This window comes from Macaca thibetana, chromosome 1 (assembly GCF_024542745.1).
Source record: "Macaca thibetana thibetana isolate TM-01 chromosome 1, ASM2454274v1, whole genome shotgun sequence".
Taxonomy (NCBI): Eukaryota; Metazoa; Chordata; class Mammalia; order Primates; family Cercopithecidae; genus Macaca; species Macaca thibetana.
Window position 1 is genome coordinate 207,844,632 of NC_065578.1, and position 128,676 is coordinate 207,973,307.

General features: G+C 45.1%; 1 protein-coding gene and 1 pseudogene across 3 annotated transcripts; both read left to right on the forward strand.

Annotated features, from left to right (window-relative positions):
* Nucleotides 1-3,128: 3,128 nt before the first annotated feature.
* Nucleotides 3,129-90,107, forward strand: EDARADD (EDAR associated via death domain). Of its 2 annotated transcripts, none has more exons than XM_050770285.1 (6): nucleotides 3,129-3,353; nucleotides 17,593-17,651; nucleotides 23,091-23,130; nucleotides 36,580-36,638; nucleotides 74,846-74,891; nucleotides 89,711-90,100. In XM_050770285.1, the coding sequence occupies exons 1-6, from the start codon at nucleotides 3,293-3,295 to the stop codon at nucleotides 90,091-90,093; spliced, it is 648 nt and encodes a 215-aa protein (XP_050626242.1). In that variant the 5' UTR covers nucleotides 3,129-3,292; the 3' UTR covers nucleotides 90,094-90,100. The 2 variants fall into 2 exon arrangements, with proteins under 2 accessions (XP_050626242.1, XP_050626253.1); XM_050770296.1 differs by lacking the exon at nucleotides 3,129-3,353 and adding an exon at nucleotides 4,035-4,482 and having other exon boundaries at nucleotides 89,711-90,107.
* Nucleotides 90,108-90,785: 678 nt separating this feature from the next.
* On the forward strand, nucleotides 90,786-92,373 carry LOC126942497 (alpha-enolase-like; annotated as a pseudogene). The gene has a single exon (XR_007721576.1). The product of XR_007721576.1 is annotated as an alpha-enolase-like (transcript).
* The last annotated feature ends 36,303 nt before the right edge of the window (nucleotides 92,374-128,676 follow it).

The window sequence follows — 128,676 nt, forward strand, 5'->3', positions numbered from 1 at the left end:
TGTCCCTGTGAAGATCGCACCCACCTCCTCCACTCAGTGGCTCACTGTAGCAATGCCCTGAAAGGCTGTAATTAAGTCATATTCCAGCCCCTGGACTCAGGAGTCAGGGGTGATGTCGCCACCACCTAATTGCTGGGACTGAGGATGGGAACGGTGATTCTCAAGAAGAAAACTTGGACACTATTACGAGAAGTTAGTACAACTGCCTTAAAGCACTCTGGGCAAAATTTAACAACCGTGTTCCAAAAATGCAGCGACACAGGAACTTAGTAACTCTTGTTAGGGCATCTTCCATCACATATGATTCAGTAAGGGTATATCAAGCAAATTCAGCTGTAGGAACTGGCCCATTCTGAGGCATAGGGTCTCTTATGTTCCTAAATTCATATTTTACCATTGTGGTTCTAGCTGCTTTTCTATAGCTCAGGCCCACTTGAGTAGCCCAATTTGCTGGGTTTTATCCGTACACAATGTACATAGCCTTTGAAATAAGAGGTATGTGGTTCAATAATTTAACTTTTTATCTTAGACTGCAGAAATTTCTGTAACACTTACCTCAAATGATATAAAATAAACAAAAACGATGTATTCTATGATGAATCAAACAAAATATATTTTGAGTTGTTGTTCCCCCATTTGAAACAGCACATTTCTGATCATTGTCATCTGTTTGTGAAACAACACGAGACCAACAGTTCTCTCCACACTTACGGCTGCAGCCTCGTACCCATGAGTTAAGGCCTTGGAATTTGCCTGAAACTTCCCCTGTCAATCCAAGATGGTCGTGACCAAGCCACGTTGCTTCCGTACATCTTCAGTGCCTCCTTCCACACACACCTTTCCTGGTTTAAACTTTCATTTCTCCAGTTCTATAGCAAAACAATATTTGCAAATCTCTTTTGACCACAAACTCCTAACAGTCAGGGACTTCTCATTTTAATTTCCCCAGGGCTTGGAATTTTGTTTCGTTCATGGGGAGGCACTCAGATTTTTAAAATTGCATTAATGAATGCAACCAATCAATCCATTGCTCCATGCTATGTACAAACACTGTAATAAATATTGGTTTATTTCTTATAACAAAGGCAATAGGAGCTTCTCTCAATAAACTAAATTACAAGGAAAGAACGAAGGTAGGAGAGTAGCTGGTTTATTTGTAACTACTGTATGACAGGCCTTAGTTTAGGTTTGTTTGTTTGCTTGGAGACAGGGTCTCATTCTGTCACCCAGTGGTGTGGTGTTATCATAGCTCCCTGAGGTCTGTAACTCCTGGGCTCAAGTGACCCTCGTGCTTCACCCTTCCAGAGTAGTAGGGACTGCAGGTACGTACCACCATGCCCAGCTAATTTTTTTTTTTTTTTTTTAAGACAGAGTCTCGCTCCATCACTCAGACTGGAGTTCAGTGGTGCAATTTCAGCTCACTGCAGCTCTGCCTCCCAGGTTTAAGTGATTGTCCTGCCTCAGCCTCCCAAGTAGTTGGGGGCCTGCCACCATGCCTGGCTAATTTTTGTTTTTGTATTTGTGTTTGTTTATTTATTTATTTTGAGATGTAGTCTCGCTCTGTTGCCCAGGCTGGAGTGCAATGGCACAATCTCAGTTCACTGCACCTCAGCTTCCTGGGTTCAAGTGATTCTCCTGCCTCAGCCTCTCTAGTAGCTGGGATTAGAGGTACCCGCCACTACGCCTAGCTAATTTTTGTATTTTAATTAGAGACGGGGTTTTGCCATGTTGGACAGTCTGGTCTCGAACTTCTGACTTCAAGTGATCCACCCACCTTGGCCTCTCAAAGTGCTGGGATCCAGCTAATTTTTAAATTATTTTGTAGAGACTGGGTCTCAAAATGTTGCATAAGCTGGTCTTGAACTCCTGTCCTCAAGCAATCCTGCTACCTTGGCCTCTGATAGTGCTGAAATTGCATGTGTGAGCCACCGTGCCCAGCCAGTATTTTCACATAAACATTATTTCAGTGAATTATCACAATCCTGCAGACACTTACAGACTCAGTTTTGGTTTCTTACTTAATGTAACACAACCTTACAGTGACAGGTCCATCAGCAAAATCCAGCATATTTGACTCCATGATTACCAAATGTACTATCTCCATTTATTGGAAAAGGAAAATTGGAGATCACTCAAAGAGCAGTGAAGTTACGGAAATATGAAATTTTTCACATGACTCTGAGATTGTTTGGGTACTATCAGGAAATGTTAAAAATGTCCATTTTCTTTTTTTTTTTTTTTTTTTGAGACAGAATCTCACTCTGTTGCCCAGGCCAGAGTGCCATGGTACAATCTTAGCTCACTGCAACCTCCACCTCCCGGGTACAAGCAAATTCTTCTGCCTCCGCCTCCTGAGTGGCTGGGACTACAGGCATGTGCCACCATGTCCAGCTAAGTTTTTTTGTATTTTTAGTAGAGGCAGGGTTTCATCACATTGGCCAGGCTGGCCTCGAACTCCTGACCTCAGATGATCTGCCTGCCTCGGCCTCCCAAAGTGCTGGGATTACAGGTGTAAGCCACTACGCCCAACCCAAAAATGTCTATTTTCAACAGTAAGGTTTAAAACACTCTTGGACAGCAAGAGAAATAAAAGTCGAAGGACATATTATGACAGCAAATTGATTGTATGGGAACTCTGGTGAATGAGAATCAGTTTTAAATTACTTTTTTTGTAAAGTGCAAAACAACAATAGCACCCATTTGTATCATACTTTATAGTTCGCAAAGCACATGGGAAAAATAAAGGTAATGATAGGGATCGTTGCAATTCATAGGAAAGGAGGCACAAGGAAAGGAAAATGAAAGGGAATAGTAACCTACATAACTAGTCAATCTTCCTTAAAAACAAACAAACAAACAAACAAACTTAAAATATACCGCCCATCTTCTATTTGATATAATGCAGAATGGGTATGATAAAAAGATGAATTACAGTTCAGAGTTTCAAAAAGCAAACCAGCTCTAGAGCAATGCTTGAAGTTGGGCTGCTAACAAGCTCACTTAGTGTTTCCTGACGGCCAACGTCAGAATAATTCCATCTTCATGAGAAGTACAGAAAGAACCACAAACAAACCTCCAAATCGATTCTAAGATAAAATACCCTTTAAAAAAATTTCCCTTCCTATCCGAAGGCAGACCAAAAGGAAGTTTATCCTCCCACCCACAAATTCCCCCAGAGAGCTTTCATCTAGAAGGTTTGACTCTGGCTAGACAACCAGCGAGCATCTTCTTGGAACCTCTTGCTTCTTCCATGGCAAACTCCAGAGAATAAGAAGCCAAGCTCAAGATTGCCATGGGCCTCAGGAAGACTAAACAGATGGGGAGAGGCACTAAAGCTCCTGGTCACCAAGACGGTATGTGGGCATTTGCTGTCTTCCTGGATTTCTCAGAGCTGAGTTTTTAGCCAGAGGTTGCTTATTTATGATAATTTTCGGATATATTATACACTAAATAATGTGTTATTATCTTTTTCGAGCCAACTTTTATCTTTCTGTTCTTATGTGCGAAGGCAGAGAAAGATTAGAGCTCTTCAAAGATTCCTATTTAATTTAAAATGCCCGTCGCCTTCCTATAATAGACTTATGATGGATGATAGTTTTAGTTAAAATATAGCAATCTTAAATATATTCTTCATAACCAATTCCAACGTGTTCCCCCTTAAGTAATGGGTATAAAACCCCACTTAAACGTAATATTTTAAATATTTGAAGCCATCCTTTCCGAGAGAACCCGAAGCTGTTTTTTCTAGGGAGGCTGTGAGTGTGTATCGGGCCACTTGTTTTCACTCCTTTTGTGCAGCACTCACCCTGGAGGTCATATAGTAACTAATGCCAAAGAAAAATCAAAATGGAAAGTACCAGCGTGTGCCATCATGCAGCGGCAGAGTCTGCTTAAAGATCAGGAAATTGTCTAAATATCAGCTCGCCGGCGGGCATCTCGGCCCAGGCCTGTGTAAGGGGAGTTCTGGTGTCTCAGCTGAGGGCGTGATTAGGGAGCCGGGAAAGCGACCCGCGACTGCAGCCGTTTCTTAAGGCCAGTCCTTCTCCCGCGGTCTGTCCGGGCGGCAGTCGTGTCAGCCCCCCGCTAGGACGCGCCCAGGGGGACGTGGGCACCGGGCAGGACGCGCGCTCCGGGCGTTGGGGACGCCCGGGACACTCGCGGCCCCGCCTTGCGTCCCAGCCCCGGGTCGCGGCACCCCGGCTCCCGCCCCGCGCCTCCGGAGGGAGGTACCGAGGGACGCACAGCGAAGGGGCTTTGCTGATTGCCAAAGCAGGAAGTGAGCTCGTGGAAGAAGCGAAGGAGGAGAAGAAGGAGGCGGGGGGGGGAAGGCGGAGGAGGGCAGGGGCGCGCAGAGCCGCGGTTTGCTGCAGGCGCGTCGGAACCGCAGGAGTTTTCACCCCCGGAGGCCGGCCAGCCCCGCTTGGACACTCGTTTGCCCCTAGCCCGCCCCCATGGCTTCACCGGACGACCCTCTCCGCGCAGGTAAAGGGACACAGCGCCGCGCCCGCACCTGGAGCGGGCACCGCGGGGCGGGAGCTCGGGAGACGCTCGCAGCAGCCGCAGGGCTATCGAGGCCGGGCCTTGGCGACCCCCGAAGGACGCCCGGGAACCACCCCCAACCCAGGCGCCAGACCCGGGGTCTCACGGGGCTCCTAGTCCAACCCCGCGAGCGGCTGCTGACCGCCCCTCCCGCGCTCGCCACGGCCCTTGCCCCGCGTCACCCACTGAGCGCCTTCCCCCTGCCCACGCCGCATCCCCCGTGGCTTTTGTTCTGGACTCGGGATGCCAGGTTGAGACACGTCCTGCAAACCTCTGGCAGAAATGAGCGCAAGGGGGTGGATTTCGTTTTCCCCTCCCGGGCTTTTTCTTTTCTCTCCGCTCACATGCCTTCTCATTACTCCTCTTCCTCACCCCCAGTGCACTTGGATGAAATGGTTTTGTCTGTCTAAACATTGGCCCTCGGAGCTATTTCATCAGATAGTTTCCGCAGAATGGAGAGGCAGATCCCACCTGTGGGATCCCATCTGTGATTAGAATGGCCTCTAGTTCTGTCTCTATTTTAAAATACTGTGTGTTGGTACCCGAGGTCAGAGTGGAGATTTTTCTCTTTTCTCTCATGTGAATCTAAAATCCGTCCCAGACCTCACTTTCCTGGAGTTCTCTCTTTGCGCTCTCCTATAACCTAGACGGTGACCTCCGTGGGTGTTTCTTGAACACACAAGTGAATGAATGATCTATCCCTCGGAGTACACTGGGGCTTTACTTGGTTTCGTCGAGGTTGGAAACACTGAAGAGAGTTACGTAGAACCTGATATAACCGTCTAGATAAATGCGTTTCTTATTTCATTTCTTGAGCTTGGGCAGGGGCCGAGTTTGAATGTTCCATCCTTAAATTGTGGCTTCAGCAGTTAGAATAAGACAGTGTGTCTGCAGGTGGTCAGAATACTACACCCAACAACTAAGTTGGCATTGTGATGGCTGGGTTTGGGGGCGTTTCTTGGAAACTTCAAAGAAAGATCTACCTTTTTTTTTTTTAAAGTGGGGTTTGGTAAACATTTTATCAATTGGATGCAGAAAATAAATACATTGTCTAGATATTATTCCCCATCCCCATACCTGTTATTTGAAAAAATAGAAGGGGAAACAAAGGGAGAAACCCTCGTACCGCCCCATCCCACTCCACTCCTACCCTAGCATCCATCTCCTCTTCTGAGAACCGAATTGACAAGGTGCCCAGGGATGTTTTCGGCTAGATTTCACTAACAGTGGCCTCAGATCTCATTAAATGATCATTGTGGGTGTATGTGGTGGGGGATTCAAAAAGATCTTGAGAGAGACACACTGAATAGAGATAAAATGTAAAATCTACTTGGGCCCCCCCCTAAATCGACACTACCAGGTAAGATAGGGGTTGGAAAACAGCTCAGCAGTGACCACAGTGTATAAAAAGCTCAGTGGTTGGGTGCAGTGGCTCCGGCCTGTAATGCCAGCACTTTGGGAGGCTGAGGCAAGAGGATTGCTTCAGGCCAGGAGTTTGAGATCAGCCTTGGCAACATAGTGAGACACTGACTCTACAAAAAATAGAAAAATTAGCCAAATGTGGCAGTGCATGCCTATTGTCCCAGCTACTCGGGAGGCTGAGGCAGGAGGATTGCTTGAGTCCAGGAGGTCGAGGCTTCAGTAAGCTGTGATTGAGCCACTGCACTCCAGCCTGGGCGACAGAGCAAAAACCTGTACCTCAAAAAAAAAAGCTACAGGTTCCAGATTTCCCAAGATGGTATTCTTAGTCTGCCTGGTCCAGCCAAAATGGATGCGCACAACCTGGAACAAATGGGCAACGTGGAACAAAGGGATTTCAAAATCCCAGAACATGTGGAGGAGTAGAGGATATGATGGACGGAGGATATGATGGTAAGAGGGAGTCATGTGGAAATAATCTGTCTCTTTGACTTTAAGAGGTAGAACCCAAACCTGTCGGTGAAAACTTTAGAGAGAGATGGATTTGGGCTTCCCACAAAGAGAAAGGAGGCCTTCTGAGGGTGAGAGCTCCCCACCAGTTGGCAGAGGATGCCGAAGAACATATTTGACCATCCGAAAGATGATCCAAATGTCCATTCCCACTCTGGGACTCTATTCTGTCTATAAAATGAGCACTCCTCCATTTAAACACAGGCATACACACACCCCAATTTCCCCTTCCTAACATATTGTTTCATTTCTGCAGCCCACAGGAGACACCCCCTTACTCCTATTTCTGTAATGAAACCATAGATGGTGCCCATATCTTGAGCTCGCTTTACCCCAGACCAAGTTACCATACTCTCTTGCCTGATTTCCCACCTTCCTCTCCCGCCTGGTGTTTTCACACCGTTCCAACTTAGGTTTTCACACCCACTCTTGCCTTCTGGTAACGTATTCTGCAAAAGGTGGCCAGGGTCATCTTTTATTTTATTTTTATTATTATTATTTTTCAAGACGGAGCCTCACTCTGTCACCCAGGCTGGAGTGCAGTGGCATGATCCCCACTCACTGCAACCTCTGCCTCCCGGGTTCAAGAGATTCTCCTGTCTCAGCCTCCCAAGTAACTGGTATTACAGGTACACACCACCACGCCTGGCTAATTTTTTGTATTTTTAGGCTGGTCTCGAACTCCTGACCTCAAGTGATCCACCCACCTTGGCCTCCCAGAGTGCTGGGATTACTGTTGTGAACCACTGTGCTCAGCCAGTCATCTTTTAAAAACAAATCAGATTCTGCCATTTTTCTGTGCTGACTTTGAATCCGGTGCTGGCTTTCCAACACTTTCCGACAGATCCTCAGTCCTTGAGGCTTCCACACTCTGTACAATCAATCCCTACCTATTCCTTCGCCTGCCTCACCTGACACCTAGCTTAACCCCTGCTCTCTGCACACGGCTGTGCTGCCTCCCTTCATTTCCTTGAAGCCTCTTGCACCCTCACACCTCCTGGCCTCTGCAAATTTTGTTCCTGCGGCCTGGAAGGCCCCCTGCATTCCAACCCTCACCCCATCCTCCATTCACCCGTCTCCTTCTACTTAACCTCCAGATTTCAGCTCATAGGTCACCCAGATCCAGCCCGATGTTATACACGCTCAGCAAACCCTGTACCTTTCATTTCTGGCACCTGTCACCATTTCTAGCTGTGATGATTTGGCCACTGTGGCTATTTCCAGTAGGCCATAAACTCGTGGCCAGAGGCCATGTCTGTGTGGTAGCTCTCCCTGACACTCAGCACAGTACTCCGCACATAGTAAGCCCTGGGCATACCGCCTGAGTGAGTGAAGGAAGATTATAAAATTTAACCACAGGCCCTTTAAAGAGTTGGGGGGAAAAAAAGCTCTTCCCACATTGGCATTTTAGGAACTTATTCATCGAGTTAGCCGTATTAACCAAGTTTTCTTTGTAAAGTTAAAGTAAGATGTTTTGTATATCCACATGCATATAACAAAAGTATGTATATGATTATACTATATTATGAGTTAGTTTTATTTATTTTTTATTATTTACTTATTTATTTATTTTTGAGACAGAGTCTCACTCTGTCGCCCAGGCTGGAGTGCAATGGTGTGATCTTGGCTCACTGCAACCTCCACCTCCTGGGTTCAAGTGATTCTCCTACCTCAGCCTCCCAAGTAGCTCGGATTACAGGGGTGTGCCACCACACCCGGCTAATTTTTGTATTTCTTTTTCAGTAGAGATAGGATTTCACCATGTTGGCCAGGCTGGTCTGGAACCCCTGACCTCAAGTGATCTGCCTGCCTCAGCTTCCCAAAGTGCTGGGATTATAGGCGTGAGCCACCATGCCCTGGCCATGAGTTAATTTTAAAAGTGACTTTTTACATTGAGAAAATTCACAAGACTCACAGTCACATGGAAGGAAAACAATGATGGTGGTTACAGTGTAGCTATCACCCTGTGTCTCTTCCACTAAGAAACAGTCTCGCACTGGATGAGCCAGATATGTCTGTCAAATGTGTGTAAAATCTGGTTATTCTTGATTGTTCATACAGATAGATTTTAAAGACAGAAACAAACAACCGGGCTTTGAAGGTCTGGGTCAAAGGTGGCACAATTCCTTGCTTCGTTACAGTAAGGCAAGTGCCAATGGCCACAGAGCACTGCAAGAGAGCACATTCTCCCTTTGTTCTGAGACTCCACAGCACAGGGCTGTTTCCTGGGGGAACCCCGGCCCTGGGCCACCAACTCAGGACAGCCCCAGTGGTGGCACTTCACCTCCCACAGCCCCTCCTGTGGGCTTCGATGGGTCCAAGGTGGCAAGCCTACCCTCCCATGGCATTGGGGGCAGTACCCAGGACTAAAGGGTAAACCACTTCCTGGAGCACTCATATATGCAAAGCTGGACCAGCCAATTCTTTCTGCAGATACACCAAAGAGAGGGATGGCAATCTGTGGTTTTCCCTTCTCTGCTCCTTCTGCCCTCTCTTTCTCCTCCGTGTGGGTTTTCCCAATTCTCACTTCATTTCTCTTCCTTTTGTTTTTTTGTATCGCTCTGCAATCAGGCTGGAATGCAGTGACGCGATCTTGGCTCATTGCAACTTCCATCTCCTGGGCTCAAGCAATCCTCCCACCTCAGCCTCCTGAGTAGCTGGGACCACAGGCTCATACCACCACACCTGACTTTTGTGTGTGTGTGTGTGTGTTGTGAGTAGAGATGGAGTCTCGCCATGTTGCCTAAGCAATTTCCTGAGCTCAAGCAATCTGCCTGCCTCTGCCTCCCAAAGTGCTGGGATTACAGGAGTGAGCCACCACGCCCCACCTCCAAGCCTTTTTTATATCCAATAATGACAATAGCAGTCAAAAGAAAAGTTATGGCTGGGAGTGGTGGCTCACGCCTATAATCTCAGCACTTTAGGGGCTGAGGCAGGTGGATCGCATGAGGTCAGGAGTTCCAGAACCAGGCTGGCCAACATGGCGAAACCCCATGTCTAACAAAAATACAAAAATTAGCCGGGCGTGGTGGTAGGCACCTGTGATCTCAGCTATAGGGGAGGCTGAGGCAGGAGAATCACTTGAACTCAGGAGGCAGAGGTTGCTGTGAGCTGGGATCGCACTACTGCACTCCAGCCTGGGTGACAGAGCAAGAATGTCTAAAAAAAAAAAAAAAAAAAAAGCTATGGTACAAAACAAATAACAAATGAGAAAGAAATTAATCCTGCAATCACACGTTCGAAGAATTGCCTGTAATTCTTCACTAGAAAGCACAGTGACTGCGTTTTTCTGGCTCAGGATGCTTGGGAACCCCAGGAAGTCCTGACATACTTCCTTCTTTGTTTTCTCTGAAAGGACATCTTTAGAGATGTTTGAACTTCCTTTGAGAAACCGTCTCTAGGAACCATTCACCACTATCTGATGTCAGAATGCGGCAGTGCAGTCCTCGGCCACCTCCCCAGTGTCTGTTTCGGGTTATGTGCTGAGGATTCTTTCTGGAGAGGCTGTTGCATACAGTACCTGTTTCCTAGCATTCCTGAAAAGGCTCTGATTTGGTAGATGATGAGATTTGAGTCTTTGAGTTGAAGATGAGTGATGAGATTTGGGATTTAGAGTGGATGCTGGAATGATTAATGCTTTTGGGGATGTCGGGAGGAGGCAAATAGATTCTGCATGTGGAAAGGATGGGCAGGGGGCGGAGTGTGAACTGTTAGGGGTTGAATTGTGTCCCTCTAAAAAGATATGTTGAAGTCAGAATTCCCAGTACCTCAGAATTTAACTTTCTTTGGAAACAGAGTTTTTCCAGCGGTAACCAAGTCAAAATGAAGTCATCAAAGTGGGCTCTAAACCAATATGATTGGTGCCCATATAAAAAGGGGAAATGGGACACACAGACACTCACCTTCTCAAGAGAGTCTGTCAGGTGGTCAGTGCATGAACCACTTCTGTTTTATTTTGAGACGAAGTTTCGCTCTTGTTGCCCAGGCTGGAGTGTGATAGTGCAGTCTCAGCTCACTGCAAGCTCTACCTCCCGGGTTCAAGCGATTCTCCTGCCTCAGCTTCCTGAGTAGCTGAGATTACAGGCATCCATCACCATGCCCAGTTAGTTTTTTTATTTTTATTTTTTTTTTGAGATGGAGTCTCGCTCTGTCACCCAAGCTGGAGTGCAGTGGCCAGATCTCAGCTCACTGCAAGCTCCACCTCCCGGGTTTATGCTATTCTCCTGCCTCAGCCTCCTGAGTAGCTGGGACTACAGGCGCCCGCCACCTCACCAGGCTAGTTTTTGTATTTTTTAGTAGAGATGGGGTTTCACTGTGTTAGCCAGAATGGTCTCGATCTCCTGACCTCGTAATCCGCCCGTCTCGGCCTCCCGAAGTGCTGGGATTACAGGCATGAGCCACCGTGCCCAGCCCACTTCTATTTTAAATTTTATTTTATTGGCCAGGCATGGTGGCTCATGCCTATAATCCTTGGGAAGCCAAGGCAGGTTCAGGAGTTTGAAACCAGTCTGGGTAACATAGTGAGACCCCCATCTCTACAAAAATAAAAATAAATTAGCCAGATGTGACAGCGCATGCCTGTAGTCCTAGCTACTCAGGAGGAGGTGGGAGGATTGCTTGAGCCCAGGAGGTGGAGGCTGCACTGAGCTGTGATTAAGCAACTGCACTCCAGCCTGGGTGAGAGAGTGAAACCCTATCTCAAAATTTTTATTTTATTTTTTATTATTTTAAATAAGTAGAGATGGGGTCTCACTATGTTGCCCAGGCTGTTCTCAAGCATCCTGAACTCAAGCAATCCTCCCACCTTGGCTTCCCAAAGTGCTGGGACTACAGATGTCAGCCACCACATCTGGCCATGAGGCACTTCTAGAACCTGATTATACTGGAAAACAGGCAGATTATGAAGCCAGAAAGTCCCAGATACAAATTCTGGCTTTTCCACTTACCACCCACCCTATGATCTTGGGTACTCAATGTGTGAAAAGGGGATGTCTAATGCCTTCCTCGGGGTTACTGTAAGGCTTAGCTGAGACTGTGAGTAAGCCGTGCCATGCAGAGCAGACACTAGGGAAGCTTTTAAGCTTTTCAGACTTTTCTTTTATTTTCTTTTTTTTTGAGACAGAGTCTCACTCTATTGCCCAGGCTGGAGTGCAGTGGTGAGATCTTGGCTCACCGAAACCTCCACCTCCCAGGTTCAAGCGATTTTCCTGCCTCAGCCTCTCTAGTAGATTACAGGCATGCGCCACTATGCCTGGCTAATTTTTGTATTTTTAGTAGAGATGGGGTTTCACCAGGTTGGCCAGGTCTCGAACTCCTGACTTCAAGTGATCCACCCGCCCTGGCCTTCCAAAGTGCTGGGATTACAGACATGAGCCACCACGCCTGGACAGCTTTTCGAACTTTTCAAAGTGAGAGCTTTGAAAGTTTAATTGTGAACTTTCAGCTTGGAGGTGCTCTTTGACCCTTATGGCTACTACTACTCACCACTCATGGACTTTTAAAGCAGGAAGGGGATGTAGAGGTGCTCTGTTTACCTCCTGAGGTTTAAGTTAGGCATTTAGGGCCCACAGAAAGAAAATGAGTGTGCAGCCTGCCCTGCCTGCTCTCACCTGCAGCCTCTGTGAGCCAGGCCAGGTGCCCTCGCCAGCCCTGATGCATCAGTTCACCAGGTTTCTCTCATGCCTTTTGAGGAACTTTCCAGAATATGCTTGAGGGAGTTAAACCTCAATCTTACTGCTGGCAGAGATATCCCCATCAGTCAGTTACCAGCTAATTTGAGGTGATCTGAGCCTTGTGCAGAGTCACCGACCCAGGGGAGCCCAGGCAGCTTTGGCAGAAAAACACAGCCCGGCATAAGATGGCAGCCACGAGCAGGGGACGGATCCTGCACCCGGCCCTGGCAAAGCCACTGGTCTTGTCTCCGCCGGGCTCTAGCCCCGCTTCTGTTTGGGGCTCCTCTGAGCCATGTCCCATCAGATATCAGAGCCTTGCCTGAAGGCTCAGCCTGCTGTTAGGCGGGAGCTGGGAAAAACAAACATTTTAAAGCTTCTAGATAAATGATTTGATTTTATACTTAATAGTATTGTAAACATGCAACTCCAAGGCCCTAAGAAAGACCTTAGGGCAACTTTCCACATCTGGATCAGTCTCAAATAACCCGGCTCTGCTCTCCTGGGAATAACTTCCCTGGTACACACACCCATCTGGACCTGTGAGAACAAAAGGAGTCTGGCGTGATCTCAAACAGGCCAGGGAGAAGGTGCAGTACCAGATAGAGTGCATGGGGCGCCACCGTGGGCCTGGGTCTGTGAGCATTTATGGCAATAACACGTATATAAGAACTTAATCCACAGCTTAATATAAGGCAAAGGTTGATAAAGTCAGAACCACAAGAAGGAAAATAATAAAAGACCTGACTAGCCTGGGCAACATAGCGAGACCCTGTCTCTACAAAAAACAAAGACAAAATCCCCCATAAATTAGCTGGGTGTGGTGATGTGTGCCTGTGGTCCCAGCTACTTGGGAAGCTGAGGTGGGAGGATTGCTTGTGCTTGGGAGGTTGGGGCTGCAGTAAGCAGTGATCACACCACAGCCCTCCAGCCTGAGTGACACTGCGAGACACCATCTCAAAAAAAAAAAAAAAAAAAAAAAAAAAAATGCTGGGCGCAGTGGCTCATACCTGTAATCCCAGCACTTTGGGAGGCTGAGGCGGGTGGATCATCTGAAGTCAGGAGTTTGAGACCAGCCTGGTCCAACATGGGGAAACCCTGTCTCTACTAAAAATGCAAACATGTATCAGTCGTGGTGGTGGGTGCCTGTAATCCCAGCTACTCAGGAGGCTGAGGCAGGAGAATCGCTTGAACTCAGGAGGCGGAGGTTGCAGTGAGCCGAGATCATGCCACTGCACTCCAGCCTGGGCGACAGAGTGAGACCCCATCTCAAAAGAAAAAAAAATTAACTAATTAATTTTTTAAAAAAGACCTGAAAATGCCTCTAATACCTGTTCTAAAAGTAGTGCCTTTCCCCGTTCCCCTCTCACTTCATTGTTGTGCTTCAGAAAACAAAAAAACCTAAATTCTCTGTGTCTTTGTCTTCTTAAGTTCCATTTATTCTGAGATGTCAGCCAAAGCAAGAGACTTTGTGCCTCCAAGCCTATGTTGTCTTCTGTCTCTATCTTGTTAGCTTCATAACCCTCCAACGCAGGCCCCAGGATCTCACAGAACTCGGTCAGAGTCTGAGGGGAGTTGAAATTCACCTACCCAGGTGGTTCCCAAATCCAGAATAATGGTAGTAAGCTGAGTGTGGGATCCAGAGACCCAGGACTCCTCATGGTGCAGAGGAAGAGCCCGAGGCTTAGAAAGCTTACGTGACTTCTCCAAGGTCACACCTCTAGGCTTGTCCAAGGCCACAGCACTAGATTTGTTCAAGGCCAGACTGCCAGCTCTTAGTGATGTGCCAGTGAGGACCGGTCCTTCCTTGCTTTTAACTGTCCTGTGTGTGTCCTCAATGATGCTTTTTTTGTGGCTCTGCCTTTCCCAGCGATCTACTGCATTTTCCTCTTTTATGTTTTTCTTTCTTTCTTTCTTTCTTTCTTTCTTTCTTTCTTTCTTTCTTTCTTTCTTTCTTTCTTTCTTTTTCTTTTTCTTTCTTTTTTCTTTTTTTTCTTTTTTTCTTTCTTTCTTTCTTTTCTTTCTTTCTTTCTCTTCTTTCTTTCTTTCTTTCTTTCTCTTTCTCTCTTTCTCTTTCTTCCTTCTTCTTCCTTCTTCTTCTCTTCTCCTTCTTCTCTTCTTTCTTTCTTTCTTTCTCTCTTTTTTCCTGCTCATTCTAATTTTCCTGTGGGAAACAAGATTAACTTGTCCTGGACACAGCGGGCATTGTTTGCAGAGGATGGTGTCAGGGGCATTTAAAAGCCCCCAGCCTCACCCCAGCCTCAGCATTCCAAACCCATTTACCTGAAATTTCACTGTGTTGATGCCTATTAACAAGCCACACTCCTAGCAGGATGGCATTTTAAAGCATGTCCTCCAGTACACTTCAGTGAAGATGAAATATGTGAGACTAGGCTGTGACAGGACGAGGGAGAAGGGACTCTGGGCTATTTTGTGGTGGCTTCTACCACCCCCTCCCCAGCTAGGAACCAGCGTGTGAGAAGGATGGGAAGGAAAAACTGGAAAACTGAATGCACGTGTGTCTGGCTATAAGGACTCATTTGAAGTATCGTCATATGTCACTTAACAACAGGGATACACTGTGAGAAATGCGTCACTAGATGGTTTCATAGTTGTGTGAGCATCACAGAGTGCACTTACACAAACCTTCATGGTGTAACCTACAACACTCCTGGGCTGTATGGTGCAGCCCACTGCTCCTGGGCTGCATACCTGCACAGCATGGGACCATCCTGAATACAGTAGGCAGTTGTAATGCAGTGCTGTTTGTGTGTCTAAACATATCTCAACATGGAAAAGGTAGGGTGAGAAGATAGTGATCTAATCTTTATGGGACCACCGTCATATACATGGTCTGCCCTGTGATTGTACATTAATGTGTCATGTTCTCTGTCTTCTCTACGCCTGTGCTATTCCCTCTTCCTGGAATGCTTTTCCCTCTCTACCACGTCAACTCATCCTTCCACACTCAGCCCTCAGGCCCTCTGCAGGCTCTTCTCCTGCCCCTCCTCCTCTCTCTGGGAGCTCCCCAGGCTTCGAGTGCTGGTTCTGGGTGTCCCCTGGTTGTCCTGCACTGCCACTGCCTTAGCACTAAGGGCTCTGTGTCATTACTTGTTGCTTGGGCGGTAAGAGTTCTGCCATCTCCGAGAGGCATTAGTAGCACAATTTGTTTTTCATTTTCTTTCTATCCATTTAAATCCAAGTCTGAGTGTGTATTGCCCTGGACTGGCAGGAAATCCCACTTCAGTCAGAATTGGGGCCCTGTCCCTCAGGGCCACCCAGTAATCTGAGGGGTTCGTGGGGTGCTGGGAAAACTAGGAAAGGACCTCAAATTTTTAGCGCATCAGGGAGGCATTGCTGTCTCATGATCCAGGCCTGAGAAGTCCCTTGAGACCCAGCAGCCCTCTGTTTCTGTGCTGGACACAGGGCACAGGTCTCTTTGCTGGGGCTAGGCCGCGGTCCCCGGGGGTTAGGCTGCTCTGTGCTGTCTCTGATGCAGTCTTGCCTCCTTCGTGCTCTGCAGATGTCTGTGCCCTGCTCATGGGAGGCACTGCCAGAGGCTCTCTCCATTCATCCCTACTTCTCTTCAGTGACCGGAGGCTGTCATAAAACAAAGAGATGTTGCCTTCTCGAAGCTTCTTTGGGCATTATCCACACCTGCAGGGTGAAGAAATTACGGAAAGTTCAGACACATTCTCAGCAGGGAAACACCTAGGAAGAACACACACGAATTATTATCTTGACAAATTGTCCTGGTGTGCTTATTTGGATACCCAAAGGCATTCCCAGGATCTAATTCCTAGTCTGCAATATGTGCTTAATGAGGATTTGGATCAAAAGTGAACGTTGACGCTTGGCGGGCCCATGACTGCCACTTAGGGTACTGCAGGTTGTGCGCTGCACAAATCTAGAGGATCCCATGCAAATAGGTTTGATTATTTATTGAGACAGCTCTCTGGCAGATGTCTTACAAAGCATTTTGGAGGTTGGAAACTTTTCTAATTTGTACTAATTAGGTTCTGACTGAGGTCTGTGCCTTTTTCTGTATTTCCCCATTAAATTCCTTAAATGCAACAAGTGGTAAAGTATCAGAAATGAAATATTGAGAAATCAAGTTTATTTTTGATTTAAAAAACTGTAAGTTTTTTGCTTGATTGGCTCACGTAAACAACATTCAGAAGATTAATAAAAATGAGTTGCAGCAGAACAGGAAATCAGGAAAGAAGTAGATTCAGAATGGAATAATTCCTGCTGAAGGTAGTGTCAAATGCAGTAGGCAAGAGGGTCATTAATATCATGCCTGTATAGTTTGTGGTTGTTTGTAACTCTGGGTATTTGAAGATATTTATAGTTAACCTGTTCCAAAATATGGTGGGGTTTTTTATATAGTTATTTTTTAATATTTTTAATTAATTAAATTTTTTTTTTTTTTGAGATGGAGTTTTACTCTGTCGCCCAGGCTGGAGTGCAGTTGTGTGATCTCAGCTCACTGCAACCTGCACCTCCCAGGTTCAAGCAATTCTCGTGCCTCAGCCTTCTAAGTAGCTGGGACTATAGGTGCACACCACTGTGCCGGGCTAATTTTTGTATTTTTAGTAGAGATGGGGTTTCCCTGTGTTGGACCAGGCTGATCTCAAACTCCTGACCCCAGGTGATCAGCCTGGCTTGGCCTCCCAAAGTGCTGGGATTACAGGCATGAGCCACTGCATCTAGCCTATAGTTTCTTTTTATTAATCTCTTTGTTGATGCAATCTGAATCTGTTCCTCCTTATTTTGTCTCAACTAATAATTGGAAGTAAGGCTTTCAGGCCGGGTGCGGTGTCTCATGCCTGTAATCCCAGTGCTTTGGGAGGCTGAGGTGGGAGGATCGCTTGAAGCCGGGAGCTCGAGGTTATAGTGAGCTATGATTGTGCCACTGACTGTACTCCAGCCTGGGCTACAGAGCAAGACCCTATTTCTTTTTTCTTTCTTTTCTTTCTTTTTTTTTTTGAGATAGAGTCTCACTCTGTCTCCTAGGCTGGAGTACAGTGGCACTGTGTCGGCTCACTGCAACCTCCGATTCCTGGGTTCAAGCAGTTCTCCTGCCTCAGCCTCCCGGGTAGCTGGGATTGCAGGTGCCCATCACCACGCCAGGCTAATTTTTATATTTTTATTTTATTTTATTTTTTAGTAGAGACGGGGTTTCACCATGTTGGCCAGGCTGGTCTTGAACTCCTGACCTCAGGTGATCCACCCACCTCGGCCTTCCAAAGTGCTGGGATTACAGGCATGAACCACCGTGCCCGGCCGACCCTATTTCTAAAAAAAAAAAAAAAAAAAAAAAAGTAAAGTTTTCTTCAGCCTAAGTAAAATTACTTGCCTCTGTAAGAGACAGTTATCAAAGGACTAATTTGTGGTTTTAAATGAAAGCAAAGGTGCTCTATTTGTTTTTGTTCTGTGTTTGTTTCTTTTACAGATCATATGGCACAGGAACCAGTGGAAGACACAGACCCTAGCACTTTGTCCTTTAACACGGTAGGTTACAAATTTTACGCTAATGGTGATAATTATTGTTTTGCTTTTCTTCTTTGTTACTTCTTTATATTTTTATTACTCTGTATTTACATGTGCATCAGAAAGCCCAAAGTAAGATTTTTCTAAGATAAACTGCTTTATCTGGTGTATGTGATAATAATAAACTCTGGGTTGGCTAAAAATGGCATTAGATTCTGTTCTTGTTTTGCACATGTTGTAGGTGATATTAAATTATGTGAAGGCTTTGTCTACTTGCCTTTTTTTTTATTTTATATTTTATTACTATTGTTTTTTAGACGGAGTGTTGCTCTGGAGTGCAGTGGCGTAATCTCAGCTCACTGCAATCTCTGTCTCCCAGGTTCAAGCGATTCTCCTGCCTCAGCCTCCTGAGTAGCTGGGACCACAGGCGTGTGCCACCATGCCTGGCTAATTTTTGTATTATTATTTTTTCTTTTTAGTAGAGTCGGGGTTTCACCAGGTTGACCAGGCTGGTCTCGAACTCCTGACCTCAGCTGATCCGCCCCCGCCTCAGCCTCCCAAAGTGCTGGGATTACAGATGTGAGCCACCGTGCCCGGCCTACTTGCCTGTTTTTTTTTTTTTTTTTTTTTTTTTTTGAGACGGAGTCTTGCCCTGCCGCCCGGACTGGAGTGCAGTGGCACGAACTCGGCTCACTGCAAGCTCTGCTTCCCGGGTTCACGCCATTCTCCTGCCTCAGCCTACTGAGTAGCTGAGACTACAGTCGGCCGCCACCACGCCTGGCCAATTTTTTGTATTTTTAGTAGAGACGAGGTTTCACTGGCCTGTTTTTAATACTACTGGTTTGGTAATGGAGCAGCCTGGATGCCAGATGGACACATGCTACTGGATTTACCTCAGTTAGGGCGTTTAATCCTAGCAGCTGGCTTCTGAGCCTCATCCTCTGCCCATCCTCCCATAACCATTCTGAGGCTATTGCTTTAAGGTTACCCAAAGATTTCACACATATTGGTTTTTTAGAATTCATTTAATGGTTTTATTATTATTATCATCATTTTAATTTCAGATTCCATGGGTACATACTCACGTTTGTTACGTGGATACATAGCATAATGGTTAGGTTTGGGCTTCTTGTAAATCCATCACCCAAATAGTGAATGCTGTACCTAATAGGTAATTTTTCAACCCTGAGCCCCCTTTCCACCCTCCCCCCTTTTGGAGTCCCCAGTGTCTGTTATTTCCATCTTTATGTCCATGTGTACCTATTCTTTAGCTCCCACTTATAAGTGAGAACATGCAGTATTTGATTTTCTGTTTCTCAGTTATTTCACTTGGGATGATGGCTTCCAGCTGCATCCATGTTGCTGCAAAGGACAGAATTTTTTTTTTTTTTTTTTTTTTTTGAGATGGAGTCTCGCTCTGTCACCCAGGCTGGAGTGCAGTGGCATGATCTCGGCTCACTGCAAGTTCTGCCTCCTGGGTTCACGCCATTCTCCTGCCTCAGCTTCCCGAGTAGCTGGGACTACAGGCGCCCACCACCACTCCTGGATAATTTTTTTGTATTTTTAGTAGACATGGGGTTTCACCGTGTTAGCCAGGATGGTCTCGATCTCCTGACCTCATGATCCACCCGCCTCAGCCTCCCAAAGTGCTGGAATAACAGGCATGAGCCACTGTGAACGGCCAAAGAAAAGAATTTTATTCTTTTTTATGGCTGCCATCATTATTTTTCAGCCTCCCAACCATCCCTTGAGATGGTGGGGCAGGTATCCCCATCCTACAGATGCAGAAAGGACAGTTAATGGAAGTGTGTAGCCACCTAGACCGGAGCCCTGTTCTCCTGCCCAGCCCTGCCTCTTGCTCAGGGCCAAAGCAGTGCCCTCTGACAGCACAGCATATGTGATGGGCATATTGTGTAGGACATATTCCTTCTGTTCCAGATCCTCGAAGGATGGGATCTACCAACTCATAAAAAGTTTTGGTTAACTAATTTAGTTACAGAGACATAAAATACACTTCATATAATTCAACCAAATGTCTTTAAATCTTAGGTGTCTTGAGGACCTGAGGTGTTTAATTTCCTGTCCTTTAATTACCCCTGGCTTGGTAAATTGTGGACAGCATAGGGGGTCAAGCTTTGATACCTGCTGGAAATTCCTATGAAAAATTCTCAGTCTCTTCACTCTCATCAAAATGAAACGAAGAACAACCCTGTGGCCATGGCTCCTATGTCTTTGGAGGAGCTTGCTACTAAAGCGTTTGGTTTCTATAACGTGTTATTCAGTTTGCCTTCTTTCCCTTGCCGCTGCCCCCACCTGTGACTATCCGGGTCTGCCTGGTATCCTGCTCACTTCCTGATAGCAGGTTTTCTTTCCCTCCCTTAGAGTCATCTCCTTGTGCTCACCTTGGGGCTTGGCTACCTCTAATTACTTCTCCATGATGGGGACAAAGTGATCTTTCCAAAGTGTCCCTGGTACTAGTTTCTTAGGGCTGTTGCAATAAAATACCACAGACTGGGCAGCTTAAACAACAGAAATGTGTTTGCTCATGGTTCTGGAGGCTGGAAGCTTGAAATCAAGGCGTCCTCAGAGCCATGCTCCCTCTGAGACCCACAGGAAAGAATCTTTCCTTGGCTCTTCTAGCTTGTAGTGGTTGCCAGCCATCGTGGAAGCTCCTCAGCTTATAGAGCATCACTGCGTTCTCTCACTTTGTTAGCACACGGCCATCTTCTCCTGGGGTGTTTGTGTCTTGTCTCTTCTTCTTCTTGGTTTTTTTTTTTTTTTTTTTTTTTGAGATTGAGTTTTGCTCTTGTCGCCTAGGCTGGAGTGCAATATGCAACAGCTCACTGCAACCTCCGCCACCCGGGTTCAAGTGATTCTCCTGCCTCAGCCTCCCAAGTAGCTGGGATTACAGGCGCCTGCCACCAGGCCTGGCTAATTTTTTGTATTTTTCATAGAGATGGGGTTTCACCATGTTGGCTGGGCTGGTCTTGTACTCCTGATCTCAGGTGATCCACCCGCCTTGGCCTCCCAAAGTGCTGGGATTACAGGCGTGAGCCACCGCGCCCTGCCCTCATCTCTTCTTTTAAAGATACTGATCATATTGGGTCAAGGGCCTGCCTTCTTCATAACTTAACTAATTACCTCTACAACTATCTTATTTGCAAATAAAGTCATATTCTGAGGAACTGGGGATGAGGACTTCAACACATCTGGTTTGGGAGACAGAATCCAACCCGCAGCATTCCCGCTGGGTACAGGATTTAGTATATACCCCTTGACGTGGGAGATGAGGTCCTCCACGGCCTTACCTCAGCATCCAGTGCTCGCCTGATGACCCAGCCCTGTGTGGCTGTGTGGTGCTTCTTCATACGCCATGCCCTTCCACCCTCCCAGGGTAGCAATAATGCTGTTCCCTCTGGCAAGGAAAATCTCCCTGCATCCTTACCTAATGAACTCCTGTGCTTCTTCCCATCTCACTTCAAGTGTCCCCCTGATCTACGAAGCCTTCTTTGCCTTGGGACCTTTAGGTGCTCCCTTTTCCGTAGCCCAATCCCTATTTGCTATCTCAGAGAATTGTCATTGCCTGCTTGTCTGACTTCTTGCAAGACTGTGTTGAACCATCTTCCCTTATGCAAAGTGCATGAGGTGCAAGGCAGGTAGCAAGTTTCATGAGAACCTAGAAGGGCATCCCACCTAAATCCCTTTGCTTATCTTTCTTGGTCTTTCTTGGAAACTGGGTTCATCATTTCTCATCTAATCCCACCTTCCTCTCTCCACCTCCAACAAACTGTTTCAGTTCTGTACCCTCAGCTCTTCCAGCCACCTGGTCCCTGCTCCTGCCATGCCTGCCACCTGCAACTACTTTGCTGCTGCGTCTCAGTTCATCCAATTCTTGGCCATTCTCTAGGCCCAGCTCCAGTGTCAGTCTCTCTAGGAGCTTTGTGCTTGCTCCAAGCAGCTTGTGCCGTCTTCCATGCAGACTTTCAGTGGATGTTTGCTTAAAACTATGTTACAATCTGGGGATGCACAGATTGTAGTTCCATCTCTGGAAAAACTCAGTCTATCTGAGGAAATAGATAAGTACTTTTTTTTTTTTTTTTTTTAGACCAGCTCTTGTTCTGTTGCACAGGCTGGAGTGCGATGGCACGATATCAGCTCACTGCAACCTCCACCTCCCGGGTTCAAGCAATTCTCGTGCCTCAGCCTCCTGAGCAGCTGGGATTATAGGCATGAGCCACCATGCCCAGCTAATCTTTGTATTTTTAGTAGAGATAGGGTTTCACCATGTTGGCCAGGCTGATCTCGAACTTCTGACCTCAGGTGATCCGCCTGCCTCTGCCTCCCAAAGTGCTAGGATTACAGGCATGAGCCACCGTGCCTAGCCTCTTTTTAAAACAGAGTGATAAATGTTCTAGTACAGATTTGTGTTCCACAGTCTTGGGAATAGAATGATGAGAACTAATTTGATCTGGGGTAGTACTGTAGGACTATTCTTTGTGATTAACTTTTATTTACTAATTTATTTTTGTTAGGAGAGGTTGAGGTTGGAGGCTTCTAGAAGTTCTGAAACTTTATTGCCCAGCTCCAAAGAAACTCCAAGGAAAGGCATTTAAAACAAAACCCTCGATTCTCCATTTCTTTCTTTCTCTCCTCTCTCAGAGGAAGACATGGGTGAGACCTACAGGAAATTGTTGAGGTGTAATTTTGTTCAGGCTGAAGGACAGGGACTGAGTGGAGTTGGGAGCCGAGCAGGGGTTAGGGGACAGGGTTGGGAAATTAGGCTCCTTTTCATTCCCCTTATGGACGGTTTCAGAAATGGCTACATTGTTTAGTCTGAAATAAGTTTCCGGAACTTTAGATACCTGCATGGAAGTATGAATAAATGAAAAGAAATATATGTGATTGTGAGAACATTTGCTATTTTGAATTCCTGTAACAGTATTACTCTCAACTGATACACTGAGGAACTGTGCTGAATTTTAGAGCTTTGTGCAATCAGTAAGAAAAGGATCTTTTGAATCATCCTGTCTCAGTCAACCCAGGCCAGAGCTCTGCGATAGATGAGTACTGCCCAGAACACGTAACCCAATGACTGTTGCAGAAACGGCGAGAGAAAGGCATCTGTCCTCAGAATTCATGACAACAAATGCCCCTCAGTTGTCAGCTGCTGGAGGCTAGCACTGCACAAAAGAGAGGAAATGTAGTTTTGTGGTCCAAGCTGTGGAAATTTGGAAAGCTTATTCTGTTTCATGTTCCAGCATTAACCTCTTGTCAACCTTGCTTTCATTCCTGTCAGCTGAGAATAAATACAATCAATGGATGAGGCTAGTTGATAAGTTTGAGGCTAAACATGTTCAAGTTTTTAATCGAAGTCATAACTTTCCCAAGACAAAGCTTTCTTTTCACTTTGATCTTACATGGCATTTAAAAATAACTCTCCTCTTTTGTTGGTTTCTGCAGTCAGACAAATACCCCGTTCAAGATACGGAACTCCCTAAAGGTATGTGCAGTTAAAATAGCTACTTGAACGTGTGATGATTTTAATATTGTGACGTAATTTTTCATTATTTAAATTGTAAAGCAGAAACATGCCCATAGATTAGCTAGTGACTTGTGACATGATTATCTCAGAAATTAATTCTTTTTTCTTTTTTAAAATCGTATCTTTTAACCTTGCAATAGAAATGAATTTTCTTATTAAAAAATGTAAATTATTCCATAACACATTATGCATTAAATTCCTGTGGTGTTTTTAACAGGAATCAAATGAAGATAGTCGGGACTCTGGGTTGCAAAGGGAGAGAAATCTAACACTAATTTGTTTAAAAAGTGGGAACTGGCCAGGTGCAGTGGCTCACACCTGTAATCCCTGCACTTTGGGAGGCCGAGGCAGGTGGATCGTCTGAGGTCAGGAGTTCGAGACCAGCCTGGTAAACATGATGAAGCCCCATCTCTATTAAAAATATAAAAATTAGCTGGGCATGGTGGCAGGCGCCTATAATCCCAGCTACTCAGGAGGCTAAGGCAGGAGAATCTCTTGAACCTGGGAGGTGGAGGTTGCAGTGAGCCAAGATTGCACCCCTGCACTCCAGCCTGGGAAGCAAGAGCGAAATTCCGTCTCAAAAAAAAAAAAAAAAAGTGGGAACTCACTGACTTTGGGGTCTTTGGACCCTGCTGAATCCAAGCAACTAAATGAGGCTGTCAGGTTGAGTCTCTCAGTCTCATGGCTCTGTCTTGTTCCATGTTGGCTCCATTCTTGGGCAGGATGCTTCCCCCACCCCCACCCCCGTGGAGGGAAAGATGATTCCTAGCGCCTCCTGCTTTAGATGGTGTTCTCAAGGTGGTGGAGGAAGAGGGAGCCTTTCCGCCAGCACGGATAGCACAATTTTAGAGATGATTGTGACTGGGGCAGTTCAGGTCATGTGGTCATCCTTAAGTCAACTATTGTCGTCGGGAGGATGGAAGACATTGGCCAGGTCTGAGCCTTGAGACGGGGTCACACAGTGGATTTTGCCCAAACCACTTTGTCTAGGAAAGAATGTTCTGTGGCTAGACAAAGGGGTGAGGGATGCTTGTTAGGCCCAAAAGCAAAGTAAAAAAGCTATCTTTGATAACCCATACACTTATGCTTTAGGCATGGTGCAGACCATAGGGGTGGCTAGACACTACACTAGCCTTCCATAACCTCTCCTACTGGTGGTCAGCAGGGCTCTGTTCCTTTTTTTTTTTTGAGACAGAGTTTCACTCTTGTTGCCCAGGCTGAAGTGCAATGGCGCCATCTTGGCTCCTGCAACCTCCGCCTCCCAGGTTCAAGCGATTCTCCTCCCTCAGCCTTCCAAGTAGCTGGGATTATAGGTGCCCACCACCACACCCGGCTAATTTTGTATTTTTAGTAGAGGCGGGGTTTCACCGTGTTGGTCAAGCTGGTCTTGAACTCCTGACTTCAGGTGATCCACCTGCCTTGGCCTCCCAAAGTGCTGGGATTACAGGTGGGAGCCACCCACCTCACCTGGGCCCTGTGTTCCTTTATGGAGGCCAGGCTGCTGGTTGTCACAGTGTTGCCTCTACCTTGTAGTCTGCTGACAACCCAGAGACGAGGGGTGGGATGGGGTGAGGTTGGGGATAATCAGATCTGACTAGTTTCAGAGATGGCAGGGGCACCTGGCATCCTGGTCACCATGGAGGGGTAGGCCTGCCCAGCATGCACTAACGTGGGTCTCCCCAGCAGTTCTCATGGTAGTGGATAATTGTAGGGAGATCCCCAGGGCCAACCTGTCCAGAGTTTGGCCAAAGCTCTCCTCCTCTTCTCCCCCTACTATCCCAGACCCTTCTCCCTGCTCCCTGAAATGACACCATTAGAGTGTCCTTTCTTTTCTGTCCAAAAAGGCTGTGAGTGGCCTCAGCAAGTGGCTTCAGGTCTCAGGGTCTCTGTTTCCTCCTCAGCGCAGCAGGAAGGACAAGGTTACTGTCCACCTCCCAGGGTGCTGGTGAGAATTCAATGAAATAAATCGAGAATGGTGCCTGGCACTTGTGAGCACCAGACAGGGGTGCAGGGAAATCCGGCTGAAGAAGTGTGAAAAATCAAGCTTTCAGTCAGAGTGGCAAAGTGAAACTGTCTTAGAAAAAGACGGAGCTGCAGTGGCCCTAGCATTGAATGTCGTGGTGCCATCGGGCTCAATATCTTTTTTTGTCACTCTTAAGTGGATTTCCTGTTTTGAAAGAAAAAGATTGTTGCCTAGCAACCTGATAATACAGTAATTGTATCATCAGATTTCTCCTAGAATTTGAGTTCTACAAAACCTTAATGAATTTATAAGTAACATGAATGTGAAAACCATACCCTCGGTCTTTCCTTTGTCCTTATTCATGCTGAATAGTATTTTTTTCTTAGATCAAGGAACAGATTGGGGTGAACATTATTATTAAGTGCATAATTTCTTATTTCCAAAGAAATACATCATTTTATAAGTAAATGAACCATGTCTGGAAGTTTAAAAACTTACTCCTGCATTTGCACTCAACAATATAACAATTTGATGTCTGCTAGTATTTTTCTTTGATGTCACTAGTGGGACCAATACTATCATTAGACATTATGGTAATTTTCCCATTCAAGTTGTTTATGGCTGGGTGCCTTGGCTCACAGTTGACCCCAGGAGTTCAAGACCAGCCTGGACAACATGGTGAAACCCCGTCTATCCAAAAACTATAAAAAATTAGCCAAGCGTGGTGACATGTGCCGTAATCCCAGCTACCAGGGAAGCTGGGGTGGATGGATCACCTGAGCCTGGTAGGTTGAGGCTACAGTGAGGCATGAACCTCCTGGGCTGCACCCCAGCCTAGGTGACAGAATGAGACCTTGTCTCATAAATAAATAAATAAATAAATAAATAAATAAATAAATAAATTGTTTTTAGGGAAAGAAAAATCCACGTGAATTAACAAAGAGACTGATTTATAGACTTAAAAGCAATTGTAATTTAATTCTATAAAGGAAAGACTAGGACGCCAACATTTAAGTGAGTTTTAAGGAGGCCAGCTTTATTTACTAGAAGCATCATTTGTAATTAGCGTTAACAGTTTCACAAAATCTCTTTCATACTGCTAGCATATTCCTACATTATTCACAGAGAGTATAAACCTTTAACAGTGGCCAGAATAGATTGGTTTTGAATAATGTGGTTTAATAATCAGCTGTGGAAATCTAGTGTAATTTCAGTGATCAGCATCTGTTTTTGAGGTGAAATGTGTTAATATAAATTATATCTGTTTTCTCATTGGGCATAAATGCAGAGCTTCCATCTCAAGCAGTCACCCCCTGATTTTACAGTTTTCGGGGGTTCATTTTGTTTGGGGCTCTTTTCTGATGGCCATTCTGTGAGTCTGCGGGTACTAAGAACTGGTGAGATTGAGGTTTACTTTCCATCACATGATTCCCAGTATCTCATAGAAGCTGCTGCTTAATTGTTCTGAAGGGAATGTGACTGTTCACATTTTTGAGAGAAAAATGTGTTTGAAAAAGGAATTTTGATTTTTGAGCCACTATTCATAATGGGAGAAAATTACACTTAAATACATGAATCTAACAAGATTTTATCATCTTCATTTCCTCTCGTGTCCTTGCTCTTTTCTTTGATCATTCAAAAATATTATAGTGTATTTAGAAGTTAAAGAGAAGTAAGGTAGACTTTTTTTTTTCTTTTCTTTTCTTTTTTTCTTTTTTTTTTAAGATGGAGTCTCGCTCTGTCACCCAGGCTGGAGCGCAGTGGTGTGATCTCAGCTCACTGCAAGCTCTGCCTCCTGGCTCAGCCTGCCGAGTAGCTGGGACTACAGGCACTGGCTACCAAGCCCAGCTAATTTTTTGTATTTTTGGTAGAGACGGGGTTTCATTGTGTTAGCCAGGATGGTTTTGATCTCCTGACTTCGTGATCCACCCACCTCGACCTCCCAAAGTGCTGGGATTACAGGTGTAAGCCACCGCACCGGCCTCTTTTTTTTTTTTTCTGAGTCTTGCTCTGTCACCCAGGCTGGAGTGCAGTGGCATGATCTCAACTCACTGCAACCTCTGCCTCCCAGGTTCAAGCAATTCTCTCACTTCAGCCTTCTAAGTAGCTGGGACTACGGACGCCCACCACCACACCTAGCTAATTTTTGTATTTTTTAGTAGAAAGGAGGTTTCACCATGTTGGCCAGGCTGGTCTCAAACTCGTGACCTCAAGCAATCCACCCATCTCAGCTTCCCAAAGTTCTGGGATTACAGGCGTGAGCCCACCGAAGTAAGGTAGACTAATGCTACCTTAAGAAGTTTGAGGAACTTGAACTTAAGCATAGATGCTGTTTGGGGATGCCTTTTAGAGCAATGTAATTAACATTGTTAATTACATTAACAATCTAATTAACTATGAAGGAGTAGTTCAGTTTGAACACGTGAAGAGAAAATAAACGAGTACCAGGAAATCGCTAAATAATTCAAAAGTAGAAATGTCTGTCCTAAAACTAGGAAGCCAATATGTTGTATTTGATATGATTTCCTACCTCACGGATTGATAGTGATGCCATGGGAAGAGTTGTCCCTGTTCTCATGGGAAACTCCGCATCCTCCCACCTGCATGGTGTGCTGTGTGTTCTCATCCTGCTTGTTCAATAAATACACTCCCTGCCCCTGTCCCCCAAGCCTTGACAGAGACCCTCTTGGGAATCTTCTGTTACAGTAAACCAAAAATCAGTGTGCCCTCCCCTCCCAGTTATGGCAAGAATACAATGGAAACAACTCTCCAAAACATTTTTTAATCTTTTATGTATAAGAGGATAGAGGGGAGGGAGAAGACTGTGACCATGGGAGCATTTGGAAAACCACCTGAGAAAAGTTGCTATTAAATTCAAATTCTTTCCCAGTGTTTCAGGAGCCTGAGGCAGGAGGACCACTTGAGACTAGGAGTTTGAGACCAGCCTGAGCAACATAGTGAGACTCCTATCTATACAAAAAAAAAAAAAAATTAATTAGCTGAGTGTAGTGGTGCACACCTATAGTCCCAGCTACATGGGAGGCTAAGGCTGGAGGATCGTTTGAGCCTGGAGTTCGAGGCTGCAGTGAGCTATAGCTATAACTGTGCCGCTGCACTATAGCTTGGGTGACAGTGAGTCCCCATCTCAACAAAAACAAAACTAAAACAAAACAAAAAACTCAACTTCTCATATTGAGAAAAAAAAAAAACACTTTAAAGAAATCTGGGTTAATAATTTTGACATTGTGGGAATGACTGTGATTGAAGTCACATGCTTATTACATTGGGCTGTGATGAATGACCCTTCAGTGTGCATCAGAATGTGGGGATGCTTATCAACAATGCAGACGTGTGCACCCCTGGAGATTCCAACTAAGGAGGTCTGGGGGAGAGCCCAGCACTCTGATTGAGAGGCAGGAGAGCTGAGAGGGACACAAACCTGGGTCAGATGGCAACCGCTGTAGCTGTAAAAAGATGACATACACAGCCTTAGGCAAAGGCCACACTTTTAGCTTCAGTTTCTCAGATCATACTATTATGAAAAGAAAGTCTTTTATTCTAGTCAGAATTGTGTGTGAGACAATGAATACACATGGTCTTTTATTTGAACCAGTCTAGCAGCTCAGTGCATAATAGGTGAATGAATACCAATGCATGTACGGTGACTCACACCTGTAATCCCAGAGCTTTGGGAGGCCAAGGTGGCTGGATTACTTGAGGCCAGGAGTTCCAGACCAGCCTGGTCAACATGGCGATACCCCGTCTCTACTAAAAATACAAAGATAAAATTAGTCAGGTGTGGTGGCATGCACCTGTAATCCCAGATACTGGAGTGGCTGAGGCAGGAGAATCGCTTGAACCTGGGAGGCAGAGATTGCAATGAGCTGAGATCATGCCACTGCACTCCAGCCTGGGCAACGAAGTGAGACTCTGTTTCAAAATAAATAAACACATAAAATAAAAAAGACTGCTAATGAATGTAAAAAACAAATGACTTAATCAATCAATCCCTTACTTCATCCTGACTTTTCAACCCTGAGTTAAATGGTTCTGTATTTAAGGCTAAATAACTTTAAAATTTTACATGATACTAAAATTTCTTTTATAATATATTTCTGCCAACTTTAAAGTTTAGAGTATGGCCTTGAATTCTGTGACTAAAGATTAGAATCTGATGGAACAAAATCAGTTTTTAAGCTGTTTTGTACCATCTTCACCATTGGTAGGGAAACTGTGAAGTTAACACAACTTTGGAATGGAAGTTGCTTCCTAGCAATTCATATGGAAAGATGTTAAATGTTTAACATGAGTTTTAAGTTCCTTTGCTTTTTGCTGGCAACCTGAACTTGAACAAGAGAACCAAAGTGGTTTAGGTCTGACCTTTAGGAGGGTGAGCTGTTGGGACAAGTATAATCCCACTCTCTACTGTCTGAAAGGCTTAATAAAATGACAGACAAATGAATACAGTGGAATTTAATATCATGTTGTTAATCAGGGGATTTTTTTTTTTTTTTTTTTTTTTTTTTGAGATAGAGTCTCCCTCTGTCTCCTAGGCTGGAGTTCATAAGATTGCAGGCATGCGCCACCACACCCAGCTAATTTTTGTATTTTCAGTAGAGACGTGGTTTCACCATGTTGGCCAGGCTGGTCTCGAACTCCTGACCTCAGGTGATCCACCTGCCTCAGCCTTCCAAAGTGCTGGGATTACAGGCATGAGCCACCGCAACCCACCAGGCGAGAATGTGTTTTGATTGTCTCCTCTTCACCCCGTTGGTGAGGGAGGGATTCCATCTTAGGGTTACAGGGATGGCCAAACACATAACACTCAACACTGAACAGATGAGATCGACAGGAATTTATGAGTCATGTATACTCAGCCTGGGAGAGGAGGACACTGTGCATCACGCAGGGCCACAGGGGGGTTGCACTTAAGAGCAGAGCAAACAACCAGGGGCTGTCAGACAGTCTTTATAGTATTAAGAGGGTGGGGTGCCTCCTGGTTGTCATGCAGAATGTGATTGACTTGTTTGAGTAAGTCCATGGAGTCGGGGGAAATGAAGCCCTTTACAAAAAGAGAACAAGGACTGTGCCTGGTCCCCTTGGTAAGGGGCATTTTTTGGCTAGGGGACTTTCTCTATGGGAGCAGAGTGGCAAGGGGAACTTGTGGTTAAGCCATTCAGGACCTTCCCAGTTCTTTTTTTTTTTTTTTTTTTTGAGATGAAGTCTCACTCTGTCACCCAGCCTGGAGTGCGGTGGCACGATCTTGGCTCACTACAACCTCCACCTCCTGGGTTCAAGCAATTCTCCTGCCTCAGCCTCCTGTGTAGCTGGGATTACAGGTGTGAGCCACCACGCCCGGTTAAGTTTTGTACTTTTAGTAAAAATGGGGTTTCACCATGTTGGCCAGGCTGGTCTCCAACTCCTGACCTCAGATGATCCACCCGCCTTGGCCTCCCAAAGTGCTGGGATTACAGGTGTGAGCCACTATTCCTGGTTAAGTTTTGTATTTTTAATAAAGATGGGGTTTCACCATGTTAACCAGGCTGGTCTCCAACTCCTAACCTCAAATGACCCACCTGCCCTGGCCTCCCAAAGTGCTGGGATTCCAGGCGTGAGCCACTATGCCTGGTTAAGTTTTGTATTTTTAGTAAAGATGGGGTTTCACCGTGTTAGCCAGGCTGATCTCGAACTCCTAACCTCAAATGATCCACCCGCCCTGGCCTCCCAAAGTGCTGGGATTCCAGGCGTGAGCCACCACGCCCAGTTAAGTTTTGTATTTTTGGTAAAGATGGGATTTCATCATGTTAGCCAGGCTGGTCTCAAACTCCTAACCTCAAATGATCCACCCGCCTTGGCCTCCCAAAGTGCTGGGCTTACAGGTGTGAGCCCTTCCAGGTTCTACCAGTGTCAGGGCATCACATAAATTGAGCCTCAATGTTAGGTCTTATACAGCAGTTCACCCCTGGATGCCATGGCATAAATTTAAACCTTGATGATGGCTGAGACTTCTAGGGAATAGAAGTGCCCCACTAAGAAGCAAGGAAGGCACTTGACCAGGAGGGAGAGGGCCACATGGTGAGACTATCACCAAAAACATGAACTTTAGAGGTGTCCCACGATGGCCAGTAAAGGCGGTTGAGTAGGGAGTACATGTCCCCAGAGGTTGTGGATTTAGATTCATTAAGGCCTGTGGCAGTAGTGACACCCAGTAACTTACATAGGAGTTCCTTGAAGATTTCATTATGCCTCTCAATTGAACCTGCTGCCTGATAAGAGAGGGGAGGTGAAAGTTTCATTGAATGGCTTAAGAACCCGGCATTGTATATTCTCAGAAGAAAAATGAGTGTCTTGTTCACTGTCAGTAATATGTGGGACTCCAAGGGGGACCAGAAATGTTCTACTGAAGCCTCGTATTATGGCCTTGCTGTACGTAGGGACATCTGTTTCTTTGATTTATAGTTTGGGTGTATTTGAAGCAAGAGATTCTGAGAGTTCCTTACCACAAAGGATGCAGCTCTTAGGCAATGGTCCAAGAGTTTATAAAAACTGTGCAGATGGGGCAATTTGTTGGCCAGGACATCCAGCAATAAGATGACTGCCTGAAGTTTGACCAGTTTTGCTAACCTTGGGTCCCTCCTTTATCAGGGATATGCTGGTTAAGGGATGGAAAGCAGCAGCTATCCACTGAGCTTCATCGTGCATGATGGGGGTGATGTCATCTGTAAAGTCTACAAATTCCCATTGCTTTTCACCCAGTTGTTTTGAAGGGGCTCCCCAGATAACCTAGAAGTCTGCAAGAGGGGTGACTTTTTCCAGCACCACGGGCTCTGGTGAGGGATGGGGGACGCCACCCCTTCCTGCAGATGGAATATGCCAGAGGGCCCGGGTTTGGCTCCATCCTGTATCAAGGAGGCCTTGGTAACCATGCGGAGCTTGCAGGATTTTGCTTCCATGACCCAAGACATAATGGACAGAGCAGTGTGGAGGGGCACAGCTAGGGTTTAATGACAGCCTCTATTTCCAAGAGAGCCCAGTATGCAGCTAGCAGATGCTGCTCTAATAATGTATAGAACAGAGCCTAGGAGGGCAGTTTCTTGCGTCAAAAGCCTGTGGACAACTTTCAGCTGTCATGGGTGGTCCAGAGACTTCAGGGGGAATGCGAGGAGGTTGCTGAAGCCCCTGCAGTGTAGAAATCTCTAGGGGTCCTAATGGGACTGCCTGCTGTAGACTTTTATTAGAGGGGCTCAAATTTACATTGAGCTAACTTGCAAGTACTGGCATCAATGGGACTAAATTTGTAAATGAGAAATATGTTGCCACCAGAACCCAAAAAAGAACTAAAAAATACTAGACTTGTATTCACATTGTGGGTGCAGAAAGGGTCAATACTCTTTATTGACAGTGTCTGCGTGGGAGCAGCCCTTAGTTTACCAAGTAATTTTTAGAAATTTCACCACAGTGGCAGGGCCTTGCCCTGTGTGTGGGGGCAGTGGCCCATCTCTTTCCGTGAGCATTGTTGTGAGTACTGTACTGCGTGGCCTGCATGAGAATGTCAAGTGAGAATGTCCTCAGAGGAGAATCTCATCCATGTAATGTCATCACACTCATGAGGCTGAGAAAGGGGGATGCAGTTAGATCTTGCCTACAAAGCCCATGTGTGATGACCAGGCTCTTGAAAGGCCCCATCGGCGCCTTGTAAATATGTATTGTGTCCCTTTGCAGATGAAGGCAAACTTTGACTGAGAGACTATTGTGATAGGCACTGAGCAGAACATTTCAGGCAAATCTGTAATAGCAAAATATTTTCTGGTCACTAATTGGATGGAGTCGGTGTTTTCCAATCATATTGGGCATGGGGTATGGAAGCCTTAAGGGATGGGACCACAGCAATAAAAGTGTAGTAATCCAGCTGGATGCGGTGGCTCATGCCTGTAATCGCAGCACTTTGGGAGGCTGAGGTGGGCAGATCACCTGAGGTCAGGAGTTCAAGACCAGCCTAGACAACATGGTGAAACCCTGTCTCTACTAAAAATACAAAAATTAGCTGGGTGTGGTGGTGAGGACCTGTAATCCTACCTTCTTGGGAGGCTGGGGCAGGAGAATCACTTGAACCTGGGAAATGGAGGTTGCAGTGAGCTGAGATAATGCCACTGCACTCCAACCTGGGTGACAGAGCAAGACTCTGTCTCAAAAAATAAATAAATAAAATAAAATTGTAGTAATCCACCGTGAAGCATCTTCTTCTTTTTTTTTTTTTTTTTCAGGAGACAGGACGTTGCTCTGTCACTCAGGGCTGGAGTGCGGGGGTGTGATCACAGATCACTGCAGCCTTGACCTCTGGGAGTCAAGTGATCCTCCCACCTCAGCCTCCCAAGTAGCTGGGGCAATAGGCATGTGACACCAGGCCCAACTAATTTTTAAATTTTTTTGTAGAGATAGGGTCTTGCGCTGTTGCCTGGGCTGATCTTGAACTCCGGACCCCTAAGCCACCCTCCCATCTTAGCCTCCCAAGTGCTGGGATTACAGGTGTGAGCCACCACACCCGGCCTGTCTTCTCCTTTGTGTCCAGGTTTCTTTTTATCTTTCTTTCATTCCCTTTTTATGGTCACTGTATATACTTTTGGCAGGGGCGGTCTTCTCTACTCTGCTCACATTGATAAATTTCTTCCCACGGAGAACCGCAAATCGTATAATCAGGGGTGGGGCCTTCCCTGTGGCAGTGGTTGCTGTCATGTAGTTTAAAAATTGTGGGCTTATGTCAGGGTGAATTAACCCTTTTACTGTGCCCCGGGGCTACCAGGAGTTTTCCCTACAACTCGGAGGATCAGGATCTTTGTTGCAATAGGGGCATAAGCTGCAGCGTGGTCCAGCCCAATGGAAGAGTGCTGGCCTGTAACCCAGAGGTGGAGGGACTCTGCTACGGCTTTGTCTTTTCTGCCATGAGGGTTTTCTTTAATTAATTAACTAATCTGTTTAGGGATTTTTTCTCTCTTGTACAAATGCCCTCAGAATATTTTGGATTTCTAGCGACAAAAAGTTGTGGCTTTCAGTTTTTGTCTTCATATGATCATCTGTGACAGGGACCTTCTGGGAGGTTATGAGCAGAGGGTTGGGAGCCAGGTGGACCCCGTCGCAGGCAGCCACCTCTTCCTCCAGGGAATGCCAGTCGGTCTCCCTGGGGATGGGGTCCTCATCCAGTCAGGTGGTTTTGTCTGTGGCCCAGGTGGGGACATTAAACCCCCTATGGCAAGATGAGCTATTTGGTGTGTTGGAAGCAGCAGCGCTGAGCACAGCTGGGTGCTCTCGCCAGGGGCTGTGTGCCAAGAGAGCAGTTGAGTACTAAATACTTTTTCCCCTTTTCTTTCTTCATTAGCACCTGGGCCACAGACCGCCGTGGCTGTGCACCTCGATGCCCCTGGGGGTCAGGAGAACACATGGGCAGCAGCAAGGGAAGCAGCAGCTGAGGGGATAGGCAGGGTCATGCCCTCGGCCTTAACAGCAACCAGGGCACAAGGGAAACTCCCCTGGGGAATTCCCTGGTTTCTCTCCTTCCTTTCTGCAAACCTCTGTCTGCAAAGGACCATCCCCATGGCTGACCTGGGGATGCACATTCACAAACAGTGTCTGTACAGCTGCCCCAAGTGGCCAGTGATGGTCACCAGGCTAGTTGTGTTGCTAAGAGAGCTTGCACCTATCCCTCGATAAGTGGGACTTAAGCAGCAACCGGTTAGGGGGTTGTGCTACCACCGTCTTTACAGATGGGAGCCTCAAGAGACCACCTGCCAAACACAGGCCCAACCTGACAGCACTGGGGTCCAGTCAGTTCACAACAGTTTTCATCTTGGGATGAGATAGCAAGCAATCAACAGAGACAACACAGCATTGCATAGGCCAGAATGCAAATCTTCTGGTAATCGTCAATTCCATCCCAGGCAGCCTGCATGGTATTAGTGAAGTTGGTTAGCCGAGAGCAGTTAATGAAATCTGACCAAATATCCTTGATTGTGGTTGGGTCATCCTGTTCATTACGCCAGTTGTTTCTTTTTTTGGAGACAGGGTCTCATTCTGTCCCCCAGGCTGGAGTGCAGTGGCATGATCAGAGCTCACTGCAGCCTTGAACTCCTGGGCTCAAGCGATCCTCCCCTCTCAGCCTCCCAAGTAGCTGGGACTACAGGCACACACCACCATGCCTGGCTAATTTTTAATTTTTTTGAGATCGGGTCTCACTGTGTTGCCCAGGCTGCCCTCAAACTCCTGTCTCAAGTGATCCTCCTGCCTCAGCCTCCTGAGTAGCTGTCGTTACAGGCACGAGCCACCACTCCTGGCTATCACTCCAGTTGTTTTGATCACCTTCTCCTCACCCCTGCTCTAGGATTATGGGGATGGACACACACACACACCCAACACTGGAGAGACAAGATCAGCAGCAGTTTATGAGTCACATATGCTGACAGCCCAGGGGAGGAGGACACTGCCCATCACACAGAGCCATGCAGGGAGACACAGATGTTGTACCTGAGAGCAGAGCAAAAAACCGTGGGCTGTGTGAGGCAAACACTGTGGCATCAAAAGGGTGGGCTGCCTTCTGGTTCCCATGGGAGGACATGATCAGCCTGTGGGAATAATTCCACAGGTTGGCAGGAAACTGAAACCCACTACCCAAAGATAAGCAGGGGGCAGTCACAGTGGCTCACGCTAGTAGTCCCAACACTTTGGGAGGCCAAGACAGGAGGATCAGTTGAGGCCAGGAGTTCGAAACCAGCACGGACAACACAGTGAGACCCTATATCTTCCTTCGCTGGGTGTGGTGGCACATGCCTATCTTCCCAGACACTTGGGAGGCTGAGGCGGGAGGATCACATGAGCCCAGGAGCTCCAAGTTACTGTGAGCTGCACTCCAGCCTGGATGACGGAGTGAGACCCTCTATCTCTTATTTTTATTTTTTTTTTGAGTTGGGAGTTTTGCTCTTGTTGTCCAGGCTGGAGTGCAATGGCACGATCTCAGCTCACTGCAACCTTCGCCTCCTGGGTTCAAGCGATTCTCCTGCCTCAGCCTCCCGAGCAGCTGGGATTACAGGCATGCGCCACCACGCCCGGCTAATTTTGTGTTTTTAGTAGGGACGAGGTTTCACCATATTGGTCAGGCTGGTCTCGAGCTCCTGACCTCAGATGATTCGCCCACCTTTGTCTCTTATTTTAAAAAAATAAATAAAAAATAAGCAGGAATTGTGCCTAATCTCTTGGTAAGGAGTATTGTTTAGCAGGGGGATCTTATCCTTAAGAGCAGAGTTTGGAGAGGAGTTTGTAGTCCAGCCCTTCTGATTTTACCAGGTGCCAAGGCAGCATGTGATACTGAGCCTTAATTTTAGGTCTTACACCATGGAGTGTGTGCTTTTTAAAATCACACTTTGTTTCTTTCTTTCTTTTTTTTTTTTTTCCCCTAGCTGAAGAATGTAATACGATTACTTTGAACTGCCCACCAAATTCAGATATGAAAAATCAGGTAAGAATAATTTCAACTATATTTTACCCTTAGGTACATGATAACCCACCTAAAATGTTTTGAGAATTATAGAACTTTACAAATAAAAAATGAAAAACAGGATTTCTAGATCATATACAGGGTTTGCAAATGGTCTCTAAGCATCCTAGTAAAGCAGCATATCTTTAGAACTTTTTTACTTCTAATAAGTATTGTAGCTTTCACTCATTTTTTGAAATACTTGTCTACATGCCAGCAACAGAAAATCAATGCTGGTGAGTTAGAAAGGAGAGCTGCTTTCTTTCTAATGCAGTTGGCACCCTGGGGATGGGCAAATTCTTTAAGACACAACAAAACTAGATACTCTAATATAATACTTTTGTAATGCTTTATAAAACTTTAATTTTTTTAGATATCAGATGTCAAACTTTAACATATTATTTCTATTATCCTTTTACAAAAAAGGAAATATTTATTGTGTTATGATTATAAAAGAATGTTATTTTTTAAAATTTTTATTTATTTATTTATTTTTTGAGACAGAATCTCACTCTGTTGTCCAGGCTGGAGTGCAGTGGTGTGATCTTGGCTCACTGTAATCTCTGCCTCCCAGGTTCAAGAGATTCTTGTGCCTCAGCCTCCTGAGTAACTGAGATTACAGGTGTGTGCCACCATGCCTGGCTAATTTTTTTTTTTTTTTTTTTTTTTTGAGACGGAGTCTCGCTCTGTCGCCCAGGCTGGAGTGCAGTGGTGTGATCTCGGCTCACTGCAGGCTCCACCTCCCAGGTTCACGTGATTCTCCTGCCTCAGCCTCCCGAGTAACTGGGACTACAGGCGCCCGCCACCACGCCCGGCTAATATTTTATTTTTATTTTTTGTATTTTTAGTAGAGATAGGGTTTTGCCATGTTGGCCAGGCTAGTCTCAAACTCTTGGCCTCAAGTGATCTGTCCACCTAGGCCCCCCAAAGTGCTGGTATTACAGGCGTGAGCCACTGCACCTGACCAGAATGTTCATCATGTTAAAGTTCAGATTGTGCAAAAAGGTACATACAAAAAATTGAGAATTGCCTGTCATTCCACTGTTCCACCTTTTGATATACATCTTTCTGGGGACTTCCTTGGTCAGTTACTTGTACTGTCCAAGCCACCTCTGTTCTCTCCCAAAGCTCATTAGCAGAGTTGCTTAACTATATTTACAGCATTCGATATCTCAAAGGCATGTCTTGCCTCAAATAGGCTGATTCAGTTCTGCTCCTTCTATATATAACATCAAGTTAATTTGTAACAAGTTTTGCCTAGTCTTGCTTTAAAAACATCAGTCTGTAATAAAGTCTTTAATAGTAACATTGTTGGGTAGTCAAATCACCTCTGTAATAAAGAGAAGTTACACAATAGTTGATAAAATAAGCAATTTAAATTAAAACACATAACTCTTGAAAATGGTCAGTGGTGCTACTTTTAACTTTGTTTCGGGGAATCTTCAGCCGTTAATTGTGAATATCAGACTTGACTTTACTCTTGATACTCAACATTTTCCTTGAAATTACAATCTAATAATGGGCTTCTGTACTTACCGAATTTAAACTAGTTTAGTAAACTGAAAGTATAAATTTGTTCTTCTCATTATCCTAATTTTTAAACAAAGTTTTGCTCCTCAAATTTTTTTGGTAGCATGTAGACTTCCTTGAAGATAAAAGAATGCTAAGTTTTTCATGTACTTTACTTTTAGGGATTTTCCAAAACCACTTAAGATGAGGTACAGAATATATGTTAGCACACTGTTCAGCATTTTCCCTAATTTCAGTGTTATAATTTTGGCTATATCAAGTAAATACTGTCCTAAAAGGTGAAAATATATTTATCAACTAAAAAAATAGGGGAATGACCTCTTTGAGATTTTTAAAGTTCTGTTTTAAAACAAATGTCTTCTTGTCCTATAAAAAGTAGTACTATAAGCAGCTGGCTGCTTCCGTTGACTATTTCCTTGTATAATCTATAGGATTTGTTTTAACTGCTAGATACTCAGAAGGATTCTTTGAAATGAACTTGGCAGTTAGAACAAAGAAACTTCACCAGGGAGAAACGTTTAAAAGAAGAAAACAACCCACACTCCACTCTATAGTTCAGACATTAAAAGCAAGCTGGAGGCCGAGCTCGGTGGCTCATGCCTATAATCCCAGCACTCGGGGGGGTCGAGGCAGGTGGATCACGAGGTCAGGAGTTCAAGACCAGCCTGGCCAAGATGGTGAAACCCTGTCTCTACTAACACTACAATAATTAGCAGGGTGCAGTGGCAGGCACCTGTAATCCCAACTACTTGGGAGGCTGAGGCAGGAGAATTGCTTGAACCAGGAGGTGGAGGTTGCAGTGAGCCGAGATTGTGCCACTGCACTCCAGCCTAGGTGACAGAGTGAGACTCTGTCTTAAAATAAATAAATAAATAAAACAAAAGCAAGCTGGAAGTATGTTCTTTAGAATAATTATTATCTGCCTTTTTAGTGATTTTTGTAATTTAAGAACTAAAATCTACTCCTACTAAGGATTAATTTTAGCTTCCTTTTTTGAATGATGCTGAGGAACAACATGGTAGTGTCCTAGCATCAAAAGTTAAAGTCTAAGCCAGGCATGGTCGCACATGCCTGGGGTCCCAGCTACTCAGGAGACTGAGGTGGGAGGATCGCTTGAGAGTTGGAGTTTGAGGCTAGTCTGGCAACATAGCAAGACCTGGCTCTTAAACGAAACAAAACAATAAGGTCTGACGTCTCAAGTAGAGTTTCAGAAAGAACCCTATATTTTTAGTTATTTAAAATCAATACCCCATCTACTAGAACTATTCAACTTCTACAACTTACTACAACTGGTATTTATTGAGGATATACTCTAAGACCAATGTGAACTGGGTATTCTTGGACATAAAAAATACAGGAGAAGGAGGTGGTGGAAGATGAGACCCCAGGCAGACCTTATAGAGTTGTTGGAGAGGCGGTACACACACAGTTTGATTCTTGGATGTGCGTAAGGCTCAGATATGTAAACAATTTCCATACTTTACGTTAAAGAAAACATTTCCTAGGACCTTTATCAATCAATAAAGTTTTAATTACTTTAACTACATGCACAAGCATATGGCAAATGAAAGTAAAGCAAAAATTTGTTCCAGCTGGGTACAGAGGTGCACGCCTGTAATCCCAGCACTTTGGGAAGCCAAGGTGGGCAGATCACTTGAGCCCAGGAGTTTGAGACCAGCCTGGGCAACATGGCAAAACCTCAAACTACAGAAGATACAAAAATTAACCACACCTGTGGTCCTAGCTACTCAGGAGGCTGAGGTGAGAGGATTGCTTAAACCTGGGAAGCAGAGGTTGCAGGGAGCGGAAATCGTGCCACTGCACTCCAGCCTGGGAGACAGAGCCAGACCCTGTTACCCCCCCAAAAAAAAAAATTAGTTCCAATTTGTAGCCAAGAATCCATGCCAAGAGGAATCTAAGGTAATAAAACAAAAATAAGAAAAATAATAAATATTAGGGTACTAAGTTGGAGTTAGAAGTTATGAAAAGAATGACATTGTCTTCTTTGTTGTTTATTTGGGTTACAAAACAAGTTTTTTTAGTTTTAGAAACTACATTAAGAAACTACAGTCCGGCTCGGTGGCTCATGCCTGTAATCCCAGCACTTTGGGAGGCCAAAGTGGGCAGATCACCTGAGATCAGGAGTTCTAGACCAGCCTGGCCAACATGGTGAAACCCCGTCCCTACTAAAAATACAAAAATTAGCCGGGCATGATGGTGGGCGCCTGTAATCCCAGTTATTCGGGAGGCTGAGGCAGGAGAATGGCATGAACTCAGGAGGGGAAGGTTGCAGTGAGCTGAGATCATGCTCAGCTTGAGCCTGGGAGGCTGAAGCTGCAGTGAGCTGTGATTTTGCTACTGCACTCCAGCATGGGTGACAGAGCAAGACTCTCTCTCAAAAAAGAGGAAGAAACTACAGTATCATTAAGTTATTGGCTCATTTACTCGCGACAAACATATTCCACTAATGTAAGATGTTCATAATAAGAGAAACCGGGGGTAGGATATATATATATAGGAATTCTTTACACTGTCTTCTCAAATTTTCTGTTAATCTAAAATGATTCTAAAAGGGTTACTTTAAAAAGCATACTATATAAAATTTAGATTCTAGATCAATGAAAGGCGCATTGCCCGTTTCACCACTTGAATACAACTATTTTTGTTACTTCGTTGTATTCCTTTGTACATTTTTGTATGTATAATTATAAAAACTGCAAATAAGCCTGGGCGCAGTGGCTCATGCCTATAATCCCAGCACTTTGGGAGGCCGAGGCAGGTGGACCACCTGAGGTTAGGAGTTTGAGACCAGCCTGGCCAACATGGGGAAACGGAAACCCTGTCTCTACTAAAAATACAAAAATTAGCCGGGCGTGGTGGTGGGTGCCTGTTATCCCAGCTACTCTGGAGGCTGAGGCAGGATCGTCGCTTGAACCCAGGAGGTAGAGGTTGTGGTGAGCCGATTGCACCACTGTACTCCAGCCTAGGCCACAGAGTGAGACTCCATCTCAAAAATCAAAAACAAACAGAAAACCCCCCAAAAAAACCCTGCAAATAATTTGATATTGTTCCATATCCTGCTTTTGTTGTTTAATAATTCAGAAACATTTTATCCAGTTTGCTCCATGGTTTTGCCATCCTGTTGCTCTATGGCCATGATGATGTCACGGTCATGATGATGTCACAGTCAATGGCAGCATGGTATGCCCATCTAACACAGAAATAGATTCTAGGATGCGAGTCTGAGGGCCGGAGCCAGAGCCCTCCTAGTAGGTGGAATGGTATAGCCCAAGCTTGTCCAACCCGTGGCCTGCAGGCCATATGTGGCCCAGGACAGCTTTGAACGCAGCCCAACACTAATCTGTAAACTTTCTTAAAACGTTATGAGTGTTTTTGCAATTTTTTTTTTTGCTTTTTTTTTTTTGAGATGGAATCTTACTCTGTCTCCCAGGCTGGAATGCAGTGGTGTGATCTCAGCTCACTGCAACCTCCGCCACCTGGGTTCAAGCGATTTTCCTGGCTCAGCCTCCCTAGTAGCTGGGATTACAGGTGCGCACCACCACACCCAGCTAAATTTTTTTGTGTTTTTAGTAGAGACAGGGTTTTGCTATGTTGGCCAGGCTGGTCTCGAACTCCTGACCTCAAGTGACCTACCCGCCTCAGCCTCACAAAGTGCTAGGATTACAGACGTGAGCCACTGTGCCGGGGTTTTGGCAATTTTTTAAAGCTCTTCAGCTATCATTAGCGTTAGTATATTTTACGTGTGGCCCAAGACAATTCTTCTTCCAGTATGGCCCAGGGAAGCCCAAATATTGGACACCCCTAGTATAGACAGAGGATCTGAGGGGAGAGTCTGTGACAGAGTGAACTTGGCTTGAGAGATCTTAGGTGATGAGGCTGGAAGATAAGTTGAGACCAGGGCACCAGAGCCTTGAATGCCGGAGAGGCGTAGGTGGTGGAAGGTATTGGGGATTTTCAGTGATTTTCTCATGACCTTATCTGGGATCCCAGGGGGACTTGAACGAAGATGAGACTGGATTTTAAGCCTCTGCCTGGGAGAAGGATGCTATTGACAAGATCAATAGAGAATTCAGGAAGAAGACCATCAGATGTGTGTGTGTGTTGTTAGGACTGAATTTTCTTGGTTGGCTGGTTAAGAAAGAGGAGATAAAGGTGTGTGGAGTTTGGGGTATGTGAGATTTGTTGTGCCAGTGAGACTGCTTGTGTGGATGACACAGCACTAGGTACTGTGCTTAGGATTCATGCATTGGGAGGTTATAGTTGAAGCCCGAGGCATGGATGAGACTGTCAAGGAAATTCGTCCTTATAGGAAAGCAGACAAGTGAACCAAGATGGAACCTTGAGGAACACTTACTTTTGGAGGCCAGAGGAAGAAAGGAGCTCAGGGGTAACTAGAGGAATAGCCAGAGAAGAAAGCCATCTGTGGTCAAGGCAACGATTCTTTCCTTCATAGTACTGATCCTAGTTCATAGCCACATGTCTGCTGACTATTTCATTGTCTTCGCCCATTGATTAGGCTATGCTCCTTGAGGGAGGGACTCCTGTGTCTTTTTGTTCATAATTGTATCTTCAATGCCTACTACATAGTAGGTCTCAATAACTATGTATTGAATAAAGAAAGGGAAAAGCCAGGGAAGGACATTGCCTCACGTGTCGGGGAAGGAATAGTCACCACCCGCAGGAGGCACCGTGTGGTCAAGAGGGAGACCTACCAAGACGTCATTGGATTTACTTGCAAGAGTTAAGAAGTGAGTACGAGAATGCTTATGCAGTTCTATCCAGAAATTCATTAAGGTAGCAAAGAAACATATTAAAATGTTATTTGAAGGTATTGAAAAATACAGAAAAGGCTTCCTTTTTACTTTTCAGGGTGAGAAACTTCAGGATTTTAGAAAGAAAAAGGATCAGCAGGAGTGGAGGATTACAAATAATGGCGAGAAGGGGGATAATACATGGGATGTTTTCCTATAGAAGGTAAAGGGGATTCATTTTCTGAGCAAATATTTATTGATACGTATGTTTGGTAGAGAACACACAACACTAAATTTTCCTCAAGGAATCTGTAACCTGGCAAGGAAGTCAAGAAATACGCACACGTAATTTTGATAAATAAGAGTCATCAAAGGCACGGAGAGATGAATATTGCATTTTGAAAGTAAGAACCTCAGCCGGGCATGGTGACTCAGGCCTGTAACCCCAGCACTTTGGGAGGCTGAGGCAGGAGAATTGCTTGAGACCAGGAGTTCAAGACAAGCCTGGGCAATAAAGTGAGACCCCATCTCTATAAAAAATTTCTTTCTTTCTTTTTTCTTTTTTTGAGATGGAGTCTCACTCTGTCGCCCAGGCTGGAGTGCAGTGGTGTGATCTCAGCTCACTGCAACTTCCACCTCCTGGGTTCAAGCGATTTACCTGCCTCAGCCTCCCAAGTAGCTTAGACTACAGGCGTGCACCACTGCTCCCGGCTAATTTTTGCATTTTTAGTAGAGACCACCATAGGTCTCACCGTGTCGGCCAGACTGGTCTCGAACTCCTGGCCTCAGGTGATCCCCCCACCTCGGCCTCCCAAAGTGCTGAGATTACAGGTGTGAGCCACTGTACCCAACCAAAACTTTCTTTTTAATTAGCCAGGTGTGGTTGTGCACACTTGTAGTCCCAGCTGCTTGGGAGGCTGAGGCGGGAGAATCACTTGAGTCTGGGAGGTTGAGGCTGCAGTAAGCTGTGATTGTGCTACTGCATGCCAGCATGGGTGACAGAGCAAGATCTTGTCAAATAAATGAATAAATAAATAAATAAATAAGAATCTTAACTCTTTTTCAGAGGCAGGACTCAAAGAAGGTTGGATGGGGAAAGTTAGAAATATTCTTTTTGGATGCAAAGGCAAGAAGTTGAGTTAGTTGATGTGAAGCTGGTGTTGTGGCTTGAATCATGGCATTTGGTTGGGACAGGAGGGAGGAAATGGAGCAGAGTTATTAGGGGGCTAAAGAGTTTACTCTGTTCATACAGCAGGGAGGCAGAGACCTGCGTGAAATAGGCAATGGTATGACAGTATTTGATAAATGTGAAATAGATTGCGAGATAGTAGATGGTGAAACATCCATTCATCCCTCCATCTTTCAAGTATTTCAGCGCCAAGAATGTATTACCTGCACTCCCTTAGGGACTGCGGATACAATAGTGAATACCTAGAACTTACAGTCAAGTTTGGCATTGAAACTCTCCAACTGGGAAGGGTGAGTGGAAGTGTTTACGGATGCTCCAATAACAGAAGCTCCATAGGCAAGTACACTAAGAAAATCCCCCTCTTAGAGAAGCTCAGCACATATCCCTAAAGGCAAAAGATAGAGAGAACACCTGATCGACAGGTAAGCTTAGTTGAACAGAGAAATACTTGTTTTCCCAACCCCCGGGGCATACCTGTTAAATGTCCCCTGCATCTCACGTTTCCTCTAAATACTACTTTGGGAAGAGTTGTTCAAATGGAAGTCTTGAATGCCAGGATGGAAGAGTGTGAACTTGATGTCCCACACCCTGGAAATTTCCTGAAAGTCTGACGGTGGAATGATGGGGTAAAGAGGCAGAGTTCTAGAAAGGGCATCCTAGCAGAGGATGGTCTAGAGATTAGATAGGAAGAAAGACTGAGGCCAGGAGAGCCTGAGGGCTATTGCACTCACCCAGGGATGTAATCCCAAGGGTTTGGGATTTGGATTGTGGCAGGGAGAAGGAAGAGGGGAGAGTGCAGTTCTAATATGTTGGTGTTAGTGTATTAGGGCTGCCATAACAAAGTGCCACAAATGAAGTGGCTTAAACTTACCATCATCTCATAGCTCTGGAGGCTACAAGTCTGAGCTCAAGGTGTTGGCAGGGTTGGTTCCTTCTTTTCTTTTTTTTGAGACTTGCTCTGTCACCCAGGCCAGAGTGCAGTGGTGTGATCTCAGCTCACTGCAACTTCTGCCTCCTTGGTTCAAGCGATTCTCCCACCTCAGCCTTCTAAGAGTAGCTGGGATCATGCGCACATGCCACCATGCCCGGCTAATTTTTGTATTTTTGTAGAGACGGGGTTTTACCATGTTGGCCAGGCTGGTCTTGAACTCCTGACCTCAGGTGATCCACCCACCTCGTCCTCCCAAAGTGCTGGGATGACAGGCGTGAGCCACCGTGCCCCACCCAGGGTTGGTTCCTTCTGAGGGCTGTGAGGGAAGGACCTGCTCCAGGCCTCTCTTCTTGGCTTGTAGCTGCCTGGCTTCTCCCTGTGTTTCTTCACATAGTTTTCCCTCTTTTTTTGTCTGTCTGTGTCCAAATTTCCCCTTTTCATAAGGAAGCCAGTCATACTGAGTTAGAGTCCACCCCAATGACCTCATTTTAACTTGATTACTTCTGTAAGGACCCCATTTCAAAATACAGTCACATTCTAAAGTACTGAGGGTTAGGATGCCAACATGGGAATTGTGTGGAGACACGGGTCAATCCACAACAATGTTTGAAAACAAAGTAAAACAAGAACCTTACAATATAACAACAGCGCATTTTCAGGGAGAGATAAAGACTTGCTTTGGTGTCTGGCAGACGCTGGGACAGAAGTGGAGGGAAGGGCTGAAGGTCTGCTTCAGAGAATCCCCGCTGGTGACCAGGGCTGTGGTGCAGACCACTGTCGAAAATAGAAAAACCACTTGTTTGGGCAGTAGGAAAAGCAAGCACAGAGTCTGATCAACAAAAACTGAAGACCCCATGTCATTTAATCCTCTGAGGGCTGATTATCTAATTGGTGAATTACCTAATGCTATCATTTTCCCACTCCCGGCACATCATCCATAGTTGATTCTTTTATTATTATTTTTAATACGCTTTATGTTTTTAGAGAATTTTTAGGTTCACAGCTAAATTGAGCAAAAGGTGCACAAATTTCCCATTCACTCCCTGCCCCCACTCATGCACAGCTCCACCATGAACTGCACCCATATAAGACAGTGAACTTAATTGATAAATGTGTGTGTTCTGACTGCTCCGATGACTGGCCATTCCTCTGTCTCCCTCTCCTTGGGCCTCTCTATTCCCTGAGACACAACAGTATTGAAACTAGGCCAATTGATAACCCTACGATGGGCTCTAAGTGAGGAAGAGTTACATATTTCTCACTTCCAATCAAAAGCTAGAAATAATTAAGCTTAGAGAGGAAGGCATATCAAAAGCCAAGATAGGCTGAAAGTCAGGTCTCTCATGCTAAACAGCCAAGTTATGAATGCAAAAGAGAAATTCTTGAAGGAAATTAAAAGGGCTACTCCAGTGAACACACAAATGATAAGAAAGCCATTATTCTTATCTTATGCTTATCTTATTGCTGATATGGAGAATGTTTTAATGGTCTAGATAAAATGGTCTAGAATGTTTTAATGGTCTAGATAAAATGGTCTAGAATGTTTTAATGGTCTAGAATGTTTTAATGGTCTAGATAAAATGGTCTAGAATGTTTTAATGGTGTAGAATGTTTTAATGGTCTAGATAAAAAATCAAACCACCCACAACATTCCCATAAGCCAAAGACTAACCCAGAGTAAGGCCCTAACTCTCTTCATTTACATATATATATATATATATATAAAGAAGAAAGTCCTAGATGGCATCTTTTTCCAGTAAAGAAGTAAAAGTAAAGGAATATTATATATTATACAATATTATAAATATATAAAATATATAAGCATATTTTATAATATATAATATATAATATATTTTATATTTTATAATATATGTTATATATTTTATAATATATATTATAGATATTTTATATAATATAAATATATAAATATATTATATATTATATAATTATATATATTATTTATGTATATTTATATATATTATATATAATTATTTATATATATAATGTATGATAAATCAATACAAAAATACATGTTATAATATTATATTATATTAGAATATATAGATATATATTTTTTTAGATGAAGTCTTGCTCTATTGCCCAAGCTGGAGTGCAATGGCGCAATCTCCACTACTGCAACCTCCATCTCCTGGGTTCAAGTGATTCTCCTGGTTCAGCCTCCTGAGGTGCTGGGATTACCGGGATTACACACCTGGCTAATTTTTGTATTGTTAGTAGAAACAAGGTTTCACCATATTGGCCAGGCTGGTCTTGAACTCCTGACCTCAAGTGATCCACACTTCTCGGCCTCCCAAATTGCTGGGAATATAGGCATGAGCCACCGTGCCCGGACTCCTAACCCTCTTTAATTATATAAAGGCTGAGAGAATTGAGGAAGCTGCAGAAGCGAAGTTTGAAGCTAGCATAGGTTGGTTCATGAGTTTAAGGAAAGAAACCATCTCCGTAATATAAAAGTGCAAGATAAAACAAGCAGCAAGTGCTGAGAAGCTGCAGCAAGTGATCCAGAAGATGGAGCTACCATCATTGATGAAGTAGCTATACTAAACAACAGATTTCCAGTGTAGACGAAACAGCCTTTTACTGGAAGAAGATGCCACCTATGACTTCCCTTTTTTTTTTTTTTTTTTTGAAACAGAGCCTCATTCTGTCGCCCAGACTGGAGTGCAGGGGCGCGATCTCAGCTCACTGCAACCTCCACCTCCAGGGTTCAAGTGATTTTCGTGCCTCAGCCTCCCAAGTAGCTGTGATTACAGGCATGCACCACCATGCCCAGCTATTTTTTGTATTTTTAGTAGAGACAAGGTCTCATCTTGTTGGCCAGACTGGTCTCAAACTCCTAACCTCAAGTGATCCTCCCGCCTCAGCCTCCCAAAGTGCTGGGATTACAGGCGTGAGCCACTGTGCCTGGCCATGAGCCACCAAGCCTGGCCATCTAGGACTTTCCTAGCTAGAGAGGAGAAGTCAATTCCTGGATTCAAACTTTATAGGAGAGGCTAACTCTCTTGTTAAGGGCTAATGCAGCTGATGACCTTAAGTTGAAGCTAATGATCATTGACCATTCTGAAAATCACAGTGCCCTTGGAATAAGCCTCAATTTACTCTGTCTGTGCTATGCTCTGTAAATAAAACACCAAGCTTGGCTAACAACACATCTGTTTATATCATGGTTTACTGAATATTTTAGGCCCACTGTTAAGACTTATCGCTCAATCAAAAAGATTCCTTTCAACACATTACTGTTCATTGACAATGTTCCTGGTCACTCAAGAGCTTTGGTGGAGATATACAAGGAGATTAATGTTGTTTTCATGCCTGCTGACACAATATCCATAGCGCAGCTGCTGTGGTTTGAATATTTGTCCTCTCCAAAACTCATGTTGAAATTTAATCCCCCATGTAGTAGTTGAGAGAAGTGGGGCCTTTAAAAGGTGATTGGATCATGAGGGCTCTGGCATCATGAATGGATTAATCCGTTCACAGATTACTGGGTTTATGGATTAATGAGTTATCATGGGAAGGGAACTGAAGGTTTCCTAAGAAGGAGAAGCTACCATGTTAGCATGATCAGTTCCTTTGCCATGAGATACCCTGCACTGCCTCAGTAGAGGCCCCACCAGCAAGAGGGCCCTCACCAGATGCAGCCCCTCAACCTGGGACTTCTTTGCCTCCAGAACTGTAAGAAATAAATTCCTTTTCTTTATAAGTTGCACATTTTCAGATATTCTGTTATGAGTAACAGAAAATGGACTAATACAGCACCCCATGGACCAAGAAATAATTCTGGCTTTCAAGACTTATTTAATAAATACATTTGGTAAGGCTAAATGTAGTGATTCTTCTGATGGTTCTGTGAAAAGTAAATTGAAAACCTTCTGGAAAGGATTCACCATTCTAGATGCTATTAAGAGTATTCATGATTCATGAGAGGAGATCAAAATATCAACATTAACAGGAGTTTGGAAGAAGTTGATTCCAGCCCTCATGGAGGACCTTGAGGGGTTCAAGATTTCAGTGGGGGAAGTAACTGCAGATATAGTAGAAATAGCAAGCGAATTAAAATTAGAAGTGGTGCTGAAGATGGGGCTGGATTTCTGCAGTCTCATGATAAAACTTGAATGGATGAATAGTTGCTTCTTGCGGATGAGCAAAGAAAGTAGTTTCTTGTGATGGAATCTACTTCTGGCGAAAATGCTGTGAACACTGTTGAAAAGACAACGAAGACTTTAGAGTAGTACATAAACTTAGAATAGTACATCAACTTAGTTCATAAATAATGCATAAAGCAGTGGCAGGGCTTGAGAGAATTGACTTCAGTTTTGAAAGAATGTCTACTGTGGGTTAGATGCTCTCAAACAGCATCATATGCTGCGGAGAAATCTTTTGTGAAATGAAAAGTCCATTGATGCAGCAAACTTTATTATTGTATTTTTAAAGAAATTGCCACTTCTACCCTAATCTTCAGCAACCACCACCCTGATCAGTCAGCAGCCATCAACATCAAGGCAAGACCCTCCATCAGCAGAAAGATTACAACTTGCTGAAGGCTCAGGTGATCATTAGCATTTTTTAGCAATAAAATATTTTTGATTAAGACATGTACTTTTTTAGACATAATGCTATTTCTAGACTACAGTATAATGTAAATATACCTTTTCCATGCACTGGGAAACCAATTTGTGTGACCTGCTTTATTGCTATATTTGTTTTATTAACTATGTTTAATTATTATTATTGTTTTATTTTATGTTTAATTAAATCATATTAACTAATATAGTTTTCAAAACGACCCTATGCAGGATGTACTATTATTATGCCCACTTTACACATCAAGATCCAGAGAGGTTAAATAATTTAAGGTCATACAGCACTGAGCACTGATTCTCCTATCTTGACTCTACCATCTTTTTTTTTTGGAATGGAGTTTCACTTGTGTTGCCCAGGCTGGAGTGCAATGGCACGATTTCAGCTCACTGCAACCTCTGTCTCTGGGAGACTGTGATGGAATCTACTCCTGACAAAAATGCTGTGAACATTGTTGAAAAGACAACAAAGAATTTAGAGTAGTATATAACTTAGAATAGTACATAAACTTAGTACATAAATAATGCATGAAGCAGGGGCAGGGCATTCTCCTGCCTCAGCCTCACTAGTAGCTGGGATTATAGGCATGTGCCACTATGCCCAGCACGTTTTTGTATTTTTAGTAGAGACGGGGTTTCTTCATGTTGGTCAGGCTGTTCTCAAACTCCTGACCTCAGGTGATCCGCCCGCCTCAGCCTCCCAAAGTGCTGGGACTACAGGTGTGAGCCACGGCACCCGATTGACTCTACCATCTTGATTCTATTACCATGGCCACTGCACAGTTATCTGATATGGGCAGTGTACTCTAAGCTGAATTTTTGCACCTAACCCCAGCAGCCAACCCCACCTCTTCAGTCTGGAACTGAACCCACAATAATTCTGAGATATGCCTGTATTTAGTTATTTGATTTCCTTCATCAGACTTTGTATAGTTTTCCTCACATAGATCATATATGTATTTTGTTAGATTTCAGCCTAAGTCTTTCATTTTGGGGGGAGTTAATATATTATAAATGGTATTGTGCTTGAGATGTCAGGATCTTCTTCATTGCTCATATATAGGAAAGCAATTGACTTATTTGTATTTATTTATTTATTTATCCTGCCACCCTGCCATAATAATTTACTTTTTTGTTGACTGTTTCAGATTTTCTATGTAAACGGTCATATCATCTAAGCAAAGACAGTTTTATTTATTTTTCCACTGTACCTTTTATTTACTTTTTTGTGTTATTGCATTAGTTGAGACATAATCAATTCTTTTTTTTTTTCTTTTTTTTTTAAGACGGAGTCTTGCTCTGTCACCCAGGTTGGAGTACAATGGTGTAATCTCGGCTCACTGCAACCTCTGACTCCCAGGTTCAAATGATTCTCCTGCCTCACCCTCCCGAGTAGGTGGGACTATAGGCATGCACCACCACGCCTGGCTAATTTTTATATTTTTGGTAGAGACAGGGTTTCACCATGTTGGCCAGGCTGGTCTTGAATATCTGACCTTGGGTGATCTGCCCGCCTTGGCCCCCCAAAGTGCTGGGATTACAGCCATGAGCCACCACACCCAGACCATAATCAATTCTTTATTGACCGTCCTCTACATCTGAGGATGAGCTAGGCAGGAGGCAGGAGCACACTACAGCAGGGATCTTTGACCTGGGAGACAGAGGTTGAGTGAGCCAAGGTTAAACTGCTAATAAACCAATATATTTGTAAGCACATTCCAGTCTTCTGTGGTGACATTTGACCTCCAGACTCCGTCTAGGAGGTGAAAAAAAAAAAAAAGAAGAGTTAAAAGTCACAGAAGAATGAAAGCTTCTTCCAGTCCCTGCTTGACCTTTGTGCCTTTCCTTTTTCTACCAATGAAATGAGTAGAATGCAATACAAAAAAGTAGAAAATACCAGAGTGTCAGTGGTTCAAAATGCATGATGCATTATTGAAATAGAATGGCACTTTTTGTAAATGCTTTTTTGGTTTCGAGTAGACATTTTTTTTTTTTTTTTTTTTTTTTTTTTTTTTTTTTTTTTTATGATTGCTTTTTTTTTTTTTTTCAAACTTGAGACAATGACATAGTCTTGCTCTGCCGCCCAGGCTAGGGTGATCAGTGGCCGGATCTCAGCCTCACATGGTGCTAAATATACTCCGCCTCCCAGGTTTACGCCAATCTCCTGCCTCAGCTAAGGCACAAGAATTGCTTGAAGCTGGGACTACAGAGTGAGCCCGCACCACTGCACTCCAGCCTGGGCGCTACTCCGTTTTTGTATTTTTTAGTAGAGACGGGGTCTCACCGTGTTAGCCAGGATGGTCTCGATGAAATGAGTAGAATGATACAAAAAAGTAGCCCGTCTCGGCCTCCCATATGCTGAAATAGGATTACAGGCTTGAGTAAATTTTTGGCCTCGAGTAGACATCTTTTAAAAACACATATATTTGTGCAAAATAGTGTTACATGTTTCATTCTGTAGGTTGAGGTCAAAAAGTTGGAAGAGGCCTGCACTAGACTGTGAGTTGTTTAAGGACAGAGAGGCTGTCCTGGTCGTCTTTGGTCTCCAGTGTCGTGCATGAAGTGTGCACACACTGTAAAGCGTGTGAATATTTCGTGAGCGCGCTGGGTCAGGTTGTCCTGGGTACTGCTCAGAGTGCTGAGATGTGGTGGTAAACAAAAGACAGAACCCTGCCATCAGGAGCTGACAGCCAATGGGTGAGGAGGGCGCACAGCGGGGCAGGGCAGGTCAGGTCACTAGTGCTGGCACCAGAGCACCTATAGCAAAATCTCTGTGCCCCTGGGCTGTGACCCTGGGCAGTGCCTTCATTTCTTTTTTTTTTTTTTTTTTTGAGATGGAGTCTTGCTCTGTCACCCAGGCTGGAGTGCAGTGGCGTGATCTTGGCTCACTGCAGCCTCTGCCTCCCAGGTTTCAGCAGTTCTCCTGTCTCAGCCCTCCGAGTAGCTAGGATTACAGGCACATGCCACCAAGCCTGGCTGATTTTTTATTACTAGTAGACACAGGGTTTTGCCATGTTGGCCAGGCTGGTCTCGAACTCCTGACCTCAGGTGATCCGCCCACCTTGAAATCCCAAAGTGCTGGAATTCCAGGCATGAGCCACCACGCCTGGCCTTCATTTCCCTGTCTGTGAAATACTAGGCAATAGAATTAGATAAGGCATACAGTAGCACCTCCCTCAGGGTGGTTTTGATGATGAAGTGAGCTAATATTTTTTAAGCTTTAAAAATATTATCAAGTGCATCATTAATGCCTTATGGGTGTGTAACAAATAAGACTAACCATGAACAGATTTGTACAAGATTATGTAATACAGATAGTTTCTAATGGGAATGGGTGCTGTGGAGAAAAATAAAGCAGGGGAGAATGAGGAGTGTCATTTTAACAGAGAAAAAGACACAAACTCTGCTGTGTTCAAGGTGCCCCAGGAGGAGGAGGCTGCAGTGGGCTCTGATTGCCCCACTGTGCTCCAGCCTGGGCGACAGAGCGAGATCCTATCTCAAAAAGAAAAACAAAACCAAAAAACAGTAGATGTGGAGAGTCCCCAGCAATCAAAGGTTGGCTTGTGCTAACTCAAGTCCAAGCGGCCTTGCCTCTTCCGCCGCACAGGCGGTGGCTTGAGCAGTGGTTTGCAGAGGATGTACAAGGCCAAGCTCCCTGCTCCAGAAACTGCGGTGGAGCTGAGCTAGCAAGACACTTGCACAGGGAACAAATGCAGCTCAGGACCCTGCAGGGCTCATCCAGGCACATGCATCCAGCCCTGTGCTCTGAAGAGGTTTCCAGGACTCTCCGGTAGTGGGTTAGTCCTGTCTCTCGGGAGGGTGGAAGGTGGGGAGGCCTTAGCTAGACCACATAGCTGTCATTGAGAACAGAGGCAGGCAGGGTGGGGGAAGGAAGTAGGGCCGCGTTGCAGGAGCCCTCAGCTTCCAGAGCTGCAAAAGCAGATCTTCTCAATCTTCTTTTCTCTGTCCCTCCCCAGCCCCCCAGCTAACATTGCCTGGGAGGAAGTAGTTTTTAAAAGTCTTATGGGGCCGGGCGCGGTGGCTCAAGCCTGTAATCCCAGCACTTTGGGAGGCCGAGACGGGCGGATCACAAGGTCAGGAGATCGAGACCATCCTGGCTAACACGGTGAAACCCCGTCTCTACTAAAAAATACAAAAAACTAGCCGGGCGAGGTGGCGGGCGCTTGTAGTCCCAGCTACTCGGGAGGCTGAGGCAGGAGAATGGCGCAAACCCGGGAGGCGGAGCTTGCAGTGAGCTGAGATCCGGCCACTGCACTCCAGCCTGGGCGACAGCGCGAGACTCTGTCTCAAAAAAAATAAATAAATAAAAATAAAAATAAAAATAAAAGTCTTATGGGAGCAGGGCATGGTGGCATGCACCTGTAATCTCAGCAGCTCAGAAGGCAGAGGTGGGAGGATTGCTTGAGCCCAGGAGGTTGAGACCAGCCTAGGCAGCTTGGTAACAAAGTGAGACCCTGCCTCAAAATAAAAAAATAAAAATAAAAGCCTTATGGGTGATTCTGATGTACCCAAACCCATACCCAATATGAAATAATTGAACAGGAGGGCTAACTGGCTATGGGTTAAATTCACCTGTTCCACAGCAGGACGGATATATGAATAATTTTAGTGTGGGCTAACACAAATCTACGGTAGTAGTGATTGTGAGATTAGTCACACATGTACCTCTTACCCTTCATTTGCATGTCCTCCTGCCATCCTACCCTTCTTAGCTGTTTTTGTATAACCCCTGAGCCTGCCGCATCACTTTACACATAGAAGGTGCTTCAAACATGAGCCCCATTAAGGGGGAGGGGTCAGCAAGCTTCAAGTGGCCACCCTGTGACTAGCACCTTAGGCAGTAATGAGAATCCCTAATGATAGATTTGAAAAAAAAAAAAAACATGGAAAGTGCCTATTAGTTAGTGGCCCAAAGAAAACAGATTTAAATTTTCTTACCAACAGTATTAGTACCCATCTATGATCTGCTTAAACCAGTGGTTCTGGTCCTTGACTGCACATTAGAATTACTTGGAGAACTTTTTTTTTTTTGAGACAGTTTCATTCTTGTTGCCCAAGCTGGAGTGCAAAGGTGCAATCTCAGCTCACTGCGTCCTCTGCCTCCCAGGTTCAAGCGATCTTCCTGCCTCAGCCTCCTGAGTAGCTGGGATTACACATGCATGCCACCACACCTGGCTAATTTTGTACTTTTAGTAGAGACAGGGTTTCTCCATGTTGGCCAGGCTGGTCTCGAACTCCTGACCTCAGGTGATCTGCCCGACTCGGCCTCCCAAAGTGCTGGGATTACAGGTGTGAGCCACCGTGCCTGGCCTACTTGGAGAGCTTTTATAAAATGCCAGTGCCTGGGCCCCATGCCCCAGAGATTCTGGCTTAAGTGATCTGGGGTAGACTCCAAGTATTGATCTTCCTTAAATGTCCCAGGGCTCTCCCAGCATAGCCAGAGCAGGGAAGGCTGGCTTAGACCACGCATCCACAGGGCAGAGAAATGCAGACACGTTCACTGCCTAACTCTTCATGTAGCCTATGTGTGGGCTGCTCCTCCTGGCTGCCATGGATGGCCTGCTGGGCTGAAGTTGAACTGGGCAGCTTGGGAGGGTCTGATCCTAGAGTCGGTCCCACCATGGTGGTCATAGCAGGCCCACAATGGCAGCCTCAGCTGCTGGGGAAGAGCATGAGAGAGCGTATTCCCTGACTCCCAAAATTCTTTCCCCATTTCTAATATATTAACTCCCCCCAAAATGAAAGACTGAGGTTGAAATCTAACAAAATACATGTATGATCTATGTGAAGAAAACTATAAAAACTCTGATGAAAGAAATCAAATAACTAACTATAGGTGCTCCAGTGCCAGCGCTGGTGACCTGCCCCGCCCTGCTATGCAAATTTTTTAGGCCAAGGAACGCACCTTGGGAAATGCCGTCTTCACCTAACCAATGTGCATTTCTGATACAGAGATTGTGTAGACTTATAGGACATTAGAGGTGGAAGGAGCTGCATCATTTAGTCCAGCTTTCTTTGCAGATACAAAAACAGAGGCCCAGAGGTTTCTTCTTGCTCCTTTTCAGAAGCAACTGACATAACCACGTGTGTCTAGTCTGCTTGGGCTGCCCTAACTAAGTACCATAAAGTCAGAGGCTCAAACGACAGGGATTTATGGTCTCCCAGTTCTGGAGGCTGGAAGTCTGAGATCAAGGTGCCAGCAGTGTTGGATTCTCCTGTCCTGAGGGCTGTGAGGGAGATTCTGTTCTATGCCCCTCTCCTAGCTTCTGGTGGTTTGCTGGCACTCTTTGGCATTCCTTGGCTTGTAGAAGCATCCTCCCAACCTCTGCCTGTTGTTCTCCCTGTGTGCAGGCCTGTCTCCAAATGTCCCCATTTTATAAGACACTGGCCATATTGGATTTCAGAGCCCACCCTAGTGATCTCATAGTAACTTGCTTACCTCTGTAGAGACCCTATGTCCAAATAAGCCTACATTCTGAGATATTGGGTATCAGGACCCCAACAAAGGGATTTTGCGGGGGACACAATTCAGCCCATAACAGCACACGATAATTTGATGATTATTGCAGCATTTATCTTGGAATCTGATACTTAGTAGACATAAATGGAATGGATGGATGAATACATAAGTCTTAGCATCCAGGGTATTGTGTGTTTATCTGTATCAGAAAACATACACCCTGATGGTTTCCATTATCCTCTGAGCAGAAGGCTGGAGTTTTCCCGACCAGCCTCCACTGTCATGGATCATTGTGCTTTATCATTCATTCTGGCTATATCTGTTATACTTACATCTTTTCCTATGTATTCTGTTTGGTTCTACTTCCCATCCGGGATGTGGCTGCATATGCTTACCTAGCCTTTGCTGTCACAAAGTCTTAGATGTGATAGGTACTCATTATATGTTTAAAACTGTTAATAGTAACAGCAAGCTAGGGCTACCAAATTCTTTCTGTTACATGATTACTTTTCCATTATAAAAGTAACAGGCAGCTGGGCGCGGTGGCTCATGCCTGTAATCCTAATACTTTGGGAGGCCAAGGCGGGTGGATGCCTGAGCTCAGGAGTTCAAGACCTGCCTGGCCAACATGGCGAAACCCTGTCTCTACTAAAAATACAAAAATTATCTGGGCGTAGTAGTGGGCACCTGTAATCCCAGCTACTGGGGGGGCTGAGGCACGAGAATCCCTTGAACCCAGGAGGCAGAGGTTGCAGTGAGCCGAGATTACGCCACTTCACTCCAGCCTGGGTGACAGAACGAGACTCTGTCTCAAAAAAAAAAAAAAAAAAAAAAAAAAAAAACAAAGTAATAGGCTTATTAAAAGATGATGAATGACGAGGGCCCGGTGTGGTGGTACACGTCTGTAGTCCCAGCTACTCGGGTGGCTGAGGATAAAGGATCACTTAAGCCTAGGCATATGATCGTGCCACTGCACTCCTGCCTGGGTCACAGAGGAAGACTCTGTCTCTAAAATAATAACAATAATAATAAAGACAATGAAGGAAGTATGATTTTCTCTTTTTTCCCTTGCATGGGTATAATTTTTTTTTGTATAGTTATGGTCACACTGTATAGACAATGGAATGTCTTGCTTTCTTTACTTACTACAGTATCATAAACGTTTTGTATAAAGAGTTAATTTGATGTGATCAAAAGAATAATCATTATAATTAAAAATGTTAAGGCCAAGTGCCGTTCTAAGGACAGCCCTATTTTTAAAAAAAATTTTTTTTATTTTTTGAGACAGAGTCTTGCTGGAGTGCAGTGGTGCAATCTCAGCTCTCTGCAACGTCTGTCTCCCAGGTTCAAGCGATTCTCCTGCCTCAGCCTCCTGAGTAGCTGGGATTACAGGCGCCCGCCACCACACCCGGCTAATTTTTGTGTTTTTAGTAGAGATGGAGTTTCACCATGTCGGCCAGGTTGGTCTCTAACTCCTGACCTCCAGTGATCCACCAGCCTCAGCCTCCCGAAGTGCTGGGATTACAGGCATGAGCCACTACACCCAGGCTAACTCACATAGTTTTCAAAATGATCCTATGCAGGATGTACCATTATTATGCTCACTTTACACATCGAGATCCAGAGAGGTTAAATATTTGTTGACGGTCATAGAGTACTGAGCGCTGATACTACTATCTTGACTCTACCATCCTGATTCTATCACCATGGCCACTGCACAGTCACCTCATATGGGCCGTGCACTCCCAGCTGAATTTTTGCACTTACCCCCAGCAGCCAACTCCAGCTCTTCCTCTCCCAGGGGTACATAATGCAAGTCTTGACTCTACTACTCAGTACTGTGTGACTGGAAACATGGTGATAAAATCTACTATCTTGATTCTATCGCCATGGCCTCTGGACCTAGATGGACCTTCTCAGTCCCTAGCTTTGCTACTTTGCTGTGTCACCTGGAGCTGGTTCCCTAACCCCTCTCAGTCAGCTTTCTCCTTGGTAAAATGGACATCATAATACTCATCTCCTAGCACACAGTAAGTGCTCAATAAATTTCTGGTTAATGTTATATTTACATGAAACGAACTCAGTGGAGTATTTGCCAACAAGTTCAAAACTTTCTTTCCTTCTTTCTTTCTTTCTTTTTCTTTCTTTCTCTTTCCTTCTTTCTTTCCTTTCTTTCTTTCCTTTCTTTCCGTCTTTCCTTCTTTTCTTTTCTTTTTTTTTTTTCTTTTTCTTTTTTTCTTTTTTTTTCTTTTCTTTTTCTTTTCTTTTCTTCTCTTTTCTTTTCTTTTCTTTTCTTTTCTTTTCTTTTCTTTTCTTTTCTTTTCTTTTCTTTTCTTTTCTTTTCTTTTCTTTTCTTTCCTTTTCTTTCTGGAAACAGAGTCTTGCTATGTCACCCAGACTGGAGTACAGTGGCACAGTCTTGGCTCACTGCAACCTCTGCCTCCCGGGTTCAAGGAGTTCTCCTGGCCCAGCCTCCCGAGTAGCTGGGACTACAGGTGCCCACCACCATGTCCGGCTAATTTTTGTATTTTTAGTAGAGATGGGGTTTCACCATGTTGCCCAGGCTGGTTTTGAACTCCTGACCTCAACGATCTGCCTGCCTTAGCCTACCAAAGTGCTGAGATTACAGGCATGAGCCACCACACCCGGCTCAAAGCTTCTTTCCTCACCTTCAGCACAGGCCTGATCTGGAATTTGGAGGCCTAAAAGTTAGGCGGTTGAACCTGGCTCTCTCCCTCCTCCCCAGAGATGAGAATTTGGCCACTGCACAATTACCTGAAATGGGCAGTGCACTCCCAGCTGAATTTTTACACCTCCCCCCAGCAGCCAACCCCAGCTCCTTCTCTCCCAGGAGTACACCTTGCACCTCTTACCTGAGCAGGTAAGAGGCCTTTGTGCTTTCCAGAAGGCCCTGGTGCATGTGACCCATAGAAAACATGCCCCACGGTGCCATCATCCAGGGCGGCTCCAGCTAGCATCTCGCTTCCTCAGGCCCACAGGTTAGGTCTTCCAGTGGTTGAAAGGTTGGGCCTGTGAGTATCTACAGTCCACAGGAATCCAGTTGGGGAGTGAGAGGCTGGTCCCCACCCCTGCTGATAAGCAGCCCCTCGTGGTGATCTTGAAGCCCCCATCACTTGGCTTGGATGGGGCAGAGAGCAGTCCCGTTTCTCCTTGTGAGCAGAGGGAGGACAGCGGCCCCAGCTTTCACTTCTTCCGTGAATTTCTTCTAAGAAATCTCTTTCTCTTATTGATACGGTTTGGCTCTGTGTCCCCACCCAAGTCTCCTCTTGAATTGTAATCCGCATGTGTCTGGGGAGGGAGCTGGTGGGAGGTGATTGGATCATGGGGGTGGTTATCCCCATGCTGTTCTCAAAATAGTGAGTGAGTTCTCACGAAATCTGATGGTTTAAAAGTGTGTGGCCGGTCCCCCCGCCTCTCTCTTTCTTGCTGCCATGTAAGACGTGCCCTGCTTCCCCTTCACCTTCTATTGTGACTGTAAGTTTCTTGAGGCCTCCCCAGCCATGTGGAACTGTGAGTCAATTAAACCTCTTTTCTTTTTTTTTTTTTTTTTTATTTTGAGACGGAGTCTCGCTCTTTCGCCCGGGCTGGAGTGCAGTGGCCGGATCTCAGCTCACTGCAAGCTCTGCCTCCCGGGTTTACTCCATTCTCCTGCCTCAGCCTCCCGAGTAGCTGGGACTACAGGTGCCCACCACCTCACCCGGCTAGTATTTTGTATTTTTTAGTGGAGACGGGGTTTCACCGTGTTAGCCAGGATGGTCTCGATCTCCTGACCTCGTGATCCATCCATCTCGGCCTCCCAAAGTGCTGGGATTACAGGCTTGAGCCACCGCACCCGGCCAATTACCCAGTCTCAGGCAGCTCTTTATAGCAGTGTGAAAATGGACTAATAGACTTCTATAAGCTGAAGGTGGGGCTTGGGGCAAGGGTCATACCACCACATTTGGCCCACCCTTAGCTGGTCTTTTGGGGTTTATCTGGCACCTCTCTGTGGAACATGTACATACCACTGTCCTCACTTGGGCCCAATCAAAACTCCTGTGACACTAAAGACATCCCATCTCACATCCTCCTATAGGATGTCCTGTTACACTCTCTGCCGTACAGCTATATAAGAGTTTCTTTATGTCTATTATGGGACTTGGAGATTGTTTCAACTATTTCACTGTTCTAAATGCTGCTTTGGTGAATGTCACAATGTGAGTACCTGCCCCCTACCCCCACGTAAAGCTGTCTCTCTCCTACAACTATCCGGATGTCTGCATTTGCAGACTAGACCTGAGGCCGATTGCCAGTTCATTCTTCCACTAAGCAAACCAGAGGCACTCCAAGTCCCTTCCTAGTGATAAATGCCACCAAATAAAAGAAATGATGCTGTTTTATCTGTTGAAAATGATGCTGTTTTATCTGTTTAGAGCCTAGCAGTAACTACAGTCTTGTGCTGCATAATAACTTGACTGTCAACAACAGACCATGTGTTCGACAGTGGTCCCTTGAGATTCTTTTTTTTTTTGAGATGGAGTCTCGCTGTCAGCCAGGCTGGAATGCAGTGACGTTGTCTCAGCTCACTTCAGCCTCCTCCTCCCGGGTTCAAGCGATTCTCCTGTCTCAGCCTCCCAAGTAGCTGGGATTACAGGCGCACACCACCATGCCAAGACTAATTATTGTATTTCTAGTAGTGATGGAGTTTCGACATGTTGGCCAGGTTGGTCTCTAACTCCTGACCTTATGATCCCACCCGCCTCAGCCTCCCAACGTGTTGGGATTACAGGTGTGAGTCACTGCGCCTAGCCAAGATTCTAATACCATTCTAGTGCCTCTTCTGTGTTTAGATATGTACTTACCATTGTGTTACAGTTGCCTACAGTATTCAAGTCAGTAACATGCTGCACAGGTTTGTAGCCTAGGAACGATAGGCTTTACCACCCAGCCTAGTTGTGTAGTGGGCTACACCATCTAGGTTTGTGTAAGTGCACTCTATGATGTTCACACAATGACATCACCTGAGGATGCATTTCTTAGAACATATCCCCATTGTTAGGTGACACATGACTGTAATTGATTTCTTTGATATCTACCAAGTCTCTCAACAATTTAAGTTCTGCATTATGTCATACAGAATAAATGGGGAACTATCTTAGTTAATGATTGATGCTAATGTAGCCACCCAATAAATAGTGACTGGTTTTGCATCTTGTTTCCTCATCGAAGAAACAGAAATCAAGCAGTTCTCCTGCCTCAGCCTCCCAGGTTCAAGCAATTCTCCTGCCTCAGCCTCCTGAGTAGCTGGAACTACAGGCATGTGCCACCACACCTGGCTAATTTTTTGTATTTTTTTAGTAGAGACAGGGTTTCACCCTGTTAGCCAAGATGGTCTTGATCTCCTGACCTTGTGATCTGCCTGCCTTGGCCTCCCAAAGTACTGGGATTACAGGCGTGAGCCACCGCTCCTGGCCCAGAGTTTGTATCTTAAGTGGGACACACCCCTTTGTCTTTGACCCCTCACATACCACCTACACCTTCCTTTTAGAGGGCTGGATTCCTCCTTCCTCCTAGCCCCCATGCACACTCTGTCATTCAGAGACCAGGGCCCCATCTATTGTGCTTTATTTCCTAGGCTTGGTGCCATCCAGAACTAGAGCAGGGGGATGACTCAGCATTGCTAATCTTGACAATTTAGAAAGTGAGCCTGGGGCCCAGCTGCCCAGTTTGACAACTTGGCATCTTAAAGCTGAAGGGAACTTAGAAGTCACGTAGTTCAGCCTCCTTGCTTTATAGATGAGGGAGCCTGGGACCGTGGATGAGCAGCAGAGTTGGCACTGGGACCTGGCCCAGCACCCCTGCCAGGTGCCCAGCGTGTCTGAGTTGGTAGCAGTTGTTACCACCTGCTGCCGGGCCTCTTGCCTTGCCTAACTCGAGGGAGATTTAGACTTTTCCACAGTTCTAAATGGTACCCATCTGGCAGAATGGTGCAGATAAAAGCTACTGGGAGATGGAAGGGTTGCTCCTTTCCTTAAATTGGATGGAGAGGCTGGGCGCGGTGGTCATGCCTGTAATCCCAGCGTTTTGGGAGGCCAAGGCGGGCGGATCACGAGGTGAGGAGTTCGAGAGCAACTTGGCCAGTATGGTGAAACCCCATCTCTACTAAAAATGCAAAGATTTGCCGGGCATGGTGGTGTGTGCCTGCAGTCCCAGCTACTTGGGAGGCCGAGGCAGAAGAATCGCTTAAACCTACGAGGCAGAGGTTGCAGTGAGCTGAGATTGTGCCACTGCACTCCAGCCTGTCTTTTTTTTTTTTTTTTTTTTTTTTTTTTGAGACAGAGTCTCACTCTGTCGCCCAGGCTGGAGTGCAGTGGCCGGATCTCAGCTCACTGCAAGCTCCGCCTCCCGGGTTTACGCCATTCTCCTGCCTCAGCCTCCCAAGTAGCTGGGACTACAGGCGCCCGCCACTAGTTTTTTTTTTGTATTTTTAGTAGAGACGGGGTTTCACCATGTTAAGGATGGTCTCGATCTCCTGACCTTGTGATCCGCCCGTCTCGGCCTCCCAAAGTGCTGGGAAAGCCAGAAAAAAAAAAAAAAAAAAAAAAAAAAAACTGGATGGAGAGGCAGTGGGCAGAATCCCATCCAACAACTTCATTGGCTTGGCAGGGCAACCAGCTCACCAGATTCTCTGCAGACCCCAAGTCATTACCTACAGTAAAATAACAGGGAATGGACCCGACCAGCACTTGCTGGAGATGATATCTGGTGTGAGTCAGCCCGGCAGGCCCCTACCTGCTTCTCATGATATGTAGGAATCCTTTCAAGCTCCGACAAGATCTGTTTAATAGACTGGAGAGTCCTTAGTTCCTTCCTCTAAGGGAAAATCTGATCGTTCTGGTTTGCTTGGTAACTCTTTACTTTATCCCTGATGGGAAGTTTATAGAACGGGGGGGGAAACCAGGGCTATTAGATGAAACTATAAAACTGCCTAGAGCACATACTTGGTGTTTTTAACACTGATGAGAGGGACTCACTTCAGCCTTGCAGCTATTGCATTCCAGTCCAAACTAACGGCAGGTTCCCAAAACAGGCGGTGAAAGGGTTCCTGTTGCAGAGCTGTCTGGACATTTAAAGAAGGGAGAGGAAATCTCAAGGGGTCAGTTGCACTGGAATAGAAATCGCCTGTTCTTTTTTTTGAGACGGAGTCTTGCTCTGACATCCAGGCTGGAGAGCAGTGGCACGATCTCGGCTCACTGCAACCTCCGCCTCCTGGGTTCAAGTGATTCTCCTGCCTCAGCCTCCCAAGTAGCTGGGACTACAGGCATGTGCCGCGACATCTGGCTATTTTTTTAAACTTTTACTAGAGACAGGGTTTCACCATTTTAGCCAGGATGGTCTCGATCTGCTAATCTTGTGATTTGCCCGCCTCGGCCTCCCAAAACGACAGGGATTACAGGTGTGAGCCACTGCTCCTGGCCGCCTGGTCTTATTTTTAGAGTCTTGCTCTGTCACCCAGGCTGGAGTGCAGTGGTGTGATCTCCGCTCACTGCAATCTCCATCTCCTGGGTTCAAGGGAGAAATCACTTGTTCTATTCTGTGAACAAAGCATCGCGGATCTCTCTTGGCCTCACACTCCTCCATCTCCCTGTTTTCTCTGTTCTTCATTTACCTACCTTCCCAGCAGTCTGTAGAGCTGGCCACTCACTCATCTCTAGTAAGGTTATCGAGGGTCCTGTGTTAGAATAACTCACTGACCACTAGAAAGTTAAAAATAAGTGAGTAATGCTGGGAGAACTTGGCTGGGGTCTTTAAAAACTGTAGAACTTCTCTTTCTGTCTTTAGATAACTGTAAACAATTTTGTCCAAAACAGATAATCATCTGATTCTACCTCCCATTGGTATTTACCTTCCTCGGCATGTGGCTTCTCACTTTCTCTAGACTGAACTTCTTTATCCCAGACCGTGACCTTGCCATGACCTTCCTCCCACGTGTGCCTGTGCCACCAAGGGAATGGCCATGCCTCAGATCATGCCACCGCTGGGAACAAACCCTCTACATGTGACTCTGAAGTTCCCTCTCTGACCCCAGCTTTCCTCTTTTCTTTCTTCCCCTTCCCCCACTCCCCCTCACTCCCTCTGCACCTGTGTTTAGCTGTCACACTCCCCACTCATCCCTGTACAGCCGCTGGAGAGATGCTGATGTAGTTCTTGACCTTGAACCGCAGCCCTGCAGCCCTCCTCTGGCCTCACTGACCCAGCCCGATGCCCTGGTCAAACATTTTGGCAATGCTCCTGGTGATTTTTAATGGAACCTGCCTTGCCAAGCCCTAGGCTTGGGTGAACCAGGGCCACCTGCATTCTTTGTTTTTGATTGCTGGAAAAAAATAATGAAATGTCAACTGTTGTTCTTATTTTTCCCACTGCCAATTCCTACTACCCAACCTCAGCCATCATTTCAAGGCCTTGAGTATTTTTTTTCTATAGTGAAACCTCCCCAAAATGCTATTTTTTTAAAAAAAGAAAAACCATAGTACTCTGCTTTGATGTGGTCTGTTAACACTTATGGGCTTTGACTTATTTCTGCTTTTAGACCCGGACAAAATAAAATATTTGTGGTAAAACATATTCAAGTTTACTGGGCATGGGGGCTCACGCCTGTAATCCCAGCACTTTGGGAGGCTGGAGTAGGCAGATCACTTGAGCCCAGGAGTTTGAGGCCAGCCTGGGCAACATGGTGAAACACCATCTCTACAAAAATACAAAAAGTATCTGGGCATTGTGGGGTATGCCTGTAGTCACAGTTACTCGGGAGACTGAGGTAGGAGGATGGCTTGAGCTCTGGAGGCAGAGGTAATAGTGAGCCGAGATCATGCCACTGAACTCCAGCCTAAGCAACAGAGCCAGACTCTTTCTCTGTCTCTAAAAAAAAAAAAAAAAAAAAAAAAAAAAAACAAAAGAAAAAAAAACAGACCAGGTGCAGTGGCTCATGCTTGTAATCCCAGCACTTTGGGAGGCTGAGGTGGGCAGACCACGAGGTCAGGAGATCGAGACCATCCTGGCCAACATGGTGAAACCCCGTCTCTACTAAAAATACAAAAATTAGCCAGGCGTCGTAGCGCATGCCTGTAGTCTCAGCTACTCAGGAGGCTGAGGCAGGAGAATCGCTTAAACCCGAGAGGCGGAGGCTGCAGTGAGCCAAGATCGCGCCACTGCACTCCAGCATGGGTGACAGAGACTCTGTGCCCCACCAAAAAAAAAAAAAAAATTCAGGCCAAAGGGCAAAAATGCTTGCTTTTTAGCACTTAGTACTTATTTCCCCAAGAAGAGCAGGAGAGAAGTTTATTAATAATTAAACTGGACAGTTCTTTAAGAGCTCTAATTAATTGATTCAGTGGCTCCTCTTCTCATTACCTTGCAGTGCTCCACTGACTGCAATGCCTTTGAACTTTACGGGCAGGTTGGAATTTCACTTAGACATTCGGATGGTGTGGGTGTCAGGGTGCAGCTCTCACACACAGTTGAGAGTGTAAATTGATACAACTTTACGGAAAATTGTTTAGCAGTACCCACTCACACTCCTGTCTAGCAGTCTCACTTTAAGGACTTGATCCTACAGAACTCATTACATGGTGCAAGGTACACAGTGTGGCATTCAAAATAGAGAAGAGCTGCGGGTAACTCCCATGCCCGTTGGCAGGCACTGGTTGAATAAATTATGGTGCATTGATGCTGTGGGATATTTTTAAACCATTAAAAAGAAGAGAGAGCCTTGGCCTTAAGAAATATATCTGATGTATTGTTAAGCAGATAAAGCAAGTTGTGGATCAATGTGATATGGGGCCTAAAAAAATATTTCTCCATGTATGTGAACATGGCCATGACTAAGGAATCAGGAAGGAAGTGCCCAGATTGTAACCAGTAATGTGCAGTGAGTGAGATGGGATTGAGAGACGTGATAATAGATTGAGAGAGAAAGTTTTTCCTATCTCTTTTTGATTTCTAAAGAGACAGCATGATTTTGAGTAATTTTTACTTTTTGGGTGTTTTTGGTACTTTTTCTTTTTCTTTTTCTTTTTTTTTTTTTTTGAGATGGAGTTTCACTCTTGTTGCCCAGGCTGGAGTGCAATGGCCTGGTCTCAGCTCACTGCAACCTCCGCTTCCCAGGTTCAAGAGATTCTCCTGCCTCAGCCTCCCGGGTAGCTGGGATTACAGGTGTCCACCACCATGCCCGGCTAATTTTTATATTTTTAGTAGAGACAAGGTTTCACTGTTTTGGTTAGGCTGGTCTCGAACTCCTGAGCTCAGGCAATCTGCCCGCATCAGCCTCCTAAAGTGCTGGGATTATAGCCGTGAGCCACCATGCCCAGCTGGTATTTTTTCAAATCAAAGAAAAAATAATAGAGTAAATCATCCAAAACTTTAGATGGTATTTAGACTCAGTAAACTTTTCATATATGACAGATGAAGCCAAATGGTCTTTCTGTGCGGTCAGCTAGCACACAATTGTGCACCCAAGGAAAATTATAGACTGAGCCAGGGAGTCTGTGGGTGCATTTCCTCAGCACTCAGCCTCCCCTTTGCCTGTGTTCTAGCATTACTTCTGTCCTACAGCCTGGGTTTTGTGAATGAAATAGATAGGTGCGAAAACTCCCTGCCTCTCTGTAATATCCAGAGCCCCATGCTCTACTTGTATTCGCATGTACAAACCGTAATCTCCTGTAAAATACTCTGTGATATTTCTGAATAATAATCAACTCTACATCCTACACAGGGAAAACCCCTTTATCTTTCATCTTTGAAACCATAGCAAAGGTATGAAATTACACCTGAGCTTGCCCGGCCTCAAAGTCCCGGAACGGTTATGTCTTTGACCCCCCACTTCAACTCCAGAAGAAGCAGGTCTTCCTTGTAATTGGATAGAAAACTCATTGCAGAGAAGAAGGACCTACAGGTCCAGAAACCCACAGGCTTGCTCTCATCCAAGCAAAGCACTGTAGCATTTTTTTTTTTTTTTTTTTTTTGAGACGGAGTCTCGCTCTGCCGCCCAGGCTGGAGTGCAGTGGCCAGATCTCGGCTCACTGCAAGCTCCACATCCCGGGTTCACGCCATTCTCCTGCCTCAGCCTCCCGAGTAGCTGGGACTACAGGCGCCGCCACCACGCCCGGCTAGTTTTTTGTATTTTTTTTTTAGTAGAGACGGGGTTTCACCGTGTCAGCCAGGATGGTCTCGATCTCCTGACCTCATGATCCGCCCGTCTCGGCCTCCCAAAGTGCTGGGATTACAGGCTTGAGCCACCGCGCCCAGCCAGCACTGTAGCATTTATTTTACACTTTCACTCTTCCTTATTTAGCTCTTTTTTTTTCTTTTAGACAGAGTTTCACTGTTGTCACCCAGGCTGGAGCAATGGTGCGATCTCGGCTCACTGCAACCTCTGCCTCCTGGGTTCAAGCAATTCTCCTCCCTCAGCCTCCTGAGTAGCTGGGATTACAGGCTCCCGCCACCACACCCAGCTAATTTTTTGTATTTTTAGCAGAGATAGGGTTTTAGCCAGACTAGTCTCCTGATCTTAGGTGATCCTCCTGTCTCAGCCTCCCAAAGTGCTGGGATTACAGGCACCTGCCACCATGTCGAGCTAATTTTTGTGTTTTTAGTAAAGATGGGGTTTCACCATGTTGGCTAGGCTGGTCTTAAACTCCTGACCTCAGGTGATCCGCCTACCTCGGCCTCCCAAAGTGCTGGGATTACAGGCATGACCCACCGTGCCCAGCCTGAGAAAGTTTTGAACAGTCTAAATCCATATGCTGTGAATCCTGTTACCATCACACACCTAGGCATTTAAAATCATATTTTCAAGGCCATGTACTGAAATATTTTCTGCAAGCAGAGAGATCAAACTTGAGCATTGTTATTCTTGTAGTGGTTTCATAGTTCGAGGTCTTAGATTTAAGTCTTCCATTGATTTTGATTTGATTTTTGTATATGGAGAGGGATAGGGGTCTAGTTTCACTCCTTTGCATATGGATATCCAGTTTTCCCAGCACCATTTATTGAAGAGACTATCTTTTCCCCAGAGTATGCTCTTGGCACCTTTGTCAAAAGTGAGTTCCCTGTAGGTGTATGAGTTTGTTTCTGGGTTCTCTATTCTGTCCCATTGGTCTAAGTGTTTGTTTTTATGCTACTACCGTACTGGTTACTATAGCTCTGCAGTATAACTTGAAATCAGGTAATGTGATTCCAAAGAAGCTAGTTAAGTAATTGAGCTGAACTGGTGCCTCAAGTCATAAGCGTGCAGAGCGTTTCTTCTCAGGTTCTCTGCCTATAATTTAGTTTGCCACACCAGATGAAGAGTGACTACTTGGTCTTGGTGTTCGTGGTGGTTTCCATTCAGACTTTGGTCATACCAGGTGAACCAGCCTGGGCCACGCTTTCCCATTCAGTTATCCTCCCCATAGTTTGCAAAGTAGCACAGATGAACGCTTTATGAGTTAACCAAACTAGACAGTCCTGAAGAGCATGTTTCACAGAAAACTAGCCCCTATTGGACCAGTGTGGGCTGTAAGAGAACAAGGTTTCAACTTACTGAGTTTTAAAGATCTAATTGGCTTTTAATAACGATTCATGAACCAGGCACCATAGTCTGCAAAATAGACAAGGGTTCTGCTGGGCACTGCAGGACAGTTGGTTTTTGGAAGGTGGCTTGAGCACAGGAGCAAGGAAACAGCACAGTGCCTAGAGTGGATTGGTTAACATCAGGGGACTTCGGGTGACTTTCCTTCTATGGGTTAAACAAAGGGGACTTCCCTAGCATGTCAGTTCATGACTGGCCCCCTTTTGATTGGTTGCTGTGAATCTCCTGGGTTTTTTTTTTTTTTTTTGGTTTGGTTTGGTTTGGTTTGGTTCTTTTGGGGAAAACTGGCTGGTTTTTAGAGTCAGCTATTATTTCTCTCTCCTGATATCAGGTCAGATCTTAGGAATACACAGCTGAGGTTTTGGGTTGCTGATGTGGAACCTTAGTGCGAGTGACTCCATTTTGGGTTGGTCTATTGGGGTCTCAGTGCAGGAGCTCAGTCCAAATCAGTAGCCTCTCCTTGTTTTTATTTGACTTCTCCATCAACCTATTAGTGTCTCTGGTCACATCAGTCCATTCCCACGTGGGCTGCACTTTCAGCTGGGAGCTGGGAGCTTTTCCCAAGTGTGCCCTGGGCCCTGGGGTTTCTGTTGCTTGGAGCCTGATATTAAATCTCAGTTGTAAATAGTTAGAGGCAACTGTTCCTTAGTACCCAGAGCTTTCAGCTCCCTGAGCAGAAATGGGACTGACTGTCAGTTTATAAAATAACCAAGGTGTGAAATTCATGGAACTTAGCCAACTTTCTGTTCAAAGAATTCTTGGCAGCAGTTAATACATTTTGCCCAAATATAAGATAATTCTCTTGTTCTTACAATGAGAAGGTTTTACAAAATGGGGGTTTTCTTTAGTTTACTTGAATATAAAACATAGGTGTTTGACTCTGCAACACCTTAACATTTCTTAAGGAGATATTTAAAACAACCCATGTCCAGGCCTCACACCACGCCAATTAAATAAGTGAGAAGTTCTTCCCAGCCAGTGTTAAGAAAAATTAACATCAAGTTTTAGGAAGGTAGACTGACTATGCAAATGCATACCTATATGATTTAAGTTATTACATTAATTTACACACACATATTTAAAATCATAGATTAATCTAATTTAGAGATGCCACATTTTTTTCCCGTCTCTCCTGTCTCATAAATGTTATTCACACGGCATTTCTCTATCCTTGGAATAGTGTTTGTTTCGTGTCACTCTGGCACAGGGCTCTACAGAGTATGTTGAGCATGTCGCCTTCCTTACTGCCCACATCGTTTAAGAGAACACATTTTAAACATTTTTTATTGTGGTAAAATATACATAACTTAAAAGTTAACGACTTTAACCGTTTTTAACTCTGTCACCCAGGCTGGAGTGCAGTGGCAAGATCTCGGTTCACTGCAACCTCCACCTTCCAGGTTCAAGTGATTCTCCTGCCTCAGCCTTCCAAGAAGCTGGGATTACAGGTGCATACCACCATGCCCGGCTTATTTTGTATTTTTAGTGGAGATGGGGTTTCACCATGTTAGCCAGGCTGGTCTCGAACTCCCGACCTCAGGTGATCCGCCCGCCTCGCCTCCCCAGTGCTGGGATTATAGGCGTGAGCCACCGCGCCTGACCCATTTTAACAATTTTTAAGTGCACAGCTCAGTGGCATTAAGTATATTCACGGTGTTGCGCAACCATCACCACCGTCCACCTCCAGAACTTTTCTGTCTTTCCAAACTGAAATTCTATATGCATTGAACGGTAACTCCCCATTCCCCATTTCTGCTTCCTATCCCCTGACATGGAGGCTGGGCCAACGGATATCTCACCTCCCTCCAGGTTTCTCCAGATTTGCCCCCGTTTTTCTCCCTCTTTGTCCCATCTCCAAAGAAATGGTGTCTTTTCATCATCAAGGTCCATCCCTTGCTCCTTGAATACACTCCAGGCCCAGTGGAACAGGCATGCTGTGGGGTGCATGGACAGGGTGCCTGGGGAACGCCCAGGGCACAGAACCCAGACTGGGGGTTTGGAGAAGGTGTCCTAGCGGAAGTGATGTCTAAGCTGAGGCTCTACAGATAAGAGAAATTAAGCAGATGACAGGGCTGGGGAGGGTGGCATTTCAGGCCTACACAACCACACGCGTGTTCTTCAGCCATCTCCATGGCCTCACTGCCTACCTGGTATCAGCCAGCCACCACTCTGCTAGAACGGCTTTCAAAATTGCTGCTCGTCTCCTCCTCACCAAGTCTTGTCTTTACTTGGTGCTCAGAGTCCATCCCTTTCTGCAAGTTTTTTTTTTTTTTTTGGAGATGGAGTCTCACTCAGTCACCTGGGTTGGAGTGCTGCAATCGCTTTTTTTTTTTTTTTGAGACAGAGTCTTGCTCTGTTACTCAGGCTGGAATGCAGTGGCGTGATCTCGGTTCACTGCAACCTCCGCCTCCCAGGTTCAGGTGATTCTCCTGCCTCACCCTCCCGAGTAGCTGGGATCACAGGCACTCACCACCACATCCAGCTAATTTTTGTATTTTTAATAGAGCCACGGTTTCACCATGTTGGCCACGCTTGTCTCAAACTCCTGACCTCAGGCGATTGGCCTGCCTCGGCCTCCCAAAGTGCTGGAATTACAGGCATGAGCCACCGTGCCTGGCCGTTTGCTGCAACTTTTGATACTGCTTCCCCTGCTTTTCTTCCCCTCTCTAACCTCCTTTCTCTGCTGTCCTTTCGTTCCTTCCTCTGCCACTGACGTGTCCTTCTCAGGTCCTTCTCGAGGTTGTGACCTCACAGCTGTCTTTTCACTTCCAGTCATTTCTTTCGTAATCACTTCTACATCCTTATTTTCATCTCCTGCCCTGGCCTCTCCCAGGGACCAGGACCATGCTTTCAGCTCCTATGGGTATCTCAAGTTTGTTGTGTGTGAGCCTGCCCTTGTCTTCTCTGTCACCTCTTCACACCTTGCTCTGCATTTCACCTCCTTTCCTGTTTTCCCCAGTGATCGCATCTCTACAGCGGCTCTCGCTTCATCCCCTTCTCTCCTGGAGGAGTGATGCGGAGTCTCAATCCTTGCTCATGTCATTCTTCCCCCTTCTCTGTCCGTCGCCTCCACATGTTCTGTTCCCCCACGCGTCCTACACTGTAGCCCGACAGGTATTTCCTGCGCTGGTCTTAGACACCTGTGAGGATGCCCTGCTTCAGACAAGAGCCCCTCAGTGACTCCCTGTTGTCTGGAATGACGTCCAGCTCCTTGGACAGGCCCCAGTCTATTCACCTGTCTCACCCCCTTCTTTTTGTTTTGTTTGTTTTTCTTAACTTCCAGCCTGATTTCTGAATCATCTCCCTCTTGCCCCTCTCATGGTCTTTGCTTAAGATTAGATGTTTCTTCCTCTCAAGTCCCCACTGCCCGGATTTCAGCAGGGTCCTTCTCAAACATGTCTGTCTCCAAGAGACTGCCTCTGATTTTTTTCATCAGAAGACACCTTTCCTCTCTGACTTCATCTGTACCCCTCTCCTGGAATTCACTATCTCGTGCCTTGCATTTTAGTTGTTTAAGTGGTCTCCATTTCCCAGCATATCTTGAGGTCAAGGGTTCAGGTCCTTTTATCTTTGTGCATTGCAGTATGGGGGCTTTTACATATTAGCTGCTCAATAAATAGGTGTTGAATAAAGGCATGTGTATGCTTTCATTAAGACTACAAAACCCACAAAAATCAGTGGTTTCCCTATTTCACTCTTAGAAAACAAACCCACAACATAGCGCAACCTGTTAATCAGAGCTAAGAACAAAGATCATGCATATTAATCTAAATTCTATCGTTATCAACTTTCACAAGTAATTCATATTCCCTGTCTGCATCATGGGGATGATTCTGGCCAGACATTGACCTTGGTAAAATTTTCTCTCGATTATGAGAAATCAAGTCAAATATGCCAAGTAACATAGTTTCTACTTAGAGTCAAGTTCATGTTTTAGCAGGAACCTCAAATACCACAAAATCTGTCAAGTTCTAACATTTGTATCTCTCGAGAGTACCTGAAGTTCCTGCTTCTGTTTCCTCAGCCCAGGTTTCCAATTCAGTGAGCAGAACCGTGACTGTGTTGATAAAAGAGTCCACATACCTGCCCGATCCTGCAGGAGTGATGCAGATGCGAAAAGGCAGGTCTCCACATGACCTGCGGAGTAATGACTAGTGTCCCTAAAGTCGTGGGGCTTCTGGGGTTAGCCTTGAAATAAAACAAAAGGTTGCATAGAGAGAGATTTCTATCTGCTCAGAGACTCACTATAATTCTCTCTTTCCATCTCTGTCTCTTCATCTGTTTCTCTCTTTCTCTCTCACACTCTCTCTCTGATACACACACACACACACACACACACACACACACTCCTGAGTAAGGGAAATGTGAGCAGAAAGTACGACTTCACCTAAATGAAAAGAAATTGTATGAATTATGGTAAGCAAGTTGGTTTTTAGTTCCAGCAAAGATAAGAAATATTTAGATGACTTAGGAGAAAAGTCTAGCTGGTAACACATGGGAATGTGCCTGTGTGGAAAAAAAAAAGTCTAGGTTTGTGGTTAAGTTAAGGTATGTACACGGCGGAGACATGGGGATGGATGAGCTTGGGATGAGGCAAAAGGCTCCTCTGAGAAGATTAAGAGAGAAAGATTGTTTAAAATGTTTAAAACACACCAGGCACAGTGACTCACGCCTGTAATCCCAGCACTTTGCGAGGCTGAGGCGGGCAGATCACGAGGTCAGGAGATGGAGACCATCCTGGCCAACATGGTGAAACCCCATCTCTACAAAAATACAAAAATTAGCTGAGTGTGGTGGCGCATGCCTGTAATCCCAGCTACTCAGGAGGCTGAGGCAGGAGAATGACTTGAACCTGGGAGGCAGAGATTGCAGTGAGCCGAGATTGCTCCAGTGCACTCCAGCCTGGTGACAGAGAGAGACTCCATCTCAAAAAAAAAAAAAAAAAAAAATGCTTAAAACACATTGACACCACGGATTTAGCACATCTTGACAGGTGAAACTCTCAGACCCAAGAAAATAGAGGCACGTTAGAGCTGAGCTAATCCCACAGCTACCTCAGTACACAAACGGGGGATCTGAGACCCTCACTGGCACTGTGCCTGAGGTTCTAAAGCCCAGGGCTTCTGACTGGCCACTTGTGCTTCTTCAGTACTGTGGATGGGGGTGGAGTGGGGGGTGGCATTAGCTGATAAGAAAGATTTGGTTGTAGAAAGATGGAGTTAACATAAACGAAGGTATACTGGGACCGGTCTCCTCTGCTGATTTCATGGGAAGCACACACACACACACACACACCCCTCCAAGATCAGAGTAAATCCCTCACATCCCTGTAGCATGGTCCTGATTATAAAAATGGAACCCCAGTCAGAAGGGCAGAAACACGATTGTCTCTCAAGAGATTTGGACACCACTTTTTCATAGTTGGTTTTAGCTGCTTTGCGATATATACTGAAATAAATAGAAAAGGGAAAGAATTGTAACCTGGATCGACAGACAAGCCCTGACAGACAAAAAGCAGATAAGAAATAATATAAGGAAGATAACCCATAATGTAAAATAAAAATAGCACATTGTTGCTTGCATTGATACCCTTTTTTTTTTCTTTCTTTGAGATCTTGCTGTCTTTCAGGCTGAAGTACAGTGGCTCAGTCATAGCTCACTGCAGCCTCCAACTCCTGGGCTCAAGCGATCCTCCCATCTCAGCCTCCCAAGTAGCTGGGGCTGCAGGCACAAACTATGGTGTCCAGCTGATAATTTTTAAAAATAGGGACACTAGGGCATTTAGCAAGTTTGAGTGTCTGCTGTGTATCAAGCACTGTTCTGGGCACTGGGACAGCACAGGGAGCAAATAAACAAAAGTCCCTGCACTCAAGGTGCTCATATTCTAGAGGCAGATGCTGGGTTCACCTCCCATTAAAATACCATTCTCAAGATTCAGTCCCTCCACCCACCCCAGCCCCTAGGGTTTTAGTGGAAATTTAAGTAAGTTGGAAGATGGATAATATCTCCATTCACATTTGGATATGATTTTAATGAAGGTTGCTTTTTGGTTTTTAGGGAGAAGAAAATGGCTTTCCAGATAGCACTGGAGATCCCCTTCCAGGTAAATGATTTATTCTAAAAAATATCTGGGCCAATAGCTAGTATGACTGAATTAAAGATAATTGGAGGCCGGGGTCGGTGACTCACACCTGTAATTCCAGCACTTTGGGAGGCCGAGGTGGGTGAATCACCTGAGATCATGAGTTCAAGACCAGCTGGCCAACACGGTGAAACCCCGTCTCTACCAAAAATACAAAAATTAGCTGGGCGTGGTGGCAGGCGCCTGTAATCCCAGCTACTTGGGAGGCTGAGGCAGGAGAATCGCTTGAACCCAGGAGGCGGAGGTTGCAGTGAGCCGAGATCGCGCCATTGCACTCCAGCCTGGACAACAGAGTGAAACTCCATCTCAAAAAATTAAATTAGAATAAAATAAAATAAAAGTAATTTGAGACTATGTTTATCATTAACTTTAAAATCTGTACTGCAGAATAGAGCAACTTTCTACTTGCGGCAAACTGCAGGGAAAGCCCTATCTTACAAGACTTCACAAAAGCCTTCAAAGAGTATGTTCTCTGCACTACCCTTCCTTTGCATGTGAGGGGCATGGCAGGGTTCTGAATAGGGCAGGTGTAGGATCCGGCCAGTCGGGACTGAACGGATTCTCCTTCCCTCTGAGTTCTAAGAGCCATAGCATTGGTGGAGAACGTGCTGTTTGTTGCTTGGTGGAAGGGACCAGAAGCCAGCTGGGTCATCTCTCTCTGTGTGTCTTGGCTACTTGGGTAGCCAAAGGAGCCCTCCTGACATTAGGCCAGGTGTTAGTCCTGCTTCTTTTCTGCTTTCAGTGTGTTTAAGCAAAGAAACATTAAAGTTTATTTTCCCGCCTCCCCTTTTTTAATCATAAGACAGACATTTTTGCAATGTTTAAATTTCTCATTAATTAATCAGAAGGGACAGGGAGTGAGGGAGTAAGCATTAAAATAAGCTAGCAAATGGCCAGGTGTGGTGGCTCACACCTGTAATCCCGGCACTTTGGGAGGCCAAGGTGGGCAGATCACTTGAGACCAGGAGTTCGAGACCAGCATGGCCAACATGGCGAAACTCCATCTCTACTAAAAATACAAAAATTAGCCAGGCATGGTGACAGGCACCTATAATCTGAGCTACTCAGGAGGCTCAGGCAGGAGACTTGCTTGAACCCGGGAGGCAAAGATTGCAGTGAGCTGAGGTCACACCACTGCATTCCAGCCTGAGCGACAGAGCAAGACTCCATCTCAAAAAAAATGCTAGTAAAATAATAATAATAAAAAGACCTCACCAACATTTTCTACATCTTGTAAAGCATACATTGACTGACTGGAGTCACCAGAGTTTTGTTTATTTCTTTCTTAAGCAGGGTGGGGAACCCACAGAGCCCTCAGGGGCAGCTATCATCAGCCCAGGTAACCAAGCTGAGAAACCAGAACATGCAGTGCATACTCAACTTTTTTTCCCCTTAGAAACATGATATTAGAAAATACACCAATACCAGCGTGTGAGCAGCAGTTCTCTCTGGAAGGTGCAGTTCTAGGTGATTTCTTTTTCATTCCATAGATTTTTTGTTTTGTTTTGTTTTGAGATGGAGTTTCACACTCTTGTCACCCAGGCTTGAGTGCAATGGTGAGCCACCGCGCCTGTCAAATTTTTGTAATTTTAGTAGAGATGGGGTTTCACCATGTTGGCCAGGCTGTTCTCAAACTCCTGACCTCAGGTGATCCAACCGCCTCGGCCTCCCAAAGTGCTGGGATTACAGGCATGAGCCACCATGCCTGGTGAATTTTTATTTTCTTTCCACTATCCTGTATTTCTGAAATTTCTAACATGAGCTGGTATCGGAAACGGCCCTCCGCATTTAATCTGTGTATACAAATGTGTATGTAACAAATGATCACATGTCGGTAAGTATACCTTGCTGCATGGTAAATAACCAAGGAAATTTCTAAAAGGTTAACTGTGGTTGGCCTGGGTAATGGGAGCATTAATTTTTTCCATATGCTCATCTGAATTTTCAGGTTTGCCATGACAAGCACATATTTATTTTCTAATTTAAAAAATCTATGTTTAAACTCTTTAAAGACTAACACCCCACACACTAATGTGGCACGTTAACTAAAATAAAAATGAGTACAGAAATTTGTTTAGAAATATTTATAAACCCTTTAAGGACTCTTCTGAATGATATTATTACTTAGTAGATTAATTTTAATCAGGCTTCTGGTCATCTTCAAACATTTTTTACTTGTGTCAGAATGAACCACCAGAGTGTTGTTTGTTTGTTTGTTTTTTGAGATGGAGTTTCACTCTTGTTGCCCAGGCTGGAGTGCAATGGCATGGCCTCCACATCCTGGGTTCAAGCAATTCTCCTGCCTCAGCCTCCCAAGTAGCTGGGATTACAGGCATGTGCCACCACACCCGGATAATTTTCTATTTTTAATAGAGACGGAGTTTCACCATGGTTGGTCAAGCTGGACTCAAACTCCTGACCTCAGGTGATCCACCCGCCTCAGCCTCCCAAAGTGCTGGGATTACCGGCCTCAGTCACCACGCCCAGCCCAACCTGGGTCTTTTTGTATGTGAGAGTTTGCTTCTTTTTCTCACGTGCTTTCTCTACTCCAGTTTTATTCGATGACACAATTGAGGCCCAGCATGATTTACTTGCCTGGATCCACCCAACCTGTCAGTTAGACTTCCCAGTGCTGCTGCCAACTTAATGTCTCCTTAAAAGGATGCTTTAGAGAAAACGAAATCACGTTGTTCTTCCCCTTTGGTTAAGAGATCAAACGCCCACCAAAAGCCCTTGGGTCAGTTTCTTAGTAGGTAAAAATAATTCTTCATCACTTTCCGAAAACTGCTAATATATAACTCTTATGATGAATAATGTGGGGGGTGTGTGTGTGTTTGTGTGTGCCCCAAGTTCCAATGATTTATCAAAGCCAGAAACTGGTAATTTAACTATGTTTATTTCCAACCACATTGGAAACCACACACAGAAAAAAAAAAAAAAAAAAAAAAGCATGATTATACCCCCTTAATAACCATTACTGCAGAAGGATGTGACTCTACTTCAACATTTGTTGGTATTTTGCAGCCTCCAAATCTGATCATGTATAACCACCTGGGATAGAGTTATTTATTTATTTATTTATTTGAGACAGAGTCTCGGTCTGTCACCCGGGCTGGAGTGCAGTGGCACGATCTCGGCTCACTGCAAGCTTCGTCTCCTGGTTCATGCCATTCTCCTGCCTCAGCCTCCTGAGTAGCTGGGACTACAGATACCCACCACCATGCCCGGCTAATTTTTTGTATTTTTAATAGAAATGGGGTTTCACCGTGTTAGCCAGGATGGTCTCGATCTCCTGACCTCGTGATCTGCCCGCGTGGCCCTCCCAAAGTGCTGGGACTACAGGCGTGAGCCGCCGCGCCCGGCCGGGATAGAGTTATTTTATTTCAGAACCACAGTACTTAGCTATCTCTGAAGTTGCCAATATAAAATGTTTACTCTCTAATGGTTTTGAACGAACTCAAGACCTGGTTATCCCGGGGAGCATCCTTACAAATGACCTGAGAGCTAACAGCCCTCTTGCAGCAGTGGAGGGAGACGCTGCCGTAGCAGTCACTCTCCAAAAGCCAGAGGGTGCAAGATGAAAGGGCACCTTCCTGCAGGGAGGCACATTAAGTCAGTCTGTGATCCGCTGCCAACATCCTGACTGGAGCCATTTCTACTCCTAACTAATCATGACGTGTGTGCATTGTGAATCTTGTTCCAATTCACAATTAACTGTTAATTGACCCATATTTTATAACCTGCCAGCCACGAACTTATGAGTTAGATACAGACACTACCAGTCACTTATTTTTTTTAACAGTTGTTTTAAATGACATTAATGAGCGTGCTTGATTCCTGAACTCTTCTTTACAGTATAATTTTAAAACATTTGAGTGAGAAACGATGGAGAGGCGGAGGGTGGGGGGAGAAATGTCCCATGGAAAACCACTTATCAGGTTGTGAGTGTGGAGAAGCACTGCGTATCCGAGAACTCTTAATCATCAACAGACATGGCGTCTCACAAAGAGAGGTGGGTGTAATTCCAAAACCTAATTTTGGCAGGCGCTTCTGACTAAGTACTTAATCTGGAGATGTCTTCAAGGCCGGTGGAGGTTTTCAGTCCTAGCTGCACATTAGAAGTCCCAAGGGAGCTTTAAAAAATTCCCGTGTCCTCCCTGCATCCCAGACTAATTAATCAGGATCTCCGAGGGTGGGACCACACATCAGGGTTTTGTAAATTTCCCTGGGGGATTGGTAGGGTGGGGGGTTGGGGGGGTCCATCCTATGACCAAGGTTGGGAACCACTGCTTTTTAAAAGACTGTTGGTTTGGTTTTTTGTTTTGTTTTGTTTTGTTTTGTTTTGTTTGAGACGGGTTCTTGCTCTGTCGCCCAGGCTGGAGTGCAGTGGCGCGATCTCAGCTCACTGCAGCCTCCACCTCCTGGGCTCAAGCGATTATCCTGAAAAAGGCTGTTGGTTATTAATGCTTCCCCACAGCTATGCTATTCATTGTTGCATGCTTCTTACCGTGTGCTAGGATGGGGGCTTTAAAGGATTACCTCATCTAATCCTCACAACCACCGTGTGAGAGAGGTGTCATTATCCCTGTTCGGAGAGTGAGACGGGGGCTTAGCAAGCTCAGTAACCTGTCCAAGTTCCGCATCTGCGCGGGGTTAGCTGCCTCCAAAGCTCATGCCGTTAATCTCCATGGTACACAGTGTCCTCTCCATAGCAGTCTTGCAGCTGCCTGGTTAACACCAAAAACGCTTGCGTCAGCTGGTTTAAAAACTTCTAGATAGAGAACTCTTCTTGGGCTGCTAAGAAGCCTAATTTCTCATTTGATTTTTTTCTTGAACTGTCACACTCCTCATTCATTTGATGTATTCATCAGATATTTATTGGGCACCTGCTGTGTGCCTGGTGTGCAGCAGTGACACCAGACATCCAAAGACCTTTTCCTCTTAGAGCTTATATTCTAGTTGGGAGAGACAGACAATAAACACAGAATCAGTAAGTCATTTTATATGGTGGTAGGTGCCTTGAGGAAGATAAGCCAGGTTAATGGGATTAAGCCTGGTAGGGGGAGGGTGCCATTTAGCTCGGAAGGGGCAGTGAGACCCGAACAATGCAAAGGACCCGGCCCGTGGAGATCTAAGACAGGAGGATGCCAGGGACAGGAACTTGCTGGGGCAAACGCCCTGAGGCTGGACTGAGCTCAGTGTTCTAGGATGGGTGTGGGCAGTGAGGAGCAGCAGAGGAGGTGCGCTGAGAGATGGCCTGGGGCCTCTTTCTTCCCCTGCCTCCTTCAAAAAATAAAACTAGCCGGATGTGGTGGCTCACACCTGTAATCCCAACAATTTGGGAAGCTGAGGTGGGTGGATTGCTTGAGTCCAGGAGTTCAAGACCAGCCTGGGCAACATAGTGAGACCCCTGTTTCTACCAAAAATATAAGAAAATTAGCTGGGCCTGGTGTTGTGCACCTGTGGTCCCAGCTACTCAGGAGGCTGAACCCGGGAGGTGGAGGCCGCAGTGAGCCATGATTGTGCCACTGTACTCCAGCCTGGGTGACAGAGTGAGACTCTGTCTCTAAATAAATAAATAAATCTAAAACCTAATATCTTGGAGTGCAGTAGCACGATCATGGCTCACTGCAGCTTCAATCTCCTGGGCTAAGCAAGCTTCCCCTTCAGCCTCCTGAGTAGCTGGGACTATAGGCATGCACCACCACACCTGACTAATCAAAACCGAACATCTTTAAAGAACATTGGCATAAGACTTGGCAAAAATGGCATCTTGTCCCTCATCTCATTTAGTCCAAGAGATACAGGCAATACTGCCATCTCCATTTTATAGATGAGGAGATGAGGAGTCTGACATTCCTAGAGGTTCAATGCCCTGAGACATCAAGCCCTGAGGAAGTTGGAGCATTGGGATTTGAAGAGCACCATCCCAAAAGACCCAGAATCAGGATGATTTGGGATTATGCTTGTCAAGGACTCAGGGCAGGGCTACCATACGTTAGGCACAAGAATTTTGATAGTGATAATTACTGTGTTAATTGTCACTTCATCATGACAGTTACTCTGATGACAAGGAACCTGGCCGTTCTTCACCTGACAAATGTTTTCTTCGTTTGAGCCACTGCTCAAACTAAACTGACCAAGAGTAGACCTTCGGGGCTTTGGCCTTTAAAACAGGAAGTCAACATAAATGACTTGATGTGGCTTCATTCTTGCTTTGCACCAGTGGAAAATATACAGGTCAAGAGTCAAAACATGGCAAATGGGGATCCCAATTATTAGCGAATCTAAGTGAATTTTTATGTATAATTAATTTTTCAACAACCCTCTCTTCTCCTCAAACCTAGAATTAATCCATCTTTTGTATTTTAAGGCCAATTCTGCAGTATTTTCCATCAGTATCTATTTACTGCTAGCAGATATCAGCTACATTCTTTCTCCTTTAGTAGAAGTTCCCTCTTTAGGTATTAAGATTCATTAAGCGACAATAACAAATCTACTTTGTCCCCCAGGGACAATACACAGTTCTCATTCATTTGTTCATTTAGCAGATAATTTTTGAATTTCCACTGTATAGCAACCCTGGGCTTGTTATTTGAGAAGCATCAAATAATAATCTCATTTTTTGACTGGGTGCGATGGCTCACACCTGTAATCCCAGCACTTCGGGAGGCCAAGGCAGGTGGATCACTTGAGGTTGGGCATTTGAGACCAGCCTGGCCAACATGGTGAAACCCTGTCTCTATTAAAAATACAAAAATTAGACGGGCGTGGTAGCAGGCGCCTGTCATCCCAGCTACTCGGGAGGGTGAGGCAGGAGAATCGCTTGAACCTGGGAGGCAGAGCTTGCAGTGAGCCAAGATCGCCCCATTGCACTCCAGCCTGGGCAATAAGAGCGAGACTCCGTCTCAAAAATAAAATAAAATAAATAATCTCGTTTTTCTCCATTTCTGATAAGGATTTATTTGGTCTGAAGTCTTTCTCTCCCCTCTCTAAGGCATTACCCAGTTTAACCTTTCATGTATAATATATATGATAGTAATTTAAAGTATAGCAGAACAAAATGTATTTGATAGGAAAAAACCTTGTTTGCTCTGTGTTAAGTCCTCCAGAGAGCTAATTAGAGTTTGTAATTCTAAAAGGCAGCTATAGATTCATTTATATTAGCAGTCCATGTAGATTCCAATTAAGGAAATGGTTTGTCACTTGTGTTATTGAAAACACACACAGGGCGAGCGCGGTGGCTCATGCTGGTAATCTCAGCGCTTTGGGAGGCTGAGGCAGGCAGATCATGAGGTCAGGAGTTTGAGATCAGCCTGGCCAACATGGTGAAACCCCGTCTCTACTACAAATCCAAAAAAAATTAGCTGGGAGTAGTGGCAGGCGCCTGTAATTTCAGCTAGGTCGGAATGCTGAGGTGGGAGAATCGCTTGAACCCAGGAGGTGGAGGTTGCAGTGAGCCGAGATGGCACCATTGCACTCCAGCTTGGGCAACAAGGGCAAGACTCCATCTCAAAAAAAAGAAAGAAAACACACACAAACAAAAACTTTAGTAGATCTTTTGGCATATCATTTTTTAAAATAAACTGATAATGGTCGATATGATTGTTCAAAGAAATAAGAGCTTTTCATACACTCAGTTTAAAGGAACTTTCTAGACCAGGCGTGGTGGCCCATGCCTGTAATCCCAGCATTTTGGGAGGCCGAGGCGGGTAGATCACCTGAGGTAAAGAGTTCAAGATCAGCCTGGCCAACGTGGTGAAACCCTAAAAGTTTTAAAACCCTAAAACCCTTTAGTCTCTACTAAAAAAATACAAAAATTAGCCGGGCATGGTGGCTGGTGCCTGTAATCTCAGCAACGCGGGAGGCTGAGGCAGGAGAATGGTTGGAACCTGGGAGGCAGAAGTTGCAGTGAGCTGAGATCGTGCCATTGCACTCCAGCCCGAGCTGACAACAGCGACACTGTCTCAAAAATAAATAAATAAATAAATAAATAAATAAATAAAGGAGCCTGACAGAAACTTTCTGATGTTTTTTCCTTCTTGACGGTAACATTGCCAACACTAACTCTTACAAAGACAAGACAAGAAAGGGAACTTGAGACACCATTACATATAATTCTGGACCTAGCAGTTTAAATCCTTATTTTTTTATGACATTAAAAAATGTCTATTTTAGGCCAGGCACAGTGGCTCACACCTGTAATCCCAGCACTTTGGGAGGCTGAGGGAGGTGGATTGCTTCAGCCCAGGAGTTCAAGACCAGCCTGGGGAGCATTGTGAGACCCCTGTCCCTACAACAATTTTTTTTTTTTTTGAGATGGAGTTTCGCTCATGTTGCCCAGGCCGGAGTGCAGTGGCATGGTCTCAACTCACTGCAACCTCTGCCTCCCAGGTTTAAGCAATTCTCCTGCCTCAGCCTCCCAAGTAGTTGGGATGACAGGCATGTGCCACTATGCCCAGTTAATTTTTGTATTTTTAGTAGAGATGGGGTTTCTCCATGTTGGTCAGACTGGTCTCGAACTCCCAACCTCAGGTGATCTGCCCCCCTCGGCCTCCTAAAGTACTGGGATTACAAGCATGAGCCATATCGCCCAGCCTACAGAAAGTTTTAAAAAATCAAAAAATTAGTTGGGTATGGTGGTGCATGCCAACTACTCGGGAGGCTGAGGCAGGAGGATTGCTTGAGCCCATGAGGTGGAGGCTACAGTGAGCCATGGTTGCAGCACTGCACTCCAACCTGGGCCACAGAGCAAGACCCTGTCTCAAAAATGCATATAGTATTCAAATAAACACAATAATTATAGAAAATTGGAAAATATCCATAAGCAAAAAAAAAAATTAGTCACCTGTGTTCTCATCACCCAGAATTAACCATTGTTAACATTTTTGTTATAGATCCTTCCAAACTTTTCTCCATGCTTGTGATTGTATTTATAATACATGATTTACAGGGATATAAATGAATTATTTGTCATTATAAGAACTGTATTATAGCCAGGCACAGTGGCTCACGCCTGTAATCCCAGTACTTTGGGAGGCTACAGTGAGCGGATAATGAGGTCAGGAGATCGAGACCATCCTGGCTAACACAGTGAAACTCCGTCTCTACTAAAAATATAAAAAATTACCCGGGCCTGGTGGCGGGCGCCTGTAGTCCCAGCTACTCGGGAGGCTGAGGCAGGAGCGGAGATGCCTGTCTGTTCTCAGGATTTTAAGGTGTTGCATGGAAATAAGAAAACCGTACAGTATTTCTCACTACAAGGCGGGGTCAGGAGATGCAAACAAAATGATGTGGGGGTTCCAAGTGAGGTGGAATTCCAGACAGCGGCTGGGAAGACTTCATGGAAAGGGGGAATCCGAGTGGGTTTTCTAGGATGGGTAGAGTCCATTAGAGGAAGGGAAGTGCCATAGAGGAAGTTCGGTGAGAAGGAGAGGGAAGGCATTCTGATCATGAAGGAAACACTGAAAACGGCATGGAGATAGAAAAAGATACTGCCTGATTTTTTAACCTACCACTTTTTAAGAACCTTTAAAAAGAGATTTTTAAAACGAATACTTGGCGCTGACAAAGGGGAAATGACTGGGCGTGGTGGTTCACACCTGTAATCTCGGCACACTGGGAGGCTAAGAGGGGAGATCACCTGAGGTCAGGAGTTTGAGACCAGCCTGGCCAACATGGTGAAACTCCACCTCTACTAAAAATATAGAAATTAGACGAGTGTGATGGCGGGTGCCTGAAATCCCAACTACTCAGGAGGCTGAGGCAGGAGAATTGCTTGAACTCAAGAGGCAGAGGTTGCTGTGAGCTGAGATTGTGCCAATGCACTCCAGCCTGGATGACAGGACGAGACTGTCTCAAAAAAAGAAAAAAAAGAAAGAAAAGAAAAAAATTCATACTGTAAACTGGTACAGCCTTTCTTTCTGGAGAGCAGTTTGGGGCACATGCACCAGTAGCCTTAGAAGGCTCATTCTTTCGACTTAATTATCCTGTTAGTGGTGAGATGATTAAAGATGCGGCCAAAATTTATGTGAAAGGTATGCATCACATCTTCACTCAGTCAGGAGAATTGGGGAAAACCCTAACCGTTAATAGTTTATCCAAAATTCATATATATATAATATATACGTGTATATATGTGTATATATATGTATTATGTATGTGTGTACATATACGTATTCTATATGTGTATATATGTATTATATGTGTGTATTATATATTATATACATATATACATATTATATGTGTGTATATATGTGTATTATATGTGTGTGTGTATATATATATACACACGTGTGTGTGTGTGTGTGTGTATATTCCAAATTTTCTACACTGAGATTAGATTAGGGATTTTGTTTTGTTTTTTGAGACAGTCCCACTCTGTTACCCAGGCTGGAATGCAATGGCACAGTCATAGTTCATTATAACTTGGAACTCTGGGTTCAAGCAATCCTCCTGCCTCAGCCTCCCAAGCAGCTGGGACTGCAGGTGCACACCATCACACTCAGCCAATTTTTAAATTTTTTTTGTGGAGATGGAGGTCTTGCTGTGTTGCCCAGGCTCATCTTGAACTTCTGGCCTTAAGCAAGCTTCCTGCCTCAGTTTCCCAAAGCACTGGAACTGTGGGCAGAAGCCACTGTACCCAGCCAGTTTTTTTTTTTTTTAATTAAATTAAACTTTAAAAAAGAAAATGCAGGGAATTGAGTAGTCCAGTTTGGTTCAGCACAAGTTATATTGAGGCAGTCATGGGAAATAAAACAGGAAGAGAGCGTGGGGAGCGTGGAGTGGAAGGCTGGGACTTGGGGAGCATGGAGTGGAAGGCTGGGACTTGGGGAGCGTGGAGTGGAAGGCCGGGACTTGGGGAGCGTGGAGTGGAAGGCCGGGACTTGGGGAGCGTGGAGTGGAAGGCCGGGACTTGGGGAGCGTGGAGTGGAAGGCTGGGACTTGGGGAGCGTGGAGTGGAAGGCTGGGACTTGGGGAGCGTGGAGTGGAAGGCTGGGACTTGGGGAGCGTGGAGTGGAAGGCTGGGACTTGGGGAGCGTGGAGTGGAAGGCTGGGACTTGGGGAGCGTGGAGTGGAAGGCTGGGACTTGGGGAGCGTGGAGTGGAAGGCTGGGACTTGGGGAGCGTGGAGTGGAAGGCTGGGACTTGGGGAGCGTGGAGTGGAAGGCTGGGACTTGGGGAGCGTGGAGTGGAAGGCTGGGACTTGGGGAGCGTGGAGTGGAAGGCTGGGACGTGGGGAGCGTGGAGTGGAAGGCTGGGACTTGGTAACTGGTCAGATACAGAAGAGAAAGTCTGAGCACCCCAGCGAAGCTTCAGTGTACATAGGGAAGTTCAGGTATTCTTAAAAGGTGCACAGAGAGAATTTTTGGTTTTTTTGAGACAGGGTCTCACTTTGTTGCCCAGGTTGGATGGCAGCGGCGCAGTCACGGCTCACTGCCGCCCCAACCTCCTAAGCTCAAGCAATCCGCTCACCTCAGCCTCCCACGAAGCTGAGACCACAGGCATGTGCCAGCACACCCGGCTAATTTTTAGGTTTTTTTTTTGAGACAGGGTTCCACTATGTTGCACTGGCTGATTTCGAACTATTGGGCTCAAGTGATCCTCCTGCCTCAGCCTTCCAAATTGCTGGGATTACAGGTGTGAGCCACTGCGACTGGCCAGGGAGAAATTTTTTTTTCCCAGGGTGCTTTTTACTTTTTATTTTTTAATTTCCATAGTTTATTGAGGAATAGGTGGTATTTGGTTACATGAGTAAGTTCTTTAGTGGTGATTTATGAGATTTTGGTGCACCCATAACCCGAGCAGTATACACTGCACCCGATTTGTATATTTTATCCTTCACCCCCTTCCCACCTTTTCCCCCTGAGTCCCCAAAGTCTATTGTATCATTCTTATGCCTTTGCATCCTCATAGCTTAACTTCCACTTATGAGTGAGAACATACGATGTTTGGTTTTCCATTCCTGAGTTACTTCACTTAGAACAATAGTCTTACTGGGCACGGTGGCTCACGCCTGTAATCCCAGCACTTTGGGAGTCTGAGGCGGGCAGATCACAAGGTTGGGAGAACAAGACCATCCTGGCTAACACGGTGAAACCCTGTCTCTACTAAAAATACAAAAAATTAGCCAGGCGTGATGGCGGGCGCCTGTAGTCCCAGCTGCTCGGGAGGCTGAGGCAGGAGAATGGCGTGAACCCGGGAGGCAGAGCTTGCAGTGAGCCGAGTTCGCACCACTGCACTCCAGCCTGGGCGACAGAGCGAGACTCCATCTCAAAAAAAAAAGAATAATAGTCTTGAATTCCATCCAGGTTACTGCAGATGCCATTAATTAATTCCTTTTTATGGATAAATAGTATTTCATCATATATATATAAAATCAATGAGTGGATAAAGAAAATGTGATATATATATCATATATATATATATCACATATATCATATATATATATCACATTTTCTTTATCCACTCATTGATTTCCATGTAGTTCTAATCGTAGAATTCATACATTTTTTTCTATCTTGCATTTTTCCCATAACATCACAAACATTTTCTAGGTTGCCATATTGTCTTCATAGTTACTTAAATAATATTCCATCAAGTAGTACAATCATTTATTTCACAAGTCCCCTAACTTTAGACATTTTGGTTGTTTTTGAAACTCAATAATGTAAATAACACCGTGATAACAATGTTTATGTAAATGCGTATTTTGGATTATCTCCTTAGGATGGATTCCCAGGAGTTACATTAATAGGTCAAAGAGTATGAGCATATTTTCATGGCTCTTGTTTTATTGCCTTTGAATTTCCACTGGCCTCAAGATTGCTGGTTTGCTCCCTTATGATCACCAGAGTTACTCCCTCTGTCCAAATTCTTTACCTTCCCAAACTAGGAAGGCCATGACTCAACGTCATATATATAGTAAAGGCTATTATAACCTTCCCCAGAATTTTCCAAGCCAGTGGCCTTTCCAAGCAAAGTGGCCTTTGGCTATTAAAATCTGAATTCAGAGGGCTCGTGAGACTCAGTGTTGTTGTAGAATTTAAGCTGCTTAATTTGCCATGTTGTTTAGACACCACTTAATACTTTATTACAAATGACTTGTCCACACCTCTCACCTACAAACTTTGTCCTCCTACTAACATGCCTCCTGCTCGTCAAATGAGGCTACAGTTGAGTCTTTAAGATTCAGTAGGAAGGCGGCTCTTCCTCTGGTGTGGGCGCATGCTCTTCATGCTGAAGCTCAGCTGAAAAGCCTCCTGCTGGGTTTTCCGCCTCTTTCCCTCCCACTGCACACACCCCAGGGTGTTGGCGCCACTTCAAAGGGAGCCTATGGGTGAAGAAAGCACAGGTAAAGGCAGAGGGCTGATAAGGGGGCCGTAAATTTAAAAAGTAAGATTTCTGGCACTATCAACTATTGCTTGTTTTCAAATATGCATATGGAGTGGATATTCCAGTTTTCATGTCTGCGTTTTTTTTTGTTTTTGTTTTTGTTTTTAAAAAAAGACCTTTCAAAGAAGTGTGCAGTTTTGTACACGCTGACATGGTGTGTTTGGTGTTAAACTGTCAGGGCTGACTGGTCACTTGGAAGGGGCAAGGGCTGAGGTGCATGCAGGTGTGGGCTGGTTACTCACGGGCACTGCATGCAGGTGTGGGCTGGTTACTCACGGGCACTGCATGCAGGTGTGGGCTGGTTACTCACGGGCACTGCATGCAGGTGTGGGCTGGTTACTCACGGGCACTGCATGCAGGTGTGGGCTGGTTACTCACGGGCACTGCATGCAGGTGTGGGCTGGTTACTCACGGGCACTGCATGCAGGTGTGGGCTGGTTACTCACAGGCACTGCAGACCTTTGTGCCTCAGGGAGCGTTCTGTTTGCTGGAGCCCTTGTTCTGGCCAGCAGTGTCACAGATGCACACTGTAAGACATAGACAGTCTTGGAAAGAAAGGCTTTACAAATTCCTACTCCTTCCAGCAAAGCAACCCACCTTTGGCTATGAAGAATAACACAGCCAAGTGCAGTGGCTCATGCCTGTAATCCCAGCACTTTGGAAGGTCAAGCTGGGCAGATCACTTGAGCCTAGGAGTTCAAGATCAGCCTGGGAAACATGGTGAAACCCCATCTCTACCAAAAAAATAGCCAGGTTTGGTGGTACGTGCCTATAGTCCCAGGTACTCGGGAGGCTGAGGTGGGAGGATCACCTGAGCCTGGAAGGTGGAGGTTGCAGTGAGCCAAGATCATGCCACTGCACTGCAGCCTGAGCAACAGGGTGACACCCTGTATCAAGAAAAAAAAAAGAAAAGAAAAGAAAAGAAAAAAAGAGTAACACATTATTAGAAATGAGCATTCTTAGGCCAGGCACAGCGGCTCACACCTGTAATCCCAGCACTTTGGGAGGCCGAGGCAGGCAGATCACGAAGTCAGGAGATCAAGACTATCCTGGCTAACACGGTGAAACCCCGTCTTTACTAAAAATACAAAAAATTAGCCAAGCGCGGTGGCAGCGCCTGTAGTCCCAGCTACTCAGGAGGCTGAGGCAGGAGAATGGCATGAACCCGGGAGGCGGAGCTTGCAGTGAGCTGAGATCACGCCACTACACTCCAGCCTGGGCAACAGAGCGAGACTCCATCTCAAAAAAAAAAAAAGAAATGAGACTTCTGAAATAGTCTTCCATATGATGCTTTTGACAATTCAGCAGGAACATAAAGGATGTAAGAAATGAATGCATATGTTAGGCCTCTTGTTGACCTGTGGACTAAATTGTTTCTCCCTGCAGAGATCAGCAAGGACAACTCCTGCAAAGAAAACTGTACTTGTTCCTCCTGCTTGCTCCGGGCCCCCACCATCAGTGACTTGCTCAATGATCAGGACTTACTAGATGTGATCAGGATAAAGCTGGATCCGTGTCACCCAACGGTGAAAAACTGGAGGAATTTTGCAAGCAAATGGGGGATGTCCTATGATGAATTGTGCTTCCTGGAGCAGAGGCCACAGAGCCCCACCTTGGAGTTCCTGCTGCGGAACAGTCAGAGGACGGTGGGCCAGCTGATGGAGCTCTGCAGGCTCTACCACAGGGCCGACGTGGAGAAGGTTCTGCGCAGGTGGGTGGACGAGGAGTGGCCCAAGCGGGAGCGTGGAGACCCCTCCAGGCACTTCTAGAGCTCTTCTTCTTCCTTCATTGGCCTCCCCGGACGTTGACACAACCACAGGTGAAGAAGGAATGTGAATCTGTTCTTTTGTAGGAATTTAGTATAAGGACGTGGAACGGTGGACACTGGTTTTCCCCAAAGCTGGTAGTTTTGTGGAGGGGTAGCTTGTTTCGGTGGTGGATCTCTGTTTGTTTAGTTTTGCACATCTGTTTTAATTTAATATTCAAATCTGGAATTAGGAAAGCATATTTTCTAGTATCCGCTAAGGGCCAAAGTCCTGCAGTCGGAATGGATTCATGCCATGATGAAAATAAAATTATCCTCTCCCTGAAATACGGCTAAAGATTTAAACAGGTCCTGAGACTGCTGATAGGCCCAGACATACCCACAGCACTATATGTAACATCTCTTCCTGATCAGTGCCATTCCCACGGTTTCAAAGAAAACAGCAATGAGGAGCGCTCACCTCAGTGTCTGCAGCACCCTCCACGTCTCTCCTAGGCGACGAGACCCAGTGGCTAGAAATTCACCACATCTATTCTCAAGATCCATGCCAGGGAGATCTTTGACTCTTGTGGGAATCCCACTATTGAGGTTGATCTCTTGACCTCAAAAAGTCTCTTCAGAGCTGCTGTGCCCAGTGGTGCTTCAACTGGTATCTGTGCGGTCCTAGAACTCCAGGACAATAAGAAGACTCACCATATGGGGAAGGGTGTCTCAAAGGCTGTTGCGTACATCAATAAAACTATTGCACCTGCCCTGGTTAGAAAAAAACTGAACGTCACAGAACAAGAAAAGATTGACCAACTGATGATCGAGATGGATGGAACAGAAAATAAATCTCAATTTGTGGGAACGCTATTCTGGGGTTTCCCTCGCCGCCTGCAAAGCTGGCGCTGTTGTGAAGGGGGTTCCCCTGTACCACCACATTGCCGACTTGCCTGGCAACCCCAAAGTCGTCTTGCCAGTCCCGGTGTTCAGTGTCATCAGTGGCAGTTCTCATGCTGGCAACAAGCTGGCCATGCAGGAGTTCATGGTCCTCCCAGTCGGTGTGGCAAACTTCAGGAAGCCATGCCCAGTGGAGCAGAGGTTTACCACAACCTGAAGAATGTCATCAAGGAGAAATAAGGGAAAGATGCCACCAGCATGGGGGATGGAGGCACATTTGCTGCCAACATCCTGGAGAATAAAGAAGGCCTGGAGCTGCTGAAGCTGCGATTGGGAAAGCTGGCTACACTGATAAGGTGATCATCGGCATGGACACAGCAGCCTCCGACTTCTTCAGGTCTGGGAAGTATGACCTGGAATTCAGGTCTCCCGATGACCCCATAAGGTACCTCTCACCTAACCATCTGGCTGATCTGTCCAAGTCCTGCATCAAAAACTACCCAGTGGTGTCTGTCAAAGATCCCTTTGACCAGGATGACTGGGGAGCTTGGCAGAAGTTCACGGCCAGTGCAGGAATCCAGGTAGTGAGGGATGGTCTCACAGTGACCAGCCCAAAGAGGACGGCCGAGGCGGTGAGTGAGAAGGCGTGCAGCTGCCTCCTGCTCAAAGTGAACCAGATTTGCTCCATGACTGAGTCCCTCCGGGTGTGCAAGCTGGCCCAGGCCAGTGGTTGGGGTGTCATGGTGTCTCATCGTTCTGGGGAGACTGAAAATACTTTCATTGCTGACCTGGTGGTGGGGCTGTGCCCTGGCAGCTCAAGACTGGTGCCCCTTGCTGATCTGAGCGCTTGGCCAAGTACAACCAGCTCCTCAGAACTGAAGAGGAGCTTGGCAGCAAGGCTAAGTTTGCTGGCAGGAACTTCAGAAACCCCCGGCCAACTAAGCTGTGGGCAGGCAAGCCCTTCAGTCACCTGGTGGCTAATTAGACCCTCCCCTCGTGTCAGCTCGGGCAGCCGAAGGCCCCTGACCAACGTTTGTAGGGGCCGCTGCTAGTGAGCTCCCCTCGCCCACTGCCGTGGAGTTTGCACCGCTTCTTTAGAACTTCTACAGAAGCAGGTTGCAGTGAGCCGAGATCATGCCACTGCACTCCAGTCTGGTGACAGAGCGAGACTCCATCTCAAAAAAAAAAAAAAAAAGAACTTCTACAGAAGCCAAGCTCCCTGGAGCCCTGTTGGCAGCTCTAACTTTGCGGTCATGTAATTGGCCCAAATCATTGTTTTTCTCGCCTCACTTTCCACCAAGTGTCTGGAGCCACGTGACCCTCCGGTGTCATCTCCAGGGTGGCCACAGGCAAGATCCCCAGTGATTTTGTGCTCAAAATAAAAAGCCTCAGTGACTCATGAGAAAAAAGAAAAAAAAAAAAAAACAGCAATGAGAAGTGACCCTGTCTTGTTGGTTTATTACTTTTTTTGTTATAAAGTACTTTGGTGAATTAACAGGATGCTGTTACTCTTGAGAACACCTGCCCCATCTTTTTTATGCAAATATGTTTACAATATGTGGACTATCAGTAATGTCATTTGCTCAAATATTTTTTAAAGACCTGCAGAAACTGATGGTTATTGGGAAAACAGTCAGGAAGCAGCGAGGTAATCAAGGCCATGGGAATAGTGTTTGACAAAGAGAGTACTCCAAATCCCCTTTGGTTACTCAGGACTTTAAAAAAGAGAGTACTCCATCACACCTGTAATCCCAGCACTTTGGGAGGCCGAGGCGGGCGGATCATGAGGTCAGGAGATCGAGACCATCCTGGCTAACATGGTGAAAACCCATCTCTACTGAATATACAAAAAATTAGCCGGGCGTCATGGCATGCGCCTATAGTCCCAGCTACTTGGGAGGCTGAGGCTTGAAACCGGGAGGCAGAGCTTGCAGTGAGCAGAGATCGCACCACTGCACTCCAGCCTGGGCAACAGCGTGAGACTCTGTCTCAAAAAAAAAAAAAAAGAGGACTCCAAATCCCCTTTGGTTACCCGGGACTTTAAAAAATGTAATGTGATAGTTAGGCTGGGCGTGGTTGCTCATGCCTGTAATCCCAGCACTTTCAGAGGCGGAGGTGGGTGGATCACTTGAGGTCAGGAGTTTGAGACCAGCCTGGCCAACATGGCAAAACCCCGTCTCTACTAAAAATACAAAAATCAGCCAGGCGTCGTGGCAGGCTCCTGTAATCCCAGCTCCTTGGGAAATTGAGGCACTAGAATTGCTTGAACCCAGGAGGCAGAGGTTGCAGTGAGCCGAGATCATGCCACTGCACTCCAGCCTAGGCAACAGAGCGAGACTCCATCTCAAAAAAAAAAAAAAAATTGTAATAATAATAATAATTTAATGTAATATTTACTTTTTCATTCTTTGTGTAAGGCTGAGTGCTTCACCCCTAAAATAAAGCTCAGTTAAGAAATAAATGAAAATCCAGTAACCTATTGGTGAAATGTAACCACTTCCAGCTTCTACTAGCCCAGCTTAAAACAGTACCTCATCACACTACACAGCAGTTTAGCCAAGAAGAGGGAGTCTTCATGTGGACGCTGGGAGGGACGGGATTCCTTCAAATCCAAACTTTAAAGGATTTTAAACAAACGAAACATTTGGTTCAAATTTGTTATTGGAAAGATCAGATTTTCTAGGTAATTTGGGGGAGAAAAGATAAAAGGCAAAGCCTTGCTTTGACTGACAATTCCATGAAAGTGCTATTTGGTTTTGGTTATGGGCTTAGAAAATTGAGACACTTAGTTCAATTTGGAAGGATTCTGTGTAAGTCCCTGATTAAAATAAGCAAAAATGATGAATAACACTGATTCAGTACAACCGAAAGATTAGGATTAACTCAAAAGAAAGTTATTTTCTAAACCACCATGTTTTTTTCCACTGACAATTACAGTGGTTTTCATTAGGTTGCTAGCACATGAAGTCAGCCTCACCATCAATTGTAAACTCTACACCAGCAAAATCTATTATAGAGACATACTTATCACTTCTGATTTAGTGCTCATCTCACCCAGCTCATCTTCTCTTGTCAGATTTATGAGATAAATGTCAGATTTATCACCAGATATATTGAAAGTAACAGCCAGTAATAAAATGTTGAGATTTTAAAAAATAGATTCTTTGGCAAATTGGTGTCCAGTGAGGCAATTATTAAACATTTTTGTCAGCCAGGTTCCGGGCACTGTACAGAAGCCGTTAGGAGTTCTCGCCATCTACGAATTGGATTTGATGTATCACATTCTCATTAAACTACGTGTGACACATTCTCATTTATTAGCCCAGAGTTTACTGCGGGGAAATGGAAGAGGACATTCCTTTTTTACCTGTTAGAGAAGTGGGATTTGAAAGGCTGTGGTTGTTTAGTGTTGGTGGTAGCAGACCCCAGCAGTCTGATGCACTGCACCACTTCTGTCCTGCCACCGCCTGGGGATGCAAAGAATGGATCTCAGGGTGACAATCTTCTTGCGCACGACTGCCTGGCCAAGTGCCTCCAGAAAGCTCCTTCCTTCCCCCATCTCCACCCAGGCCCACTTGTCACCTGAGCCTAACACCAGCCTGCACAGTCTGTGGCCACCATACAGGCAGTGGGAGAGGGAAGGGGGAGGAGGGTGGGAGGAAAACCCCTTTCTATACCTCTCCTCACCTGTTCTTTCCTCCTCCCACCTCTGGGCCTCCACCCCCCACAAACAGAGACAGAAAAGATGGAAGAACAGGTGGGACCTGCACCCCCCTCCAAAGCCTTCATCCTGGTGGAGGGGGATGGGAAGCTTTATCTCATTTCAAGAGACTCCTCCACCTCAGACTGACAAAAGGGCAGCCTGGGGAAGAAGGGCATTGAAATAGCACCTGCGGCTGGGCACGGTGGCTCATGCCTGTAATTTCAGCACTTTGGGAGGCCGAGGCAGGTGGATCACGAGGTCAGGAGTTCAAGACCAGCCTGGCCAAGACAGTGAGACCCCGTCTCTACTAAAAATACAAAAATTAGCCAGGCATGATAGCAGGTGCCTGTAATCCCAGTTACTTGGAAGGCTGAGACAGGCAACTGCTTGAACCGGGGAGGCGGAGGTTGCAGTGAGCTGAGATTGTGCCACTGCACTACAGCCTGTGCGACAGAGTGAGACTCCGTCTCAAAAGACAAAAACAGAAATAGCACCCGCCCCCACCCCCTGCCCGCCCTCCTTCCCGCCCCCATCCTGTCCTAGTCTTCACTCAAGTCCTCCGCTCAGAGGAAGCCCTGCTCTACTGAAAGCCACAGGGCCACTCTCGGTGGCCTGGGACAGCAGCCCAAGAAGTGGGCCTCTAACTCCCTCCGAAGGGCCACAGCAGCAAGCATAAATAAAAATTGTAAAATGATCTTAAATTCTAAATTTAAAATTTGGAAAATTTAGTGAGCACAGCTTCTAGGGGGCATGTTTCCAAAATTCCAACCACAAAAGTGCAGTCTCAAAACCGACTGTAAACTGAACGTACCATCTTATCTGAAACACAGCTATTGTTCACAAGTGTCAGTGGAACTTTCCTTCCTTGAGACGGATCAAAAATGTCAAGCAAGATGACATTTGCTGATTTGCAGGGTTCAGGCAGATAAGATACAGGCAGAGTTGAGCGTGTGCCTTTATCATTAAATTCAGGAATAACAGGAAAAACAAGAAAAACATAGGATCACAGCGTACCTCCCACTTGTCTCATTTGGTATCATTATTTCCAGAGTCCCGATTGCTAGTCATGTCTAACACTGGGTTTATCATCATCTCGTTGCTAGCATGGCTAGGAAAGCTTTGAACACCCTTATAGTTCTGTTTTAATTCCTATTAAAATTGCATGGGGAAGTTCCAAGGTGGAGGAATTTTCTTTCTTTTCTTTTCTTTTCTTTTTTTTTTTTTTTTTTTTTTGTAAAAGGCGAGTTGGCTGGGGGCAGTGGCTTACGCCTGTGATCCCAGCACTTTGGGAGGCCAAGGCGGATGGATCACCTGAGGTCAGGAGTTCAAGACAAGCCTGGCCAACATAGTGAAACCCCATCTTTACTACTAAAAATACAAAATTAGCTGGGTATGGTGGTGTGCACCTATAGTCCCAGCTCCTGGGAAGGCTGAGACAGGAGAATCACTTGAATCCGGGAGACAGCAATGAGCCGAGATCGCGCACTGCACTCTGGGTGAGATCTGCCACTGGGCGAGACAGAGCAGAACTCCATCTCAAAAAAAAGAGTTGATGTAAATTTGCTGTTATAATTTGACTGTACTGTTTCTTGCACATGTTGTCATCTGTAATGACTGGAGTTTATGAAAATTTTTGATGAGTAGGAGCGTGCCATTAACAGAGAAATTTTATCAAAAGATTTTTAAAGTTCCTTCGGAGTCCAGACTTTGACTAAATGTAGTATGATTTATATCAATGTTGCATACAAAAATATCAAACAGTAATTCCCAGCTGAAATACAAGTATCAATCAGTTGCATAACAACGCAAAAATCATTTTATTTAAAGTTAATTTATAGCAAATAAGTACTGTCATAGCATAAGCATGATGATATTTTACAAAGGAGAGAGTGGAAAGGACATTATAACTAATTGATCAAATAATTGTTAAAATTCAAGTTTATTAATACTTTTACTTCTGTCCGTAGGGATCCATGTTAAATTGGGCATATTGTAAACTTAACTGCTGATGATGAGGTCCTTTTGCTATTAGAAATCTGTTTTTTATTTTTTTTAATTATTTTTTGGAGACACGGTCTTGCTCTGTTGCCCAGGCTGGAGTGCAGTGGCGAAACTATAGCTCACTGCAGCTTCAACCTCCTGGGCTCAAGGAATCCTCCTGCCTCGCCCTCCTACCTCACCCTCCTAAATAATGGAAACTGCAGTCCTATACAAGCACGCCTAGCTAATTTTTTTCTTTTTTTTTTTTTTTTTTTTTTTTTTTTTAAGTAGAGATGGAGTTTAGCTGTGCTGTCAAAGCTGATCTCAAACTCCTGGCCTCAAGTAATCCTCCCACGTCAGCCTCCCAAGTGCTGGAATTACAGGCTGGAGCCACCATTCCCAGCCTAGAATGAAATATCTTTTGCTAAATTACAGGGCTGGGTGTTATGTCTCATGCCTGTAATCCCAGCACTTTGGGAGACTGAGGGTGGGAGGGTCACTTGAGGTCAGGAGTTCGAGACCAGCCTGGGCAACACGTGATAATTCTGTCTCTATTTTAAAAAGAGAAAAATCTGGGGTATATTCTCTTAAACAAAACTTTGTTCTGTAATGGTAGTTGATGAGGTTCTATGTAGTATGCATTTCCTTGGTTGCAATAGCAAATTACTACACACAGAGAAAGGAAGGCCGCACTCGCCCACGCATCCACACACAGGAGGGCTCACACACGGGAGGGAGACTCAAAGAAGACACGTGACTTTTCAAATGGCAAAGGTTTACATTGTTAGGGCTTAAGTGGTGCTGGGATTTCCCACCAGTACTCAGAAGATCAACTGTATGAACAAGTCACCTATTTTTACGGCACTAAATAATAATTACTCAACAACATAGAAAATATGAGGTAGCAGACAAAAGATGCTGCGCCCTAGATTTTCCTTAATAGTAATTTTTATGTGGTACTGCCCCCTGCTGGAGTATAGCATCTATACACATCCTTTCTGACTGGGCTGACGTCCTAAAACCAGCCTAGGACCAACCAGCCTTTTATTAATATTAATTTTTGGCCGGGTGCGGTGGCTCGCCTGTAATCCCAGCACTCTGGAAGGCAAGGCGGGCAGATCGCGAGGTCAGGCGGGCAGATCGCGAGGTCAGGAGTTCGAGACCAGCCTGGCCAACATGGTGAAACCCCGGCTCTACTGAAAATACAAAAATTAGCTGGGCATGGTGGTGCATTCCTGTAATTCCAGCTAGTCGGGAGGCTGAGGCAGGAGAATTACTTGAACCAGGATCCAGGAGGCAGAGGTTGCAGTGAGCCAAAATCGCACCACTGCACTCCAGCCTGGGCTACAGAGCGAAACTCCATCTCAAAAATAAATAAAAATAAAAATAAATTAACTCTTGGTTGTATGCTAAAAGCCTTGCAAGTAGCCCCACTAGAAGATAGGAAGAGTTAGGCTGTTTTACCAATGAGCACATACAAGCAGAATGAGGCTGGCATAATTGAGATGAGGGTCCCTGTCCCCTGGATGTGTCCATCACTACTTCACCCTGTCATTCGGATCCAGTGTGTGACCAGCCAACTCCAATAACAGTTCCATACTCTGGGAATTATTTTTACCACTCAGCAGGATGCCTTCTTCCTGTAGATTTAGGCTTAGCCCTTTGTGGACTTTTGGTCTCTTTCCCTTTCAATTTAGTATCCGAGGAAGCGGTTGTGACCAAAGGTAGCTGTAATGTTAGAGGACAAAGTTCATAGTTACAGCAAATATTGACCCAGAGCACTATCCTTGTCCCTTCCTCTATAATATGCAATGCAAAAATATGTTCTTTTAAGTACAATATTAATAAGTAAGGTCTAGGAGATTTTCTTCCCCCTTCCTTTCTCTTTTAGATGAATTAATGTTTTACCTAGTTTTGAGGAGACTATCCTTCTTATCACATCTCTTTCCACTTCTGCCCTCCTTGTTTTATAATTTTCCTCTCCTCTGGGTCCATGTCATTGTTTCGTGTCACTTGTTTTCGAGCCATTCACTCATTTCTCAAATCAGATTTCCTCCATATGCTGACGGCCTTCCTCTCCCCGCCACGGGCTTCCTTTTTCCTGACCATGCCGAGGCAGTTGTTGGCTTGTGTTTCTTTTTCTTTTTTTTTTTTTTTGAGACAGAGTCTCGCTCTGTCACCCAGGCTGGAGTGAAGTATCAAAATCTCGGCTCACTGCAACCTCCGCCTGTCAGGTTCAAGCGATTCTCATGCATCAGCCTCCAGAGTAGCTGGGATTACAGGTGTTTGCCACCACCCTTGGCTAATTTTTAGTAGAGACGGGTTTCACCATGTTGGCCAGGCTGGTCTTGAACTCCCAACTTCGGGTGATCCACCCATCTCGGCCTTCCAAAATGCTGGGATTATAGGCATGAGCCTTGTCTTTCATCATTAATGACACTTTGGTCCTACTATTGCTAAAACCATTTTCTACTCTTTGAAACACAGCTTATCTACGTGAGCCCAAGGCAGTAGCAACGTTCACCCCCATGTCTTCTCTGATCTCCACCTTCTGAACCCTGTGTACTCGGTTGTAAATGGATGAGGGCAAGTCTTGCTTCCTTCCCCTGTGTTTACAGAGGATCGTGGCTGAGATGCTGGGCCATGCACTGGGCCTGCTGACACCCCTGGGCTGGTGGATACCGCCCCTCAGGGTGCTCACCACCTAGACCAGAAGAATCAAGGTGAGGGAGAGCCTGTTCCCTTTCTTCCTGTGGCTGCAGGGGCTGCGAGTCATGGGTCTAGTGGCCGTGTTTAGCCGGGGATGCCTCCTAGAAATCAGCTCCACCGCTGAAGAGACCAAAGCAATGCACAGTGCCACTTGAAATTAAACAATTGAGCTTATCAGCACTTTTGCAAATGTACAAGAGGGTAGCTTCCTCGGACATCCTGAACTGAGCCATGCTCTTCTATTTGGTGTAACAGCCCAGTGACCCCTGCATCTTCCCAAGGCAGGTCCTCGAAGCTTCATGGAAGATGTTCCTTAGCTGCGAAGGTGATGCTCTTGAGCTCCTAAATCTTTGTGGCACTGTTTATACATCTTTGTGCTGTACTTTTTAAGCTGCCTTCATGTTATCATCTGTATGGTTGTATGTTTTGCTTCTAAATAAGTAAAGATTATTTTAAACTCTAATAATGGGTGCTACAAAATTAAAGATTATGTCAATCACTGTCTCTGATGAATTATTTTATGCAGATTGCAACACAATCGTTGATTCATGTGTACTCTCGGCACACATGATTATCAGCCATCTGAGCACCTACTGGCTATCTAAAATGGGCCCTGGATGCTGGGGATGCAAAGATAAGCAACACATTTCTATCCTCAAGGAGCCTGTGGACGAGGGAGAATTACTGCAGACAATGAGGGAAGCTACTGGAGAGAGCAGTGCACACGTGGTCCAGAAATGGGTGGAACAAAGTTGAGAATCACTGAACTAGGAGAAAAGACAGGCCATTGACAATCCAAGGCTGGGCACAGTGACTCACACCCTAATCTCAGCACTTTGGGAGGCCAAGGCAGGAGGATCTATTGAGCTCAGGAGATAAAGACCAACCTGGGCAATCTATGGAGACCCTTCTCTACAAAAAAAAAAAAAAAAGAAAAGAAAAAAAAGAAAAAAATTAGCCTGGCGTGGTAGGGTGCGCCTGTGGTACCAGCTATTCAGGAGGCTGAAGTAGGAGGATCGCTTGAGCCCAGGAGGTGAGGACTGCAGTGAACCATGATCACGCCATTGCACTCCAGCCTAGGGAAGAGAGCAAGAAAGACCTTGTCTCAAAAAAAAAAAAAAAAAAAAAAAAAGAAAAATCCAATAAAGTGTTTCAGATGTTGTGATATGTGTAAGTGAAAGGTGGTTTCACCATTACTTTTCACCTCTCCTCATTTTACATCTCTGACCCATGCTTGTCCTCTGAGTGACCAGACATTCCTAGCTATGGACTTGATGTCTCCACATGGAGCCTCTCAGGCACCCCAAACTCAACCTGCTCTAAGCTGAACCCATGATCTTTCCTTCCAAACTTGTTTCTCACCAGAGTTCCCATCTTACCATCCACCTAGTTGTTCAAGTCATCCTTAGACCTCCCTCTCCTTCCCTGTCTATTCTACATCCCAAATATCTCTTAAATCCTTCCATCCTCTCCCACCTCACAGCCACCATCCTAACCCAAACCCAAACAGCTACCCTTCCTCACCCAATAATGACCTCCCGGCTGTTGTCTGTAGAGCTGGTGAATCCTTTCGTCTTCAGCCTGAATCTCTTTTGACAAATTCCTTTTTTTTTTTTTTTTTTTTTTTGAGATGCAGTCTCGCTCTGTGGCCCAGGCTGGAGTACAGGGGCGAAATTTTGGCTCACCGCAACCTCCACCTCCCAGGTTCAAGTGATTCTCCTGCCTCAGCCTCCCGAGTAGCTGGGATTACAGGCATGTGCCACCATGCCCAGCTAATTTTGTATTTTCGTAGAGACGGGGTTTCACCATGTTGGCCAGGCTGGTCTTGAACTCCTGACCTCGGGTGATCCACCCACCTCGGCCTCCCGAAGTGCTGGGATTACAGGTATGAGCCACTGCGCCTGGTCAGATTCCTGTCTTGAAGACAAAGCCCCAGATCATCGACACGGCCTGCAAGGCCCTGCGTGACTTGCCTCCTGCCCCAATGCCTCGTGTCATCTTGCTCTACTCTCCTGCAGCTCCTGAGGCTTTAGTCACCCTGGAATTCCAAGTCCCCATGGCCATTTTTTTTCCTGCTCCAGGTGTCACCATGTGCCATCCCCTCTGCCCTTGTGTACACCCACGCATCCTTCTCCCGCCCCAGCCACACTCATGTCTCACACCGTCCTTCCCTGGCTAATCCTCCCACACTCAATACCACTTTCTCCGGGAAATTGCACCCAATCCTCTGCCGCAGTTATCTCCCTATGACCCACTCCCACAGCTCTTGCCACAATGGTAGTTGTTTGATTCCTACTTGTCATCCCTGCAAGGCTGCAAACCCCAGAGGACAGGGACCCTGTGTTCTCCTTCGCCTCTGGATCATCAGCACTGAGTACCTGGCCTAGAAGAGAGGCTAACGATGCTGAATGAATGAAATGGGATGAACGAATAGATAAGTGGAAAGCCTCTCAAAGCAAAACCTTTCTTTACCATTTTATGACCCTCAAGGAGGAAAACACATTATCAATGGAAAATGCAAAATGAGGGGATCTGTTTAGCAAAGGAAACCATGGATTCCTCTGGCACCCTGGCAGCCTTGGTTTCTTTTGATGAGGTCCACCCCCTTCCATCCATCTTCTGGGCTAAAGAGGTCAAAACAAAACATGTTGTGGAATTTGATACTGGTGCTGGTTGCACAACATTGTGAATGAACTAAAAGCCACTGGATTGTACAACTGAAAATGGTTAAAATAGTGAATTGCATGTTACATGAATTATAACCTAATTGGGGAAAAAAGGCTTAAAAAAAAGACAAAGCTTCCCCCACAATGGAAAGGAAGGTATAATAGAAACAGCAGCTCTCAAACCTTGGCAGGATAACGAAACCCCGTCTCTATTTTTAAAAATTAGCCGGGCACAGTGGCACATACCTATAGTCCCAGCTACTCGGGAGGCTGAGGCTGGAGGATCGCTTGAGCCCAGGAGTTCAAGCCTGCAGTAAACTATAATCACACTACTGTACTCCAGCCTGGGTGACAGAGCAAGACCCTGTCTCAAACAAGGAAAGAAGGAAGGAAGGAAGGAAGGAAGGAAGGAAGGAAGGAAGGAAAGTAGGGAGGGAGGGAGGGAGGAAGGAAATAGCAGCTCTGAGCTTAGAAACAGGAGGAAGGAAAGAAGGAAATAGGAACTCTGAGCTTAGAAACAAGAGTCTGGCTAGTAGGGGATGGGAAGAAAGAGGGACCCAGGGAGCTGAGAAAGAAGTAGGTATTGTAACCAGTGAGGACTGTGCTCTTGTGAGCCCAGCTAGGCAACTGGCAATTCCATTCTGTTAGTTACAGCTAAAATAACCCAAAGCCCTCTAGAGCTCTGCTTTCCTCTGCTCTCTTCGCGGCTTGACCAGGAGCTGAAGATCCTGCTCCTCTCAGAGCATCTGCAGAGCTGGGCCCTGCTGCAAATCCCACCCTCCACCCACCCCGCCTCTGCGCTCCTCCACCTGCTGCCTCGAGGCCCCTCCCACTCACGGGATGGACAAACTGCAGAGGCTGAAGTGACTGGGGCTGTAGCTGTTGGATTTGTACATGTTTTAGAAAATCGTCATATGTTTTGTGTGGACTCCATGCATAACAACAAAAGAGAACCAACCAGATCCCATAGACAGAAGGGGGTGTGAATTGAAGACAAAATTTAAATTATAATGAGTTGCCTTCCATTCAGATTTCTCCCATTTTTAAAAAAAAGGGCCCCAAATTCCTAAATTTTATAGCTGTCTGCAGCAACTTATCATCTTTCTCCTTTCCTTCACAGCCAAGGTTTTTGAAAGAGCTATCTGCGGCTGGGCACGGTGACTCACGCCTGTAATCCCAGCATGGAGGCCAAGGTGGGTGGATCACCTGAGGTCAGGAGTTCGAGACCAGCCTGGCCAAAATGGCAAAACCCCATCTCCACTAAAAATACAAAAATTACCCAAGCATTGTGACGTGCGCCTGTAATCCCAGCTGCTCAGGAGGCTGAGGCAGGAGAATCACTTGAACCCAGGAGGTGGAGGCTGCAGTGAGCCAAGATCTTGCCACTGCATTCTAGCCTGGGCGACAGAGTGAGACTCCATCAAAAAAAAAAAAAAAAACAGTAAGTGTCTGTTCTTTCTTCTCAAACTCTGTTTCCCATTGGAGTCTGTGACCTGCTGCCGTCTGCCTCAAGCGAAAGGGACTAGCAGAGCTGGTGAATTACCTTCTAATTCCCGCGGCTGCACCCTGCCCATACCAGCTTGAATCTGCATGTAGAAGCTTAGCTTAATCCCTGCAGGACCTCCAGCATCCACTGGTCACAAAATAACACCAAATAGTGTGACAAAGAATGGTCACATGGAGCTGAGGCGCTGCTGAGACTGAACTCAAGCCGGGGCTACCGCTGGGTGGAACCGGACATGCCCAGCCCATGGGAAGTTCTTCCCACAAAAGTCATATTTGCAGGGGCCTCCCAGGAGACAGCACACTCTGAGCAAAGGAGCCAGGCAGAGGTAACTCTTCAGGAACCAAGACAGACTCATTGGAAAGAAGCAGAGATTTTCAGCACAGCGTCGTGGATGTTTCTTGAATCTTCCCCTGTGGATGCCCCAAACCTTGAGGTCCTTGCAACAAATAGCACATCACTGACAAACTGTGGCTCAAAGAGGAGGGACCCACGCTCCCCTACTCTGTCACAAATCACTGTGAAGCTCTGGCACCCTGACTGCTCAGGTGGCCACCCACAGAGAAGGACCACGAATGGCTGAGTCAGGAAGTCACAGCCGTGTGGCCGGAAGAGGCTCTGCCGTGCTCTGGGAGAAATGCCTATCCCCAAGAAAGCCTGAGTATCCATGGGAGAGAAACTGCAGCAATGGTCCCCAGGACCCTTGGGAAGCCACTTCTGGTGGGAGGGGACTCAAAGGGTGCTGGGGGACCTGTGTCGGTATCTGGAAGTGAGGAGCCAGAGAAAATTTTCTTTCAGCTTTTTTTTTTTTTTTTTTTTTTTTTTTTTTGAGACAGGGCCTTACTCTGTTGCTCAGGCTGGAGTGTGGTGGTGCGATCTCGGCTCACTGCAACTTCCACCTCCCAGATTCAAGTGATTCTCCTGCCTCAGCCTCCCGAGTAGCTGGGACTACAAGGTGTGCACCACCACGCCCAGCTAATTTTTGTATTTTCAGTAGAGACGCGGTTTCGCCGTGTTGGCCAGGCTGGTCTTGAACTCCTGGCTTCAAGTGATCCACCCAAAGTGCTGGGATTACAGGTGTTAGCCACCGTGCCTGGCCTCTTTCTGCTTCATTTAACATTAATGGTCATCCCACAGGATGGCAGTGTGCACCTATAGTCCCAGCTACTTAGGTGGCTGAGGTGGGAGAATCACTTGCGTTCCAGCTGTAGTGAGCCTTGATCGTGCCTGTGAATAAATGCCACTTCTCTCCAGCTTGGGCAACATAGGGAGACTCTGTCTCTTAAAAAACACAGCAAAACAGGCTGGGCTCGGTGGCCCACGCCTGTAATACCAGCACTTTGGGAGGCCAAGGCAAGGGGATTGCTTGAGCCCAGGAGGTCAAGAGTAGCCTGGGCAAAATAGGGAGACCCCATCTTTACAAAAAATTAAAAAATAAAAAAAAAAACTGGGTGTGGTGACACACCTGTAGTCCCAGCTACTCTGGAGGCTGAGGTGGGAGGATCTCTTGAACCTGAGAGGTCGAGGCTGCAGTGAGCCATGATCATGCCACTGCACTCCAGCCCAGGCAACACAGTGAGATCCCGCCTCAAAAAAATAAAACAAAACAAATCTCATCTCTCCCTTGGCTCCTGAGACCACAATCCCTCATGGATTTTCCCTACTTCTCTGTTTTTCTCTTCTTGTCTCCCTTTTTTCTGGTCTCTCTGTCACCCAGGCTGGAGTGCAGTGGTGTGATCATAGCTCACTGCAACCTTGACCTGTTAGGTTCAAGAGATCCTCCCACCTCGGCCTTTTGAGTAGCTGGGACTACAGGCATATACCACCATGCCTAGCTACTATTTGTAGATTTTGTAGGACAGGGTCTTGCTATGTTGTCCAGGTTGGTCTCGAGCTCCTGGCCTCAAGTGATCCACCCACCTCAGCCTCCCAAAGTGCTGGGATTACAGGTGTCAGTCACCTCATTCGACTTCTTCTTGTCTCCTTTTTGGCCTTTATTTATTTATTTATTTATTTATTTATTTATTTTTGAGATGGAGTCTTATCTGTCGCCCAGGCTGGAGTGCAGTGGCATGATCTTGGCTCACTGCAAGCTCTGCCTCCCGGGTTCAAGCAATTCTCCTGCTTCAGCCTCCCGAGTAGCTGGGATTACAGGAGCCCGCCACCATGCCCGGCTAATTTTTTGTATTTTTAGTAGACATGGGGTTTCACCGTATTAGCCAGGATGGTCTCTATCTCCTGATCTCATGTGATCTGCCTGCCTCGGCCTCCCAAAGTGCTGGGATTATAGGCATGAGCCACCACGTCTGGCCGATAATTTTTAAAAAATCATTTCCAGTTAAGGTATCCACTTAAGGTCAGAAAATGAGAATTTTTTTTTTTTTAAGCTGTAAGTAAAACAGACTCAGTGGGGACATGATGGCTCACGCCTGCAATCTCAGCACTTTGGGAGGTTGAGGTAGGATAGTCACTTGAGCCCAGGAGTTCAAGATCAGCCTGGGCAACATAGCGAGACCTTAGCTCTACAAAAAAATTTTAAAATTGCCCAGGCATGGTGGCATATACCTGCATTCCCTGCTACTTGGATGGCTGAAGTGGGAGGATCCCTTGAACTCAGGTGTTAGAGGCTGCGTGAAACATGATTGTGTCACTGTCCTCCAGCCTGGTTGACAGAGCAAGACCCTGTCCCCTCCCCCCAACCCCGAAAAAAAACAAAAAACAAACCTAAATCCAAATTTTAAAAGCTTCCTTGACTCTTCAACTTGCTCACCCCCTGTCAAATAAAATAACTATGAAGGAGACTTATTTTTTACTCTTTCCAGAGGTACCATATACATTTGTCCTGAAAATATACATCATGGCTTTACTCAAGCCACAGTGATGAGTCCCCATTGTCACTGTAGCCTAATTACGATTTTACAACTCCATTTAAAATTCAATTTAAACACAGTTGAAAAATTCAGTCCAAGTCAAAAACTCTGTTCAGGTCCTTGATGGATCTATTTGTACTTTCTTTCATGAAAACAGAAAGTCCTTTTTTACACACCACACAACAGGAAAATTCATAACGGACATTGTTTTTCCTGTTCTTGGCAAAGACAGCTGAGCTCTTAACAAGCAAGGTAACTTGTGGAGATGACGTTTGGCTCCAAGTTAACCCTTACATATCAGAAAGATTTTGAAGGTGGACAGATTCACTGGAAAGTTTCCAAAAGCTTCACTTGTTCAACAATCAATGTCAGAGAGGGAGCACCACGCCCTCAGGCCCCTAGGAACTAGTCCCATGCGGTCCAGTCCTCTATCCAGCGTGCCCAGAGTCCGCTTGGGAGAACAGCATGGCCTCCTGTCCAGGGCAGCCCACGCCAGCACTGCCTGCCCTCTCAGGCCCATGGTTCCCACTAAGTGCCATATCAAGCACACTTGGCCAGGTTTCCCTATCACGGCCAACAAAGAGGTTGTTCAAAGATACTTGTCAGGTCGACCATGGCAGCTCACACCTGTAATCCCAGCACTTTAGGAGGCTGAGGCGGGCAGATCACCTGAGGTCAGGAATTCAAGAACAACCTGGTCAATATGGTGAAACCCTGTCTCTAAAAAATACAAAAAGTAGCCGGGCATGATGGCAGGTGCCTATAATCCCAGCTACTAGGGAGGCTGAGACGGGAGAATTGCTTGAACCCAAGAGGTGGAGTTTGCAGTGAGCTGAGATCACACCACTGCACTCCAGCTGGGGCGACATAGCGAGACTCCGTCTCAATAAATAAATAAATAAATAAATAAATAAATAAATAAAAAATGGTTGTCAACAGTTGCACTGAATCCAGAATACTTTTATGAAATGTCAACCCTATAGAATACATTTTATAAAATTATGAAGGCCTGGTCTGGTGCAGTGGCTCACGCTCGTAATCCCAGCACTCTGGGAGGCCAAGGCAGGTGGATTACTTGAGGCCAGGAGTTTGAGACCAGCCTGGCCAACAAGGCGAAACCCTGACTCTACTAAAAAATACAAAAATTAGCTGGGCATGATGGTTCACACCTGTAATCCCAGCTACTCGGGAGGCTGAGGCAAGAGAATCACCTGAACCCAGGAGGCGGAGGTTGCAGTGAGTGGAGATCGCGCCATTGCACTCTAGCCTGGGTGACAGAGCAAGACTCTATCTTCAAAAAATAGATAGGCCAGGCGCGGTGGCTCATGCCTGTAATCCCAGCACTTTGGGAGGCCAAGGCGGGTAGATCACAAGATCAGAAGATCGAGACCATCCTGCCCAACATGGCGAAACCCCGTCTCTACTAAAAATACAAAAATTAGCTGGGCATGGTGGCGGGTGCCTGTAATCCCAGCTACTCAGGAGACTGAGGCAGGAGAATCATCTGAACCCAGGATGCGGAGGTTGCAGTGAGCCGAGATCAGTGCCATTACACTCCAGCGTGGGTCACAGGGCAAGACTCCATCTCAAAAGAAAAAAAAAAAAGATAAATAAATAATAAAATAAAATAAAATTATGAGGGCTTTAGGTCAGAGAATTACCAAGGGAATATTCAAAGTTATACCTCCAAGTATCTACAATGAAGATACTTTCGCCAGAAAAAAGGAGTTTACCGCCAGGCCCTGTGGTTCATGCCTATAATCTCAGCACTCTGGGAAGCCAAGGCTGAGGCAGGAGGATCACTTGAGGCCAGGAGTTTGAGACCAGCCTGAGCAACAAAGTGAGATCCCATCTCTACCAAAAATAAAAATATAAGCTAAGCATGCAACTGTAGTCCCATCTACTCGAGAGGCTGAGGCAAGAGGATCACTTAAACCCAGGACCCCAGCCTGAGCAACAGAGCAAAACCCTGTTTATTAAAAAAAAAAAAAGAGAGAGAAGAAGAAGAAGAAGAAGAAGAAAAGAAATAAAATTTAAGGGAAAAAAGGACTTAATAAGGTTGAATGAAGGCAAGAATATTCTTAGCTCTGTTTAAGTCAAGACCTGAGTAGTAGCTCTACGTAGCTGTATGTCCATAATGTTTTTGAGACAGCACTACCGATAAATTGTTACATAATAAACTGCTATGGCTGGGCGCAGTGGCTCACGCCCATAATCCCAGCACTTTGGGAAGCCGAGGTGGGTGGATCACCTGAGGTCAGGAGTTCGAGACCAGCCTGACCAATATGCTGAAATCCCGTCTGTACTGAAAAGATGAAAATTAGCTGGGCGTGGTGGCGTGCCTGTAATCCCAGCTACTCAGGAGGCTGAGCAGGAGGATTTCTTGAACCCAAGAGGCAGAGGTTGCAGTGAGCCGAGATTGCGCCACTGCACTCCAGCCTGGAAGACAGAGCGAGACTCCATCTCAAATAAATAAAAAAACTGTCAAATTAAGTTTAGCCTAAAGTTGCCCCCTTACATATTTTAAATTCAGGTTAAAGGTTTCCCTGTACATAGTGAACTGTAACCTGACTGGATGTGTAAACAGACTATAACCTACTCTTGGGCCAGTCACTGAGCCTTTGGTCAATCAAAGGCAGCCAACTGTTCAAACCAGGCTAACACAAGGCAAGTGCTGAGCTCTAACCAATCCAGCCATTTCTGTGCCTCGCTTCCATTTTCTGTCCATCACTTTCCCTTTTTTGTCCATAAATCTTCCTCCACGTGGCTGTGCTGGAGCCACTGTGAACCTATTCTGTTTCAGGGGCTGCCCAATTCATGGATCACTCCTTGCTCAATTCAACTCTGTTCATTTAATTTGTCTAATGTTTTTCTTTTAATCAAAGTAATTTGGCCGGGTGCAGTGGCTCATGCCTGTAATCCCGACACTTTGGGAGGCCGAGGCGGGTGGATCACCTGAGGTCAAGAGTTCAAGACCAGCCTGGCCAACATGGTGAAACCCCATCTCTATTAAAAATACAAAAATTAGCCGGGCATGGTGGCAGACACCTGTAATCCCAGCTACTCAGGAGGCTGAGGCAGGAGAATCGCTTGAACCCGGGAGGTGGAAGTTGCAGTGAGCTGAGATTGTGCCATTGCACTCCAGCCTAGGCGACAGGGCAAGACTCTGTCTCAAAAAAAAAAAAAAAAAAAAAAAAAAAAAAAAAAAAAAAAAAGATTAATTCAGAGACCTACTGATGTGAAGTTGTATTTTTTTATTCTCCATATAACAAAATAGAACAATTGGCACAGAGATGAAGAAATACTTTTGCAAAACATCTAGAGAGGTTAAGTGCCATGAGTCTTTAAAGTGTAAGACTCCTTTTACTTGAGCAATCTAGTGTCCATTTCTAGAGCTAGCTTAAACGTCCCTCCTAAATCCCCGTAATTGGTTGGGATAGCAATTACCTATGTTGTATGATTTGAGTCAAAAACTATGTTTCCGGGCCGGGCGCGGTGGCTCAAGCCTGTAATCCCAGCACTTTGGGAGGCCGAGATGGGCGGATCACGAGGTCAGGAGATCGAGACCATCCTGGCTAACACGGTGAAACCCCGTCTCTACTAAGAAATACAAAAAAAAAAAAATAGCCGGGCGAGGTGGCAGCGCCTGTAGTCCCAGCTACTCGGGAGGCTGAGGCCGGAGAATGGCGTGAACCCGGGAGGCGGAGCTTGCAGTGAGCTGAGATCCGGCCACTGCACTCCAGCCTGGGCTACAGAGCGAGACTCCGTCTCAAAAAAAAAAAAAAAAAAAAAAAAAAAAAAAAAAAAAAAACTATGTTTCCACTGCCTGCCACCCCTATGGGTGGTTTTCTCTTACGGTATCAAATTTTACCACGAAAGACCTAGATAAAATACAGCGAAAATGAGGAGCGGCGTCATGGCACACGCCTGTAATCCCAGCACTTTGGGAGGCTGAGTCAGTAAGGTCTTTGAATTCAGGAGTTGACGACCAGCCTGGGCAATATAGCTGTAGCAGGACGAGCGGCAGACAAAACCCCTCAGACACCGAGTTAAAGAAGGAAGGGGTTTATTCAGCCGGGGGCATCGCAAGACTCCTGTCTCAAGAGCCCAGCTCCCCGAGTGAGCAATTCCTGTGATTGATGGAGCAAGCAGGGGGTACGTGACCCGGGGCTGCATGCACCAGTAATTAAATCGGAACAAAACAAGATAGGGATTTTCACAGTGCATTCCTATACAATGTCTGTAATCTATAGATAACAGAAGCAATTAGGTCAGGTATTTTAACTACCAGGCCCAGGGTGTGGCACTAGGCTGTCTGCCTGCGGATTTCATTTCTGCCTTTTAGTTTTTACTTCTTCTTTCTTTGGAGGCAGAAATTGGGCATAAGATGATATGAGGGGTAGTCTCCTCCATTATAGTAAGATCCTGTCTCTACAAAAAATTAAAAATTAGCTAGGCATGGGGCATGGGCCTGTAGTCCCACCTACTTGGGTGGGTGGCTGATGTGGGAGAATCACTTGAGCCTGGGAGGTTGAGGCTACAGTGAGCTCTGACCATGCCCCTACACTCCAGCCTGGGTGACAGAGCGAGACGCTGTCTTAAAAATTAAAAAAAAGAGTAACCTACCTTGACTTTCTATTACTATGGAAGATATTCTGGGTATCTCTGAGATCCAAGTACTATGGCACTTCAGTAATTCCTATCTATTGTTCCACTCGGTTCCTCAGGAGTAAAAGTCAAACCCAAAAGGCCGTGGGATTGCCAGAATTTTAAAAGCAATAATAGTTAATGTTCTCCCATGGGAGTTACTACATGTTTTTACATATGTTCCATATGTTAACTCATTTAAACCTCATTGCTTTATGAGGTAAGTACCCTCCTTATCCCCAATTTACAGGTGGGGAAACTGAGGCACAGAAAGAGTAAGTTGCTTGCCTAAGGCCCTGTTACTAGCAGGTGGTGAAACCAGGATTCCAACCTGGGAGTCTGGTAAATGTGTGTAAAGACCACACGTTTGGAAATGACAGTCACGAGGACATTATAAGACTTCTGGAATGTTTATAATTTCACCTCTGCTTGTTAGTTTTCCTGTCTGTTTCCCTAGAGTGAGTTGAGTAAAATGGAAGAAAAAAGAAAGAAAAAGAGAGAAACAAAGAAAAAGAAGGAAAGAAGAAAGAAAGAAAAAAAAAAGGAAGGAAGGAAAGAAGAGAGAAAGAAAGCAAGAAAGAGAAAAAGAAAGAAAACAGGAAGGAAGGAAGGTGGGAGGGGAGGAAAGGGAGGAAGAAAGAAGGGGGACAGAGGGAGGGAATGAAGGAGGGAGAGAGGGAGGGAAGGAGGAAGCAATAAAAAGACGAGGATCTGTATGCTTGTGGAGTGGTGGGATGGGCAGAAAGCAGGAGGGAGCCCTGGACCGACTGCATTCCACAGAGGATTGTGGGTGCAACGTAGGCGGCAGATTGAGAAAAGCAAACAAACAAGCTCAGCCTTTGGAGCTTTGGGGAAGAAAAACTGCTGAGCAGTGAATGCTGGCTTCCCACGGAGAAGGCAGGCTGCTTCCCCAGCTCACATCCTTCCGTGCACCCACCTCCTCTTTCAGGAGGTCACTTGAGATTGCTTTATGGCAGAATCTCCGGGTCACAGCAATGTTACGTTTTGATTGGGGTTTCCCCCTCCCCTGGGAGGCCTGGGCCAGCTCCCCAAGGGCTCGTCTCTGTCCCAGGCCCTATACTCCCATAGCACTTAGCAAAAGCCTAGAGAGAGCACCGCAAAATGCCAAGCACAACAGGAGTGCGTAGGAAGAACACACTTGGAATGACAGGGACGCTAGAACTGCCCATGGTCGTGGTCTGACATTTTCGTTCCGTGGTCTGAAATACTAAAAGTTCCTAAACAGCTATTTGATTTCATACAATTGTTTTCAAGAAAACAGTTTTTGTTTGTTGGTTGGTTGTTTTTTTTTTTTTTTTTTTTGCTGCTGTTGTTTTGAGACAGAGTTTTGCTCTTGTTGCCGGGTTTCTCCATGTTGGTCAGGCTGGTCTGGAACTCCTGACCTCAGGTAATCCACCGGCCTCGGCCTCCCAAAGTGCTGGGATTACAGGAAAACAGTTGTTTATTTGAAACAATGATATAGGCTGGGCGCGGTGGCGCACGCCTGTAATCTCCACACTTTGGGAGGCTGAGGTGGGTGAATTACCTGAGGTCAGGGGTTCGAGAACAGCCTTGCCAACATGGTGAACCTCCGTCTCTACTAAAAATGCAAAAAATTAGCTGGGCGTGGTGGCGCATTCCTGTAATCCCAGGTACTTGGGAGGCTGAGGCAGGAGAATCGCTTGAACCCAGGAGGTGGAGGTTGCAGTGAGCCGAGATAGCGCCACTGTACTCCAGCCTGGGCGACAAGAACAAAACTCCATCTTGCAATCTCAAAAAAATAAAATAAAAGAAATAATTATATAAGCTACCTTATTGATGTAGTTACAAATGAGCTGCTGAAACATATACATTTTAAGGAACAAGCCACATATCTTTCACCCACGGCTTCACCAACTAAAGGTGTACGTGGTACTTTTGTGGAAGGCATTTGGACATGCTTTGAGGGAACCTGAAATACCGCCATGATTACGTGATTTTTCCAAAACCAGGCTCTATTCCTACATTACCAGAATTTAAAAGTTCAGAGTAAATATTTGTAAGACCTAGGTTACTAGAAAAGATGATGATTTTTTAAAAGACGCTGCCCATTTTGTCTCCACTTCCTTGATTAAAAAAAAGAAAAGAAAAAAAATTTGCCCAAGTTGGATTCATTCACAGAATTTTACACGTTAAAAATGATGTTGCAGGTCGAGTGTGGTGGCTCATGCCTATAAGCCCAGTGCTTCGGGAGGCTTGAGCCCAGGAGGTCAAGGCTGCAGTGAACCGAGATCGCACCACTGCACTCCAGCCTGGGCGACAGAGCAAGACCCTGTCTCAAAGAAAAACAAAACAAAACAAAAACAGAAAAAAATAATGTTACAGAAAAAGTACAATATTTTTAATATATACAGATTTTTTTTTCTGAGACAGAGTCTTGCTCTGTCAGCCCTGTCTTGCTGGAGAGCTGTGGCACGATCTCAGCTCACTGCAACCTCCGCCTCCCGGGTTCAAGCAATTCTCCTGCCTCAGCCTTCCAAGTAGCTGGGACTACAGGCGCCCAACACCACGCCTGGCTGATTTTTGTATTTTTAGTAGAGACAGGGTTTCATCATGTTGGCCAGGCTGGCCTCGAACTCCTGACTTTGTGATCCGCCTGCCTTGGCCTCCCAAAGTGTTGGGATTACAGGCATGAGCCCCCGCGCCCGGTCAAAAGTACAGTATTTTTAATGACATATAAAGATGTTCATTCTTTGTGGTTGCCCTGGATGAGAGGGACTATTGATACTCAATAGTGTTTCTTTTGTTTCTACATTGTTTCTATAGTGAAAATACGCGTTGGCTTTGTATTGAAAATGTATAGTAAAAATGGTTTTATTAAAAACAGCAAATAACTACAAAAACTCCATTGGAATGGAAAGCAGCCCTTGGATTTTCTAGTTGAATGAAACAAGTAATTTATCCAATGTTAGAAATGTCTAAAGGCTTGCTCAGGTTTCATGGGCAGAACAGGAATTGAATTAAAGGTGAAACTGCAACGCCTGATGTGGCGGCTCGTTCCTGTGATCCCAGCACTTTGGGAAGCCGAGGCAGGGGATCGCTTGAGCCCAGGAGTTTGAGACCAGCATGGGTAACATAGGGAGGCCCCATCTCTACAAAAAATAAGAATCGTTAGCTGGGCAGGTTGGTGCATGCTTGTGTTCCCAGCTGAGGCTGGGTGGAGGCTGAGGTGGAAGGATCGACTGAGCCCAGGAGGTTGAGGCTGCAGTGAGACATGATCGATGCACTCCAGCCTGGATGACAGAGTGAGACCCTGTCTCAAAAAATAAATACATAAATAAATAAGGGTACAATTGCAATTAAATGTCTTTGCATTGGTGGTTCCTGACCAAATTGCCTAAGCAAGCAGTACATTAATGAGCAGAGAGGCCACAACTCCCCTTGCTCAATTAAAGGCAGGAGCAGGCCAGGCGCCGTGGCTCACGCCTGTAATCCCAGCACTTTGGGAGGCCGAGGCGGGCGGATCATGAGGTCAAGAGATCGAAACCATCCTGCCCAACATGGTGAAACCCCGTCTCTACTAAAAATACAAAAATTAACTGGGCGTGTGGTATGCACCTGTAATCCCAGCTACTTGGGAGGCTGAGGCAGGAGAATTGCTTGAACCCGGGAGGTGTTACTCTTTCGTATACATGATCTCAAGAATCGCCTGATCACTGCTAGGGTTAAACCAATACAGTAACCACCTGAAGTGCTGAAAAGTCAAATAGGGGCTTAGAACCTCACTCCAGATCCTACACAAGCCGATGGTTCTGTTCCCAGAAACAGCCCAGCTTCCTGATCATCTATGGCCAGAGCCTTGTAGCAGAGCGGGAGATCACCCCTTAGGGGGTTCTTCAGCTGGATCTAGAAATCAAATGGAACCGGCAGATTAATAAGAGAAAAGCATACAGATTTTATTGCTTTTATATGTACGTGGGAACCTGCACAAGAGCAAAGTCTGAAGAGGTGGCCAAAGCAAGGTGTTTTTATACTTTTTTAGAAAAAGAGCAATACATTGGAGAAGAAATGATAGCACAAAGAAAATCTAGCTGGGCAGTAAATTTTCTAGGAGAATCACTAGGACATATATGAGGGATGGTGTGTAAAGCAGGTGAAAGATAAGGGCTAGTTCGTTAAACATGTTTACCCTGGTCCAGTGTAGCCTCTACGATAAGGAGTATCTCCTCGCTCTGGTGTGGAGAGGGCATGCCTCCCAGAGCAACCTTTATCACTCACTGCACTCAGGAAGAGACAGGTCAGCCTGCCCTTTCTGAAACTACAATTTCTTCAGTGTTTTCAACTCAAAATAACCAATATCCCCCACCTGGCATATTTGGGGATGGCACGTCCTTTACTCCTTCAGCCTGTTCTCCCTGAAGGTCCTTTGTGTAGTTGGGAATCTCCACAGGAGGGGCAGCTCTTTGGTCTAAATCCATGGCAGGCAGAGTTTCGACAATATTCCCAACTTAAATGTTTCTGATTCTGAGTGGCGGTTAGATCCCTTAGTACACCCGTGTCCCCAGTGTCTACAGAATGGGCATGTTAATAAGTGTTGGCTGAACATTCAGTGATGGATACGGAAGAATAGGAGGCAAGAGAGATGGTGGTCTCCAATGCCAAGCCTCTGTGCTAACTGGGGCAGTTTTTTCCATGACTCATTTTCCTAAAAGCACCCTCAAGAGTCCCACAAAACTTTTTCCAACAGCTAAATCACAGACTGATCTCCCGTCAACATCTTCCCATGACTATATATTAATCTTTTTTTTCTTTTGAGGTGGAGTCTTGCTCTGTCACCCAGGCTGGAGTGCAATGGCACTATCTCAGCTCACAGCAACTTCCACCTCCTGGGTTCAAGGATTTTTCTGCCTCAGCCTCCTGAGTAGCTGGGACTGTCAGTGCATGCCACCATACCTGCTAATTTTTTTTTTTTTTTTTTTTTTTTTTTTTTGTAGAGATGGGGTTTCACCATGTTGGCCAGGATGGTCTTGAACTCCTGACCTCAAGTGATCCGCTTGCTTTGGCCTCCCAAAGTGCTGGGATTACAGGCGTGAGCCACTGCGCCTGACCATATATTAATGGTATCTGATGAATTTGTTCCGTAGATTAAAATCTTGTGCCCCATCGCATGTGGCACTCCATCACATGTGGGGCACAGGGCTCCTGAGTGTTTGTGGCTGTCAAACCCAGATGATTTCTTGCTTAATCATGCAGATTTAAAAGTTCATCTCTGCTACCAGGAAGCACTTGCTCAACTCAGAAGACAACGTCCTATCAGCCTTTCACTATCACGCATCTGTTCTTCAAGATTCGTCAAATTGGTTAAAGCTCCAGTGAAATGGAGGCTAAAGTGGAACTTTTTCTCTTGTATAGATTTTTACTTGTAACTAGGAAAAAATTAGGCACCCACAGGAAAATAATGACCTAAAAAAATTAGGCTGAATGTAAGAAAAATTTGTGATGAAGTAAACATTTCAATCAACTGAAAATATTTTTCTGCCTTTTTATGTGCCACCATCAGCTACGTCATTGAGAAAACAATATTTGTATTTAAAAAAAAAAGAGCTGGTGAAAATCTGGCAATTGGCCGGGCATAGTGGCTTATGCCTATAATCCCAGCACTTTGGAAGGCTGAGGCAGACAGATCATTTGAGGTCAGGAATTTGAGACCAGCCTGATCCATGTGGTGAAACCCCATCTCAACTAAAAATACAAAAATTAGCTGGGCATGGTGGTGGGTATCTGTAAACCCAGCCACTTGGGAGGCTGAGGCAGGAGAATTGCTTGAATCTGGGAGATAGAAGTTGCAGTGAGCCGAGATTGAGCCACTGCACTCCAGCCTGGGTGACAGAGCAAGACTTCATCTCTCTTTCTCGCTTTTTTTTTTTTTAAACTTCATCTCAAAAATAAAAAGAAATAAAGAAAATCTGGCAATCTAGTAAAAACTGGCCACTATGGCTTGCATGTGCTATGCATAAACGTAAATTGATGCATAAACTTAATTTTAGAACTGGAAGGAAATCTGGAGTTCTTTAGGAGCCGGATTTTACAGATGCAGAAATATAACAGCTTCAGTTTCGATTCAGTAAAATTTGACTAACTAAATTTAAGATAAGCATAGTTATGCATTAGAGTATTAACTCTCAAACTTTTAAAAAAGAATTCTTCCTTTGCTTGCTAATTTTCTTTCTTTCTTTCTCTTTTTTTTTTTTTTTTTTGAGATAGGGTCTTGCTCTGTCGTCCTGGCTGAAGTGCAGTGACATCATCATAGTTCACGGCAACCTCTACTTCCCCAGCTCAAGTAATCCTCCTGCCTCAGCCTTCTGAGTATCTGGGACTACAGGTATAAGCCACCATGCCCAGCCTTTCTTTTCTTTTTTTTTTCTCTTCTTTTTTCTTTTCTTTCTTTTCTGTCTCCCTCCCTCTCTCCCTCCCTTCTTTCCTTCTTTCCTTCCTTCCTTCCTTCCTTCCTTCCTTCCTTCCTTCCTTCCTTCCTTCCTTCCTTCCTTCTTCTTTTTTTTTTTTTTTTGAATGGAGTCTTGCTCTATCGCCAGGCTGGAGTGCAGTGGCGCGATCTTGGCTCACTGCAACCTCTGCCTCCCAAGCAATTCTCCTGCCTCAGCCTCCCGAGTAGCTGAGACAACAGGCTTATGCTACCATGCCCAGCTAATTTTTGTATTTTTAGTAGAGACGGGGTTTCACCATGTTGGCCAGGATGGTCTTGATCTCTTGACCTCATGATCCGCCCACCTAGACCTCCCAAAGTGCTGGGATTACAGGCATGAGCCACAGCGCCCGGCCCTGTCTTTCTTTTTATCAAGACAATAACATGTCTTTATAGTGCTCCCAAGGCTAAAGTATACCTTCCATCTGTGTAAACACTCAACCTGAGCTTTGCAATGGCCCGTGTTGGCAGCAGTGCAAACAAAAACAATTATGAAACCCATTTTCCTTTGACGAAGAGAAATAAGTGGCAAGAATCGCTTCTTTCTCTTCGTATGGGTCTCTGAAAAGAACCAGATCAATCAAAAGGGGAACATTTTTCTGGAGGGATAGGTTTGGCCTAGTGGCTTCTGCCTCTTTTAGATGACTACTGTTTCTCGTTTTAATGTTAAATGGAGACTAATAGGAGAAATCACATTAATTCAGTCAACAAACATTTACTGAGCACTTCCTGTGGTCAGGCCCTCTGTTAACTTCTCAGACTACAATGACAACTCTGACACTCCCAACTCAAGGAGCCAACAAGTCCAGGAATAGAGACAGACAAGAAAACGGACAATTACAACTCCACTGTTAGGATAAAGGTACACTGAGAACTTGCAAATATTCTTCATCCCTTATCTTAATTATTCATGACATGTTTACCACCAATCAGAACAGCAATAACAATGAATGCCCGACTCAGACAGTAATGTCCATTTACCCTGTGTTTACACAGCATAATACAAGAAGGCAGTGGACAGGGATTCTCTTGTTTAGTCCTCACAACTCTGCAAGGTGGGTTTTATTACTCTCCATTTCTAGAGAAAGGATCTAACCTAATACTACATGGGCTGGCGGTCTTCCAATTGGGGTATGCACAACCCTGGGGGTAGGTGAGGACCCTGCTCTGGGGCCTTCAGGTGGGGACCATCAACCTCCATTTGTACTCTTTTCTGAACATTGGTCTGAGATAGAAAGTCCCTGCAATTAAGGCATTAAGCTGGCTCTTTTTCTATTTCTCATTTCATAATTGCCCTTCTCCCACTTTACCAAAACCTTTCACCCATCATATATATATATATAAAATCCCCATATATATCCTATATATATCCCCTATATATTCTATATATACATATCCTATATATACACACACATCATATATGTGTGTATATACACACATGTTATATATGTATGCATATATGATATATACATATATATGTATACATATGTATATATACATGTGTGCATGTATGTGTATGTGTATATATGTGTATATGCATATTTATACACGTGTGTGTACATATATACATCATATATATGTATATATGTGTGTGTCTATATATGCAAACATATATATGATGTGACATAAGATATGTGTGTATATATATGTGTGCATGTGTGTGCATATATATATAATATACAGATTAACAAGAGAAATATATATGTATATTTTGAGACAGCGTCTCACTCTGTCGCCCAGGCGGAAGTTCAGTGGCTGATGACAGCTCACTGCAGCCTCCCAGCTCAAGTGATTCTTTCACCTCAGCTTCCTGAATGGCTGGGACTACAGGAGCGCGTCACCACACCCAGTGAGTTATTTTATTTTTTGTAGAGATGGTGGTCTCACTATATTGCCCAGGCTGGTCTCGAACTCCTGGGCTTAAGCAATTTTCCACCTCGGCTTCCCAAATTGCTGAGATTACAGGTGTGAGCCACTGCATCCGGCCCATCCTTTATTTTAATATTATGCAGTGCCTTGAGGCATATAAAAAACCCATCTTCCCAAGTAAAGGAAACTCAAGCTGATGCCTGCAGAGCCTGCTTTAACGAAGGCTCTGAAACACCCTCTCTCATTAAAATGATAATTTCCAATAAAATTTTGTTTAACAATGATTTACAAAATGATAAAATTTATTTATTTGGGTTGTGTATGGATCATGGTAACAATAAAAAGACTTGTAAAACTAACTAAATTGAAGGAATCTTTGAATATTTAGAGCCTTAAGACCACAGGAATTGAAGACCACAGAAATATTAATTTATATTAATATTTTTGTTGCAGAGACATAAGAATGATCAATGAAAGGCTTTTAAGCACTAAAAATATATTATACTAGATAAAATTCTTTGGGGGAAATGGGATGGAAATACATTTTCAAGAGAGAAAGGAGCAACGTAAAATGAGGATGTAAAACCCTTTTGCTGGTTGTCCTTGGGGTTTCCTTTTAAAGAAAAGCTTGGCAAAGTTTTTTTTTTTCCCCCCCATTGGATGATGGTGAATATCAAATCACTTTGGTGCTAATATTTCATTTAATACATTAATTTTAAAATGTTCTGTAGAGATGGGATCTCACTATGTTGTCCAGGCTGGTTTCAAACTCCTGGCCTCAAGCAGTGTTCCTGCCTCAGCCTCCCACAGTGCTGGGATTACAGGTGTGAGCCGCTGCATCCAGCCCCATTTACTACATTTAAAAGAGTGGTGTAACAATTTTTATTTAAAATGTCATATTTACAAGATTCTAGAATGTATATCATTTTCAACTAATCAAACCTAAACATCCTTGTAAAAAGTGTGAAAAGTTATATAGTTTTTCAAAATTCGATTAGTGGTTATGTGAGCAGAAATGTTTGAAGTATGTATGGCAGAGCCAGGCTTCAGTTCCCTGTCTTAAACATCAACAGGTACTGCATGGTTTGCTGTTTTTCCTCCTTCCCCCATCTCCAAATAAACGAAAGTATCAACATGCCTCACCTCATATAACCCTAAGGTTCCAGCAGTTGGCAATTACATTTTGACTTGGAAACCATTTTTCTAAAATAAACAAGAACTGTTTGCTTATGGATCAAAATGCAAAGAGCCATACCATTTAGCCTCACCTTCGTACTACAGATCGAGTTTCAAAGTGCCACGGTATAGCTAAATTATAGAGAAAAATATGAATATAACTGCAAAAGAGGAAGATTTGGGATAATTCTTGTCCATTTTGTTAGGCCAAACGCGTCTTTGTGCAAATTAGAAAAAGGTGGCCTTTGTCCCTTCACTCCTATCGTTTTGGGGATGGAGGGGCAGTGCAGGACTGGACGAGTATGGCTAAAGTACAGACTGGGTTTCAGCTACCACATCCTCCTTCAGTTAGCTGCCCTCAGTGTGATCAAAACATGTGCCACGGCCCTGGGCCTTTGTCTTATGCTCTAGCCAGCCAGGAAAAATAATGTAAAAGAGCAGCTGCTATTTGGGGTAATGACCTTGGACCTTCCCCAATTTGTTCAAGCCTGTTTTTGCATTCATTTTTCCCACATTTATGTTCCTGGATGGAAGCTTCCGTATCTGCTCTTGGCCCTGCTTGAAATTCCGTAGATTTCCTTCCTGGCTCCTGGCCTTTGGCTTTTCAAGTGGCTCCTGGTCCCGCACACTCCCTTAATTGGATTCTCCTGTCATTTCAGGTGAGAGGTTTCCCACTACAGCCTCTTGGGCCTCACACCCAATACCACTTTCCCATCAGAACAGCCTGGACCTTCGCCTATCGTAGAGCAGAAACAGAATTTAAATGAATTCTCAACAAGTGCTTGGACTTATATCTAGCAAAATTACATGGCATTTAACCTTTGACACAAAAAATGCAGCTTCTAGGAATCTATCTAAAGATACACTGTGGCAAATACATGAAAAGAAGCATTATTTATCAAGCACTATTTCCTAATAAAATAATTCTTAGGTCAGGTACAGTGGCTCAGGCCTGTAATCCCAGCACTCTGGGAGGCTGAGGAAGACAGGTGGCTTGAGTTATGAAGTTCAGGACCAGCGTGGGCAACATGGCAAAACCCCATCTCTAACAAAAATACAAAAATTAGCCGGGCATGGTGGCATGCACCTGTAGTCCCAGCTACTCGGGAGGCTGAGGTGGGAGGATCGCTTGAGCCTGGGAGGCAGAGGTTGCAGTGAGCCAAGATCGCAGCACTGTACTCCAGCCTGGGTGACAGAGTGAGACCCTGTCAAAAGAAAAGGGAAGGAAGGAAGGAAGGGAGGGAGGGAAGGCGGGAGGGAGGGAGAGAGGGAGGGAGGGAAAGGAAAGAAAGGAAGAAAGGAAGGAAAGAAAGAAAGAAAAAAGAAAAAAGAAAAAGAGAAAGAAAGAAAAAGAATTCTTACTAATAAATGCAGAAGAAATGATAGAATTAAAATATCACCATTTTCAATTCCTAATGAAATAATGGATCTAGGCAATGACCATCAATAGCTAGATGCTAAAATCATCTGATCAAAAACTAATGGGAACTTCGTAATAGATGGATGAGGCTAACAACATCTGAAACCACTGACTGGTTTTGCTGTCCTAAAAAGAAAAACAACCAGTTATTTTCTGTCTCCTGATGAGTTACAGTTGGAACTACATATCACCTGTAAAGGCTTCTGGCCAAAAATTAAACCCAGCTGGATCTTATTAAGCCTTTAAATCTAACAGTTAGTTTTGAAGCTTTCACAGATGAAATGAAGTCTGAGATTTGCTTCAAAATGAACCAGTGGTGGGGAGGAAGTGGGTGAGGTGTAGATGAAACAAGATTGGCCACGCTGATAATTGCTGGAGCTGGGCGATGAAAGCACAGGTATTCATCACACCATCTCTCTACTTTTGTGTATTTGTTTGTTTCTGGTTTTGGTTTTAAGGAGCAGAGAGTTTGATAGGCAAGAAAGGAAAGAGAAGGCTGAAGGAAGAAGCTCCCCAGTACAGAGACAGAGGGAGGGGCTCCAAGGCCGAAAGAGGAGGTCCCCTTGTGTGTGTTTTAAAATACCCCCAGATAAAATATTTTTGAAAAAGTACTTGGTTGGATTCGATAGTTTTTTTTTTTTTTTTTTAATTTAAAAAAATCACCTCAATTTTTTTCTTGCTCTAACCTGCCGTAGAAATTCCTGAGGTTTCACTTGTTGCTTTATAATGAACTGTGTAAACACAAGCTGGAAGAGATTAGTTATGCGCAAGAAGGGTTGGTTAAACATTGAACCTGGCTTGCTGAGGGAAGCCTTTTAATGAATCTCAGTAATTTTGCAAAAGAAAAGATAACAATGAACACTACGTTAAACATCATTCTTTTGCACTTGGCTAAGTATGTATATGTAATTACTGTCTGACTGTCACTGGATGTATACAGCATATACACATTTACTTTTTAAACCTTTTTTTTTTTTTTTTGAACGGAGTCTTGCTCTGTAACCTAGGCTGGAGTGCAGTGCCATAATCTCGGCTCACTGCAAGCTCTGCCTCCCAGTTTCAAGCGATTCTCCTGTCTCAGCCTCCAGAGTAGCTGGGACTACAGGAGCCTGCCACCACTCCTGGCTAATTTTTGTATTTTTAGTAGAAAAAGGGTTTCACTATGTTGGCCAGGCTGGTCTCGAACTCCTGACCTCGTGATCCATCTGCCTCAGCCTCCCAAAGTGCTGGGATTACAGGCGTGAGCCACCACGCCCGGCCCATATATACTATTTATACATTTTTAGTATCATTTTGCCTTTACATTTTACATAATTTCAGATACATTTTCCTCATATCAAATAATTCAGCGTTTTTTAGTACTAGTATCATAGTCTGTAAGTCATTCAAAAAATGTATTTCACAAAACAGGCTATCTCATCCTTTGAGCTATCGAGATGAATTAATGTATACTCCTTCTAAGATCCCTCTCATCACTAAGATTCTTTTATTTTATGACAAAACCATAGTTCTAGAAGCTTGTTTCTCCCACCTGAAAAGACTGGATTTGGGACATGATCCTGTAGAACTTCAGAGGTAAGCCTGGTGAATCTGATCATAGGGGGTCTGGAGGGTGAAAAAAAAGTTTGGTGCTCATGGATGGGGCTAGTATTGGGGTGTGGGGGAGATTAGGTCAATGCAAGAGGATTCAAAGGAGAAATTAATGCCTTTAGATTGGGGAAGATAATCAGAAGAGGTAGATGACACTATCCATGACATTTCCTGGGGAAGCAGATGTATGTATAAGGATATGAGTGTTGTGGTTTTGTAAAGAATGCATTCCTGAAGATGTTGCATAATTTAAAACTTACATATTTTGATTAATTTTCTCATAAGAATAGCAGGGTATGTGTTCTCAGGGCTCACAAATGTATAATCCATTGTGGCAAATTTTTGCTTTCAATTTTTTTTATCATGATTGTCACAGGTTCTGTGACAAGAGTTCTGGTTTCTAAATTCACAGCTTACCAAGGCAGTTCTTTAAAGTTCTGGATACGGTTTTATCATATCTAGCTTGTATTCCAAAATTATTGAGTTGGGGCATATTTTCCAAGCACTAGCAGCGCTATTTAATGGATAGTTGGAGGGGGGTCCAAAAATTTTAAAATTATGTTAACAAAAATAACACAGCAACAAAATAATAAGCAAAATCACTGCCAGAGTATTCCTTAGCTTGAAACAATATGGTTCACATGGATAGAATACGGCATCTATTTCTGTTTAATCAGTTAACCCTGCTAAGTAGCAAGAGCTTACAATTCATGTCTAAAATCATGATTTTTTTTTTTTACTAGTTTTTTTTAAAATGTGGGCTATATATAAATAGATATAATTTAACATTTTGCTTATAAGACTCAATTTTGCCTGGGTATGGTGGCTCATGCCTATAATCCTAGCACTTTAGGAGGCTGAGGCAGGAGGATTGCTTGAGCCCAGGAGTTCAAGACCAGCCTGGGCAACATAGTGGGACCCCATCACTACCAAAAATAATAATAATAATTAGTCAGGCATGGTGGTGTGCACTTGTAGTCCCAGCTACTTGGGAGGCTGAGGTGGGAGGATCACTTGAGCCCAGGAGGTCACGGCTGCAGTGAGCCACTATTGTACTACAACACTCCAGCCTAGGTGATAGAGTGAGACTATGTCTCAAAAAAAAAAAAGACTATTTCTAAATGTATGGCTATATTATACCATATAAATGTGGCTTCTTGGGTAAGGAAAGAGGACAATATAGATGAAAAAGAAATTGATCCTACCTGAAGTGATCCTTTTATTGTATAACTCCCAGGCAGTTGTGGCAAATAATTTGCAACATCTACTCTGTTGTTCTGAAGCTGGTTTTCACAAGTTTTATTGGGAACACCATCCCCTCTCCTGCATGATCAGTGTCTCCTCTCCACAGATCATTCACATGAGCAAAGTCAGTAGCGTGCTGGTAAATGTTTAAGATCTTGTTCTTTAGGGGAAAAAGGTCCTAAGTTATAGCAGTTGCCCCGGATAACTTCAAGGTATCAACATGGAAGTTATGTGCAAAATTGGCTGTCACCAACCAGTATGAGCTAACACCAACATAGCACCCAGTGTTCTCCAAACTTCAGGTCACAGCCCGTTAGTGGGGCTTGCAAACAGTTTAGTGGGCTATAAGTAGCATTTTTTTTAAATGAAAAAAGTAGATTGCTTTACACATAACAGGAGTATTGTTTTGTACGAATTTTTTTTTTTTTTTTTTCAAGACACAGTTTCACTCTGTTGCCCAGGCTGGAGTGCCAGTGGTGCGATCTCAGCTCACTGCAACCTCCGCCTCCAGAGTTCAAGCGATTCTCATGCCTCAGCCTCCCGAGTAGCTGAAATTACAGGCATGCGCCACAAGGCCCAGCTAATTTTTGTATTTTTAGTAGATACAGGGTTTCGCCATGTTGGCCAGGCTGGTCTCAAACTCCTGACCTCAAGTGATCCACCTGCCTCGGCCTCCCAAAGTGCTGGGATTACAGGAGTGAGCCAGGCCAAAAGTTTTGTTTTCATAATTTTAAGTATGTATGTAGTAAGTCTCAATGGAAATGTCATTCTTATGGCAGGTCACCTGAAAAAAAAGTCTAAAAGTTGCCAGTGTAGTATCTTCTTTTTCAAAACAAAAACAACATGAGAAAACCGTCTCCCCTTTGCTCCACTGCTTCCTCAGCTATAATGCTGCTTCTCCGTTCCTCTTCACAGCAAACATTTTCAAAATCTTTATAGTCACGGTTTCCACCAGTTCTTCACCTCCCATTTCTCAACCCATTTCAGAGTCACCGTCAGCCATAACTTCACGTTCCTAAGCCCATTGCTTACTTCCGTCTTTCTTGGCCTCTCAGCACACTTGGCACAATAGGCTGTTCCTCTTTCTTTGGCGTCTGTGACACCACTTTCAGCAAATTTCCCTGGTTGTTTCTTCTCAGTCTCATTTATTGACATTGTCTTATCTCCCCACCGCTGTCTGAGGTGATTTTCTCCCTCTACTCTCGTAGGTGGCGCCATCCAATCCCATGACATCCTATCATTCTCCCCTCCTGCTTCAGCCATGCTGGTTGGTGGCCTTTGTTTCCTGAACACATTTAATGCATTCTCAAGACCCTCAGGGACTTTGCAGTAGCTGGTCACTAAGGCGGGAATGCTCTTGCGCACCATCTTCATATGGCTGTTTCCTTTCTTTCACTCACCAGCTGCTTAAACTTTGCCTCCTCTGAGAAAATTTCCTTGTCACCCAACTAAGGTTGCCACTCAGGTGCTCCCAATTTAATCTTCTCTAAAACACATCACTATATGTGTCCTCAACTAGAGTGTAAGCTTCCTTGAAACAAGAACAATCAAAATGCCCTGCCCTCATGGAGTTTATAGTCTTATGATGGGCGAAGTAACATAAAATAAAAAGGTACCTTATATAGTATATTAGCATGACAAATGTTAGCCAGAAATAGAGCAAGGAAGAGTTGATAAGGAGTGTGTATGAGTGTGTTTTGGGACAGTGTTTGCAATTTTAAATATTGGTGGTCAGGAAGGGCCCCACTGAAAATTGACACCTGAGTAGACTTGAAAAGGGAAAAGGAAATATTGAGTAAAGATTTTAGGATGGGAGTGTGACAGGCCTGCTAGGAGAATAGCAAAGTAGGTGTGTCTGCTGCAGAAAAAGCGAGAAGGCAAATATTTGGAGATAAAGTCACAGTGTGTGAGGATTGGGGCAGATCATGAAGTGTTCCTGTAATAACTGGATCTTTACTCAAAGAATGAGCAAAAATTAGTAGACCATTGGCCGGAAGTGGTGGCTCACACCTGCAATCCCAGGTTACAGGAGGCCGAGGCGGGCAGATCACTTGAGGTCAGGAGTTCGAGACGAACTTGGGCAACATAGTGAAACCTCATCCCTACTAAAAATACAAAACTTAGCTGGGCATGGTGGTGCACACCTGTAGTCCCAGCTACTCAGGAGGCTAAGGCACATGAATCACTTGAACGTGGGAGGCGGAGGCTGCAGCGAGCTGAGACCGCAACACTGCACTCCACTCCAACCTGGGCGACAGAGTGAGACTGTCAAAAAAAAAACCAAAAAAAAGTAGTTTTTAGTAAGGGATTAACATGATCTGAAATACATTTTATCATGATTTCTCTGGCTGCTGTGTTGAGACTGAATTGCAGAGGGGCAAGGGTGAAAATAGGGAGACCAATTTGGGTACTGCAGTAATAATGTAAGAGATGTGGGACTCTATCTAGAAGGGCCCATGAGGTCCTTTGCATGCTAGTATTCTTTACTGCTGTGCCTGGCCATGATAGGCATTCAGTGAATATTTGCTTATTTAAAATTACACACTGGGCTAGTTGAACAACAGTGCCAAATGAGGGAGATATTTCTAGGAATAAGTTCTTAGGATTTATGAACATTTTAATCCAGATTTTCTTTGTTCACTCTCTGGCCTTTTTACTCAGCCCCATTTGTGCCTAAATATGACTTACGAAAGAAACACAGCATTTATGTGTACTTATTTCAACTTATTTTAGCTTTGTAAAGGAGAAGTACTAGGTAGACTCAGGGCCCAGCTTGGTGACTCACGTCTGTAATTTCAGCATTGTGGGAGGCCAAGGCAGGAAGATACTGTGAGCCCAGGAGTTTGTGACCAGCCTGGGCAACATAGTGGACCCCGTCTCTACAAAAAAAAATTTTTTAATTAGCTGGGCTTAGTGGTGTGTGTCTGTAGTCCCAGCTACTCCTGAGGCTGAGGTGGGAGGATCACTTGAGAGAAACCCTGTCTCAAAGGGGGTGGGGGCGGGGGAGACTCAGGCAGAATTGTGAAGATATTCAGTTGCTCCTGACTTTATCAATAATCTAACACTTCAACCTAACATTGATATCTATTTTATGCAAAGCATTACACTATGCACTGGGGAATGTATAAGACAAGTTCATTCTCAAACTACAGTCGAGTTGGACAGATAAAACACACGACACACACCAGAAGATAACTATAAATCCAAGGCAGTGTATGTCAAGGGTAAATTCACTTATTCAAATTGGATCTTGAGAAGTGTATCTAACTTGGAAAATGGGTAAGGAGGAGAGAAAAGCAACAGTGAATCAGAACATGAGTTCCCAGTTATGGGACTTGTAATGAATTCCTCGATTAAAATAAAAAATAATGAAAACAAAAGCCAAGGAGGAGAAAGCCCATGTTGGTGACACTAAAATATATCTTTCCAAACAAATGTGGATAAAAGTTAAGTAGAGAAGATGAGAACTTTGAGGTCCCTAACACAAAACAAACAATAAGCAGCAAGCCATTCCAAGTGGCTGACATGACTTTGTTTCAAACTTTATTTATATTTCTGGCTGGTGTGTTTACAGCCAATAGGTCAAACTATCAGTGTAGAGCCCTGAGAAGTTGGGTATTTACGGAGCATCTAATACGCACAGAATTGTGCTCCATACTGCTTAAACTGTTCCCTAAGTGTCCAATTTGGAGAAAACACCCACGCGCAGGGTAACTAGCGAGTGACGCGGAGTGGCTGCGAGTCCATGTTATCACTAACGGATGGGGCGCTTTGAGCTGGGCACAGTCCAAGGTACTGAACCCTTCCCCCAGTTTCGCCTACATCCAGAGGTGTGTACCGTCAAAAAGCAGTGCCTTCAGGTC

Bases quoted from the DNA above. Each gene is read 5' to 3' on its own strand.
- EDARADD (XM_050770285.1), top strand. From the start codon at position 3,293: ATGGGCCTCAGGAAGACTAAACAGATGGGGAGAGGCACTAAAGCTCCT. The intron at 17,652-23,090 runs GTAGGTTACAAA...TGGTTTCTGCAG, and splicing joins GCACTTTGTCCTTTAACACG to TCAGACAAATACCCCGTTCA. The intron at 74,892-89,710 runs GTAAATGATTTA...TTCTCCCTGCAG, and splicing joins CACTGGAGATCCCCTTCCAG to AGATCAGCAAGGACAACTCC.